General features: G+C 32.4%; 1 protein-coding gene across 1 annotated transcript; it reads left to right on the forward strand.

Moving 5' to 3' along the window:
* The first annotated feature begins 18,906 nt into the window (after positions 1 to 18,906).
* On the forward strand, positions 18,907 to 100,590 carry LOC139527381 (uncharacterized). The gene is made up of 7 exons (XM_071322794.1): positions 18,907 to 20,001; positions 21,470 to 21,575; positions 33,133 to 33,465; positions 84,606 to 84,917; positions 86,986 to 87,021; positions 91,630 to 91,674; positions 97,697 to 100,590. The coding sequence occupies exons 1-7, from the start codon at positions 18,955 to 18,957 to the stop codon at positions 100,339 to 100,341; spliced, it is 4,524 nt and encodes a 1,507-aa protein (XP_071178895.1). The 5' UTR covers positions 18,907 to 18,954; the 3' UTR covers positions 100,342 to 100,590.
* Positions 100,591 to 120,474: the final 19,884 nt, after the last annotated feature.

Here is a 120,474-nt window from a genome sequence, read left to right on the forward strand (position 1 = left end):
TGTTTCTAAGAATTGAGTGATCCAATAATATTGGAACTATAACATAATGAGGACCCCCATGTGAAGTTGTGCATCTGACTCTGTAATTTTTAAATGGCCGCCGTTTCCATGGAAACTGCAAAAAGGTGAAAAATTTTCAAAATTCTAAATCTTTCATTATAAGACCTAGCTGGATCAAACTTTATGGAAATGTTCCTTGGTATGCATAGATGTCAAGACAACATTTAGAAATTCCAAAATGGCCGCCATTGTCATGGAAACAGGGCAAATGTTTAACATTGAGCCTATGGAAAAATACATAAAAGCTGCATTTTCTTTAAGAATATTGTATAGAGATCAATGAAACTGTATTGATATATAACATGACATATCGCAATGTGATGCCTGCTTTTAGAATTTTGGAATTATCTACTGTAACCATGGAAACAGTAAAAATATAAAAAAAAATATCAAAATATCAAAATGCTGCAAACTGGATAAAACTTTACAGAAATGATAACTGGGATGGGCAGAATTACATTTTGGAGTTGGAAATTTCAAAATGGCCGCCGTTACCATGAAAATAACTAAAATGTCAAAAATTTCAAAATGCTCCAAACTTAATCAAATTTTACAAAAATCATAATTTCCATGTGTAGATACGCTCTTTGACTTTGGAAATTTCAAAATGGCTGCCTTTATCCTGGCAATGGGGGGACGAGGGTGCCATCCGTTATTGCTAGCAATTACAAATCTAGTTATTATGGCACCCTAAACGGAGTTTGGGTGACATATTGTTATTCTACGTTTCTTTTTTTTTTTTTTTTTTTTTTTATTATTATTTTTCTTCCACACATTTTTGTCCAGTCTGGAACTCTAATGTGAATGGACCCAAGAAGATGGAACTATACCATAATGTTAACCACCAGATGAAGATTTGCTTTTTGGGGTTGGCACTTTCAAGATGGCTGCCGTTACCATGGAAACGGAACAAATGTGAAAAAATCCAGTTTTTCGTTTTGGTGAACTGTTTGGATATGCTTTTACTAAGAATCATTATATTTTAACACAATGTAGGTGCCCACTATATACAGGTGTTGGATGATTTTGGTACTCATTGGAACTACTATGTTGCCATGGAAACAACACCAAAAATTTCAAAAATATCAAAATGCTCCAAACTTAATGAAACTTGACAGTAACAATGAGCAACATTGGCAGATGAAACTTTTGGTGTTGGAATTTCCAAAATGGCTTTTGTTACCATGGAAACAATGCAAAAAATTTCAAAAAAGTAAAAATGCTGCAAACTGGATGAAACTTCACAGAAATGGTCACTCGCATAAGTAGAGTTGACTTTTGAAGTTGGAATTTTTAAAATGGCCGCCGTTACCATGGAAACAGCAAAAATGTCAAAAAATTCAAAATGCTCCAAACTTAATGAAACTTAATAAAAATGATAATTGGAATGTGTAGATGCACTCTTTGACTTTGTAATCTTCTAAATGGCTGCCGCTCGCCTGGCAATAGGGGAAGGGTGCCATCCGCTATTGCTTGCAATGGCAAATCTAGTTATTCTTTCTCTTCTTCTTCTTTTTCTTCTTCCGCCACTTTAAAAATGAACTTGTCCTCAGCGTATCTCCTAAACCGCTTGTCAGATTTACTTAGGGTTTCACAGAATGGTAGACTAATATGTCTAGGTGAGCCATCAATCTTTCGTTTGTGCATTGGGGTCTATTAATTGGTATTTTGGGGGTAGAAAGGAGGGAGGGGTTCACTATAGAACCCTATGGGATTTTATTTTCTAAAATTTTCAAATGAATATAACTTGAAAACTGTAAGTGATAGATACATATAGTCTTCAGAAATGATTATGGGACAATAAAACAAATCACATGAAAGATAGGGGGAATCCCTGGGGGTCATCCCCACCCCCTTCAATTTGAAAATATGCTTTTATCTCGTAAACGGTCCAGATCCCCACCCCTTAACCATTAATATTCTTGAATGGGATGATAAAACTAATCAAATGGAATTAAAGGGAAGTCCCCGGGGGTCATCCCCACCCCGTTCAATTTGAGAATGTGCTATTATCTTGTAAATAGTCCAGATCCCCACCCCTAAACCATATATATTCTTGTAGGGGACAATAAAACATATAAAATGAAATAAAAGGGAAGTCCCCAGCCACACCCTTCAATTTGAGAATATGCTTTTATCTTGTAAACGGTTCAGATTCCCACCCCTAAACCATATATATTCTTGAATGGGACGATAAAACAAATCTAATGAAATTAAAGGGAAGTCCCCTGGGGTCATCCCCACCCCGTTCAATTTGAGAATGTGCTATTATCTTGTAAACAGTCCAGATCCCCACCCCTAAACCATATATATTCTTGTAGGGGAAAATAAAACAAATGAAAACAAATAAAAGGGAAGTCACTAGGGGGTCACCCCACCCCCTCTTGTTTGAAAACTTGTAAACGGTCAACATCCCCACCCCTAAACCATATATATTCTTGTATGGGACAATAAAACTAACCAAATGAGATTAAAGGGAAGTCTCTGGGGGTCGTCCCCACCCCGTTCAATTTGAGAATGTGCTTGTAAACGGTCCAGATCCCCACCCCTTAACCATATATATTCGTGTACGGGACAATAAAACTAACCAAATGAGATTAAAGGAAAGTCTCCAGGGGTCGTCCCGAGCCCGTTCAATTTGAGAATGTGCTATTATCTTGTAAAAGGTCCAGATCCCCACCCCTAAACCATATATATTCTTGTAGGGGACAATAAAACAAATAAAATGAAATAAAAGGGAAGTCCCAAAGGCGTCACCCCACCCCCTCTTGTTTGAAAACTTGTAAACGGTTAACATCCCCACCCCTAAACCATATATATTCTTGTATGGGACAATATAAGTAATCAAATGAAATTAAAGGGAAGTCTCTGGGGGGGGGGGGGGGTTCCCCACACTCTTTTGTTTGAAAACTTGTTAATTGTCAACATCCCCACCCCTCAACCATACGTATTCTTGTATTGGACAATAAAACAAATCAAATGAATATGGGACAATAAAACAAATCAAATGAATATGGGACCATATGAATGGCGAGTTATGGGAGCTTTGTTTGGGAGACTTAGTAGCAGCATCCTGTTACAATTACTTCTTGTTTCTATATATCCGATCAGAATTTGTTTTACCACAAATATCCAAAACTTTTATTGAATACTCAAGTATCGGTTAAAAATCATATATTTTTTTCCCAAATATTCCCTTTTAAACGAAATTTTAGTTTACGTAAAACATTTCGCTGCTTCGTAGTATTCTCAATCAGTTTATAAACATGCTTATTTCATTTACAATCATAAATAAATATGACACATAGATGTTTGTGCGCACCAATTGGTTTTAATGTAGCACCGACAAAATCAAAAGTTTTATCATAAAATCAGTTTTATTAAAATTACATCTTCCTAGCCATTTTTCTTACCACTTACTTAGATAATCAAGATCTCTACTGATTGAATTTTTTAAAGTGAATTCATCAGGTGCAGTATTGAAGTATCATCTGCATAACGCTTTTCGAATTTAGACATACATGTACCATCAGCTATATCGTTAATGTATATTAAAACAACAAGGGTAATAATACCGACCCTTGAGGCACACCAGAATTTAGTTTTCCAATGCTTGATAATAAATATTTTATGACAACAGTCTGAGAACGTGTAGAAAAGTAACTTTTCAACTAACATAGCAAGTCTCCATTCATACCATATTTTGCAAGTTTATGTAATAAAGCCTTTATCTAAACAGTATCAAATACTTTGCATATATCAGCAAATGTAAACCTTTTTTATTTCATGCACTAAAAAATGTTAAACATTTTCAACCACTGATGTGAAGTTGAGTATCCTGAAATAAATCCGGACTGATACTTGAATAATAGTTTATTTTCATGTAAAAAGTTAAAATACTTTTAGGAAACATTTTTTTTAACACTTAATTCACACATGATCATCAGCAGACGGCCCTGTAGTTTAAGATAAAGACTTGTCACAAGCTTTGAATAAGGGAATAACATGTTCAATTTTCGTTTAGTCTGGAGAACTTCTATCATATAAAGATTTGTTCAAAAGTAGACATAATGGTTTGAATTTCATTTCTGACTGCAAGTATCATTCTGTTGCTACGATATCTGGTCCAACAACTTTATTAACCTCGAGCATTGAAGGAATATCAAGAACATCTTGTTCACTTACTACAATTTGTGAAAAAACTAAAAACATCGGTCTTCAAATTCAGGCAAATACTTACTGCGCAATTTAAATTAAAAATTGAACAAAAATATTTATTTAAAATGTCGAACTTTTCGGTGCCCTTGTACGCAAGTTCATGATCAGGGTCCGTCATGGCAGATAAATTATGAGATGGTGTATCGCTTTTAATTAACATTTTAACAGTTTTTCATTTTTTTTGGTTTACTTCAATATACATTAATACTAGTAAAAAATGGTTTTAGCTTGTTCTTCCGGAGCACCTGAAATCATCTACCTTTTCCGGATGGTTTGAGTTGCTTAGTCTTCAGTTTTCTATTTTGTGTCTGGTGTACTAATATTTGTCTGTTTGCCTTTTTTTCGTTAGCCATGACGTTGTCAGTCTATTGTCGATCTATGAGTTTAACTGTCCCTCTCGTATATTTTGCCCCTCTTTAATACAAATGATGCAACATATACTATAACTTGTTGCCCCAAACAAATACATAGAAATGATGTATGGTTTTTTTTTTTCAGGGAAAAAACATATGCATGTGTAGTGGTGTAGCATATCTGCAAATAATCAGTACAGTTAAGAATAAAATAAACAACTTAAGTAATACTTATCATTCTTTCAAAGTTAAAGGTTAATCTATGTAGACAGTTCTTTTAAATGTCTAATATTATCAAAATCAACAGAGAATGCCGAATAGGGTGTTGCTGTTTGTCGCATGAATTTTTGCGTGTATCTGTAAACTCTGTGCACAACAACCATGTATCCATGAATATTGAAACTTTGTAAAATATATTTTATTATAAATATAGATTGGGCCATATTGTTTCTAATTTTGTAAATGCCCTTGAGACAGAGTTTAAGACAGAAACCTTTTTTTCACGCTAACCGGCAAAATTGTTGACATATTCTGAATGTAAGGTAGATTATTATCCATACATTTTTTCAATAATTTACCGAAATTAATATCATGCTTTTTAAATATAATAAAAAGAAGGGGTCACGGGGCATATTTTCTTTCTACAGGTTTTGCAAAATGAACAGATTTTGTAAAGATTATGCATGGACAACCCAATTTCCTGTCATATTACGAAAACTACACCATAGAACTTTGAGATAAAATATTTGAAGATAGCTCTAATATTATGCTTTAAGATAAGAAAAAGAAAAGATGGAGTCACGGGACCCGTTTTCTTGTTGCATAAGACAATAGATAAATACCTAACACATTATATTGTAAAAGTAACTGGCCCTTACATTTGAGTTGCCTTTCCTTATGTGGAAAATTTGGAAAAAAATGAATCAAACAACAGTATTCTGTTTTTTGTAAAATACAACAAAAAATATGATAAAACACGTTATTTTTTATGATGAAATAAAAATTCTTACGTGTCTGGTGTATTAAATTAGAATCCTGGTACATTTGATAACTTTTTACACATGAATAACCCTCTACTCTCAATTTGCATATTTTATGAAAGATCTACACCGATCGTTTTCTGGTATTTCAAAACCCAAGATGGCTTCAATTAGATCACGAGAGAAATGGGTTGAATTTGAGGGAAAATAGCTCGTACTTTTAAAGTTTTGAAAAACATAGACAGGTAAAAAAATCAATCAATAAATTAAAAGGAGAAAATGATGAGATTTTTAACGGATCAAAGTGATATACTTTCACAGTGGGTAAGGTTGTCCTGCGAGAAAAACGTTTTGTGTTGGTGATTCGGTCCTGACCGGTGCTGGTGATCATCGAAAATATGTAAACAAAGACGAAAATTATGATTTTGTACGTTTTTTTCTCATAAAGAATGGAAGGAAAAAGTTGAGATTTTTAATTTTGTTTCTTATGGATTAATAGGCAATCCATTAAAAAATGTGATCTTATCTTATCTATTTCAGTGACCGTAACACAAAAGTGCTTTTCAGAAAATGTAGAACTATAAAAATAAAGCAAAAATGCTCATTTTTAAGAAATCAAGAACTGAAAAAATAAAATAAAAATGCTCCCGGAGTCCGCTTCATACCCAGATCCACACGACAAAATTATTTTGTGAAAAACCCGTGCACTTTATCAAAATTTTGAATTTTCTCAGTTTTTCATGTCCTGATACTGTTCTGGTGGGTCCTGTCATTGTGCTGGTGGGTCCTGATACGGTGCTGGTGATTTTGAATAAAAAATATTATGTTATAATATATTGATATTTGAAACAAATGTTACAAAATCAATAAAATTGGACAAATAATTGTATTCAATCTGATCTGTGACTCATATTTTTACTTTTGTGCATCCATTTGGCTGTTTAATAAATATTTTCAAATAATCGTTACTTATATTACATAAAGGCCAACATCTTCCATCCAATATCAGATGAAAATATATCTAATTAGAATAGTTTTATTAAGATATCAAATGCCCTTGAATTGATGATTTTCTACATAACACAACAAATGGAAGTTTTTAACGACCTTGACTGGCTATACAGCCCTTGCACGGTCGGTTATACATAACACGTTAACTAAAACAATTTTTTAAAGGTGCTGAAAGTACAGTGACATTTATAACGACAATAAAGGTTTGACTGGTTTATTTTAGTTAAATATACAAAGGGCCGGGTGTTGATACATGTAATTACAACTGCTTATTGAAACATTGTATATTGTCATAAAACACATGTCACTATAAAACAATTTGGTATTGGTATTGGTATACAAGGTAAGACAACTTAACTACTGGTACCTATAACTTCTTCCCGTATAAATACACTGTCTCCAATAAATTTCGACTGGATAAAAATAATGACCTTGACTTGTTATTCAAATATGACTGATAAAAAACAACTAGAATGGAACAAGATGTGAACAATTGTAATTCAAAGTATGAACTTCAACAACAAGCAAAAACCATAACGAATACTAGCTATAAAAATGTACACGATTAAAAAATGAATACCTTCGGTCACTCTTGACAGAGCTTAACATACAAACAAGAAGATTAGATATGATTTCCAATGAGACAATTCTCAACAAAAGACCAAATGACACAGAAATTAACTACTATAGGTGCCTTACAGTCTGCACTAATGACCAAAGTCCATACCGCATACTCATTAACATGAATGTTTGCGCTCCACACACCCCTCTCCACCTCCATCCAACCAATTCCTCCCTTTTTCCTCCTTTATTGGTAAATGATGTAACAACACAACAATTTAGCACATGAAAAAATAACATAGAGACACAAATTATTGAACAACAAATACTCGCAGCGACTTAAAGCTAGTTCTGCAGTAGTGCAAAGACGGATTTTCAACTTATAGATAAACCATATTCGCTAAGACACAAATCTCAATCATACCGATCAAAAATTTCGCAAAACTTCAGGTTACTTTTTAATGCTGAATTTAAAAGTGTGCAGTGAATATCCTGCTCACAACAGTTATTGTCATAATGATATATACATCAGACCTTATAAAGGCATTTGGAAGATAGCAAGGAGTATTTTACAGTTAAATTCATAATGATCATGAAGGGATGGAGATTTCATGGCAGTTGAAATTGATAGTATTTTTTGTCGAAAGACTTTATTTTTGCGCCTGTCCCAAGTCAGAAGCCTCTAGCCTTTGTTTGTCTTGTTTTAATTTTTAATTTTAGTTTCTTGTGTATAATTTGGAGTTTAGTATGCCTTCCGTTATCACTGACTAGTAAATATATATAATTGTTTAGGGGCTAGGCGAAGGACGCCGCCGGGTGCGTGAATTTCTTGCTGCATTGGAGACCTACTGCATTTGGTGACCTTCTGCTGTTGTCCGTTTTATGGTCGAGTTTTTATCTCTTTGACACATTCCTCATTTCCATTCTCAATTTTATTCAGTAGTCTTTGTTTGTTTATGTAGTTCATACAACGTGTTTCTCGTTTCACGTTTTTGTATAGATTAGACCGTTGGTTTTCCTGTTTTCTTTGTTTTATACTAGTAATTTTTGGGGCCCTTTATTGCTTGCTGTTCGGTGTGAACCATGGCTCCGTGTTAAAGGTTGTTACTTGATCTATATTGGTTTACTACATATAAATTGTTACTTGGATGGAGAGTTGTCTCATTCTACATCTTCCTATATCTATGTAAACCTTCTTTGCATTAGATTCTAAAATTTCGTAAATGGTTAAATCCTCTACAAAATCTCAGAAACTTTGTTGGAACGAATAAACGTTTTAAATCAAATGTGCTTGGACTTTGATCCACCTTTTAGTTTCCACACTGACGAGCCATGTAAGGTATCCTGTTGCACCTACCACACGTAAACTGTCACATTTCCATCTTCTTTCTGAAATTATTTATATTTATCCAATTCATACGTGACAGTATTATTCTCCTAGTTACTGGTGGTATCGGTGTATTGAACATTATTTAAAAATTCCACAATACTATATTCATTGTGTGTGTCAATTTGTTACTAACTAACGGCTGCAACTGGTATTTTTGCATTTACAATTACAAAAAAAAATGAATTATTCGTTGTAACTAGAATATTTGTGCTGAATGGAAACTGTGTGGGTCAAAATCTTATATTGCTTATAAATGTTGCATGACCAAGTTTCGTTATCTGATCTGAATTTTTTGAAAAGTGCAAGGTAGATAGCCATTGGCATTTTTAATGTTTTTACTCGGTAAGATGTGCTCTAACTGCTTGAACTTATACATAAACTAAAAACTCGAATACATTTTAACAGACGGTGGTCATACCAATTTTGTAAATTGAATAGATTTGGATTTTTTAATTTTTTTTTCATCTTTTATTGTCTTTAAAAGTTAAATGTAGGTATATAATTTAAAATTGTTTGGCATCTTATATACTTGTTTATACTCAATTGTTTATATGAAGCTACGAGATATTTTTTTAATTAAAGGCACATTTAACAAAACAGCCGATTTCGATTGGTGCAAATGCTTCTTGATTTCAAATATGCACGAGCATAAATTCAACTGAAAAAAATATACATGAAAAGATAAAATATGGATCTTAATTTGAATCTTTGACACCCCGCCCCCACCCCGGTCAACATTTTATTTTGGCGGGAGGGTAAAAATGTGCAATTTTTCTATCGTAGAGAGACAGTCAAGTACGCATTTTTCTTTCAATGCGTGTTTCAAGTTGTTTTAAGTACATATAAAGGCTACATAATACTAAGAACTCACAGTTACGTATCCAAAAATTAAATAAATGGTTTGAAGTGAAATACCTTAGTAACGAGTCATTACTACAGAGACGGTGTGTTTGAGACAAACAAAAACTTAAAAGGGTCGTTATATTACCAATAAAAGTGTATTTCTTAGTCTGGTATTTTTTTCCGTTCATTCATTTTTCACTCATTTTCAATTAAAATTAAGGCATAGTTTATTTTTATTCATGAAATAAACTTATATTTAGAAAAGAAGGAGACATCGTTCACTCCTCTTCCATACTTCTTTTAATTTTAAATATTGAAAACAGCATTTAAACAATCTTAAATGAGAAAACAGTAAAATAAAAAATTAAGGGTATTTCTTTCTTAATAACAGTAAACAGTTTCACAACAATGTCATATTTAAGAAAACAGATAACAACTACATGTAATTAGTCATTTACAGTTAAGAATCAATGATCTTCAATATTTGCCACTTTTAACTAAAGTATAAAGGCATAGAACCAGGACCCACCAGCACAGTATCAGGACACTTTTTCTTATCACCAGCACATCGTCAGGACAATTTCGTTTTGCGAACTTGCACGACTTTACAATAAAAATATGATGTAATATTCTTTTCATGGTATTACTTATTACGTATCAGAGAATGATACAATTTTAACAAACCCACCAGCACAGAATAAGGACCCACCAGCACCCGTCAGATACGAATCACCAGCACAGAACGTTCTCTCGCAGGATTAATTACCCACCGTGTACTATGTAGTATTAAAGAGTACTAAAAAATGAAATTCGGCGCAAAGCCCTGATTAAAAATCAAATGAAATATATATTTGATACAAAACTAGAGAAATTAATGAATGAAAATGACAAGTCTGTATGCGATGGGGATATTACAGTAGAAGAATGATCAAATGCTATTTATAAAATGAAACTTAACAAATCTCCTGGATTCGACAGTTTAACAGTCGAAATTTATAGAAAAAATTGGAGCAAATTAAAGTACATAGTAGTAAATATTATAATTATTGTAAAAGAACAAACACTTACATATTCGAGGCGTACAAGTGTTTTAACGCTATTATTATATATAAAAAAAGGCGATCCATTGTCATAAAATAAGTACGTCCTATTTCTCTTTTAAATATTGACATGAAACTTCTATCGTACGCTCCAGCACAACGATTGACAAAAATATTACCAAAACTTATTTAAGAAGACCACACTGGATATGTTAGAAATACATTTATTGGTTTTAATCTTAGACAGATACAAGATATTATTGATTTCACTGATTTATATAAAATTGAGGGGGCATAGTCTTTGTTGATTTTTCTAAAGCGTTTGACTCTGTAGAATGAAATTTATGTTTTCAGTTTTAAATCCTATTGGATTCTTTTATGAGATGGTTTAAGCCTTTATATAGCGATATTCAAACATGTGTTATACATAATGTTTGGATATATATGATGTCTTTAAAAACACCAAGGGTATACGCTAAGAATGTCTTTTATCGGCAATATTATGTGTTTTCTCGTTGGAAATCATGGCGTCAAGTTAAGAAACAATACCGACTTTAAAGGTATCGAAATCAAATTAGATTGCAAAAATCATAGTATAAAAATTTCGCAGTTAGCAGATAAACTCATCATTGATACAAGGACTAAATTCTGTATATACAACAGACGCGCGTTTCGTCTACAAAAGACTCATCAGTGACGCTCGAAACAAAAAATGTTAAACAGGGCAAATACAGTACGAAGTTGAAGAGCATTGAGAACCAAATTCCTAAAAGTTTTGCCAAATACAGCTAAGATAATCTATGCCTGGGGTAGAAAAGCCTTATTATTTCAAATTTTGTAAACAGTTAATTTATAAAAATAACCATATCAATGATAATTCATGTCAGCACAAAAGTGCTGACTACTGAGCTGGTGATACCATCGGGGAAATAAATCTCCACCAGATACTACCTTATTTTGTTGTTCTAAATATGACGTTCAATTATCTATGAACGAAATTGAAATATTTGTTTCTTATTCAGGGTTGAAATAAATAGAGAATATCATATGGCCTTTTCAATATCGCATCCGTATCAACCCGAGACACCAATATAATCCCAAGAGCTCTGCTCGAGGGATTATATACATGGGTTGAGGGTTGATACGGTGTGTGATATTGAAAAAGCCATATCATATACACTTTATTATATACATATATCTCAAGTAGATGTTTTTATGTGACATGACGTCATACAGATAAGGAGGTTTGAAATGACGTCATACAGATTATAAGTTTGACATGACGTCATACAGATAAGAGTTTTGATAAAGCCTTTGCAACAGTGACTGCAATCGATGACGTGACGTCATACAGATTAAAGGTGTGATAAAGCTTTTGAAACCGTGCTGATATCGATATCATCACGGGTGGCTGATACAGCACGCTTGCCATTGACTGTATTACACATACAATTTATCTATATTTACTACTAAGTATATAATAAAACAAAAATATAACAGAGGGGTTATGGGTTGGAAAGTTCAAATCATGTAAAGACAAAATTGAGGAGTTATGGGCCAGTTAAAAAATCTAGGCATTTACTTTGGGCATTGTAGAGAGGAATATTAAAAATTAAATTGGGAAAATAAAATTGAAAAGATGAAAACACTATTTTGTTCTTGGCAGAAAAGAAATCATACTTTGTTTGGAAATATTTTTAATTTTAATAATTTAAACAATATTTCTGCATTTTTTCACTTTTGTTAAAACTGCCTGTAAAGTTCCAGAGAAATATTTGAAAGACATTGAAAAAAGTTGTTTTAAATTTTTATGGGATAATAAAGCAGATAAAGTAAAAAGAAATTCAATTATTGGTCCATATGAAAAGGGGGGATTAGATATGGTAGATATGAGAAGTTATTTAGTTTAAACAATATTTTTATTTTTAAAAAGTGCACGAAATATAATTATACAATACTGGGATTCGGAAACAAGAAAAACATATATAAATCCGTCTCCCGTTAAAAAATGACACAATTATTTTTATAATTGTTGGTCAAACTGGTTAGGTTTTCAAACAAACAGTGGGAATAAGTCAGAAGAAAGCCTTTAAAACATTCAAGATTTTTTTTAAATACCTCACATGTTGGACATTACCTGGAGGAGGTCTGGATTTACCGTCATCAGAAACGCTCAAAGCTAAACATTTGAAATCCGAGAATGTATAAGTAAATGATATTAAACATGTAAATAAAAAAAAATGGCTGCATTTCTCAAGACATCATTTTAAATAAGATAAAAATCACATCAAAACTGGATTGCTGAAATTAATTTGGTAAAGAAGTCATTACCAAAAGACTGGGCAGCAATCTTAAAATCGGAAAATTCTGAATAAAGTACTCTTAATATAAAAAGAAACCAATTTATATGGAAAGGTATACCTATAAAATTAGAATCACTATCAATTGATATGTTATATAAGTCTTTGATAAATACAAAAATTGAACCAGCAATTGGACTACACAAATGGTTGCGTATACTTAATATAGATTCTGCGTTATATCAAAACGATTCATATAAATTTTCATTCGGATATTTAAAAGAAAATAAACTTAATATGTTTACATGTAGATGGAAAGTACTACAACATAATTATTCCATCTACAAAGAAACTTTTATTCAGGTGGAAAATTGTAAACAATAGTTTATGCAACTTTTGTACACAAGAAGAAGATTATGAACACTTCTTTATACTTTGTCAGTATTTAAAACTTTTTTGGATAAAATAAATGAAGTTTTAAAGAAGAGTAAAACAACTTTTAGGAGAAAAATAAGATATTTTGGTATTTGGTTATAACATTCCCAATGAAGAAAATTTTGACACTAACTATTTTTTAAACACTTGTTCGTTTTTTCAATTTACAAAACCTATTATATATCAGATAAAAAAAAAAAAAAAAATGTCAATTTTTTCTTAATTTTTCTTAATGAGTTCAATAGAAGAATATGATGGATAATTAATACTAATGTTTTAGCAACCACAAGAAAAATATATGAATAATCATTTTGAGTGAAATTATGTATAATATATATATATTGGAGGTGGCCGGTTATAAATTTTACGGAAATAGTAGGAAACAAATTCACAAGAATGCGGTAAGAGGATCAGGCGGTGTTGGAGTTTTGGTAAAAAAAGGAAATAGTAGACTCCTACTCTTGTGAAATTAAAAACTCAGATTTTGAAGGCATATTTTGTATTAAGTTAAACGCGATTGATACAGATTTCTGCGAATATGTTGCCGTTTGTTATTTGCCGCCTGCAGGCTCAAGTCGAGTAATTGAACCAGATCTATTTTTTAAAAATCTATTGGAGGGAGTATATAGTTATCAATATAAAGTAAATGTTGTGATTTGCGGATAATTTAACTCGCGTGTTGGTAGAAACGTGGACTATATAGAAGGTGTAGATAATGTAAAACCTCGCACCGTAGTAGATTTTAACGCAAATCACTCTGGAGATATTTTATTAACTTTCTGTGCGATACCAATATATCATTGTTGAATGGACGATTTGATGACCTTCAATTTACATATATATCTCCTACGGGGAAATTGGTTGTAGACTATAGGTGTGTACCATATGGAGATATAGACAATATTTAAGATTTTGAAAGTATCCCGACGTCAAAGATAATAAGCGCGATTGGAAATATGTACCAGACAGGATTTCGGATCACTCGTTGTTGTGTTGCGATATAAGACAACCGAAAATTTGAACAAACCTCAAATTCCGCTCATGATAGTACCGATAAACGAAAATGATACAAACAAAATTTAATGCCTAATGATTTTTTAAGTAAAAATAAAAATTCTCGATGTAGTGAATTCAACAATACAACAAATCAAAAACTCGATTCGTATTTCGGGGAATATTCAACATGCGTATGATGCATTTACGACACTAACTATAAGGAGATGGAAAATAAAATTCCCGTGTCAAACGGATATAGTAAAAGAAAGAAATCATTGTACAAGCCGTACTGGAATGACACTTTGAACTGTCAATTGGGAAAAGTTTGTGCAGCGGAGAAAAGCTGGCTGAAAAGTAGTATTTCTAACTCATGGAAGCACACATTGAAAGAACAATTCTATACAGAACGTAAACGTTTGACCGTTTAAACAGAAAGTGTAAACGTGAATATCAATCAAACAAAAGACAGGAAATGGAATATAAACTCTAGGCATCAAATCAGAGGGACTTTTTGCGTTCTATCGGTAAAATTGGCTTTCAAAACGAAAGAACTAAAACGTTACGCACGCTGTTCCTACAACCCCTAGGATTTGTAACACAATCTTCGAAATTTCCTCCGCAAAACAAAATAAAAATGTTAGCAAACACGAACCACTATAAAACAAATTCAATATATGTTTTAAATTATGTTTTTGTAGCTGTTGATCATATACTAAGTAATATCTAGTATATTTGAGGATTAAAATAACAAAGCTATTTGACAAAAACGGATGTCCAACGTTACATTTATGAAAAACTTTTTTGACTCTTATGTATAGTGATCATATTTCTTATTCTTTGATCTTCCGGAAACTTGGCAGGAACAACGGTATGTGTCGGTTCTTTGTGGCGTTAAAGTCGTTATTTTGCCAAATTTCATTTGACTCGGTGGCCGCATATTAAGCTTGAATAAGAAAAATGTCCGACGACGTTTTTCGGTAACTTAACGACTGAAAGTGAATTTTATAAGTAGATATAGCGGAAAACGAATAAAAAGAGTAAGACAATAACAACATCTACCAAAAGTACAAATATTGCAGATTTTATAAAATCTTCTCTACACAGTCGTTTTTCAAGCGGTAGCCATTTTGTCCAAGTTGATATTTCATTTTTCAAAGCAGTTAACGCGTATTTTTTAACTGATATTTCAATAAGTTATTTTTAATTGATCAAAACAAAAGTTAGATACACGAAGAGTACAAAATGCCAAAATTCTTTTCTTATTAACTACATATTTGAGTCTTTAAGGAATAAATTTTTTCAACACATTACAAAACGGTAGCCATTTTGTCCAAACGTCGAAAAACGTCGAAAAATCCGAAAAACGCTAATTTCCGACGTTACATGTCCTAAAGTTTCAATTAAATGTTCATGGTAATTAAAACAAATCGTTTGGTGAAATTTGGAAAAAGATGTTGATGGCTGCCGAAAAAAAAGAATAGTGCATGTTGCTACATGTATAGACTCCGACCGGGACATAGATTCGACACAGGTTAAATTTTGCAATTTTTATTGCTCGTTTATAGCTTTTATCGATTTATTTAAAAGAATCGTGAAAAGGGAAATTAAATCGCATTACATGAACTTCGTTCAACTTTTGCAAAGACAAATTGGAAACACCAAGACAATCTTCTAAATGTAAAATGCGAATTTTAATTTATGTTGCGGAAGGACTTTGAAATAGATCTTTTAAAGTAGTCTCTTCAGTAAGGTGCATTCACCAATTATATTAAAAGACTTAATACAAGTCCACGGAATGTTTTACCTTGCAATTTGTCCTGCTATTCATGTTATAACTGAAAGTTAATTATTCCTTTACTACATGTACTAGCGAAGCCGGAACTTTTCGTCAATATTAACTTGTGCATGAAATTGAGGTACAGTAAATTGAAAGACAAATCCAAAACAGCGACGAAAACCGTTTCATTGAATTAATAAAACCCGGGATTATATTAGCCGTTTTTACGAACAATTCAAGAGTAGATTACTTTATTTTAAAATGTATATCAGAAGTTAAACAATTTAAGCAAGCAACTTTAGAAGACTTGGAAAATAATTCTCAAGCCAAGATTCAAGAAATTGAAGGGGTGTATTTCGACAAATTATGTGCCAAGAAAAATACAATTCTATTCAAATTAATCAAGGTTAAAAATGTTTCGATTTACTTGCAGAGTGTCAGATATATTTGTATTGGGGTTGAATTAAAATATAGAAATTTTACAATAACAGATTATATGCACCATGAAAGTTAACATCCTATGATAAAAGTTTTGCACATTATTTATGGAAACCGTATACATGTACTTCCGTCCAATTTTTCCTTTCTACATTACTTGCGACAGTAAGCACTGCATTTTTAGGTGAAATAACTTAAAAGGTAAACATTATTAAATCGATTTCCACAACTTGAAGTAATTTATGATAAAATGATATCACAAAAAGAACAGAACCAGAATTAACCAACAACATATAAAAAACCGAATAAAACTTGCAAAAATTAATCAAAGTCAAAAACCCTCTTTGACGCCGCATTTTTAGTGTAACGTCGTGTTGTAGGAACATCGTGCACAACGTTTAAGTGTATACCATCAGCGGTTGTAAACGAAGATGGAACTATTGATACAAATAAAAATAATGTGTTAAATCGTTGGAGAGATGATTTCAAAAACTTATTCACCGAGGATACTAACTTTGCAATTCCTGATGAACAGGGAAATGTGCCTTAACAACGTGATATTTCTGCATTAAACGATTCAATAACTCGAGAGGAAGTTACCCTTGCGATCATAAGTGCAAAAATAGAAAGAACACGGGAATAGACGATAATCTGGCCGAGGTTCTGAAAAACGATTCAGCAGCAGAATTGCTGTACATTATTATCAGTGGATGTTTCGATCTAGGAATAGTACAATCGGAGTGGAATAGAAGCATCATTAACCCTATATTTAAACCAAATTCAAATGATGACAGGAATCAATTGAACTATAGAAGAATAACATTGGTATCGGTTCCGTGTAAAATTTATTGCATCATTCTGAATGCACGGCTTACAAAATGGTTATAAAACAACAACTTTGTATGTGAAGAGCAAAACGGTTTTTGGAAAGGTCGAATCTGCGAAAAACACATTTATACTCTACCAGACTTTAAAAGACAGGAAAATTGCTCGGAAATCAACTTTTGCATGCTTCATTGATATTAAAAAAGCATTCCACACAGTAAATCGAACATTATTATGGTATAAGTTACGAAAAATTGAAATACGGGGAAAGTTTTTTAGTGCTGTTCAATTCCTTTATGATAACATCGAATGTACCGTTCGTTTGAATGACGATCTGACTCCATGGTTTGATGTCACGAGTTGGGTAAAACAGGAATGTGTGTTGTCACCATCTTTATTTTCGATATACATGAACGACCTTGCGGAACGTATTAACGCCTTAAATGGAGTACCAATAGACGACTGCCAGATGAATATATTGCTGTACGAAGATGACATCGTATTAATTGCGCCGAATAAACCTTGTGTACAGAACATGCTTGATATTGTAACAGAATGGTGTGAAGCTTGGAAATTGTCGATAAACGATAATAAGACGAAGATAGTTCACTTCCGACCACCTTCAAAGGACATTTCGCAAAGTACGTTTACATGTGGTGGACATACTTTACTTTTGACCGACTTATACAAATATCAAATTGGTGTATGGTTTGATGAACACTTGCAAAAGAACTATCTAAAGCCGCTAGCCGTGCTCTTGGTGCATTATGTGGAAAAGTAATAACAGCTGGAGGTATGACCCATTCTGTATTTACTAAGTTATACAACCAGTTCTTCTATATGGAAGTGGTGTATGGGGATATAAGGACTATAGTTGCATCTCATCCGTTCAAACTCGAGCATGTAAATTCTTTCTGTATGTTGGAAATCACAATTCAAATCTATCTACAAGAGGTGACATGGGTTGGACATCATGCAAAATTAAACTGCAGACATCGTGTTTTCGGCTATGGTGCAAACTAAACAGACTTGAAAACAATCGACTCCCAAGTAAAGTTTGGCGTTTGGCGGCGCGACGACGAAAAGGTTGGACATTCGAGGTCAACAAACTTGTGACTTAACTTGATGTATGTGGACTTATAAGGGACACATCTTTATCCACAAAATACGTTATGAAAATAATTAATGAAAAGCTAGAACAATTGGACAATCGATCATCAATGGTGTGAATACATTTTCAACAACCGTGGTAAATTAAACGGAAACAAACTGCGTACATACAGACTATACAAACCAACAGTAAACGTTGAGTCATATGTAAAAATGAACATTCCACTTAATCAAAGGAGATATATGGCTATGTTTCGAGCCGGCTCGTTAAATCTTGCCTTGGAGACAGATCGCTACTCCAGACCGCAAGTTCCAATTGAAGATAGACTTTGTATATATTGCGATCTCGGACATGAAGAAACTGAAAAACATTTTCTAATTGAGTGCCCTTTATATGCAGACATTTCTAGCGTGATTGTAATTATTATGTTTGTTTTTTTCAGGTTGGAAATTTAAGAAAAAGAATCGAGAGTTATAAAAACCAATTTGAAAAAATGTTTTTAAAACAACGAAAGGTTAATCATAAAAGAGGCAACATCTTCTTTGTGTCGAACGAAACAAAGGGAAATAAAGAGATTAAAAAACTCAGAAGTTATATTTCAGAAATAGCAAAAGAAATGAATTATTTTGATGAAACACTGCCATCAAAATGGATTTACTTAGAAAATGCACTATCTGTTTTAAGAGGTTCAGGTATAAATGTTTATGAATGGGGAAATATCCTGAAATTAGCACAGATAAATTTGATAGAAGAAGACGACCTCCTTCTTTTCCTAAAATACCAGCATAAAATTGGAAATATAATTTTTTTTGACGAATTTCAAGAATATATCATTTTACAGCCATTTTGGTTAGTCCAATGTTTCAGATGCCTTGTAGATGATTGTAGTCCCGAAAAGAGAACAAATGTATTAAGTGAGACTGCTTTGCAAGCGTTGAAATCCACAGGGGAATTAACAGATACATCGATTAATTTATTATTTCAAAAGGAGCCTATCTTACAATTTCAAAAACATAAACGCCATCTACTTAATGTAATGGAAAAATTTGACATAATAGTGCAGCCTGAATGCCGAGATACTGACAACAATAAACATCACAAGTCACTTTCCTACTATTTGCCATGTATGATTGAAAACTCGCGTTCATTCACATCAATTAGGAATATGTTTATACAAGAAAATGGTAAAGTTACAACAACACCATGGTTAGTTCTGGAATTTGAATTTCTCCCCCTTGCCTATTTCAATCACATTTTGTTCTATTACTTACGACACTATACCGTATGCATAGATAAGACCACGAGACACCCTGCTGTATATAGAGGAAAGGCAGTGTTTTATCTAGAAGATAAGAAAAGTAAACTCATTATCTGTTTTTCACGAAATGCCATATCTCTACAAATTTGGAAATGGAGTAATGACGACGACGACATGTATGAAAGGGTTTTAAACGAGCTGTGTGATAAGATTGAAAACATAAGGGGAACAATAGGCCAAAATATATCTTACCATATAAAGGCAAAGTGCAGTTCTGCAGATTTCTCAAAACCTGACGATAGAATCTGCTTTGAAGACTTCAATAAAAGCGATGAATACATGTGCGAAGAACATAACGAGACCCATGGAAAGGAAGGCGTTGTGAATACATGGTTAATACATGGCGTAAGTATAGATTAATTGTTAATATATTTTTCTCAATTGAACTAATGTATCTTTTATGTATCTCAATGACTTAAACAGTATCCCTTTTTTTGGCACCAGATGCGCATTTCGACAATCAATTTCTCTTCCATGATGCTTCAGGCCAACATATTCAAAAATTCAAAGTTTATTTAAAGGATGAAAAGCTATAAACCAAAAAAAAAACAGTAAAGCCAAATCTGGGCAAGACATTAGAGCTTTGCATAAGGGAAATACATTTGTTAATTTAAATAATTTCCAAACCTTTGTATTTCATGCCGGTACCGACATACTCTCTACTGGAATGAACAAAATGGTCAATATTTGCCAAGAAAAAAACCTATAAAAAGTCTGCACGTCAAGTATCTTGTACATTTTCTCGTTTTACAATCCAGTAAATGCTTACCACTCAATGTAATCATTATGAACTTTTATCTAAAACCTTGATGATACCCGACAATTATATGGCATCCTCCACAATGCGATGCGTCATTGAGAATAAACTAATCATAGATACAAGGATTAGAATTGTATACTTGATTCAGACTGGCGTTTCTTCTACAAAAGACTAATTAGATTGATTGATTTTTGGTTGCTTTACGCCGCATTAGCACAACAAGGCTATATCGAGGCGAGCCTTAGACTAATTAGTGACGAACCAATAAAAATGTTACAAAGGCCAAATAAAGTACAAAGTATAAAGGGCATTGAGAGCCAAAAACTCCTCATAGTTTTGCCAAAGTTATGATTTTGAATGTCCCTCTGGTATCTTTGCCGGTGTCTAAACATAAAACCCTGATCTATGATATTGGTTATGTTTAGAGTTGATAACATTATTATCATGTTCAAGTTTTGATTAGAAAAATATGCATTACTACTACGCCAATATCTTTTCCAACTAACTTTTAATTTTACTAATTGAACCTTCACCGTGCAATTGTAAACTTGTTCACCGTTCATACAGATATAGATGTTCCGTAACGTATGCAATGCCTTAAGAATGCTTGTTAACAGTTTATATGATTGGCATTTCACGATGAACGAACAATTCAAAATTTCTTGCACCTTGATCTTTTTACTGATTTCACGAATCACGGCGAAAAACGAACCTTTTTCACGGCTGCACGTGAAAAAAAAATGGCAAAAGACTTTGCACGAAAATACAGCTCACTGATATCTTTCATTAGGATGACCCATGTGTAAACGTTTATACTACATGTATGTAGACTGATGTAATTGCATATGACAATGTATCAGTTCCTATGTTCTCTTAAGAAGGATCATTATTGAAAAGGTCTTGATGACTTATTCGCAAATGCCTTTTTAACTTTAAACGCGGTTTTTTTTTACATATTGTAGGAATATAACACGATGTTCATGTAAAGATTATTGTGGTTTTCTACTGGTTTTGCATTCATTAGATTTTTGTTTTATTATTTGTTTCAAAAAGTTTAACCGAAAGAAGCAAGAACAAGCTAAGCAAGAAGAAGAGAAAAAGAGAAGAGAAGAAGAGGAATTTACGAAAGCAAAACCCGAAACTTCTCCACATACAAGAGGTAAATTATTTCATCAATGAATATGTGGCTAGGTTGCACATATAAATACATATTATACTTAATCGTATTTTTCATTTTTGTTTCTTTTCAAAATAAACTCCCTTGATTTTTAGTTTTGAGGTTAAGGATTTTTGGTTTCTTCTTTGTGTTATCAAATACTCTCTAATTTCCCGACTGTTATCAATGAAAGTTTAACCCTCCTGCTGCCAAGTGTTTTTCAAGGTTGAATTTCGTGTGCCAAACAATACGAAAGCCCGACTTTCGTGACGTCTGATGTCCAATTATGACATCATTCGACATATGACGTCACGCCATAATGACTGTTACATGTACATTAGGGACCCACTGAAGAACAATATATAACACTGTTTAATCTTTGGTCTTTTTGTTTTTGAAAATTGTACATTAATGAGGAGAAGCTTGCATACATTATAACAACGGCATATGTGTCTCTACGGCACAGTCTTAGTGGACAAATGTGTCTCTCCGGCAGCAGGATGGTTAAAGACAATGTCAAACCTTTTCTTCTGTTGGGCCTGATTGGATAATAGTTTTGACCCCGACCGTTATTGACATTCTTGACAATACCAGATACTATAAGCAATAGGTCTTATATACTGTAAATTCAGATATTATTGCGTGCATTTATTATTGCGATTTTGTCATTTTACACTTGAATGCGATTTTAATTTTTACGATTTTCAGAAAAGTCATGTTTAATTCAGTTAAAATATTACATAATGCGAGTTTTAATGATTGCTTTTACAACTCAGTCGCATTATTCGCAATAATAAAAACCTCGCAATAATTTCTGAATTTACAGTATTCGGTGTTTGGACGGAAAGTAAGGTGAACATGTCCAACTGGCAGGTGTCATCTGAACTTGGAATATTTTTATGGTTTAGTGATTTAAGTTTATTGTTTGTGTTTTAGTCTGCTTGTCTTATACAGTATGCAATAGGTCTACTGTTTTTGGTGTATGGAATGATTGTATGGTGTACATGTATAGCTGGTAGGTGTTATCTGATATTGACCTCATTTTCAATATTCAGTAGTAGAATTTTAGTATTTTATGATGTAGATGCAAGTGGGCAGGTCTGCTAGAACAGACCTGTGGACCGGTCTGCTTTTAACCGAACATCTGGACAGGTCTGCCACTGACCAGACATGTTAACTAGTCGCTATTGACTAAAAACGTCGCAACAACAACACGAACAGTTTATATAACGTTATTATCTGCCCTTGCTACTATATCGTATGCCCTAAAGTTGCATTTATATCGGCACTTCCCAGATGAATATGATCCCTACTTTTAGAATTTAAAAGGCAATTGAATTTGATGATGTGTCCTGTATTACAAAAATACGCAGATGTATATATGAGATTCCCAGTTTTGCTGTACATACAAGTTCTCAATATGTTTGCATATAAAAACCAAAGTCTTTGAGTACCAAATAATAATACGATACAATGCATAACACAAATAAAGGACGAAAGGTTATGTCAAAATGATTGAGTGAGCAACCTTTACATAATTAAGATGATGCTCACTAACTAAATAATTCAAAATCTGCTGACTATGTTGAACGCATCTTTCCCATCGAACTGCAGATAAAAAATACAACAGATACATTTGACTCAAATTTGACTAACATATAGAAATTAATAATGAGGGTCATTTGTCGGTTTGAAAACTTGTGATTCCATTTCATTGTAGCAACATTCAAACAGCGCCTGCATACTACCTGTGACTGTGAATACTACCCTTATAGTCCGAGATCACAATTATTTCGTTATGCATTTCTTTTAGAAGATAAATAAAAATTGAAAAAAATCCCACTTGCACTTTCTCAATGAAATTTTTACAGTGTGTTGTACTACTTTTGGGACAAATTATATCAAAATTATAGAAAACTTCATCGGCTAACTCAAAATATGGACAATTTTATGTTTAGGGCGTCTTGAAATCTTTTGACAGCTCCCGAAGTGCTAATTTTAAACCTTTTTCAGCTGGACCAAATCACTACTTTCCTTTAAAATTCTGAACCCATATTTTTTCACAGTGTAATTTCACTCCCCTTCTTGCAATTTGAGGCATTAAACATGGAGAAATAAATTTTGAAGGGGTATAAAAATTAATGGCAAGTAACCCACTGTCAACACTAGGGACTATATTTGTGAACAATGAAAATCAAGGGACGACATTTGTGTTCTCGGACCTAATAGGATAGAAAGAGTTGACCAATCTTAAAAAATAACTTGGTATGACCAAATCTTAATGAATTATAACACTGCTTACAAAGTTTCATAACAATATGATACATATTATAGACAATATGTTAAATTCTATACTCATCTTTGCGTGTTAAGTTTTGACATTAAAATTGATAAAAATCAACTATCAACATTTGGGGCTTCAAAAATTAAAATATTGCAAAATAATACTTTTTAAACGCCTTAATATATCATTTAGCATGTACTAAAATTAATACAGTACTCATTTGATTTATCAGGCTTAGCATAATTTTTCAAAAGTCAAATTTACATGAGCCTGCGCCTAAAAATTGAGTTTTTCAATGAAGGGGAGCCTTACATGAAGATGTAATATTTTCCAGCAATTTTAAATTTGTGAGGCTTTTTGGTTATAAATAATCCTTACATATGCATTGAATGTACTTTAAATGGAAAGAAAAGTTACAAAAAACAAATTATATTAGATTAAAAGGGTCTTAGGCCAAGTTAGACTGGAAAATATTTAGGGTCAATTTAGGCCGTGCCACATATTTACATTAAAAAATGCATATTGAGGCCATTAGAAATGAAAAATTGTGTCTTTTTTTTATCATTTCTATACTCATGTGACATGATACAATAAATCTGAGCACAAAAAGACTCTTGCAGTTAACTTTTCTTGCAGACAGTATGGTCTGTTACAAAGATTTTTGCCTTTTTGGTGAAAAACTTGCATGCAATTTTAGTCTCAAAAGGCTTTTATTTAAACCACTTGCTATCCTACAGAAGAAAAGAAAGACATTATGTGAAATGGAACAGGTACAATAGACATTTTAAAGTGCTTTTGATACAAATTTAGTGAGGTCTTTATTATGGACTTCAAATTTTATGTACCGTAAACAACGAAAATCAAGGGACGACAATTGTGTTCTCGGACCTAGTTAGGCGAGTGACGTTTTCGGAAATGACGCAAAATTTTCACGGTAATGCACCCACCTAAAACACAGCTGATTTTTTCACACGTGATAGATGAATATCTGATCTTCATTTTTTGGCCAGTTGAACAAAAGTCGTAGGGTGCAATGTTTGTAAAATTGTATTAAAAGAGTAGAAATATTTGAAAAAAAAAAAAAGCCTTGCTTTCCTGTGTTTCAACATAAATTATTATATTTTTACTTCCTCATCTTTCGACATGTTGAATATAATGTATTGATTTTAGGCGTATTACAGATTTTAGTATAAGGCCAACAAAATATATATGTCTGTTTACGGTTACCCGACCGACCCTATTTTGAGTCCGAACTCTAAGCCATTTTATTTCCGTCGTAAAGAGAAAAATAAACTGAACTCGTGTTAAAAGTGAAGATAGTGTTGCCTGATACATCATAATGTTCATAATCATGAATATGATAGCTGTTTTAAGGAAATTCGCGACTCGTGTGATTAAATAAACATTTTGCCGCCATTGTTTTCTTATCAATAACACAGGAAAATAATCCAATCATCAAAAATAATGATCTCGGCCCATGGACAACTCGGACCACGGCAAGACGGACCGCACAACTCAAAACCATGGCGCAAAAAATAAAATGGAAAAAAATAATAAAATAGTGACAAAGGCTATATCTACTCTTAATATATGTCTACAATACGAAAAACAAAAAGAATGCATGGAACCTATAAAATGTTTAAGTCACGAATATGCCTATGCAAATCACCATGGCTTGGGTATTTTTAAGGCTTTTCTCAAGACATATTGTTGAAATTCGAATTGAGAACAATTTGAGGCTTTTCTACCTCAGGCATAGATTACCTTAGCTGTATTTGGCAGTACTTTTAGGAATTTTGGATCTCAATGCTCTTCAATTTCGTACTTTATTTGGCTTTTTATAACTTTTTTGGATTCGAGCGTCACTGAAGAGTCTTTTGTAGACGAAAGTTTATTTGACTACTGGAGGTAAATAAATTATTTCTGTTTGGATCTGCCACCTTTAAAAATATGTGTACTGTATATCTCCTCAGCATAGCATCATGTGCACCGGTCGTCGTTGACTCCAAATCAAGCGATATGATTACTGTTTTTACTACCATGCAAAGGTGTGCTGATATGAGTATGAAAGCCGCCAGAAGTTTTCATTTCAGATCTTTCACCAAAAAATATAGGTTATTGCACAGCAGATCAAATTGTCTAGGCCTTTTGAAATCCAGAGTGATATCATTCGTTTTGGAGGGTTCCACACCGTAGCATTTGCAATTGCTTCTCTTGGAAATCTCTGGAGTTTAAAAAATTTGAAAACTTGATAGATATGTATGTTAAAATCATTTTTTATCACAAATTGTGGAACTGTGCACCAAATTTTGCACGTTTTTTTTTTATTTGCATTTGCATTTGAACCGGTCACTTTACATTTGGATTTACATCTCCCTTATAAAAATCATTGGCCTATCGACAATGATTGATGGGTTGCTTCCACATTTGGTCCTGAATTTGATATATATTAGAGACATTGAATTTCACAGTGTTTTCTGTAGTACTTTTCAGTTATACAGAAAAATTTTGAACTTTCGAAAAATTCCCACTGACAACCTATCAGACAATAGTTTCAAGTTGACCAAATGCATTAAAAGTACATTAAATGATGCTCAAACGCTAGAAGATACACGTGTCTAATAAAATTCGACTGGTATATAATGATCGGAATGATAGTATGTGGATAAATTTGTCGGTTGTCAAAAGCTTTATTGACAACGCGTCATCACTGCAATGACTTCATTCTTTACGTTTATTAAACCTAGGTGGCGTAATGTGGAGGTAATTGTGACGAGGTAAAATCCTTCATTATTCAGTTGTTTAATCATTCGGTCTCTTCCACCATGACCTGTTTAGAGCATGTTTCTTTAAGTACCTTTTCCAAAATACCTTAGATTTCCTCAAGGAAGACATAAATTTTTAAATTTCCCTCAACATTCTGGTTGACTTTTCTAATCAACCTCTCAAAACCTCCAATGGTGAAAACGTTATACCTTTTTAGATTGTAGATGAAACGTCGCACGATACTGGTGTTACCTTGGCGAAATCGCGGACAAGACACATTCATATCATTAATTTATAAACATTGAAACTGATATTCTAAAATGTTATATATCATTTTAAAGCTTTCAAATTCTTCTTTCAGAATATTGTAATTTTGAATGTGTAGCAGACTATTTTCATTAAGTAAAAATCAATAAAATCTTCATTTCTAAAATTATTTCCTTGTCCCACGTAACCCAAAACAATTACATATGTTCCTAAAATAATTGTTATTACTAATTCTTTCAAAGATGTGCAAAATAACTTATTCAAGTAACATTTTTGTCATTATTTTTAAAGTAACCCTTTATCATGTTTATGTCTATTCTCCTCTCAAATCTTACAAATTCTTAAATTTATGATAAAAAAATGATGTTACAATTCATGAAAACTACATTTAGTCCCTGCTTTTATTGAAATTTAAAATAACTCTATTGAGTAATTTTATATTTTTTAATTACAAAAATTACATATATAAGTAACTAAAAAAAGTTACTTGTTTAAGTAACGCCCCTGACTGTACATAACAAAAAATATATGAGATAAAAGTACAAACAATTATCTCTATTTTGATATTAAATTCAAATGCGAGATATCAGATAAATCTATAATGTCAGATACAATGTCCCCACATACGATTTTGACCTTATGTAACAAATTATACAAACCATAACGTCTATATGTCATTATTGCGGTTTTCAAAGACGATTCGGGAATACATTTTTTTTTTTGTTGTTGCTTGTTGAGAAAACTTTAAATATTGTAGGTAAAAGCTCTACCAATTCCTTGGAGGGGTCAAGATTTTTCCTTGCGGAACTGACGTGTTTTCTTGACTTTATTGTGATCGAGAGGCCGATCCGCTTTAATACAAATTAATAAAAAAGAAAACAGCTATTGTTCCCGCTGATTCTCTGGTATATATTTGTGCAGAACTCAATGAAACTACCATGCTAGATATACCGTAGTTCTAGCAATTCTGAGTGTATAAATGAGTGCATTGCAGTGCGTATAGGGTATTAAAAAAACCGATTGCTTTTGTAATTAAAATGTAATATACAAATGGTTTGAATTCAATTCACATTTATATGTCTAATTTGTTAATATAAAAAGTGCAGTATATATTATCTAAGAAAAACGTGAATCTAAAGTTCTTAAGGTATTGCCGTCATAAAATCCGTTAAAGTAAGATGGCCATCTTAAAAACGTGCATTCTAACGTTTTTATTTTGGCTAACGTCTTTATGTGTGTAACGTTAGGTGACACCAGTATCGTGCGACGTTTCAGAAGAAAGTGTAAAAATTATAAAAGAATGATTATATAACTATTATGAACAATATTACCCATTATTGTTGAGACTTCGACTTTAGTCGAAGAAGCGAGTCATGGCGATCCTACATTCCGTCGTCGTAACGCCGACGTCCACAAATAGTCACTCTGTGGTTAAAGTTTTGAAAATTTTAATAACTTTCTTAAACTATCCTGGATTTATACCAAACTTGGACAGAGCTTGTTTATGATAAAAAGATAGTATCTACCAGTAAATTTTGCATAAAGAACATTCCTGTTTTTCCGTTTTTAACTTATAAATGAACCTTTTTTTCTTCAAGGAAATATAAAATTTTCTCTATGGTTAAAGTTTTTAAAGATTTTATAACTTTCTTATACTATTCTGGATGTGTACCAAACTTAGACAGCAGCTTGTTTGTGATCATCAGATCCAGAGGTAAATTTTGTAATAAAAACAAAATTTTGTTCCTAATTTTACTGATAAATCTGCCAGCAAAAAAAAAACCATTCACTTTGTTGTTAAATATTTAAAATTTTAATAGCTTTCCTGGATTTTTATCAAACTTGGACAGAAGCTTGTTGATCATCAAAAGCCAGTATCTAGTATAGGTTACACTTTGTAAATACAGCTGTTTCTCAAAACAAGCCTCTTTTGGGGAGTAATTGAATATTCATAGAAAATTCATTTTGTTTGCATACTGGTTCCCAGTTATGCTCTCTGTGTTCCATATCGCAGAGACAGAACTTGGGAATGTTACCAGTAAATAAACACGTGCATATTGTTTACATTGAAATATGTGGTAACCTTTCATTCGAGGTAGGGGTAGTTAAGAAAATTAGTGTAAGTTTAAACTCTGAGAAGTTCAGGGCATATAAACGTTGAAAATATGCCGCACAGCCCTATATTTTGACCTTTGAAAAAAATTGTGGTGCATATGAACTTTCAATTCTAGGATAAGATTTTTTTCAAAACTTCATAGTAAAAGTGGTACAGTTTTAGCGGTAAAAGGAGTTCCTATGGGAAATTGCATTGTCAATATTTACATAAATGCAACCTAGAAGGACATTTTCTTAATATTTTGCATCTATTTGTCCGTATTTTCCTGATAAATAGACTTAGTTTTTCTTCCAGTTATCATTACATACAGTCTGCAGTTAATGTGTATAAAACATTTATTAGATTCATAAAAATTCATACGCATAATAATAATAAAAAAGAAATGTAAAAGGTTAAAAAATGTGTACAAACGGACTTTCACTGTAAATATCTGCAGCCGACAATTAATATAGAAAAAAAGAAGATGTGGTATGATTGCCAATGAAACAACTGTACACAAGAGACCAAAATAACACAGAAACTAACAACTATAGGTAACCGTATGGCCTTCAACACTGGACAAATCCCATACCGCATAGTCTACAATCAACCGGGAACGGAGATCGTGGTTGTCGTCTGTTTATGTGGTTTTCGTTTTTAATATAGTTTAGACCGTTAATTGGTTTTCCAATTTGAATGGTTTAACACTAGTAATATTTTGGGCCCTTTATAGCTTGCTATTCGGTTTGAGCCTAGACTCCGTGTTGAAGACAGTACCTTGACCTATAATGGTTTACATTAATAAATTAAGACTTGGATGGAGAATTGTCTCACCGGCACTCATACATGTCAAACCACATTGTTCCATATCTATATCGGGTATTTTCATAAGTAATGTCTTATCGCGTAAATTATTTTGCGTTAAAATTTTGTTATCGATGATTAACAATGCATACATATTTAAAAAGATTTAATAGAAATATTTTACACTCCAAATGTGATTAATCCTTCTGCAATGCTCTAATTACGAACCTCTGATGGATGTTTTTTTAACAGAGACATTGATATTAAGGTAAGGTGACATCTGCCAGACTATCATGTTACTTACTTTAAATACAGCAAATACTAACAATGACCACTGCCCTTTCCTCGATCTTTATCTATATCATTATCGGAAAGCTTAATACTAAATTGGATGATAAAAGTGATGATTTTTCGTTTTCTACCGTTAATTATCAATTTTAAGATTGTGACGTTCCCTTGTCACCATCTTAAGGTGTGTATATATCTAAACTTGTACGATTCGCTCGTGTATGTAACAACGTGTTAGATTTCAACGAGAGAAATTATGTATTACTGAAAAATTATTGCACCAGGGTTTTCGATATCACAAACTAGTCAGAACATTTACTAAATGTTAAACAAGGACATCATTCGTAAATATAGCTCAAAATGCAGACTTCATAAACGGTCAGGTATTTCACATCCGATTTTTTTATGGTAATATTTTTAATAAAGTACAAAAATCTCAGTATTCACCTCAGAAGCTTACAAAACCTTTAAGTAGACTTAATTAGAAGGAATATAGTTACATATTGTTGTCAGGTCATTAAAGATTGCATATTTCGGCTTTAATATTGATTCACTTATAGGGTTTTTGCATCGGTACTTACGACACTTATTTAAAAACCAGTTGTTGGCATGACAAGGGTTATGTTCTTCTAATTCTTCTAATATGTTATGATGATATGATACTAAACCCCTAACGGGAGCTGGCATGTCAGTTAACTGCTAGTAGTCTGTTGTTATTTATGTATTATTATCATTTTGTTTATATTCTTTTGTCACATCGTCTGACATCAAACTCGGACTTCTCTTTAACTGAATTTTAATGTGCGTATTGTAATGCGTTTACTTTTCTACATTGGCTAGAGGTATAGGGAGAAGGTTGAGATCTCACAAACATGTTTAATCCCGCCACATTTTTGCGCCTGTTTCAAGTCAGGAGCCTTTGGCCTTTCTTAATCTTGTATTATTTTTAATTTTAGTTTCTTGTGTATATTTGGAGTTTAGTATGGCGTTCATTATCAATGAACTAGTATGTATATTTGTTTAGGGGCCAGCTGAAGGACCCCCCAGATGCGGGAATATCTCGCTGCATTGAAGACCTATTAGAGACTTTCTGCTGTTGTCTGTTCTATGGTCGGGTTGTTGTCTCTTTGACAAATTCCCCATTTCAATTTATTTTTTTATGTAACAAAACTGATACATGAACCTATTGACCCAACCTTATACTAGTAACGCATTTTTAGACCAAACTACGACAGTGTTGGTATTCATCAGCCTCAGTCGGTAATACTCATGAATTTGTGATGCAAATTCGAGAAAGTCACCGAATGTCTACCTTCCTTAAGTTTTTATTCATCGTCTATTATAAGGAATCTAGGACAACAATTTACACTAAAATTAATGCATTACAAGTAATGTTCAATTTGTCTAATCTGTGAAATTATGCATCTTCGTCTTCTTATCTGTTAATCTTGAAGGCTTATTTTTCTTTTATCTGAGGCAAGTCTGCTGAAGAAGCCTGCTATCTGAAAAGATGATAAAAATGCAACCGGTTTAAACAATCCCCTTTCATATCCATCTTAACTGATCTCTTTTCAGTTGACACATTTTCTGGATTTCAACACAGAGAAGAAAAGAAAAAAGTTAACACATATCATTCACAAAACTTTAACGTGTACACACACAACCTGTTACGATATATAGGGCATGTATAACAGAATTATATTAGGTTACACTCTCAAACGTGTTCGTTCCCCCTGCCCGAATCATGTCCCATTCCCCCTAACTTGTCTGAATCCACCAATCATATATGTTTTGACCAAACGTGTCCTTTACATATTAAAATCACCAAAAAGTTTCCAGTTTAAAACACCAGTACATCTCAAAGTTTATTATTTTTTATGTGATGTGACATTCTTATTTCTTATGCAATTGTAGAAACTGTGGGATCCATATTTATTTCAGCATTCATTTCTTTTTTTCTAAAATTGTAAAAACTTATCGAAGATATTAGGCTTATAGTAAGGTAAGGACAGAAGTAAGTTTCGTTTATATAAAACTCACCAGTGGCGATCGAATCAAAACAGGTTAAAGGCCAACTAAAAAAACAAAGTTGGAGAGAAATAACACCGAACATTCCCAAGCGTTTTGAATAATTCAACATCTTATAAACATTTAATTTATAAAAACAATAATGTGCATATCAATCATATTTCATTTCAAAACATAACATACGTGATCGGAAAGAAACGTCCACCAGTAGTTTTTTCGACACATTGGTTCTAAAACAAATCAAAGATATCAGATTGATAATGTGAAACCTCAGGCCTACTAAGGTCATAAAACTTTACTCAGTGCTTGGAGCACAGAAACCCCAAATCAAGTATGTTGACTGTTTGAATTCTGAGTTTGAGAACGTACTTATGTTTATGACCGCGAGTTTCGTCTACATAAAACTCATCAGTGGTCCTTGAATCAAAACAGTTGAAAGACCAAATCGAATTTGAGTAGCATTTAAACCCGAAAATTACAAAATGTTGTGTGCCAAATTCGGCTTAGGCATTTTATTACTTGGCGTAGAAAAATTTTAGTTTTTAAATAGTTCTCCATTTTGTAAACAGTACATTTACAAAGAAGGTATGTATCAGTTATATTTCATGTCAACACAAAAGTGCTGACTACTGCTGATAAAAATGTTATCAATATAGATAGAAAAACGAAAAGTTTTTTAACCAAAATGCAATGAAAACATATATGAAATGAAATCTGATTGACGTACAATTATTGTTAGGTACAAATAACAAACAGTTATGTAAGAACTGGTGAATTAACAACCTTTCAAATTTGTTTTCACGCTCATGTTAGGTCGGGTAGGCAGTTTAAAGTGATTTAGGTTGTAATAAATAGAACACATAATGATTACATTTGTACATGTCAACTATTAATTATATTCCCTTAAATTTAGTTATTTTCGGTTGTGAAATGGAGTACTGCAAAATAATGACAGAAATAGTAATCCACATAACTCGAAGGAGATATCATTCTGTAATAATTGTTAAAATCAAATTTGATAATTTCAGATCAGGAACATCATGAACATCACGACCTTACTGGTTACTATGATGAGTTATTAGATAACACAGTACTTGACAAGATGGTTCTAGATAACCTGATTTCTAGATGTATTTTAATGATAGAGGACAGAGAAGAAATTGTCAAACCAACCACACAACGAGAACGTAACAAGGTTCTACTGGATATCTTGACTGAACGACCATACCCTACATTCCATTTGTTCAAGGATGTCTTACAGGAGTCTGAACCATCCAATAGTTGTGTTCAAGAGCTTGTCAAGAGAATGATGAGTACTGAAAGTAGGAACGAACCCATTAGTTGGCAAGGACATGAGATTGGTAAGTAGTTTCAGCTAAAGATTTGTTGAAAAAAGATGTAGAGTGTGCCATCAACATTAACTTGTAATGTTCTTATGCATATTTGCGCACATACAATGCCGCAGTATCTTTCAATGTAATCTTTTCAATATTTCTGAATGGATTTCAATGACACAAACTAAACAGGGATCATGTGATGGACAGTAATAAGTGTTGCTTACTTCAAAAATTAAAAAGTTTGTCAGCGAGATCAAAGTTTACATCCAATCCTTATGGAAAATACTGGTTTTTTTTCTTCTATTTAATAATAGATAAAAGGAAGTTAACCCAAGTTATTTAAGGAATGACTGTAATATTTGTATCTGTCTATGAAGAAATAACATAAAAAATGTGGTGCACACTGAATTATCAGTGTAGCGGGTTATTTAAAAGTGTGCACCACCTTTTTTTACGTTATTTCGAATAGACAGAAAAAATATTAGTCATTCCTTATAATTTAATTCTAAATTCCATTTTCAAGGAGTAAATTTTGAAAAAAACGTTGGTGACGTCACGGTCACATGACAAAATTATGTTTATGGACTGATAGACAAAACACTTTCAGCCAATCAGAAGACGTGTTTCATCTAAAATTAAATTATATAAAAATGTTCCTTAGAGGGAAATTACCGTTTTGTTTATTACTTTGATTGAATGAAGAAGCATTATTTGCTATCTTGGTAAAACACATCCTTCGAGTTACTCTGACTCCGAGAAGCCTTTATCTATAATCACTATATGAACTTTTTGTCACATGGTTTCAAGCGTATTTTATTTTAAGAATGACTTGATATTTCTCTGGTCGATTTATATGTGTAGTTGTACCAAGTAAACTATTTTCAAATATGGGTAAATCACATCCTGCTTTTTGATTGTTTGATTTTTCTAAAGGCCTTTATTTATGTAGTGTAGATGCCGTATTTGTAACTGACCAGGATCAAAAGGTCATTCATTCAGTCTAATCATCTGATCTAACTATATTATACTACTGCTATGTTAAATATCCCATATGTTATAATTATTACAATTACTCTGCCCATCAAAAAGTAACAAGAATGGACTAATGAAATATCGTGTATCGACAAAAAACATTTAAAAACGATGGTATTTTATAAATACACTCCTGATTTGTGGTGTGAAATAATCTGTGAGGCGTATTATGAGATTATTATTTCAGGCGAGTGATAACCACAGCGAATAAGTTAAGTTTTTTCTTTGTCTTTATTTAAATGGAAAACATGGTAGTCGTATACGTTTTTGACTAGAAAAACAGTTTAAATATCGAATAAGTTTTAAGAAATAGAAAAAAGAAAGCTCTAGTAACGTTAGTATTGTTTTTGTGTTGGTTCCAAGTGTAGCGATTGGGAACTGTTTACACTAAATTCCATAATTCCATTCTTCCCACTGACACATCGTCCATAGATCTGATTTCTGGCGAATAAATAATACAGATTTTCATTGGAAGTATCTTGAAGTTGCTTTCTTATTTCGAGTGATAAAACATTTCAGCCACACTTAAGAGGATGTTATATTTAGCAAATACTCAATTGAGTAGGTTATGTTGGCACAGAGGATCGAAAAGGATAACTGGATAGGAGAAAAAAGTTAAATCACAAAAAACTCCGAGCAAAGTTCAAAACGGAAAGTCCCTAATCAAATGGCAAATCAAAAGCTGAAACACATCAAACGATTGGATAACAACTGTTATATTCCTGATTTCATACAGGCATTTTCTAATGTTGAAAATGGTGGATTAAACCTGGTTTTATAGCTAGCTTTAAATGTGTTTTACACGGTCTGAAGGCTGGATGCTGCATCCAATGAATGTTCTCATTCAGATCAGATGTGATTGTGTACAAAGCAGTCAAACAGACGCCTTTGCTAATACCAGACTGTTAGAGAAGTTTAAGAGACTATGATTCTGTACGCATATGCGTTAGTTGTCCCTTTGCCTTAAAATTCACATCGTACACTTTTCTTATTTTCAACATTCTAAATATATATATATATATATAAGGAGGTGTGATATGATTGCAATTGAGACAACTATCCACCAAAGTTCAAATTTAAGTGGATGTAAGCAATTATTGTTGTCTTTGTTCTTTGATTAATAGTTCAAATTTAAAAAGTAAGACCTCGCCTATTTTCATATTCCTAATCATGCCATGATCCACCTAATGCATAAGCCTATTTCGGTTCGCTAAGCTTAATCAGTAATGGATCCGCGAACTTTAAAATAAACAACATAAACGGTACCAATTTTATTGCATCATGTTTTACAAAGGATGAGTGGTAACATGTGAATAAGGAGAGGAGGAAGGAACCAAACCTTCTATTACATTTTAATGCTCAAGACATTATTGATCTTGACGTATAGTATAGAAACCTCTCTTTTTTGAAGACCGTGTGTCTATTGCGTGACTCATGCTTTTGTACAGGCGAATTCATATTAAAGATATATTTGACTTTAAGATCACAGAAGCAGTGCCAATATCACCTGAATTGATAAGGACCATTTCAAAAAGTATGTCAATCTTTACGTAATTTGTAACAGTTGTCCACGTTTTAAAAGCCTGACGATAACCAAAAACCGAAAGTTTAACAGAATTTGGCAACTTTTGAGTATTTATCTAAAGATATATAGGAAAAATATTCATAAGACAGACCAAAATTATGTTTGAGCTGAAGTTGTTTATTATCTATCTGGTACATACTAGTTTATTTTCATTTTTGATTTGTGATGTCGTTCGATGAATTTTCAAACACATGAACAATTGATAACGTTGTATCAAAATGACTTCAACATTTAGCGCCGAATTATATTTTGATTGTATCAAAACCTGTTGAAATATTTGGGCAATGTATACGATAATCAAAAAGGCTATATAAATGAATAGGAATGAAAGAAGTTACCTGTTTTCACATGTGGAGCAGGATCTGCTTACCCTTCTGGAGCACATGAGATCGCCTCCGCTTTGTGGCGGGGTTTGTGTTGCTCAGTCTTTACTTTTCGTTTTGTGTTTTGTAGGCTGATCATTTTGTTTTATCAATTGCTTTTTTTTTTGCATGACTTTGACTATACATGTTTTATCCTCTTAAGTATAATTTAGTCCAGTTCAGTTTGAACATCGTTTTGTTTAATCATGTCAGTTAAGTTTGAAAATCGTTTTAGATTAAAAAGATGCATACACGTACAGTTTTATTCAGTTTGATATTAAGGAAGTTCGCTACTCCTGTTTTTGATATAGTGTCAGATACTCGGAGTCCTCTAGTTTTATCCATATAGTGCTGATAAACATTTTGCCCGCTAACCCCTTCTTTTCTTGTCATAATTTTATAACATATAGTTAAAAAAAGCCATATTTGAAAATCTTATACAATCCTTGCTTTTTCCAAAGTTTTTGAAAGAAAAAAGGTACAAATGTTAAAGGTATGAACAATCTAGAGAGAATAAGGTAAACTATGTGCTTTGTCTATAACGGTTAGCCATGTGCTTTGTCTATAGTGTGTTGACATGCCATTTTGTTTGGTTTTTTAGTTGACCTAGTTGTTTGTTTTAATAGTGATTAAGATAATAACTCAATATTGCCTGCTATACCCAATTTTGGACATTTTTACCTATTATTGTCTGTTTTCTTTGGTCACACATTATTACCAATACAAGGAATTTTACGGGACTGTCATACAAGTGAGAGGTTTAGTTAGCTGTAATACCATGTTCAATGATGATCCATCAGTTTCTACCTAGCTAAATGTCTGTATCAAGTCAGGAATATTACAGTTGTTTTCCATTTGTTTGATTTTGATTTTGCCATTTGTTTAGGAACTTTCCGTTTTTAAGTTTTCCTGGGACTTCGGTATTTTGTTATTTTACTTTTTACGTACATTATATCAATTCTTTTCCAAAGTTAAAAGCAAGTTTAAAATATGTCAAGATTTGCTATATATATCACGAGAATACTACAGACTTAAACATGTCTTGGTTTTTTGTTTAAATGCTGAATATCGTCCACCATCGAAAATAAATTGAGAAGAGTGTCGTCAATTTATAGTTGCTCTTTCATCCTATGGTAAAAATTTGTGTAAATGGGAGAAATCTGACAAAAATTCACTTAGTTCCTATTTGAATAAATGATATTCGCATATCACATTTCGAAAAAGGATTAAGAAATACATAAAAGAATAAGTAAAACGTCCATCTCTAGGATTGAAAACAAGTTATTAGGAGGGTTTTGTGTTCGTACCGGCCGACAAAGCAGCCAACAATGTGGTGATACAATGCATGACGTAAATCCCCCACAGAAATTAAGAATTAAATTATACATTCAACGACATTCAGGGCCGTACGCTCCACAGTGAGTCATATAGTAAATAATTATGTCACAACCATAGCTCAGCTTAAGGCCTCTCCTGAGCCCCACTATATATTGGCTACCTAAACTACAAAAAAAAACGTATAATATCGTTTCATCTCGGCCTCTAGTTAATGTTCTACTACTAGAATTTCAGTGCCTTTAACGAATTCCTTATAAACTACTATCAAAGAACTGATAATTATTTTTGTAATAAAACATATGAAAATAGTGGAGTTAACCATTTTCGAGTGTAAAACAATATTTGGATGGTTTAGATAAATTATGTGCTTTTGATAGCCCTTTCGATTCGGTTGACAGTTTTGACTTTTCCACTCTTTACATCTCACTTCCACACAATTTTATCTAACAAAAGTTTTCCTATTTAACAACTGGTCGTTTGATAAATCTAATTGCAAATGTTTTTGCTGCAACTCTTGTAAGCCTTTTTCCCAAACGAAAAATGGAAATGTCCTAGATATACTTACTGGAGGTGTGATAAGATGATTAAGCCATGAATATTCTCCGGGAAAACATTTATGTACGTTTCGGCAGTAAGTTTATCGACAGATTGTCGATATTCCTATTGCACCAATTGTGCCCCTTTGACTTGTTCCTGTACTGTTATGAATAACAGTTTATGGCCAAACTCAGTAAAGATCCGTCTAAATTCCATTTAATTGACAAATTCAACAACACTTACTGTTATCTTGATACTTTTCGTTAAACAATCAAGAATTCTCTAAGTATACTGCCGAAATTTACCCACAGCAATTTACTTTAAATAAATCAAAAGTGTCATTCCATAGATTCAGATATTTCAATTTTACACAAGAAACTTTACATAAAAAGGAGTAGGTCCGGTAAGGGCCGATTTTGGCCTCAAATTTCAGGTTTATCTAACGAAAGATTTTGGACACTTTTTCAACACTTCAGTGTCTATTTCAATTAATTCAATTAGTTTATGGGAAAGATTATAACTGATTTAGTCATTAAAACGCTCCGATTCAAGCTTAAATAAGAAAAATCTATCAAATATGCAAAAAAAACGTCACTTTTCAGTTGGTTTTTGTCAAAAATGAAAGTGGCCGCATCCGTGTTCATCCTCAACCTTTATATATGTTATGTATTATCATAAAATACAATATACATAAAATTGAGAATGGAAATGGGGAATGTGCCAAAGAGACAACAACCCGACCATAGAAAAAAACAACAGCAGAAGGTCACCAACAGGTCTTCAATGTAGCGAGAAATTCCCGCACCCGGAGGCGTCCTTCAACTAGCCCCTAAACAAATATATACTAGTTCAGTGATAATGAACGCCATACTAATTTCCAAATTGTACACAAGAAACTAAAATTAAAATAATACAAGACTAACAAAGGCCAGAGGCTCCTGACTTGGGACAGGCGCAAAAATGCGGCTGGGTTAAACATGTTTGTGATATCTCAACCCTCCCCCTATACCTCTAGCCAATGTAGAAAAGTAAACGCATAACAATACGCACATTAAAATTCAGTTCAAGAGAAGTCCGAGTCTGATGTCAGAAGATGTAACCAAAGAAAATAAACAAAATGACAATAATACATAAATAACAACAGACTACTAGCAGTTAACTGACCTGCCAGCTCCAGACTTCAATTAAACTGACTGAAAGATTATGATTTCATCATATGAACGTCAATATTATGAATGAACACGAATGCGGCCACTTTCTTTTAAGCCGGAAACCATCTAAAATTTAACTAAAATGCTAAAATTGTGAAGATTTCAGTAATTTAGCATGACTTAATAATGTAAGACCCGATATATGTGCATTGTTGTGTCAAAAACAGCCCATATTTGTGTAGCAGTATCACTCTTCTTTCCAATATGCTAACAGATTACATTTTCACAATTTTGTAAAACTGCTATATTTTGGGGCCAAAAAGGGGTCTTACTGAACCTACTCCTTTCCAACAAAAGGGATGATTTTTCTTTCCCTATTGTTAATTTTCCTGTTTTGGACGGTGATGGTCCTCTGGCATTGCACAAGGTCATGTTTTTCTCTGACTGTTAATGACGTCTTTATCCTAAATTTATTGGATGTTGGGTGTGAACTGATTGATATTTTAATCTTAGAAACATGATTTTTTTTTGTTAGTTTTGAACTATATAGCTGTCAGTTACTGTGAGTACTCTCAGATCTGTACTTAGTGTGCTATTTGTCCTTAGGGATGAGGGATGGATAAATACCCTACCACGTCCGGTCTGAGGGTTTTCTTCTTTGTATTTATCTGATGAGTTAAGCCTTTTTCAACTGATTTTTATAGTTTGTTCTTATGTTGTGCTGTTACACCACTGTCCCATGTTAAGGGCGAGTTGAGTGCTCACAAACATGTAAAAACCCGCCAACATGCAACACCAGGAGCCTGTTGTTCCGTGATTGTCGTTGGTTCATGTCTGTCATATTTGTTTTTCGTAGATTGTTTTGTTATAAATTTAGGCCGTTAGTTTCTTCAAATTGAATTGTTTCATATTTTTCATGTCGGGAACATTTAAAGCCGACTATACGATAGTGGTTTTATCATTGTTGAGGTCGCACGATTGCATATAATTGGTTTCATCCATTTAATTTGAAATTTGGTGGATAGTTGGTCTCATTGGCAATCATACCTCATCTTTTTTTTTATACAAGACCAAGCAATAATTGAAAAACGAGATTAAATTTCTCTCAATCTGTGAGAGGGGAACAGTTTTTTTTTTCTTTAAACATGTTCATATAGATTAAGAGGTGTTTGCTGTAAATTTTTGAAACTACCCCGATGTCATGGAGGATATGTGCTCACGTTAAGTGTGGAAGGTAGTAGTTTCGATCCCTGACAGGAGCAATCAGACTTGGTAATCGCCTTGGAGGATATGTGTTCGACTTAAGTGAGGGAGGTACATTGTAGTACGTGGAGGCAATGGCTGAAAACTGTGCACGCATTTGGTGACATGTCTTTGATGCCCCTCATGGGGGTTTCCATGTAATCACATAATCACAAATTATTTGCCAATAAAATTACATAATCATTATTATTTTTTTTTAAACAAGATAATCAAATAATCAAAAATACAGTCCTAGATTATCAAATAGTCATAACATTTTTGGTCTGGTAATCAAATAATCATTATAAAAACGGCTAAGTAATCACATAATCAAAAACCCGATGAGGAGGCTCGTCTTTCTGAAGGCTTTTATCATGCTTATTATAGTTGACCACGGTTGCCTTATGAATTTTCACGTTTCAAATCCTGCCCAGCGTGTTAATCATGCAAAATCAATATTCATATTGATATCAAATTAACTCACGTTCTCGTCCTAATTTACATGAAATATTTGACACTGGACATAAAACACTTATACATCCATCCATGTTATTTTCACGTTTATTTATATACTGATATTCTTAGACATTCGATGTTATCATAAAGGGATTGAACAGCACTAAGAAACTTTCCGCGTATTCCAATTTTTCGCAACTGATACCATAATAATGTTCGATTTACTGTGTGGAATGCTTTTTTAATATCAATGAAGCATGCAAAAGCTGATTTCCGAGCAATTTTCCTGTCTTTTAAAGTCTGGTAGAGTATAAATGTGTTCTTCGCAGCTTCGACCTTTCCGAAAACCGTTTTGCTCTTCACATAAGTAGTTGTTGTCTTCTAACCATTTTGTAAGCCGTGCATTCAGAATGATGCAATAAATTTTACACGGAACCGATACAAGGTCAACGTTATTCTTCTATAGTTCAATTGATTCCTGTCATCATTTGAATTTGGTTTAAATATAGGGTTAATGATGCTTCTATTCCACTCCGATTGTATTATTCCTAGATCGAAACATCCACTGATAATAATATACAGCAATTCTGCTGCTGAATCGTTTTTCAGAACCTCGGCCAGATTATCGTCTATTCCCGTGTTCTTTCTATTTTTGCACTTATGATCGCAAGGGTAACTTCCTCTCGAGTTATTGAATCGTTTAATGCAGAAATATCACGTTGTTAAGGCACATTTTCCTGTTCATCAGGAATTGCAAAGTTAGTATCCTCGGTGAATAAGTTTTTGAAATCATCTCTCCAACGATTTAACACATTATTTTTATTTGTATCAATAGTTCCATCTTCGTTTACAACCGCTGATGGTATACACTTAGTTCTTTCGTTTTGAAAGCCAATTTTACCGATAGAACGCAAAAAGTCCCTCTGATTTGATGCATAGAGTTTATCTTCGATTTCCTGTCTTTTGTTTGATTGATATTCACGTTTACACTTTCTGTTTAAACGGTCAAACGTTTTACGTTCTGTATAGAATTGTTCTTTCAATGTGCGCTTCCATGAGTTAGAAATACTACTTTTCAGCCAGCTTTTCTCCGCTGCACAAACTTTTCCCAATTGACAGTTCAAAGTGTCATTCCAGTACGGCTTGTACAATGATTTCTTTCTTTTACTATATCCGTTTGACACGGGAATTTTATTTTCCATTTCCTTATAGTTAGTGTCGTAAATGCATCATACGCATGTTGAATATTCCCCGAAATACGAATCGAGTTTTCGATTTGTAGTATTGTTGAATTCACTACATCGAGAATTTCATTTTTACATAAAAAAATCATTAGGCATTAAATTTAGTTTGTATCATTTTCGTTTATCGGTGCTATCATGAGCGGAATTTGAGGTTTGTTCAAATTTTCGGTTGTCTTATATCGCAACACAACAACGAGTGATCCGAAATCCTGTCTGGTACATATTTTCAATCGCGCTTATTATCTTTGACGTCGGGATACTTTCAAAATCTAAAATATTGTCTATATTTCCATATGGTACACACCTATAGTCTACAACCAATTTCCCCGTAGGAGATATATATGTAAATTGAAGGTCATCAAATCGTCCATTCAACATTGATATATTGGTATCGCACAGAAAGTTAATAAAATATCTCCAGAGTGATTTGCGTTAAAATCTACTACGGTGCAAGGTTTTACGTTATCTACACCTTCTATATAGTCCAAGTTTCTACCAACACGCGAGTTAAATTCTCCGCAAATCACAACATTTACTTTATATTGATAACTATATACTCCCTCCAATAGATTTTTAAAAAATAGATCTGGTTCAATTACTCGACTTGAGCCTGGAGGCGGCAAAAAACAAACGGCAACATATTCGCAGAAATCTGTATCAATCGCGTTTAATTTAATCCAAAGTATGCCTTCAAAATCTGAGTTTTTAATATCACAAGAGTAGGAGTCTACTATTTCCTTTGTTTACCAAAACTCCAACACCGCCTGATCCTCTTACCGCATTCTTGTGAATTTGTTTCCTACTATTTCCGTAAAATTTATAACCGGCCACCTCCAATATATATATATTATACATAATTTCACTCAAAATGATTATTCATATATTTTTCTTGTGGTTGCTAAAACATTAGTATTAATTATCAATCATATTCTTCTATTGAACTCATTAAGAAAAATTAAGAAAACATTGACATTTTTTGTTTTTTTTAATCTGATATATAATAGGTTTTGTAAATTGAAAAACGAACTAGTGTTTAGAAAATAGTTCGTGTCAAAATCTTCTTCATTGGGAATGTTATAACCAAATACCAAAATATCTTATTTTTCTCCTAAAAGTTGTTTTACTCTTCTTTAAAACTTCATTTATTTTATCCAAAAAAGTTTTAAATACTGACAAAGTATAAAGAAGTGTTCATAATCTTCTTCTTGTGTACAAAAGTTACATAAACTACTGTTTACAATTTTCCACCTGAATAAAAGTTTCTTTGTAGATGGAATAATTATGTTGTAGTAATTTCCATCTACATGTAAACATATTAAGTTTATTTTCTTTTAAATATCCGAATGAAAATTTATATGAATCGTTTTGATATAACGCAGAATCTATATTAAGTATTCGCAACCATTTGTGTAGTCCAATTGCTGGTTCAATTTTTGTATTTATCAAAGACTTATATAACATATCAATTGATAGTGATTCTAATTTTATAGGTATACCTTTCCATATAAATTGGTTTCTTTTTATATTAAGAGTACTTTATACAGAATTTTCCGATTTTAAGATTGCTGCCCAGTCTTTTGGTAATGACTTCTTTACCAAATTAATTTCAGCAATCCAGTTTTGATGTGATTTTTATTTTATTTAAAATGATGTCTTGAGAAATGCAGCCATTTTTTTTTTATTTACATGTTTAATATCATTTACTTATACATTCTCGGATTTCAAATGTTTGGCTTTGAGCGTTTCTGATGAAGGAAAATCCAGACCTCCTCCAGGTAATGTCCAACATGTGAGGTATTTAAAAAAAATCTTGAATGTTTTAAAGGCTTTCGTCTGACTTATCCCCACTGTTTGTTTGAAAAACTAACCAGTTTGACCAAAAATTATAAAAATAGAACTTTATCTTCTGAGTTACGGGTAAACCACAGAATAAACATCGTGAATATGAATTGAAAATTATATAATACAAGTTTCTTATACTATGTTCCTAATTGTGTCATTTATTTAACGGGAGACGGATTTATATATGTTTTTCTTGTTTCCGAATCCCAGTATTGTATAATTATATTTCGTGCACTTTTTAAAAATAAAAATATTGTTTAAACTAAATAACTTCTCATATCTACCATATCTAATCCCCCCTTTTCATATGGACCAATAATTGAATTTCTTTTTACTTTATCTGCTTTATTATCCCATAAAAATTTAAAACAACTTTTTTCAATGTCTTTCAAATATTTCTCTGGAACTTTACAGGCAGTTCCAACAAAAGTGAAAAAATGCAGAATTATTGTTTAAATTATTAAAATTAAAAATATTTCCAAACAAAGTATGATTTCTTTTCTGCCAAGAACAAAATAGTGTTTTCATCTTTTCAATTTTATTTTCCCAATTTAATTTTTCATATTCCTCTCTACAATGCCCAAAGTAAATGCCTAGATTTTTTAACTGGCCCATAACTCCTCAATTTTGTCTTTACATGATTTGAACTTTCCAACCCATAACCCCTCTGTTATAGTTTTGTTTTATTATATACTTAGTAGTAAATACAGATAAATTGTATGTGTAATACAGTCAATGGCAAGCGTGCTGTATCAGCCACCCGTGATGATATCGTCACGTCATCGATTGCAGTCACTGTTGCAAAGGCTTTATCAAAACCCTAATCTGTATGACGTCATGTCAAACTTATAATCTGTATGACGTCATTTCAAACCTCCTTATCTGTATGACGTCATGTCACATAAAAACATATACTTGAGGTATAACGTTATGTATATAATAAAGTGTATATGATATGGCCTTTTCAATATCACACACCGTATCAACCCTCAACCCATATAATCCCTCGAGCAGAGCTCTTGGGATTATATTGGTGTCTCGGGTTGATACGGATGCGATATTGAAAAGGCCATATGATATTCTCTATATAACATTCGACCGAGTTAATTTTATTTCGTCCTAACTGGGTGCACTTTTAGCTTTTCAGAACTGAATCTTCAACGTTACCCTACCAAACTACACAATGGTGATGTCACCGATGTATCCATGCATGAACAAAATAAAGTGCTTCAAACATGTTATTTCGAAAACAGTGATGTTGAAGTAAAATTTGAATTGACTAGTTGGCAGTTGCTTAACGTTCAGTGGCAAATATTTCATGCATTTTCATGGCAATGCAATACAATTTGAAATAATTGTGTCTAAACGAAACATTTGATGCAGCTATAAAAAAAAAAGGTTTAACATTCTGTTAGTTGTGAAAATAATAAAGAAAATCAACATCCTGATAAAAATACACGTTCTAAATAAAATATACTTTGTATGATGTAAACGTGTAGGTTGTGTAAGAAAACCAACAATATAGGTAAACAAAAATTTGGCGCAATATATTATCAAAATGCCAAATTCAGCTCAACCTGTCATAAAAAAACACCTGAAAAGATGTTCATCTTTATATATGTATATACTTACACAAAGTACATAATTTAAAAGTTTAAGTTTAAAACTGTAGTCATACGAATCTGCCATATAATCCCTATATACAAAGTGCGGAACGGACTGTCGAACGGACACGGGTAAAACAATATACTCCCATTATTTTGTCAAGGGAGCAAACTATATATTAGCATGTATGATGGTTTTCTATTTTATAAATCATTTGATGACAAAATATCTTTTTGAATAAGTAGTTCATAGTGGAATGTTTATTGGGAGATCTCAAATGTAGCAGCATAAGCAAGATAACATCTACGTCCTTTGGTCTTCGATGGAAACTAGGATGGAAAGTTGTCTCCTTGGCAACCATTCCACATCTCCTTATTTCATAATGGATTTCGTTTTCTCCTGAAATACAAGAAGTTTAGAGACTAACAAATACGTGCTAGGAGTTTGAAATATGCATGTTGCTAGGTTTTTTTTTATAATCTGACATTTGTTGTGAACATGTGATGTTATAATTTGATTGATTTAATACTTGCCATACTAGACATACATTTCCAATTCAAAGGACCAATGACTCTTTACTAAAACTACAAATTAGCAGTAAAACAATACTCGTCTATCCTACATTAGTCACGTGTTATCTGGATGTTTTTGGTTTTGTGTGTCGTTAATTCGCCAGTTGCTGTTTAAGAAATAATTCATGGGGGCTTGAATATATCGTGATATGAGCGATAGCGAGGGGTAAAATATCGGCATAAAGGGACAACCCGTGGTAAAATCTAGATATATTCAAGCCCCCATGAATTATTTCGATTCTGATAGGACACATACGGCAATTCTTTTGGATCGAAGCGCTCTAGGTGTAGGCAAATATTTGCCGTTCCCATAAATAAACGCACTAATAAACTAGCGTAAAAGAACGGAGCAAACTGCATTAGTGACATGCTTAAACTATTTAAAATAATGTATTTAGACAGTTTTGGATGAATTTGAATGATAATTTATTTATATGTCTTATATGATGTACAATAAAGGGCTTTTGCCACATTTTAGCATCATTTGTGTATGTTTCCTTGTGATGATTTTCGGATCCACAAGCGTGTATTTTCCCGTAAAATGCTTACATTCTAACGTCATTGTTCTATGACGTCGGGTATCTCATTCATAAAAAAGCATATGACGTGGGAGTACAATCGGAACAGCACTGGCAATATATTCATATTTTACCACGGGTGTGTACTCAAAGCGTTTGAAGGACGTCATGTTAGAATTTATTGTATATCCCAGGGGCGGATGCAGGAATTTTCGAAAGGGGGGGTGCTAACCCAGGGCAAAGGGGGGTGCAGGGGGTGCAAAACATATGTCCCAATACAAATGCATTGATCGGCAAAAATAAAGGGGGGGTGCGCACCCCCGGAACCCCCCCCCCCCCCCCTGGATCCGCCACTGTATCCCACATTTCAATTGATGCACACACAGAAATAACAACCCTTTTAATTTACATGAACACTTATATACTTGTCCTTATAACACTGCGAATACTCTCTGGCTTTTCCCGAAGCCTATGTGAGCAATATGCCACTCCCCCTAAAAGCACTTCTGCTAATCGTCTGTGAGTCGTTTTGTCTCCCTACTTTGTGCAAAGGTGCGGGAGGTGGAAGACATAAAAAAAGGTGGGAGAAAAAAAATATCTAAAAGTGGGAGGTGGGAGATTGGGACGGGATGTGGGAGAAGAGGGGGGAGATGGGAGAAGGGTACCCCCTTTTTATTTTTAAAAAAGAGTTATGTTCCTTGGAAATATTAGTTATATGGAGAATTGCATTTGTAAGCGCTCTCGCGTGTACAATTTTTGCCAGATCTTTAAATAATTTATATCATTTATATTAAAGGTTTATATCAGCATTGTCCTGGATAATTTCTATAGTTAGTGCGCCGATCAAATGTTTTTAAAATATTAATGCCCCTATGAAATATTGATTATATCGGAAATTGCATTGCATTTGCTCTCAAGCCTACAATTTTTCTCTATTGACGATGTTTTTTTTAAAAGTAATCAAAGAACAAGCAAATGTGTTTAAGTCATAATGGCCATTGATAGATACAATTTGTACAACGCAGGAAAAAAGTGGGCGATTGGAACTCTATTCTTTTAATCTGTTTGCCATATGAAATAAATACTGCAGTTACAAATATTACTGATATTTTAATCGATTCTGCCAAAGCAACATTTGGTACACAAGATTTTAATAGAAATATGCTGAATTGTAATAAAAAGCATAATAAACAATGGTATAATTTTGATTGTAAAAAGGCAAAGAAAGAACTGAGAAAGACACAAAGAATGTATAAACATTATGGGTCAAATTTATTTAAAGAACGATTACGACTCTGTGAATATTATTATAAAAGTCTAATGGACGAAAACATTAAGAAGTATAATAGAGAAATAAGTGATAATATGAAAAAATTAAAATCCTAAAATCCCAAGGAATTTTGGAAATTATTTAACAAAGGTAGACAAAGAGAAAAAAGCAATATATCTATTGAAACTTTATTTGATTTTTTTAAAGAATTGAATGAAAACAAATTTGAAAACAAGTTTGTCATCAGGAATGATTTGAACTCAAATCTTGTAAATGGGACACTGAATGGTGGAATTACCAATGACGAAATACAGTAGTTCAGGGAAAGCTTGTTCGCGACCTAGAATTCTGAGTGGGTCAAGCGTTTAATTAAAACTCATGCGAGAATATACGAGATTTGGTTGAACTGGGGGCAAAGTCATATATGGTACACATCAATATTCGGTGTTAAATAGGCGTTTATTAGGACGCCTGCCGCTTTCCCGTTTACCTGTGAAGTCGTTGAGTGTCATCTGTTTTTTGTTTGTTTATGTTTATGTGTAATAAAGTAAAATAAGTAATATTTTGAAAAATTTCGGGACATAGTGTTTAAAAATTACGGGAGAAAATTGGAAAAGAAAATTGAAATTACTGCTTGCAAAAGCCAAAACAAAATGTTTGTTAAAGAAGGAACGAGGTCCTTCAAGTCCCTGGAAGCTGTTAAGAACTTTGAAGATCTTTGAAGAAGTTTATGTGCAGAAATATAATTTTTTGTTGATTGAGAATAATTTCCAAAAACATGCTGGCGTAATGGCATTAATTGCCAAAACAGTATAGCATATACAATGGTGACACTACATAATTTATTTTTTTAGCCTTTTTCGGGAGAATATAGATAAACAATCCTAAACCATATGATTGTCATGTAAGACGGAGCTTTTTGAAAAGTTGTTGCTGGTCATAACACATAGTCGTAATGAATGATATTATGCGATGTATTCAATAAAAAATAAACATCATGACTTCATAAATGGTATGTTTTCAATATTGTATAAATAATCTGACCGTTAAACCTTGGTACAGTATATACGTTCCTTGTTCAAACCATAATAAAAAATATAAAGTTCCCATAAAATCAAACAGCTTCAGATCGTCATATGGAATTAAAATCTTAGCAAAAAAGCCGCACCCACTTATAAGATATATAAATGTCTTTACTCTGACATATATATTGGAATTAACTAGATGTTCTGTATACAATATTATGTATGCTTCACAATATATCAAAATAAAATGCTGAACGACCCATCTCCCCCTCCTTTCAAAAATTGTCAATATCCGATTAAGCACAAAACATTTATGTAAATACACGCATGCAATCAGGGCTAGCATTTTGAACATATATTTTAATGGTACCTAACTGTCAGAACATGATTACGATTATTAAGGGTATATAAATTGTCTCTAACTGTCGCCTGGTGAGATTAATAGTTTAAGGTAAAACTTTATGATACCATATGGCCTAGGTGTTGATTGACTTTTATTTTTATGACCTAAGATCAGTTCCTCAGATATGGTAATGAAATAGCACCTGTACCTTCTTGAATATACAGACGATCTGCTAAGTGAAAATCACAGCATGAATCTGTCCATTTTTGCGTGAAGGTAACATTCAAAGTCAGGTGACATATATCTAACCGTTCCTTTTGAAATGTTTTGTAATTAAGATTAATTAACATAACGGTCAAAATAGTCTGTTTTAATATGTCAGTGGAATCTTCAGCTTTAGAAGAATGTAACAAACTTTGTATTTATAAACGATATAAAGTAGTATTTGGTTTTGAAAGATACTTAGATTTTCATTGTAATGTATCTATATTAACAAAATTGCGTAGCGGCACACTTAGATTAAATGTTGAAGTTGGTCGTTATCTGAATACTCAAAGAGAAAATAGAATTTGTATCATGTTGCAATATGAATGTTTTGGAAGACGAATATCATTTTGTTTTATCATGTCCAACGTACAGATGTGTGCGCATAGAATTTTATATTTATTCTACTATTCTTGGCCAAATCGGCACAAGTTAGATAATTTATTCTAAATCTCTGACAGTAAAACTATGCATTTATTCAAATGCAGCCGCTTGGAAAATTAGATCACATATAATGTCATAATATTATTATATACTCTGTAACTTCTGTTATCTGCTGCCTTTTATTTGTCATATGTTGTATATATTTTCGTTTGCCATAGCATGTGAAAATAAATTATGCATATGACTACAGTAATAACGATGCCGATCTGGTAAATCAATAAACTGATAATGCCCCCAGTTTATCAAATCTCGTATCTAATTAGTCGATAACGCAAAATCACGATCGATCTTGCACATGCGCATTGCTTCCCTGAACTAGAGTATTATTAAAGCTATCAAAAAGGCGAAAAATAACAAATCGCCAGGTGAAGATAAAATAATCAATGAATATGTTGCAAATTCTCTTGACAGTATGATTGATGTATATGTTAATTTGTTTAATCTTATTTTTGATACGGGTATTCTGCCGGAGGCCTGGCTTATTGGAAACATAATACCAGTTTTCAAGAACAAAGGATGTAAATTAGACGCAAAAAATTATAGGCCTATTACTTTATTGTGAATGAATGAATGAATTTTATTTCTCATAAACTACAAATTACATAGTTACAGAGAATATATAAACAATTACATTAAATATTGAAGCACATGTGAACAATACAAACATAAACCTTAAATTACAAACTAACCAGGAGGAGTGACCCTCACATTTATAATTTTTATAAATCTACAAAGTTTTTCAAGAACAATATGATTATTAGAGCTCATTAATTGTTGATATTTATAAATATTTGGACGAAGAGTACAATAGTATGGTAACAACCTCTTTCTTTCTTGAGTTAGAGCATTACATGACATAACATAATGATATTCATCACCTACGTCTCGTGATTCGCAAAGATGGCACAACCTATCATTTCTTGATATGTTATTCCACCTTCCCGTCTCGATAGGTAATTGGTGACTTCCACATCTAAATTTACACAATAAAAATTGATTATATATTGACAATTTGGAAAAATAGCTTTCTAATTTAATATCAGTTTTAAAAATTCTATAACATAAGCATTTAGGAGTAGTGTTAATTTCGCTTAGGCAATTCTGCAAAAACTGGTTTTTTTTGTCATGCCTTGGTAAAATTTTTACATCTATTCTTAATGATAGATTGGGGGGATTTGTTGATGAACTTAATATCTTGAACGAAAATCAAGCAGGCTTCCGACAGGGCTACTCTACTAACGATCATATTTTTTCATTGTATACACTCTTTGAGTTGCTATGTGTCAAACGAAAAAAAATACATTGTGCATTCGTTGACTTTGAAAAAGCCTTCGACTTTGTTCAAAGAAACTCGCTTCTGTATAAGCTTGTTTTAAATAAGATAACTGGTAAATTTCTCAGAATTATAGAAAATTTGTATAAAGATGTGAAATCAAGAGTTGTACATAATAATGAAGCATCTGACATGTTTGTTAGTGATATTGGGGTCCGCCAAGGGGAAAATCTTTCTCCTTTATTATTTTCTTTATACTTAAATAATCTTCATGAATTTTTAGAAAATAGTGATTTAAAAGGTATACATTCAATTACATCTGATATTGAAGATGAACTGGATATTTATTTTAAGATATTTGTCTTATTGTATGCTGACGACTCGATTTTACTCGCTGAGTCAAGCACAGATTTGCAATTACTTCTAAATAGTTTTTCTCAATATTGTGAAAACTGGAAACTTAAAATTAATGTTAACAAGACAAAGGAAATGATATTTTCAAAAGGTAGACCACAGAAAAATTTGAAATTTTATATTAATAACGAAGAGATAGAAATTGTTAAAAACTATAAATACCTTGGTGTTATATTCTCTAGAACTGCATCTTTTTTTGCAACTAGAAAATATCTTAGAGATCAAGCTACTAGAGCTATGTATTGTGTTATTAAGAAGTGTAGATCAAACCATCTATCTATAGAATGCCAGCTCGATATGTTTGACAAAGCTGTTTTACCTATACTCTTATATGGGGCCGAAATCTGGGGATACGAACATCTTGACATTTTAGAAAGAGTACATTTGAGTTTTTGTAAGCATGTTTTACGGTTAAAAAGATCGACTCCAAATTTTATGGGTTACGGGGAATTGGGAAGATATCCGATTTCTTTATACGTTAAATTACGGATGATAATATTTTGGTGCAACCTTCTTGATAACACACTTGATAACAAGATTTCAGCAATGTTATATAAGTTGATATATATTAATTATAATAAGTATGGAATTGAAAACAAATGGTTGTTATTTATCAAAAGTATTTTTGATAATTGTGGTATGTCAAACATTTGGCAAAATCAAGATTGTATCTCAAAAAATTGGATTGTATTAAGTATTGAACAAAAGTTAAAAGATCAGTTTAAACAAGAATGATTTGCAAATGTAAATCAATCATCAAAAGGTTTATGTTATAAATTATTCAAAACAGAACTTAAATTTGAAAATTATATTTCAGTTTTATCGTTAAAAAATGCACTGAAACTATGTAAATTTAGATGTGGCAATCACCGTTTGCCAGTGGAGACAGGGAGGTGGCAAAATGTTCAAAGACCCGAGAGGCTATGTTACCTTTGTGAATCTGCTGACATCGGTGATGAATTCCATTATGTAATGTCTTGTCCTTTTTTCAAAAAAGAACGATATAAATATTTACCACACTATTGTTGTACAAATGTTAATATTCTTAAATTTAAAAATGTATTCACTACAGTCAATATTGTCTCACTAGAAAAATTGTGTAGATTTATAAACTATATATCAGTGAAAGTCTGTCCTCCTGGTTAAACTACATTTATTTATGTATATTTCACACATGCAAAATTATTTGCATGCAATACTATTAAATTCACTCGTGAAAGCTTATTTTCGTTTTTGTTATCTAAATTCAGGACACTACAGAAAGAGCTTCACATGTGACTTTCAAGCACGGTCATCATTTCTAACGGTATTCTGACCTCGAGTTGTTTCTCTTTTGTTTCTTTTTTGAGTCACTGTCCTATTATAAACTTTGACCTTTTCGAAAAGCTAAGGATTGTCTACCCAAGGAATAGATTCCTCAACTTTGTAATGTATTTAGCCTTTTAACATTTTTCATTCGAGCGTCACTGGTGCTCTTTTGTATCTACTGAACTCGTGTCTGGCGTACATCATTTTAATTCTGGTATCTTTTTATAAATACATACCTTTTTAGCTCACCTGGCCCGAAGGGCCAAGTGAGCTTTTCTCACCACTTGGCGTCCGTCGTCCGTCGTCGTCGTCCGTCGTCGTCGTCCGTCGTCGTCGTCGTTAACAATTTACATTTTGAACTTCTTCTAGAGAACCACTGAATGGAATGGAACCAAACATGGCATGAATGTTCCTTATGAGGTGCTGACCAAGTGTTGTTACTTTGTAGCCGATCCATCATCCAAGATGGCCGCCAGCGGGGGACTTAGTTTAACATAGGACCCTATGGGAAATGCATACAAATGACTTCTTTTAGAGAACCACTGAATGGAATGAAACCAAACATGGCATGAATGTTCCTTATGAGGTACTGACCAAGTGTTGTTACTTTGTTGCCGATCCATCATCCAAGATGGCTGCTAGCCGGGGACTTAGTTTAACATAGGACCCTATGGGAAATGCATACAAATGACTTCTTTTAGAGAACCACTGAATTGAATGAAACCAAACATGGCATGAATGTTCCTTATGAGGTGCTGACCAAGTGTTGTTACTTTGTTGCCGATCCATCATCCAAGATGGCCGCCAGCGGGGGACTTAGTTTAACATAGGACCCTATGGGAAATGCATACAAATGACTTCTTTTAGAGAACCACTGAATGGAATAAAACCAAACATGGCATGAATGTTCCTTATGAGGTGCTGACCAAGTGTTGTTACTTTGTTGCCGATCCATCATCCAAGATGGCCGCCAGCCGGGAACTTAGTTTAACATAGGACCCTATGGGAAATGCATATAAATGACTTCTTTTAGAGAACCACTGAATGGAATAAAACCAAACATAGCATGAATGTTCCTTATGGGGTGCTGACCAAGTGTTGTTACTTTGTAGCCGATCCATCATCCAAGATGGCCGCCAGCGGGGGACTTAGTTTAACATAGGACCCTATGGGAAATGCATACAAATGACTTCTTCTAGAAAACCACTAAATGGAATGAAACCAAACATAGCATGAATGTTCCTTATGGAGTGCTGACCAAGTGTTGTTACTTTGTAGCCGATCCATCATCCAAGATGGCCGCCAGCGGGGGACTTAGTTTAACATAGGACCCTATGGGAAATGCATACAAATGACTTCTTCTAGAGAACCACTAAATGGAATGAAACCAAACATAGCATGAATGTTCCTTATGGAGTGCTGACCAAGTGTTGTTACTTTGTAGCCAATCCATCATCCAAGATGGCAGCCAGCGGGGGACTTAGTTTAACATAGGACCCTATGGGAAATGCATACAAATGACTTCTTTTAGAGAACCACTGAATGGAATGAAATCAAACATGGCATGAATGTTCCTAATGTGGTGCTGACCAAGTGTTGTTACTTTGTAGCCGATCCATTATCCAAGATGGACGCCAGCGGGGGACTTAGTTTAACATAGGACCCTATGGGAAATGCATACAAATGACTTCTTTTAGAGAACAACTGAATGGAATGAAACCAAACATTGCATGAATGTTCCTTATGCCGTGCTGACCATGTGTTGTTACTTTGTAGCCCATCCATCATCCAAGATGGCCGCCAGCATGGGACTTAGTTTAACATAGGACCCTATGGGAAATGCATACAAATGACTTCTTTTAGAGAACCACTGAATGGAATGAAATCAAACATGGCATGAATGTTCCTAATGTGGTGCTGACCAAGTGTTGTTACTTTGTAGCCGATTCATTATCCAAGATGGCCGCCAGCAGGGACTTAGTTTAACATAGGACCCTATTGGAAATGCATACAAATGACTTCTTTTAGAGAACCACTGAATGGAATAAAACTAAACATTGCATGAATGTTCCTTATGAGGTGCTGACCAAGTGTTGTTACTTTGTAGCAGATCCATCATCCAAGATGGCCGCCAGCAGGGGACTTAGTTTAACATAGGACCCTATGGGAAATGCATACAAATGACTTCTTTTAGAGAACCACTGAATGGAATAAAACCAAACATGGCATGAATGTTCCTTATGAGGTGCTGACCAAGTGTTGTTACTTTGTAGCCGATCCGCCATCCAAGATGGCCGCCAGTGGGGGACTTTTGAATGAAATTAAACATGTTCCTTTCCTTATCAATGAGGTTGTGTTGTCACTTTTAGCCAAATTTTATATTTTTTCATATGATTTCAAAAACCCAAGTAGAATCAGGTGAGCGATACAGGCTCTTGAGAGCCTCTAGTTATATAAATTGGTTATTTTGAAAGTGTGTACAGGTATTCATAAACTTCTGAATTAAGAAATTCTTCGGCAAAACTAAGTTTCCCTTTAGAATGTTTGAATTGATTTAAGTAAAATCAGGAAATCCTTAAAATTTGAGATGTTTTAAGAGACCAAAATCAGTCTCTTCATAAGAGGTCCCAATCAATTGCATGCCACAGGTTTCACCGCATACAACACCTACCATGAATAAAGACAGCTTCAAATACAAGTTGAGAATATAAAGGCATTCATGTAGGAAACAAAATATAAAGATATGATAGATTAAATAAATGCATCCAGAATTCCACATTATAAAGCAAATTGAGTAGGTTTGTGCAATTTGCATAAGTCATCCGGTTAGTGGAAATTAGAATTTGCCAAAGGGTTATAATCGGAAAAATTATGTACATTCCCAAGTAATAAATAAAATAGTCGAGCTTTACAATAAATATTCAAATAGAAGCTGTAAATATATACTTTCAACTGGCTTCTTATATTCACAGTCAATTATTTCAATTCAAAAGCAAACATAAATTCAGCAACAATCTGTTGGTGACCCGGCATTCAGCAGTCTTAGGTTCATGTATTGATTTTCTTTTTTTTTAAGAAAGCAACTTGTTTTACAGCTTGCCTAATTCAGATGACTGTTGTATGTTGTGCTATTTGAGATTGCAAGATATTGAATAGAGTCTTAAATAAAAATCAGTTTAACATGTCTTTAAATTCCTTTACCTAGGAATATGTGCATTGCATGGTGTTGTCCAAATTCATGATCTTCCATAATGTCGAAGGTATTTTTTAACTTTTTCATACCATTCAATATTCATTTGGGACCACCCCCAAATTTTTTTCTAGATCCGCCACTGAAATATGTTGTATTGTATATATTATCATCTCTGTAACTATGTTATTTAGTTAATGAGAATAAAGATCTATCTATCTGAATAAATAGGTTAATGAAACTATCTTTTCTGTAACTTGTTTGCGTTCCAAGCGCTTTTCTAGATTTACCTCCATCGAAGCACCGATCATTCGTTTATTGTAGGCCAACAGGTTTTTAATGAACCGTTTGATTGTAAATTTCGAGAAAATAATTTATTTCAGAATGGAATTCAAAGAAAAAAATGTAGCGGGATCTGAATGATTTATTTTAAACAAGCTTCCGAAACCATATCGGACTTCTTCTGTACAGTCCAATAAGTTTTAAATACAGTTTTCACTTGAAACATAGGGAAAGTTGTTCGGTCAAATAGCCAAGTTCATCTAACCGGGGCCTTCTTTTTTTATACGTCTGCCTCCCAACCCCGCAAAATTCTATCGGTATTCTTTTCCAAATAAATGTCCTTTTTCTATTTTGCTAACGACGCTTTTCGGTGACCATTTAAAAAGGAATGGGCTTCTTAGCGGAATTGCATTAATTGTGGTACACAGTGGCGGTCCAGAACTTTTCATAAGGGGGGCCCGCTGACTGACCTAAAGGGGGGGGCAGTCCAGTCATGCTTCAGTGATTCCCTATATAATCAACCAGTGGCGGATCCAGAACTTCTTGTAAGGGGGGGGGGGCCGCTGACTGACCTAAGGGGGGGCCCGCTTTAGTCACGCTTCAGTGATTCCCTATATAAGCAACCAAATTTTTCCCACGAAAGAGGGGGCCCGGGCCCCCCAGAGCCCCCCCCCCCTGGATCTGCCTATGTCAACCAAATTTTTGGCCCCCCAGGCCCCCCAGGCCCCCCAGGCCCCCTGGATCCGCCTATGGTACAATTCCCCGTATTTTCACACATTGCGTTTATATAATTTCGATTTCTACTTTTAAAACCAATTTCACCGGGGAACGGCGTGAATCATTAAAAAAATGTATTGCAAAAAAAAAACATGAATAAAAAGCTCAGTCTGTTGTGAAGAATGCGAGGAAAACGACGAAGCAATCAATGTAGGGGTTAATGGGCAAAAATGTTTAATGGCACTACATGGATAAAACCAGAGGATTTAGAATGTCTGGCAAAAATTCTACAACAAAAGGTGCGAGCATCCTTTTAACCCCTACCCAGATAGCAAACATGTGTTGGGCCAATATTGGCATTCTGTTGGCAACATTGTTGGGCCAATGTTGGAAAACTATGTTCGGCCAACGTCATTTTGCTCATCGGCCCTCAGTTGGCCCAACATGTTGGGTTTTTGTTGGCCCAACATCAGTATGCCAACAAGGTTAACTATTTGCCAACAATCTGCCAACAATGTCAACTATTTGCCAACAGTCTACCAACGTCGTCTAGTTTCGAAATTATGTTGGACCAATGTTGGTCGAACAGCAGTATGCCAACGATGGCTTCAGTCTGTCAAACATGTTTTTCATGCATTTCATGTTATGTATTAAGAAATATTTATCTCTAGTATATAATGTATATTATATTGGCAGGTCAATCTCAAAATAAGTATTTTTTGTTTGTGCATAAAATTATTCAATCATTAAGATAAATACATTTAAATGACTACACAGATTTGAAAATATTAGATAAAGAGAATGAAGAGCACATTTTTTGGTTTGCACTTTGAAATAATATCTAAAAAAAAATTAAAAAATCTGTGGTATAATACGGGGAGATAAGAACTTAATACGTTGGCATATTGTTGGCACAATATTGGCTCATATTTCAATATTGTCATGAAATATCAATGATATGGTTTTTTTTTTTAATAAATATACTGTTTTAAAAACTTTTGAATTATTCAAAATACTAAGAATTTTCTAGCTCTTGGCACAAACGGTTTAAAATAGTCCTATTTGGGAAGACTTTATTATTTGATTTTTTACTAAGTCCTCAATGCCCTTCAAACACAATCTATATTCTCTACGATAACATAGAATCATTCAAATAAAGTTCGAATAAAATTGGTTCAGTAGTTTCAGTCAGAAGATCTTACACTGAACCAATGGATTACGTACTTAAGTCAAATATCGTTGGGCAAGCTACTTTAAAAATAACAGTTGGTAAGAAAATGTTGGACCAACATTGGGCCAATAACACCAAAATGACAGTTGGTGGAAAGTCGTTGGGCCAACAAGGGGCCAAATTGGCAATAGTGTCAAAATAACTGTTGGCTGAGTTTTGTTGGGCCAACAAGGGGCCAATAGTGTCAAAATAACTGTTGGCTAAGTTTTGTTGGACCAACGTCGGTTTCTTGTTGTGCTGCCAACGCCAACTATTTACCAACTGTGCCAACCAATCACCAATGTTGGCCCAACAAAGTATTGCTATCTGGGTACTTTTCTTTCCAGAATTTGATTACATATAGTTTTAAATGTGATCTTTGAAAATCTTGTGAAATCCTTGTTATTTTTTCATCTTTTTTGAAAGAAAAAAAAGTGCTAATGTTAAATGTATGGAAAATCTAAAGAGAATTATTTCCCGCCAAATTTTCAATGGCTTTTTAAATATCTCGAAAACAAGCACATTTTTTCTGCTTTTATAGTTTCTTTATTTATATACTATCAATTTATAACAGTCTTTAAAAAAGTTTGTTATTTTGAAACAGAGTAGCGAACATCATTAACAATGCCTTTTCTGCACTTGAAATATTTATTACGGTTTTCACCTGCAGAGACTATTTTAAGCAATCATTTTAAGGGGGCTCACTAATTAGCGACAAGAAGCATCAAGAAGCGACAAGAAGCGGCAAGAAGCGTCAAGAAGGATAATTTTAGCGACAAGAAGCGACGAGAAGCTATTTAGCGACAAGAAAACATTTTTTTTTTTATTAAATATAAAAAAATATGCATTTAGTCTTTTTTAATATACGGGCAGAAGTAAATTGATAATTTTTATTATTATATTGGTAGATGAAGAAATTAAACATTTGCGAGGAAGGGATTGTGTAGTTTTTATTATTATATTGATAGATGAAGAAATTAAACATTTGTGAGGAAGGGATTGTGTAGCTTTTATTATTATATTGATAGATGAAGAAATTAAACATTTGTAAGAGCAAAGGAAATGCACACGCTATAAAATGAAAATAAAAAACAAAGATTGTTCACCTTTCGTTTGAAGGATTTATTGAAACAAAAAAAATGAAATATTATTTCCTATCTAGCTGTACAATTCATTTTTCCTGATAGGACCAACGTTAGCTGTGGCTTCACCCTAAGCTAATACACAATGAAGAACATCAAATGAGATTAACGAGGCGCGTATCCCTTGTTTTATTGCTACAATGACATCCAATTAACACCTTCAACTTTGTACACGCGTTCTAAAACACAAGTAAAAGTAATATCACAATACGACAGGGTTAACGTACAAAAAATGTAATACTTGCTGTTATACATAATAAAATATCATGTAAATAAATGTAGCAACTGAATTAGATCTATGCTTCATTTTTTTTCTATCAATAAAATTGTTTTCTTTTGCATTTTTATTTGGAATAAGCAGAGACATATATATATATGTCTCTGGAATAAGTAATTGTAATGGAAAAAAAATGTTTGCTTGTCGCTAAATAGTTTCTTGTCGCTTCTTGTCGCTAAACGTCTTCTTGTCGCTAATTAGTGAAACCGATTTTAAGCATAGGCTACGTTTCACTCCCCTGCGTCTATTGATCCCTTGGTAGAAAAGGCGGGATACATCAAACATGGAGAGGATCTTCCTTTGTACTGGGTTTATACATATAAAATATATTGCTAAAATGGTAAAATTATAATTTCACAGTATGGGATGTATATTAGGTATGAATTATTTGATTACCAAGTAAATCACAACATGCTCTGATGAGTTTATATTGGAACCTTGTACACCAGTCACCATGTACACAGGTAGTCCAAATAATTATGACGTCTTAGAAGGCTATTATATTTTTTTTTTCTTTGACACCTTACTTCGACTTGCAGTAAGGCGTCAAAGACAAAAATTATAATATCCTTTCAAGACGTCATAATTATTTGGACTAGTACACAGGATGTTGAATGGTTACACCACAGGAATTCAAATTTTTTGAAAACGATTGAATTCCCAATGTGAAATTAAATATAAATAACTCTTCAAATTTGTATCGTATAAATGATAAGGGTTTAATAAAAAAAAGGGGGGGGGGGGGGTGTGCTGTTTCAGAATGGTTTGAGGAGGGGGGATAGGAGGGGTCTTGATCCCGAAATCCTGGACTTAAAAAAAAGAAATCCTGAGGTCCTGAATTTAAATAAAGCAAATCCTGACATCCCGAAATCCGAAAAAAAAGATTCCTGGATCCCGAAAGAGTCAATCCCGAAATCCTGAGCTTAAAAACACCCGATCGCGGAGTCCCGATAAAGGTCCTATCCCCCCTTTTGAGGTGATGAACACAAAGCAGTTCCATTCTACATATTTAATTGGCCACATCATACATGTAACAAGAGAATGTCCATGCTATGTCAGCAATCTATTTATTAGTACATTGTGGACAAAATAATTTTGAAAGTTTAATCATGCTCTTTCAAAATTTCAAAATTTCCTTTTAGGAACTTTCATTTGGGAAAATCCCCCGCAAATAATTACGTTAAGCAAGTATGCAAATTGTAGGACAGAAAGTTGCAGGACATAAATTGTGTAAATACGAGTTATTTTATATTTTTGAAATTGATTATTTTTTTTTACAAAAATAAGGAGATGTGGTCATGGTGGTATTCATGGTATGTCTCATTTGATAACTTGATGATATCATGCATATGAAAATAGAAACAAACAAAAAAGGAAAAAATCATAATCACAATTGTCGTTTTCTCTAATAAAAAAAAGTTTAGAGTCTGTCTTATTTTGGAATCAATTTATAGATATTTTTTACAAATTTCATTTTAACAGTTATCATGGTTATGGGCTTATGAATTTTTAGTTGAGAAACTTAATGAAACATGAACAAAGCCTTTTTTTCATGTTTATAGTTGGTTTGGAAATGGAATACTGCTCAAGATCTTGGTAAGCAGAATTGAAAATTGGATAATTATTTCTTTGATTACGTTTATTAAAATACTTTGATTGGTAATCATAAGCATATAATAATAAATTTCTACTAAGAAAATAATTTGTGATCGAAACTATTTATAATAATGATTTTCTACTAAGAAAACAATTTGTGATCAAAACTATTTATAATACTTATTTTCTACTAAGGAAACAATTTGTTTTGAAATCTATTAAATGAAATTATTCATTTTTAGCTCACCTGGCCGTTGTCTGTCCTCGTCGTTGTCGGTCTTCGTTAACTTTTACAAAAATCTTCTCCTCTGAAACTACTGGGCCAAATTAAACCAAACTTGGCCACAATCATCATTAGGGTATCTAGTTTGAAAAGTGTGTCCAGTGACCCAGCCAACCAACCAAGATGGCTGCCATTGCTAAAAATAGAACATAGGGGTAAAATGTAGATTTTGGCTGATATCTCTGAAACCATAGAATATAGAGCAAATTTAACGTTTATCAGGTCAAGATCTATCTGCTATGCAATTTTCAGTTGAATCTGAGAACCTGTTGTTGGGTTGCTGCCCCTAAATTGGTAACTTTAAGGAAATTTTGTTGTTTTTGGTTTATTAAGATATAAATAACTCTTTAAATTTGTTTCGTATAAACACTTATAAATGATAAGGGTTTAATAAAAAAAAAGGGGGGTTGCTGTTTCAGAATGGTGTGAGGTGATGAACACAAAGCAGTTCCATATTACATATTTAATTGGCCACATCATCAGTCAGGGGACTTACTTAAACAAGTGATTTTCTAAATCACTGATTCAAGTAACATTATTTCCATAAAGGTTGGAAGTTAGAGTTGTCTTTCTTTAATAATCACCTATTTAAGTAGTACAAATTAATCACTAGAAGAAGTGATTTAATATTAGTGTAGCTTTAAATATAGAATACTAATGATCCAGGGACTAATTATGTTTCTAAACTTATCAGAACCAACATCTGTGTTGTCTAGGATGTCCAGGTCATTTCAGGTGATGACCTTGTACTGAATCTAGGATAATGACATAAAAATCACTTGTTTAAGTATCAGACCTCAATTTCCTTCCCAAAAATCACTTCTTTAAGTATCATTCTTTTAATAACCCTCACTAATTTCAACACCCCTGAACAGTGATATTTTTATCGCAAACAGTAGAATTTTATTACATAATCTGAAAGATGAAACCTTGAACTTCACAGGAAAAATACTCCCACTGCTGTGAAAAATCTTTTAAGAAAGTATCAGTTCATTATGTAAAGCCATTATTATAGCATTTTTTCAACTAAAATAGAATTTTCAGGTAAATGATAGCATCAAAGGCATAAACCTTGCTACTTAAAAGAAGCAAAAAGTTCATGTTTTTTAATTTTACTAATTAAAAGATGTTATTTAAACCTATGTGTTTAAAATTTTGAAAAAAAAACCAAAATCCCAATTTGTGACAAAACCTTGAATTTGCTACTCAAATAAGTTATTTAAAAATCACTTATTTTAGTCAGTCCCCTGACTGATCATGCATGTAACAAGAGAATTCCCATGCTACGTCACCAATCTATGTATTAGTACATTTTGTTTGTGGACAAAATAATTTTGAAAGTTGCTCTTTCAAAATTTCAAACTTTCTGTTTAGGAACTTTCGTTTGAGTAAATAAGTAAGCAGGTATGCAAATTGTGGGACAGAAAGTCACAGTACATAAATCATGTAAATACGTGTTATGTTATATTTTTAAATTTGATTTTTTTTCATACAAAAATAAGGAGATGTGGTACAACTGTCTCAGTTGATAACTTGATAACAGCATGTATATGAAGGACTATGAAAATAGAAGCAAACAAAAAAGGAAAAAAATTATAATCACAAAAAATGTTTAGAGTCTGTCTTATTTTGGAATCAATTTATAGATATTTTTTACAAATTTCATTTTAACAGTTATGAGCTTATGTATTTTTAGTTGAGAAACTTAACGAAACATGAACAAAGCCTTTTTAATCTGATATGTTTATAGTTGGTTTGGAATACTGCTTCAAGTTGGTATGCAGAATTGAAAATTGGATAATTATTTCTTTGATTACGTTGATTAAAATACTTTGATTGGTTATTAAAAGCATATAATAATAAATTTCTACTAAGAAAGTAATTTGTGATCGAAACTATTTATAATAAGGATTTTCTACTAAGAAAACAATTTGTGATCAAAACTATTTATAATACTAATTTTCTTCTAAGGAAGCAATTTATTTTGAAATCTATTTGATGAAATGATTCATGTTTAGCTCACCTGACCCGAAGAGCAAAGTCCGTTTTCTGTCGTTGTCGTTGTCCGTCGTCGTTAACTTTTACAAAAATCTTCTCCTCTGAAACTACTTGGCCAAATTAAACCAAACTTGGCCACAATCATCATTAGGGTATCTAGTTTAACAAATGTGTCCAGTGATCCTGCCAACCAACCAAGATGGCCGCCATGGCTAAAAATAGAACATAGGGGTAACATGTAGATTTTGGCTGATATCTCTGAAACCAAAGAATATAGAGCAAATCTAAAATGGGATAAAATTGTTTATCAGGTCAAGATCTATCTGCTCTGTAATTTATAGATGAATCTGAGAAACTGTTGTTGGGTTGCTGCCCCTTAATTGATAATTTTAAGGAAATTTTGCCGTTTTTGTTATTACAATTGTACCTTGAATATTATTATAGATAGAGATAAACTGTAAACAGCAATAATGTTCATCAAAGAATGATCTTCAAATAAGTCAAACATGACCAAAATGGTCAATTGTACCCCTTAAGGAGTAATTAATTGCCCTTTATAGTCAATTTTTAACATTTTTTTATAGATTTTTGTTATCTTTTACAAAAATCTTCTCCTCTGAAGCTACAAAGATAAATTTAACCAAAATTGTCCACAATCATCATTAGGGTATCTAGTTTAAAAAATGTCTCATGACCCCGCCTGTGAACCAAGATGGCCACCATAGCTAAAAATAATACATAGGGTAAAATGCAGTTTTTGCCTCATATCTCAAAGCATTTATATAAAATTGCTGTGGATAAAATTGTTCATTATGTCAAGATCTATCTGCCCTGAAATTTTCAGACCTATCAGGCAACTTGTTGTTGGGCTGCTGCCCCTGAATTGGTAATTTTAAGAAAAATTTTCAGCTTTTGGTTAGTAACTTCAATATTATTATAGATAGAGATAAACTGTAAATAGCAACAACGTATAGCAAAGTAAGAGCTACAAATGTCTACTTGACCAAAGTGGTCAACTGACCCCTTTAGGAGTTATTGTCCTTCATAGTCAATTTCAATGTTCATAAATTTTGTAAATTTTTAACAATTTTTAAAAAATATTTTCCACTGTCACTTCTGGATAATTTTTTTTTAGAGCGATAATTGTAAGCAGCAAGATTTTTTAATATAAAGTAAGATATATATATACAAACACATCACCAACACCAAAACTCAATTATGTCATGACTCCATCTGTGTCCTTTGTTTAATATGCACATAGACCAAGGTGAGCGACACAGGCTCTTTAGAGCCTCTAATTAAGATTTTAAGCATTAACACTTTTTTTTTTTTTAGAAAAATGGGGTTGGTATAGGGTGACTCTGTTTTAAAAAATGTCCTTATAACAATAGGTCAGCTATATTTGGTGTACATGGTGTATTGAAGAATTGAAAGGTGTATATATGTTTGTCTGTTACAATTTATTTGACCTTCCCCTCATTGTCATAGATTTTTTTAAATGTGAAGTTTCTGTAATGCTTTTAGTTAAATCTTTATCTTTAAGACTTTCAACATAAAAGCAATGGTCAGTAAAGCAGGTGAGACATTTCAGCGTTTGCACTCTCGTTTTGAAATAGTTCACTAAATTCAAGTTACTTTTTACTAGGAACTACTTGTGATAGATCATTGATATTTAATATGAGGTTTCATTAATACTATTAGTTAAAATCGGTTTGACAATTATATTGAAGCTCTGCCTCTAAGTCATGGTCTAGTGTCTATGAATTAATCAGCAATTTTCAATGTACAAACAATGTAAATAGATAAAAACTAGGTGGTCAAAAATGTTCAGAATGTGGAGATCTATACCTACTGTCCATTTACATCAAAATAGTTAGACTAATTCTTATAAGAGTTATTATCCTTAAACATGTTAAATGATAGAATATTACTTTTTTTATACGACCGCAAAATTTGAAAAAATTTTCGTCGTATATTGCTATCACGTTGGCGTCGTCGTCGTCCGAATACTTTTAGTTTTCGCACTCTAACTTTAGTAAAAGTGAATAGAAATCTATGAAATTTTAACACAAGGTTTATGACCACAAAAGGAAGGTTGGGATTGATTTTGGGAGTTTTGGTCCCAACATTTTAGGAATTAGGGGCCAAAAAGGGCCCAAATAAGCATTTTCTTGGTTTTCGCACTATAACTTTAGTTGAAGTTAATAGAAATCTATGAAATTTTGACACAAGGTTTATGACCACAAAAGAAAGGTTGGGATTGATTTTGGGAGTTTTGGTTCCAACAGTTTAGGAATTAGGGGCCAAAAAAGGGCCCAAATAAGCATTATTCTTGGTTTTTGCACAATAACTTTAGTTTAAGTAAATAGAAATCAATGAAATTTAAACACAATGTTTATGACCACAAAAGGAAGGTTGGTATTGATTTTGGGAGTTTTGGTCCCAACAGTTTAGGAATAAAGGGCCCAAAGGGTCCAAAATTAAACTTTGTTTGATTTCATCAAAAATTGAATAATTGGGGTTCTTTGATATACAGAATCTAACTGTGTATGTAGATTCTTAATTTTTGGTCCCGTTTTCAAATTGGTCTACATTAAGGTCCAAAGGGTCCAAAATTAAACTTAGTTTGATTATAACTAAAATTGAATCCTTGGGGTTCTTTGATATGCTGAATCTAAAAATGTACTTAGATTTTTTATTATTGGCCCAGTTTTCAAGTTGGTCCAAATCGGGGTCCAAAATTAAACTTTGTTTGATTTCATCAAAAATTGAATAATTGGGGTTCTTTGATATGCCAAATCTAACTGTGTATGTAGATTCTTAATTTTTGGTCCCGTTTTAAAATTGGTCTACATTAAAGTCCAAAGGGTCCAAAATTAAACTAATTTTGATTTTAACAAAAATTGAATTCTTGGGCCTCTTTGATATGCTGAATCTAAACATGTACTTAGATTTTTGATTATGGGCCCAGTTTTCAAGTTGGTCCAAATCAGGATCCAAAATTATTATATTAAGTATTGTGCAATAGCAAAAAATTTTCAATTGCACAGTATTCAGCAATAGCAAGAAATCTTCAATTGCACAGTATTGTGCAATAGCAAGAAATCTTCAATTGCACAGTATTGTGCAATAGCAAATATTTTCAATTGCACAGTATTGCACAATAGCAAGAAATATATCTAATTGCACAATATTGTGCAATAGCAAGAAATTCCAATTGGATTTCAATTGGAGTTATCTTTCTTTGTCCAGAATAGTAGTTGAATCAACTTAAATCATTGTTTTATACAATATACAATGTATATTCACTTTTACTACCAACTGATAGATTAAAACAATCTTTACCATTCAGTAATAACAAGCACTTTTTTTACATTTTAATATTTTATGATGTATTTAAATGAGTAGTTATTGTTGCAAACTTCATTAGAAATTTGAATTGAGATCAGTTTTGAAATAAGGGAAAGGGGGATGTGAAAAAAAAATTGGGGGGTCAATTTTTTTCATTTCAGATTTCATAAATAAAAAGAAAATTTCTTCAAACATTTTTTTGAGAGGATTAATATTCAACAGCATAGTGAATTGTTCAAAGGCAAACATATTTTTTTTAAGTTCATTAGACCACATTCATTCTGTGTCAGAAACCTATGCTGTGTCAACTATTTAATCACAATCCAAATTTAGAGCTGAATCCAGCTTGAATGTTGTGTCCATACTTGCCCCAACCGTTCAGGGTTCAACCTCTGCGGTCGTATAAAGCTGCGCCCTGCGGAGCATCTGGTTTCATTTGTGTCTATTATCTTGAAAACTACAATAACATGACTAAATAGGGACAACTTTCAATAGCAAAAAAGATCAGGAAGACAAAATCTACCTCTCAGTTAATAACATGGTCCTTATTTTTTAAATGACTTCTTAAAAGAGTTATTGACAATATTTACAATTTTCAGCTCACCTGGCCAAAAGGTCCGAGTACACAGTTATCGACCTTTGATTTTCGTTGTCCACGAATATAGTCCTTACTGTGGACAGTGTGTTACTTGCCAATTTTTGTTATACCCCTTCCAAATTTATTTCTCCATGTTTTATGCCTCATATAGCAAGATGGGGGGTGAAATGACACTGTAAAAAAATTTGGGTCATAAATATTAATGTCAAGTAGTGATTAGGTCCAGCTGAAAAAGGTCAAAAATTAGCACTTCGGAAGCTGTTAAAAGATTTCAAGACCCCCTTAACATAAAATTGTCAATATTTTGAGTTAGAGCTGATGAAGTTTTCTATAATTTTGATATAATTTGTCCCAAAAGTAGTACAACACACTGTAAAAATATTATTGAGAAAGCGCAGGTGGGATTTTTTTAATTTTCATTTATTGTCTAAAAGAAATGCACTACGAAATAACTGTGTACTTGGACCAAAAGGGTCTACATTGAATCCGTATTCATGTGACCTTCAATTTAACCCCCAAGCTAGAGATGTGTTACCAATGTACCAGGCGTATTAAGCTATCAAAAGGGAAAACAAAATGACAAAATTGAAAGTTAATCAAGTGTAGACCATATTCATGATATTGCTGACTGTTTCTTTCCACACAAAAAAAAACTTCTTTATAAACAGCTCAAAATGAATAATGATGAACACATTTTTTTAATCAATAATATGAAATCAAACAAAGTTAGAAAATAAAATGCGGTTGCTGAGAAGCTATCTATATCTATGTATATTTATATAAATAAACAAATGTGGTATGAGTGCCAATGAGACTACTCTCCATCCAAGTCACAATGTTTTAAAAGTAAACAATTATTGGTCAAAGTTTGGCTTTCAACACGAAGCCTTGGCTCACACCAAAGAGTAAGCTATCAAGGGCCTATATATTGTTTATATCTATTGACATAGGCTCCCTTTTGATTTATATGAGTTATAGATTTTATGTTTCTGAGTAATGGAGTTTTATTCATTAAAAAAAGGGGGATTTTCCAGTTAATTTGTAATTTCGTACAATAACTCAAAAATGCTTTCAGCAGTTCTCATGAAACTTTGAAGAATTGTTTATATATATCTATCGATGTAAGCTCCCTTTCAATTTTTATAAATTTTAGATTTTACACTTCCGAGTTATGGGATTTTATTCATAAAAAAGGGGTGATTTTCTAGTTTTCAGACAATCCCAAAACAAAATATATCAAATTGAGATCCCACCTTATTCCACCGGGATAAAATTTCGGGATTCCCGCAAAAGAAGGGGGAATCCCAATGTAAATACCGGAGGAAATATACTGGGATCCCACTGGGATATTGAGATCACACCTAATTCCACTGGGATAAATCTTCGGGATTCCCGCAAAAGAAGCGGGATCCGATCCCGATGTAAATATACTGGGATAAAATTTCAGAATTCCCGTATAAGAAGCGGGATCCCGATGTAAATCGCAGTGGAAATATACTGGGATTAATTTGCTGTCTCTGTACTTTCAACTAGTATTGTCGAATAAATTTCATACCTGCCAACTTTCACGATTTAGGCGTGTACTACACGATTTTGACCCTTTGTCACGATTGCACGATCGTGTTCCTGAAAAACCCTCTAAAACACGATTTGGTGAAAATCTACACGAAAAATATTGTTGTTCCCGATTTTGAACTGTGTCCAATGGAGGACAATCGTGTTCAGCCAATCAAATTGTATGTTTCTCATGATCAAATTAATCAGCCAATCAAAAACGTTTTCTCTCAAGATTATTTTAACATGCTAGATATTGAACTTGTGTTGTATTTCTCTGTTTGTTGGTCAAATTGTAAAATCGTGAACATGGCAAATGATTTTTCAACTGCAAGGAGGTTCTTACACAGAATAAGAATAAAAGCATGGCTGATTGACAAACTTCAATGATGCAGTATTACCATGAAGATAATAAAAAGTAGTTTATTCACTAATTTATTGACATTACACTTGCTGTAACAAAATTTTATTTATGTATTCAATTAAATTACCAAATCATTTAAGGTTTAATGTACTATTCATTATTTTTCACATGGACCCCCCCCCCCTAAATATCAACATGAGAAATCCTTTAAATGAGGGGACTACCCTTAATCAAGGGGTCATTTTACTCTTGTAAAAAAATAAAATAGAAAAATGTAAATTTATTAACTTAAAAATGGGAAATTCTGACATTATATTAAGAACAACTTTTCTAAATGAAGGGTCCAATTATTTTGAATAATAAAGAAGATATAAGGCCAATAACATATCAAAGTTCTTGGACATGTGTTGACCATATAATACCAGATAGATCATAAGATGTATAGTTCTTTAGGAAAAGTTTCTTCAAATAATATGAATGTGTGCTCATTTGTACTTAAAAAGTGGTTTTTAATGTCCTAACATTGAGGGGGTATCCCTAGGTGTTGTTTCCAACCTGATAAAGGTCCTTCTTTGTGTATAATTTTAAATTGGAAAAATCAACAACTATTTAGTACCCTTACACATGAAAATAATTCCTGGTCTTACAGCTACATGTTCATATTTATTTTCTGCTGATATAATAACTAGAATTATGCAAATAAACTTAAGAAAAAGGCATGTAAGCTCATCTTACAAATATGACACTTTTTCTAGACCACAAAACAGCAGTGCAAAATAGCCGTCCGTAGAATTGTAACCTTTGAAATTGTTGTCGCGCGCTAAAACCCCCATGGGCATTTTCAAAAGTTGGCAGGTATGAAATTTAGGTAACTGGAATATCTGCATGCAATCTGTTGGCAGCTCCATTTAAAAATATCATTAAATCCCCTAAAATATAAAAAAAGAATCCACAAAGAATCATTTGTTCAATAGGTTTTGAAGCAACAAATTCAATAAAAATATTATTGCATGTTTATACAGTAGATTGGAAGCCATTTGAAATCAAATTTAATTACCCTCCCCCTTTTTTATCCCCTGAAGATAAAAAAACTAGCGACTTATTATTTTCACCAAATAAACATTCACACAAATGAATTAAATTTTTAAATACCTACCAGTTATGCCTGTATGTGACAACAAGTTTATTCATTGTATATATGTTAAAAATAAATATATTTTCAGTTTATGCTTTCAGACTTTCTGGTGTTGATTTGGTCAAATAAAAACCATAAAAATCATAGTTCCTCAATAAATTATATTTATAATCATTTTATACACATAAACACGTGTTAAATTAATATATTAATGAACTTATCTGAAAACAACTGCATCGGATTCATCTTGGTCCTCCATAAATCAGCGTAATCAGATGTTGATGACGTTTTTACCTGTACACTAACGTCAAAGTGACAAATCTCGCCCCATATTATATCGACCAGAAGTTGATCTGTCTCCGTAACGGTATTATATTTAGATTAAGAGTATCGCATAAAAATATTAATTACAGGCCAGTTTTTACTGAATATATGAAAAGAAAACTTAATTAATCGGCACAGGGTGCATGCGGATAAATTAGTGGCCGCATATTTATGACAGTATTTTCTAGGGTCAGACTGTTCAGTACAATTGAAAAAAAAGCACACGGTCAATTTCACCGGGATTTCATTGGGATCCCGATGGATCCCGTTATGTTTCTCTTTGGATACCTTTAAAGTGCTTTGAGCTGTTTTCATTAAACTTTAGTGACCGGTTTATATCAATTCAGACAACCTCCCTTTAGTTTTTCACAAATGACATTCAGAAGTTATTGAAATTTATTTGTAAAAAATTAGACGGGTGTATCATGCGCTCATGGCGGAGCTGTTTATTAAAAGATCTTCTCTTAAATTACTGCATTAACTTCAACAAAACTTTGGCTCGGGATCTTAGGTTATAATGTATAGGGATTCTGTTGTTTTTACAGTCAGTACATGCAGTTCTAGTTTCGGTTTAGGTTACTTTAGCTTAACTGTGGTGACGGAATGCATGATGTCAAAAATCTCAACTCTAATAGTACAAAAAATGTTGTATGAAATTACAGAATTGGACAAAAACAAGATAAAAAGATATATGCTATGGACATTTAATTAATCTAAGAAATGAAATTATCCAGATTTATATAAAATAACTTCAAGAAAAGAAGGTGTCATTATCAACACTTTTAAATAGTTTGGATTTTGTAGGCTTAGCAGTACTTAGGTAAATATCACTGACAGGTTCATCAGATCTACCACTGGTCAACAAAATGGTCAACTAGGTTAAATGAAATTGTTAATAGCTTGAATTTGAGTGCTCTAATTATATCTTATCGACTACCGGTATGTGTATTTGCATTCCAAGAGGTAATAATAATCTCAAGAGTACAAAATATTATTCTTGAAATAAAGAATGTCAAAATACATATACATGCAGTGTATCATGTATATCACAAATCTAATTTCTTGTCAAAAGCTGTCTTCTGTAGATCATCTCCATTCAGCGTCCCTCTGTCCTCAATATGCATACTGAAACAGGTTGTATCTCTAATTTGAAAGTTGCCCTTGACATATATAGTTATAATTGACATTTCTTCCTGTATCAAGTTTGTTATTCGTTACAGAGTGTAACCTACTAATATCTTATGTTTATATGTCTATTTCACAGCTATAGGTACTTTTTATAAATTTTTGAAAAATACCTATATGTATTACATACATTTAGTTCAGTACCATATATATAGCGCAAAAATCAACTTTCAGAATCATCAGCCTAGTGCCGTCGATGTGTGTGCATTTTAATTATGATATTTTAGTCCTACGTGTTGCGGGGAACATGGAAATACTGGGCGTCAGTCTGTCAGTGTGTCTGTCCATGCCTGTGTTCTTATGTATGGTCTTGTTAGGTACAATTCTTGACAGATTTTTATAAAACTTATACTATAGGTTAATATCAGCAATATCTCGGACAAGTTCTATAATGGTGGACGATCGACTTTTTTTAAAAGAGTTTTGGCCCTTGGAAATATTAAATATATGGAAAATGACCTAGTAAGCGCTCTCACGGGTTCAATTCTTGCCAGCTTTTTAGCTCGAACTAAGTGAGATTTTCTCATCACATGGCATTCGTCGTCCGTCATTTAGCCAAAATTTGGCCACAATCATCATTGGGGTATCTAGTGTCAAAAATATGTCCGATGACCCCGCCTGCCAACCAACATGGCCAACATGGCTAAAAATAGAACAAAGGGGGTAAAATGCAAGTTTTGTCTATTATTTTGAAAACCATTATAAAGAGAGAAAATCTGACAAGTGCAAAACATTTTTGAGTGTTGAGCTCTACCAATTGCAATTGTCCAAACAGGTCAAAACTGTCAAATGACTTATAGGGGTTATTACCCTTAAATGACAAATTTTACTATTTTGTTTCATTTTTGCCCACAATCTTGAAAACTGTAATAGATACAGAGAATTTTAAAATGATCAGCAAGACAGGTTCTACTAACAGTCAGAGCTCAGACATTTATAAACAAGTTCATTTTTTTTTTGGCTTAAAGAAGTCAAAACATGTATTTATTATAAAATGTGTTTTCAATTTAAGACTTATTTAAGTCAGAAAATGACAGACTTGTAAACTTTAGGTCTATTTATGTTGATGAAAAAACTTAATTTTACTTGGTGGCCAAAGTACACCACCTATGACAGCAAAAACCTGTCTGAGAGTTCACAAGGACTTGAGCTATCTATATTTAATTATTTAATTGAACATCCTTACTAAACACAGATGTTTTACCTCATTTAGTGTGGTTCCAGGTGGTTGTTTTGTAAGATTAATTAACATTATCTCCGATTTTTTTACACTCTCATTCATATTTTTCTATAGAAGACAAAGCATCGTCTTTCAATGTTGTCATTAATTGATTTAGATGCATGACCTTTTTATAAATATGCGTGGGTCTTGAAGTTAACCAATTTTGATAACTTATCGACTTGTAGGAGTCGACATTTGCAACTTTTTGATTCTGGTCAATTATTTCTTGCTTAACAGTTTTTGATTTATTTAAGTCGTATTTTGTTTTGCATTAAAGGGAGACTTATCCTTAAACTTACAAATTTAGACCTCCCCATCCCTAGATTTTCCATCATCTATCATGGAAAACTTCATGGAATTCCATGGAGTATTGGAACCTGTTTTCCATGGAAATCCATGGAAAATAAAAAGAGAAAAAAAGGAATTAATAATATTTCCATCTGAAACATTTTCCATGGAATTCCATGGAAAATATTTTCCATGACGTTTTTCCATAGAATTCCATGGAAATATATTACATATAATTTCTTTTTCCATGGAATTCCATGGAAATATTTCCATCGTTTTCATTTAAAATGAATTGCCCAAATTAACCTTTTGACAATATACATGTACCCTGTTTAACCGTATCTGTAATAATGAAGGTAAAACAAACTAGGTTCCATGCTTTTTTCGGTTTGGTAAGGTCTTTTGAGTCTTGCAATGGTCAGTAATAAGCAATAGACTCAACCATCATTTTAACCTTTAATTCAAACTCATTTGATGTATTATGATAAATACAATAAACAAGCAAAAACTTTCAATATTGGTATATGTTTGCACTGCCTTTATATCAAGAAATTAAGGTTATAAATGTCACTTATGTCAACACCAGGCTTCAGTAGATCCATCTCGTAGAACAGCATTAACCATTTTATTTCTTCCTCGTGATACCTAAAAATAATTTTTCTGTTATAAATAAAGAGATATTCTTTAAATAATGACATTATTAATAATGGTAAACCACTTTAGTCTTTGTCCTAAATAATATTTTTTCATAATTATTGTATATAAATGTCTTCATTGGTATTTTCCATATATATTTAGAACTTAGTGTTGATCTGCAGTTTGCTGTAAAGATACACTTTTTTTTTCTTTAATGGATCTATTTCTCATTTGCAAACAATTTCAACGGATCTTAAATTTTATAACCAAATTACTTCATTAGTGGATTATTAGTTATTATAATACACCATATACAGTTTGTCTTGTCTTATTACCCAATCATTATAATTTTAAGTGAAAAATCTACTATAGGTGTTTTCATGATGTTGTTATGTTGAACTAAAGGAGCTTGCACACACTCAAAATGGTAGAATCTAATTCAGTGTACTTACCAAAAAATATGTTCCTAAGTCCAACAGTCAATGCAAGTCATCAGAGAATAATTCTGCACTATTCGATGTCAAGAACTATTTGGAACTATTTAATCTAAATCCAATATAAATTTTGCATTTTGTTCAGGAGAGAAGACATCTTTGTTTGTTGCCTGCATATCCGTTGCAAGTTCAAATTTTCAATGTGTTGGGGGATGTATGAGGAGTTATCTGATTTCTTTTAAAAGAGCCCCAATTGAATACTGTTATTTACCTATATCTTGGATATTTTATATATATTTTAATAAAAGATTATCCATTTATTGTTTATTTACCATTTTTATGTTTAAAGTAATAATAATTGCACAAAAATGTATAAATTCATGTTCTACCCTACATTTGGCCTCACACTGTATGGTCATATCACTTCTTGTCTTCTACACAAAGACCAATGAAAACCAGATGGCACTTTACATTTCTTTCACAGTCTAATTGATGATAAAGAATTAATGTATGTAATTTGTGTACATTTTTTCCATGACTATCCATCTCAAAAATATTCTAAGTTAAGATTCTATAATTTTTCCATGTTAAAAATATTCTAAGTCAAGATTCCATCCTCTTTTCCATCTCAAAAATATTCTAAGTCCACTTTCCATCCTCTTTTCCATCTACAAAGTTTTATTAGTCTACTTTCCATCCCATTTTCCATCCAAAAAGTATTTTTCCATGGAATTCCATGGAAAGTTTTCCATCTTATCATGGAAAATGATGAAATAAGTAACACATATAAGTTTTCCATCTGAGATGGATTATTTTTCCATGAAATTCCATGGAAATTCATGGAAAAAAACGCAATTTCCATCATTTTCCATCATTTTATCATGGAAAAAGTTGAACTGCATGGAAAATCTAGGGATGGGTCTATGAGTCAAAAGCAGATTCAGACTTATTTATGTCTGAGCTCTGACTGACTAAAATGTCAACATGGTCGAAATCGTCAATCGACTATTTATTAGAGTTATCATGGTTATTGTCTTTTGATGATGATTTTGACATTTTTTTGCATTTTTGCCTTATATCTTAAAATTATAATAGACAGATAGAAAGTAAGCTAGGCAAAAATGATCAGCAAAACATCATCTACAAGTAAGACAATAGGGAGGCAATGGTCAGACGACTCCTTATTGGAGTTATTGCCCTTTAAAAACGATTTTCACCTTCTTTTTTTTTTGCTTTTGCCATATAAAATGTATGATAGAAAATTATAATAGATAAAGATAATCACAAAAATGATCAGCGAGTCACGATCTACTAACAGGTCAAATGTTGCTGATATAGTTTAGTAGACTGTCACTCTTCAGAGATGATTCCACTATATAGTTTAGGCCCTTAAATTGGCCAGCGGCCCCAAAAAAATGTATATGAAAATGAATTCCCAATTCAGGAAAATAAAATAAAATAGATATTCCCGGAAAAGTTTCTGTAACCGATTAAGGCAACTATAATTTTTCATAGTTTGTTGTCAAAACGTTTTAAAATCCGGAAAAAGAATGCTGTTTACGATCGCATCTTAGTAACAACGATTTAATTATGTCAACATGTGGGAAACAATTTTAGCAGCCGAATACAATTGATTAATATGTTATGGGAGTATTGGATCTTGTAAAAGCAGATCGCCCAGCAGGTTGATAAAAATGGGTGTCAAAGCAGACCTCGGCAGAGAGCAAATTCAAATTTTGATATAACATTGATGGATAAGGTTTAATGGACGCCGATCTCGTAAAAGCAGATCGTCCAGCAGAGCCGGTTATATAATATGATGAAAACTTGTTTTGTAAAAGAAATTATTTCCTCAAAAGACAAAAGTTTGAGCATTTTTTGAAAATAATGTTGATGATAGACCATTCATGAAATACGATATCATTATTGAACTATTTCAAAAGTTTTGAAGATGATCCAAATAATTTTAAAGAACACTTATTCAATGCTTTAGATATCTTATCAATTAAGTATATGAACTTTTGTAATTGCTTTTCTGAATTCGACAATTGACCAGTTCAATTTGAAATCCATTTGAATTAAGGTAAATTTATAGAGATGACCTGCTGTTGAAAAAATACCCGATGAATGATTTTTTCAGTGCTTTATGTTAGCTGAAATATATGTTTTTGTAATAGGCCTAGGTAACTATAGCTAAGATGATAGACTAGTGCATCATGTTCAATGATATTCATGTAATAACAGTAGCCCATCCAGAATTATTCAAAATGTTACAACTTACATGAACATCAGTGTACAGGTTAAACTTAATAATATACATTTTCCGTTTTTCAGGAAAATAATGTTATTTCGTCTTAGATTTTATGCTTGAAAAATTCCCCAATTAGAATAAAAATTCCCAATTTGATGTTCAAGGGACCCATTTGAAAACACCTGGAATCATCCCTGCTCTTTATCAATAGGAGTGATTGCCCTTAAATGAGGATTTTTTTCCTCTTTTTGTGTTTTGAGCAAAAACTAAAGAAGATAGAGAGATACTAAATTGGCTAAATTGTCCGCAATACAAGATCAACAAAACAGACTTTTGTCATGAATTCTATTCCCGTCTACAGTGTTGGAGCGTGTCCTTTGTTCATGTTGTTGAATACAATGTATGCACATAGACCAAGGTGAGCGACACAGGCTCTTTAGAGCCTCTAGTTATAAAACTTATACAATATCTTGGACAAGTTCTATAATGGTGGTTGATCTACTTTTTTTTTTAAGTTATGCCCCTTGTAAATATTACATTTATGGAAAATTGCCTCGCTAGTGCTCTCACACGTACAATTTTGCTAGATTTTTATAAAACTTTTTTTTTTTTTTTTTTTTTTTATCTTTTTTTTTTTTTCAATAGTCAGAATTTTACACACCCCATTACACTACCACCTGACAATGGTATCAAGGGGTAAATACAGAATATATAAGAAGAAAAAAAAAAAAAAAAAAAAAAAAAAAAAAAATAGCAATATACAAAAAGAATCTCTGACTAATTAATGTTTAACAATAAAAATATTTTAGGTTACATATAAATTATATTTGATTTTTTCTCCTCTCTCTCTCTGACTTACTCACATACAACACTAATACTTTCACTCATCTGTTTTGTTACAACATGTATCATGACTTTCTTTTTAATACAATTTTTTTAAAGAAATAAATTTGCTCATAATTTATAAATTATTTCTTTTCTCTAAACTAAACATAGATAATATGAAAACAACACTTAGTTAAATATTACATGTAAAGGAGACCAAAATTTTTCACAAACTTGGACTTAATCATTTTTCTTTGCAATATGATTTTCAAGAAATTGGTATTTCTTTATTTTATTCTTTAACTCAATCATATTTGGTTTTGTTTCACTTAATTTACATTTGTATATATAATTCTTTGTAATTATGATTAGCAGATTCAATGATAAACTCTCATGTTTGCAACCAAGAAACACATTCTCTTTGTTGATATCAAAATTTACAAAACAAAGTTTCACAATATTGGAAAAAGACTGCCACAATTGAAAAGTTATTGGGCATTCAAAAAACAGATGTTCAATGGTTTCTTCTCCAAGTTTACAAAAAGTACATAACTTGGTATCTTTTAATTTGATTTTTGTCGAGCCTGCAACTTTTGTTGCAGAAAGCTCGACATAGGGATAGTGATCCGGCGGTGGCGGCGGCTACGGCGGCGGCGTTAGCTAACTTCTTAAAAGCTTTATATTTTAGAAGATGGAAGACCTGGATGCTTCATGTTACGAAGTTTCCGTCAGTCACATGTCCAATGTCCTTGACCTCATTTTCATGGTTCAGTGACCACTTGAAAAAAAAGTTAAAATTTTTTGTAATGTTGAATTCTCTCTTATTATAAGTAATAGGATAACTATATTTGATATGTGCGTACCTTGCAAGGTCCTCATGTCTGTCAGACAGTTTTCACTTGACCTCGACCTCATTTCATGGATCAGTGAACAAGGTTAAGTTTTGGTGGTCAAGTCCATATCTCAGATACTATAAGCAATAGGGCTAGTATATTCGGTGTATGGAAGGACTGTAAGGTGTACATGTCTAACTGGCAGGTGTCATCTGACCTTGACCTCATTTTCATGGTTCAGTGGTTATAGTTCAATTTTTGTGTTTTGGTCTGTTGTTCTCATACTATATGCAATAGGTCTACTATATTTGTTGTATGGAATGATTGTAAGGTGTACATGTCTAGCGGGCAGATGTCATGTGACCTTGACCTCATTTTCATGGTTCAGTGGTCAAAGTTAAGTTTTTGAGTTTTGGTCTTTTTATCTAATACTATATGCCATAGGTCAACTATATTTGGTGTATGGAAATATTTAATGATCTTTATGTCAGTCGCGCAGGTTTTATTTGACCGTGACCTCATTTTCACGGTTCATTGCACAGTGTTAAGTTTTTGTGTTTTGGTCTATTTTTCCAAACTATATGTAATAGGTCAACTATATATGTTGTATAGAAGCATTGTTAGCTGTACATGTCTGCCTGGCATGGTTCATCTGACCTTGACCTCATTTTCAAGGTTCATTGGTCTTTGTTTAGTTATCTTGGTTAATGTTAAGTTTATGGTACAGTTGTTTTAAAGCTTAGCTTTTTACTTAGGACTATCAACATAATATCAATGATTAGTATAGAAGGCGAGACATTTCAGCATGTGCACTCTTGTGTACAAAAAGGTATTAGTTGCTATAATTCTATGCAAAAATTTATATTGAAAGGTTTTTAAATAAGCATCTCTACAAGACTTTTTTGTTATCATGAAATACTCTGACCATTTTGTAGTATCAATAACTAACAGCTCTGCCCATTTCAAAAATTTAATTGTTGGTAGTTGAATAACTTCATCTACTAAGTTTTTATATACAAATTTGGCTTTCACATTACACCTGATTTTTTTTAAGAAAGTATCACCAGTGTTAGACTTATCTAAATCTTGATTTAGACAGAATTCTTTAAGGTATTTTTTCATAGCGTTAGGGATTTTTGATATCAAACCATAATATTTAATAAAATTGTTGGTTTGTATTTTTTCTTGAAATTGCTCAAATTTATAAAAAATCATATTTTCACGATTAATAAGGTCACTTACTGACTGCACATTCCCCTTTTCCCATTGAATGTAATATGGGAAATCATCCAAAGAAGAAAAGTTCAAAATATCTAAGGATAAAATGTCACTGACAGAAATCTCAGTAATAGGTTTTGCAGCGGAAAAGCATAGTAAAACATCCTTCCAGAATGAATTTTTACATATTTTAGCAATCTCAATCAGCTTTTCTTTCTGAAGATTTAAAACCCTTTCACCCCCATACTGCATAAGGTCTGCCAGTAACAACTGCTGCCAGCCACCGCTAGGGTTTGCCAGCAGTCTTTTTATCCAACTAATTTTCAAATAGATATTAAATGAATGAAGATGTACCATATTAAGTCCACCTTGTGAAATATCACCAACAAGTGTGTTTCGCTTAATTCTGTCTGGTTTTCCATTCCATATGAAATCATAAAATAATGAAGTGAGCTCTGTTAACCTGGAGTGTGATAGACTTGGTAATGCAGTCAATAAATGGACCAATTTTGAAAGAGCAACTGATTTAATTACTGTAATTTTTCCTAATATTGTAAGTTTTCGATGTTGCCAGCTCTTCAGAATTGCAGAGACCTCTTTAATTTTCTTAGCAAAATTAATTTCTGTGATGCAGCTTAAATCTAAAGAAAATTCAATCCCCAAAAGTTTAAAATTTGAATGTGACCAATGAAGTTTTAAGTCGGGACATAAAATAAGATCAGAATATTTTTTACTTCCAACCCATAGTGCTTTTGTCTTTGAAGCATTTATTTTCAAACCTGAAATTTTATAAAAAGATTCAAAGCATGAAAGTGTTTCCCTCAACGATATTTCCCTTCCATCTAACATAAGGAATGTGTCATCTGCGTACATGCTTAAAAGTGATTCATTATCATTGATAGTAATTCCCCTTATGTCAGGATTACCTTTTGATTTCAAAGATAATAATTCAACCCCAATAATAAATAAATAGGGAGAAAGAGGATCTCCTTGTCTGCAACCTCTTTCTAAATGAAAAAACTTAGACATGTGTCCATTATTTATAACACAACTTGAAGCCCCTGAGTATAAAGTTTCAAACCATCTACAAAAAGAAGGCCCAAAATTAAAGCTTTTCAAAGTATTTTTTAAAAATAACCATTCGAAGGAATCAAATGCCTTTTCAAAATCAACAAGTAATAAAAGACCTGTCTTATTATTTTCCTCAAGATAGTGCATCAAATCATATAAAAGGCGGGTGTTCTCACCCATAAATCTGTCTTTAATGAAACCTTTTTGTGTGTCACTTATGATAAATGGTAAAATGGGTTTAAGTCTATTAGCTATAACAGCATAAACTATTTTCATATCAGTATTCAAAAGACTATTAGGACGCCAGTTACTAATATACTGTCTGTCTTTTCCCTCTTTAGGAATGCAAGTTATTATACTTTGATACTGAAAATCAGAAAATTTACCCCCCGCATATCCAAAGTGAAGAGATCCAAAGACAAAAGGGCCAATATCTTTCCAAAAACATTCATAAAAATCTACAGAATACCCATCAGAACCAGGACTTTTACCATTGGTCATAAATTTTAAAGATTCAGCACATTCTTTAAAAGTTAAATTTCCTTCACAAAGATCACTTTGTTCTTCTGTAAGCTTAATGTTATGATTAAAAAATGATGTATCATTGCAATCTAATTTTTTGCTTGAGTACAAATTTTTATAGAAATTTTGTTGTTCCATCAGAATTTTTGATTGCTCTGAAATATGCTGACCTTCATCATCAATAAGTTCTGTTATGGTTTTCTAAATAAAATTTTTCTTTTCTAATTTAGAAAAATAATTTGTACACTTTTCACCATTCTCATGCCAGTTAGCTCGGGATCTAAGCAGCAAGCCTTCAACTTTCTTTTGTCTACAATTTTCTAGTTCAAGTTTTTTTTTCAAATAAAGATTTTTGAACCTCATCATTTGGAGAATGATTCATAATACTTTCAAAATATAAAATATCATCTTCAAGTAAAACTTATACTATAGGTTAATATCAGCAATATTTCAGACAAGTACTATAATGGTTGACAATCGACTTTTTTAAAAGAGTTATGCCCCTTGGAAATATAAAATATGTGCCAAGCGGGGCACATTGGAACTCTGTTCTTTTATTAATCTTATTTTAAAAGAAGTATAGGTCCGGTAAGGGCCGATTTTGGCCTCAAATTTCAGGTTCATCTAAAGAAAGATCTTGGACACTTTTTAAACACTTAAGTGTCTATTTAAATTGATTCAATTCGTGTATGTGAAAGATTTTGACTTATTTAGTCATTTAAAGCGCTCCGATTCAAGCTTAAATATGAAAAAAATACCAAATATGCCAAAAAACGTCACTTTTCAGATGGTTTTTGTCAAAAATGAAAGTGGCCGCATCCGTGTTCATCCTCAACCTTTATATATGTTATGTATTATCATCAAATACAACTTAGATTTCAATATTATGAATGAACACGAATGCGGCCACTTTCATATAAGACGGAAACCATCTAAAATTTAGCTAAAATGCTAAAATTGTGAAGATTTCAGTAATTTAGCATGACTTTATGATGCTAGTACCCGATATTTGTGCATTGTATTGTCAAAAACAGCCCATATTTATGAAGCAGAAGCATTCTACTTTCCAGTAAATAGCTAAAAGATTACATTTTCACAATTTTGTAAAACTGCTATATTTTGGGGCCAAAAAAGGGTCTTACTGAACCTACTCCTTTCTGCCTTCTATTTGAAAAATTATCATGACTATATTAGAAAAGTAGAAATTGCAAACAGCAAAAATAATTAGATATATAAGACCTACAAAAAAAACCAATGAGATTCAAACCCCTAGGTGACTCCTTACAGGAGTTATTGCCCTTCAAATTTAATATTTGAATTATTTGTAAATTTTTGCCTTTTATCTTGAACACTATTATAGATAATTATACATGTTAGATGAGAAGAATTTTTAAACAACAAAAATTATCAACAATAAAAGGCCTATATATATATATATATACAAAAGAATTATATGTCTGAAAACTTATTCACCAGTGTTTGTCCATAATCTTGAAAAAAAAAACAGAAAAGTAGATACTGTGAACAGCAAAAATTATCAGATATTCAAGGTCAACAAAAATTCATACATGACCGTAGCTATTAGATAATTGCTTATGGGAGTTTTTGCCCTTTAAAGACAAATTTATTTAGAATTTCAGAATAGTTGCCTCTTATCTTGAAAACTTTAAGAGATAAATAGAAATTGTTATCCTAAAAAATGATTGGTATTATATGAGAATGCCAATATGACAGAAAGCATTGGCTGACCCCTTATCATGCTTATAAAAGACAATGTTGGGGCCCCACCTACGATAGTAGAGTGGCATTATGTTTTCTGGTCTGTAAGTCCGTCCGTCTGTTGTACCGTCTGTCCATTTGTCTGTCCGTTCGTCCGTTCGTCCCGCTTCAGGTTAAAATTTTTGGTCAAAGTAGTTTTTGATGAAGCTGAAGTCCAAACAACTTAAAACTTAGTACACATGTTCCTTATAATATAATCTTTCTAATTTTAAAGCCAAATTAGACTTTTGACCCCAATTTCATGGTCCATTGAACATGGAAAATGATAGTGCAAGTTTCAAGTTAAAGTTTTTGGTCAAGGTAGTTTTTAATGAAGCTGAAGTCCAATCCACTTGAAACTCAGTACATATGTTCCTTATAATATGATCTTTCTAATTTTCAGCCAAATAAGATTTTTATACAATTTCACGGTCCATTGAACATGGAAAATGATTATGCGAGTGGGGCATCCGTATACTTGGGACACATTCTTGTTTACTAACTTTTAAGTTCTTGACATTTATTTCAATTTTGGAATCGATAGTATATAGGGAGTAACTAAAACAATAAACAAAATATCAGCAATACAAGGTCAACAAGAAAGCGATTTCAGTCATGTATTAAATTGTAGTCTACTGTAATGTTGGAGAAAGGTCATTTTTCATGTTTCGCATAGCTCCAGTTGAGTGACACAGACTCTTAAGAGCCTCCAGTTCACTATGGCATTGTTAGACTCTCAGCCTAATGAGTATTGAATATCCCCTTGCTATCTTCCGCCTTTTAATCTTAAAAATACTGTTTTGTTCATTCATTGTCTAACATGCATTACATGTCTAATTTGATATATATACATATATAATGTAATTCTATTTATTACGTATTATGCACTCTTGGTACAGTTTTTTTGTTCTGTGTATTGGAATAAAACCAATATTTCAAACACAAAAAAATACTCCCACAATTGATATTTAATGTAGTAACTTTAACAAAACAGCCAATCACAGTTGGAAAAAGAATTATGTGTGTGAAAGAGGGAGAGCTAGAATATTTCATTCATACCTTTCTTATATTTCAGAGTTGAATGAACACAAAGTCAAACTACAAAAGAATTACATGATGTTTGTCCATGGTGTTGACTCCAAAACAGACATAGCTGACCACCTGTATCAGTCTGATGTTTTAAGTACTGAAGAAAAAGAGGAAATTTGTAATTCTTCACTCACTCAACAGGAAAGTAATAGACTTTTATACAACAAATTGATTCGCAAAGGTGGAGATGCATACACACACCTTCTTGAAGCTCTAAATCACGGAAAATATGAGGATGTTGCTTCTAAAATGGAGAAGACAGAATTGTCAGATCAAGAAATGCAATTGTGTCAAATAGGTAATTATAACAGATCCTGTAATTAATATTGTACCTGATTTACTTAGATGATTCCAATATATTTCACAATTGTTACAGACCTCCCCTTTTTTACGTTGAAAATTTGGTTGATTATTTAGGGGATCACTGAAGCATAACTGAAGTGGGTCTCCTCTCAGGCAGTCAGTGCTACCTCCTATTAAATTAGTCACATAATATGCTAGAAAAAAGTATACAATTCTATGAAAAAAAGTTTTCATCTATATACATGATATATGTTTAAGTGTAAAAGGAATGCTCAAATGTTGGAAACAAACATATTGCTAAATCAGAAAAGAGATAGGAACTATTGAATAACTGGTATTAAACTATATTTAAAAAGTCCGTTTAAAATCAAGGACAAATAATTATATTGAATTTGATAGGACAAGCATGTTCATGATGTTTTTTTTTTTGTTGTTTTTTTTAAGAAATAAGGCCTGTGACCATGGTGACCCCCTTATTCTATTTGATATTTTTGAGATATTTTGAAAAGAAATCACCTCATTGAATTTAGTAAAATATGAATTGTTTGATGTTTGCTCAATCAGGGTTAAAAAAATAAGATACCCCAATGTTACACTTATAAAATCACTGTGATTTCTTAAATTTCAATGTATTTAATGAAAAAATATGGTCCCTAACTTCCAGTTTTTGTTGAGCCTGCAACTTTTGTTGCAGAAAGCTCGACAAAGGGATAGTGATCCGGCGGCAGCGGCGGCGGCGTTAGCTCACTTCTTAAAAGCTTTATATTTTAGAAGGTGGAAGACCTGGATGCTTCATACTTTGTATATATAGATGTTTCATGTTACGAAGTTTCCGTCAGTCACATGTCCAATGTCCTTGACCTCATTTTCATGGTTCAGTCACCACTTGAAAAAAAAGTTCAATTTTTTTGTAATGTTGAATTCTCTCTTATTATCAGTAATAGGATAACTATATTTGATATGTGCGTACCTTGCAAGGTCCTCATGTCTGTCAGACAGTTTTCACTTGACCTCGATCTCATTTCATGGATCAGTGAACAAGGTTAAGTTTTGGTGGTCAAGTCCATATCTCAGATACTATTAGCAATAGGGTTAGTTTATTCGGTGTATGGAAGGACTGTAATGTGTACATGTCCAACTGGCAGGTGTCATCTGACCTTGACCTCATTTTCATGGTTCAGTGGTTATAGTTAAATTTTTGTGTTTTGGTCTGTTATCTCATACTATATGCAATAGGTCTACTATATTTGTTGTATGGAATGATTGTAAGGTGTGCATGTCTAGCGGGCAAATGTCATGTGACCCTGACCTCATTTTCATGGTTCAGTGGTCAAAGTTCAGTTTTTGAGTTTTGGGCTTTTTATCTAATACTATATACCATAGGTCAACTATATTTGGTGTATGGAAATATTTTATGATCTTTATGTCAGTCGCGCAGGTTTACTTTGACCGTGACCTCATTTTCGCGGTTCATTGCACAGTGTTAAGTTTTTGTGTTTTGGTCTATTTTTCTTAAACTATAAGTAATGGGTCAACTATATATGTTGTATAGAAGCATTGTTAGCTGTACATATCTGCCTGGCATGTTTCATCTGACCTTGACCTCATTTTCAAGGTTCATTGGTCTTTGTTTAGTTATCTTGGTTAATGATAGGTTTATGTGACAGTTGTAATAAAGCTTAGCTTTATACCTAGGACTATCAACATAATATCAATGATTAGTATAGAAGGCGAGACATTTCAGCTTGTGCACTCTTGTTATACTAAATTTTGAAAGTTTATTGACAAAGAAGTCTTAGATAAGATTAAAAAATCTATTGGCCAATATTTAGACACCCCATCAACCTTAATTGCTAATAGTAAGTTATTAATTCTTTCTTCATGTTCGTCAGTTGTGTTTAATTTGTTCAATCTTCAATTTTGTAAAATTATTGATAAAAAAATGAGGAGATATAAATATTTTTTTTCTTTACCTTTATGACAAAATTATGTTGTACAATGTTGTGTTTAAGTTATAGAAATATTTAGATTATGAAACATCTAGGCAGTTTGTCCTGTTTCAGGAATGAAGAAACTCAAAGACAGACATGAGAAAAAAGGTAACCATATAATATAGTTCACTGAACTTCGGGCAAGACTGAAAGATGTATATTTTTTCAAATTGATGTTAATTGTCCTATGGCAGTTTTACCCTAAGTGTGATAATCTACAGCTTTTGTCGAAGGGGACTCCAGGTTTGCACTCCGTCTGTCTGTCCGTCTGTCCAATCAAATGTCCACACTTTTTTAGCTCACCTGGCCCGAAGGTCCAAGTGAGCTTTTCTCATCACTTTGCGTCCATCTTCCGTCGTCGTCGTTATCCGTCGTTAGCTTTTACAAAAATCTTCTCCTCTGAAACTACTGGGCCAAATTAAACTAAACTTGGCCACAATCATCATTTGGGTATCTAGTTTAAAAAATGTGTGGCGTGACCTGGCCAACCAACCAAGATGGCCGCCATGGCTAAAAATAGAACATAGGGGTAAAATGTAGATTTTGGCTTATACTGTGGATTCATTTTTATTCGTGGTATGCCAATTTTCGTGGGTTTCGTGGGTCACAGCGAACCACGAATTTAAGAATTCAACGAAGAATAATCCCGATAAATGTGTATGGAGTCGGATGTTTATTTCCGGTTATGTTATGCAGTTCTAGTATAGTGTTGACTGGCGATAAACATTGTAACATAACACGTGTTTTTTATTGAAAGAACATACAAGTAGTTTAATTAAATCAATAATAAATATATCGAATATCAGTGATAATTTACTTTTTAGAATTGATTAAAACTGTTCATGGAAAATGACTGCAAGTTGTTAATTACCGTGTCATACTTTGGTTTACTAGTGATTGAAAATCAATAGGATTAAGTACGGGGATATTGCCCGTAGGTAATATTGTTTATGACAGGAACATTTATTTTCACACCTTTTACTTATATGACTGTTTATTATATCGTGATTAGGGAAATGAGCTTTCAATCATTAAGTTTTGATTGCCTTATAGAATTCCGACAAGCATTTATAAATTGTAAAACAAACAAATAATTAGTTGTCTTTGACCGTTATTGTAATAGAAATTTTCAATGAACACTTTAACCTAAAATGACCTAGCGAGGATTTTGACAATTCAAAACTTTTTCAATGAATTCCTTCTTTTTTGTTTGTTTTATTATTGATTAAACCAAGGAGGTTATATGATCTCCTAAATCAAAAACAAATCAACAAATTATGTATCTGAATTTTTTTTTTTTTTTTTTTTGTTATCAGCGATCCACGAATTTACGTATACCACGAAACGCCTTTTTTTCACTATCCACGAAAATTGATACCCACGAAAATAAATGAATCCACAGTAACTCTGAAACCAAAGCATTTAGAGCAAATCTGACATGGGGTAAAATTGTCTTTTAGGTCAAGATCTATCTGCCCTGAAATTTTCAGACAAATCAGACTTGTAACCCGTTGTTGGGTTGCTGCCCCCAAATTAGTAATTTTAAGGAAATTTTTGCAGTTTTTGGTTATTATCTTGAATATTGTTATGGATAGAGATAAGCTTTAAACAGCAATAATGTTCAGCAAAATAAGAACTACAAAAAAGTCAGACATTACTAAAATTGTCATGTGACCCCTTAAGGTGTTATTGCCCTTTATAGTCAATTTTTAACCATTTTTCAATAATTTTAGTATTCTTTTAAAAAAATCTTCTCCTCTGAAACTACTGGGCCAAATTTAACTCAACTTGGCCACAATCATCATTTGGGTACCTAGTTTAAAAAATGTGTTGCATGACCCGGCCAACCAACCAAGATGGCCACCATGGCTAAAAATAGTATATAGGGGTGACATGTAGATTTTGGCTTATATCTCTGAAACCAAAGCATTTAGAGCAAATCAGACTTGTAACCCGTTGTTGAGTTTCTGCCCACAAATTAGTAATTTTAAATAAAATTTTGCAGTTTTTGGTTATTATCTTGAATATTATTATAGATAGAGATAAACTGTAAACAGTGGTAAACCTCAATAATGTTCAGCAAAGAAACATCTACAATTAAGTTAAACATGACCAAAATTTTCAAATGACCCCTTATGGAGTTATTGCCCTTTATAGTAAATTTTTAACAATTTTCATAAATTTTTGTAAATTTTTTGAAATTTTTTTCCACTGTAATTACTGGGCCAAGTTAATTATAGATATAGATAATTGTAGCAACAAGAATGTTCAGTAAAGTTTAAGTAAGATCTACAAACACATCACCATCACCAAAACACAATTTGTCATGAATTTATCTGTGTCCATTGTTTAATATGCACATAGACCAAGGTGAGTGACACAGGCTCTTGAGAGCCTCTAGTTCATTGTGCTTAAAGATATTGATTTGATAATTGGTATATAGTTTTATAATGACAAGTTACAGACAAAGTTCAAATTTTGTTCAGGTCTGTTGATTTTCATACCTGTCAACTGTCACTAATTGGGGAAGACTTCCCCCATGAATTTTCCCAAATAAACATTTTGAAAGACAATTTTGTCCACAATTTAAAACAAAACAATCAATTTTGCCATGGCTATAGGTTTGTAATAATATGAAGAAGCAAAAGAAAACAACGTTGAAATAAATTTTAATGGCCATTTAAAGGTTTTGTAGGAATGTAAGAGCCATCTTCCACATAAAACCCCCATGGGCATTTTGAAATGTTGACAGGTGTGAGTTTTGTGCAGAGTAATTATGGTTCTTGGAAAAAAATCACTTTAATCATTGTTAATAATCTGATTTTGTCTCGCCTTAACAGAGTCAAAAAGCGGGACATATGTATGCTGTTTCCGGTGACGGTGGCGGCGCTGTCAATAATGTATTAGTTTGTGATTGGGTCTAGTTTATAGTGAACCACTAGTGTACAACGTTACATGTAGGTCAATTATATTAAGTATGCATTTGTTTAAAGCTTTGGCATACATATCTCATTGCCATGGAGTTTATTCAGCCGGGGCACCCCCTCAAATATGGTCTATTGACTTTTAATCTTTTACTTATAAAAAGAAGATGTTGTGTGATTGCCAATGAGACAATTCTTCACATGAGACCAAATGACAAGAAAATTAACAACTTTAGGTCACCGTACGGCCTTCAACAATGAGCAAAGCCCATATCATAGTCAGCCATAGAAGGCCCTGAAATGACAAATGTAAAACAATTCAAACAAGAACTATCGATCTAATTCATGTTAAGAAAATGAATGAAAAACAGTTATGTATCACACTAATAAACGACAACCACTGAATAGTTTACATGTATTAGTTTGTGATTAGGTCAGTTCAAAAGGAACCATTAGTGGTAGGCCAATTTTAATTGGTTTACAGTTTTACTGTATAAGCATTTGCACATCTTAATTCTAATGAGAATATTTGTCCCCACCCCCTCATGCATGGTCCATTGACTTTGAAACTTTTAATTATTTTACATGTATTAGTTTGTGATTAGATCAGTTTTAGATAAACCGCTACTGATACATCAATGATATTTGGTATGCAAATTTATTGGCATTTGCAAGTATTTGTTTCCATGGAGATTATGAAGACCCACCCTCTCATGATGGTTCATTGATTTTGAAACATTCACATAGTTTACAAGTTAATGTTTGTGTTTAGGTTTGTTTAAATGGAAGTACTTATGATAAGGCAATGGTATTTCGTAGCAGTTGTATTAGCATTGGCACATCTCATTTTTATGGAGATTGTTTAGCCATGAACCTTCCATCATGGTTCATTGACTTTGAATATTTGCACAACTAAAATGATAAAGTATTGCTATGTTAATTTCAATATTTGCATTATCAAAATTACAAATAGGCGAGACATATCTATGTGTTAACATTTATTTTTTTCTTTTTTGTCATGCCTGACGATATTGACTTGATATTTGTTATATAGTTTACACCAAGACAACTTATTGATGAAGTAGCATTTTGTTCCAGTACAATGAATTTTTAACCGGCAGGGCACTATGAATTGCAATAACATATTTTTTGACATGTGCAGTTATCTTAGACATTACTTAAGGTTGTCTATAATTACATATAAAAATTATTCAGTAATGCTCGATTTAGCATGTGAGACATTTCAGGGCTCTCTATTTTGTATTAGGCCATGTATTTTTGGTGTAAGGAAAAACTTATACATAATTGTCAATAGGAAAAACAGAATATGTGGTAAGATTGCCAATGAGAAAACTATCCGCCAGAGTCCAAATGACGTAAGAGATAGCAAATATAGGTCAGCATACAGCCTTCAATAATGAGCAAAATCCATACCTCAAAGTAAGCTATTAAAGGCACTGAAATGACAAATGTGAAACAATTCTAACAAGACAACTAACAGCCTGATTTATGTATGAAATATGATACACAGCAAAAAATGACATTCAGTGATATCCTGACTTGGGGTATGAACATAATAATGTGGTGAGGTTAAACATGTATGCCGGTGTCAAACCCTCCCCTAACTTGGACAGTGATGTAACAGTACAAATAAGGAACAAACTATAAAAATCAGTTAAAAGGGCTTATCTTCGTATTTCTATTAACTCACCAGATAAATACAAAACACAAAAGACAGTACGTTCAAATCTGAGAGTACCATGTTCATAGTTTGTTGTTTTTATATTTTTAGATATTCTGATGGATCACGATGAAATTATTCCTAAACACATTCTTGGTAAGTTTATTGATGTAGAACATTGGAACGTTATTTGATTCTACAATAAGGCATCTTTAGTACATATAACTGGAAAATACATATGTTTTGATTGATAAGGCTGGTATCGAAGATACATGTGCTTTATACTTTTTACTTTGTCTGTCCTTCTATAAACTTTTTTAAATGCAGTTATTCCAAAAGTATTGCTTAAAGAATGGTAGATATCAACGTGTTCAATTGTTGTACATTATACATGTTATATGTAGAGAGTTTTATATTGTAAATACAAAATTTTGAGGAACATCTTTCAAGCTACCTTTTAATTGATAAACAAGTATATTGTGCTATTCTAAATTGGTTCATGGTGTCAAAATTATCTGTTGGCTGCCATTTTCAGTTTTTTAATTTGCTTATTTAGTATGACTTGAAATTCTGCATCAATTTCTGGTGTAAGAATTCATTTGTTGGCCTCAGTTTTCAAGAATACTATCAAAATATGTAAACATATAAAGTTCTTGGAATTAAAAAAGGGCCTCAGTGGATAAGTGGTCTAAGTAGTTTTAAGTACTGTACTACTAACCTGTCAACACTGAGGTTGTATAAGTTTGAACCTTAATTGTGGCAGGTGTGCTGGACTCTAAATTGACTTGGATTGTCAGTGTTCCTGTCGAAGGTAAAACTTTCTCTCTGAGCACACTAATAAAACCTGACTACCACGAAATAGCCAAAAGGGCTGAAAGAGGAGTTAAACTGCTGATCTATTATCAAATAATTTAAAAAAAAAAAATAATAATATATAAACATGAATAAGGTAGCAAACAATGTCATGAATTGATATTTGGTGTCAAAAAATGTTTTGTTTTCATTCCATTTTCAAACTATCTGTTGGCCGCCATGAAATTAAACAAAAGGAAAATGATTCGCTTTTTTTGGCATCTTTATTTATTATTTGTTTCTACGACAACAAAAAATGCGGTGTAAGTTTTCTAGTTTGTATTAATGTATCAACTTCTTTTATACTACTTATATTTTGACTAAAAGGTAGAATTCAAATTATATGTCACAGTTCATTTTTCGGGTCATTTAAGAGATCTGCGACACTGACATGAAAACGCACAGAAAATAAGTGCTTTCCCCATAGAAAATATCACTGGTATTCCAGTGGAAACCAGTGGTATACCATTGGAATCCAGTGGTATACCACTGGACAACACTGGAATGACTTATTCCAGTGGTATTCCAGTGGAGTTACCATTGAAATTCCAGTGGAAAGATGCATTCCACTGGAATTTTGAATAAATTATACCAGTGGAGAAAAAAAATCAGTGGAATACCAGTGGGAAAAAAAATCAGTGGAATACCACTGGACCCCTGCGAGATGAAATTCATGAACTGATGATGAACCACCATGAACTGTTCATGAATGTTCATGAACAATGCATGACTGTTCATAATGAGTTCAATAAGTTTGTTCATGAATTTAGTTCATGAATAGTTCATAAAATGCAGTTCATGAATATTTTCTGAACTTTAATGAACTGTGAGTCAGTTCATAATATTCATGAATTGTTCATAACACATGTTCATGAACATTTTATGAACTTTTAATGAATAAATGAATTCATTAAGTTCATAAATAAATTCATAAATTTGACTGTCATACAAGTTCTCATAAACATCTATACATTGTATTATGACATCACAATTAAAGTGCTTTTAGCATGACCTCCAGGTTATTCATTTACAGATCTTGAGATCATTTTGAGACAAAATTCAGTTGAATAGCAAAAGTGTAAATACATGTACATGTTTGTTTATCAAAAAGCATTAAAAATATAAATATATAAAAAAGAAGATGTGGTATGATTGCCAATGAGACAACTATCCACAAAAGACCAAAATGACACAAACATCAACAACTATACTAGTAGGTCACCGTACGGCCTTCAACAATGAGCATTGAGCCCATACCGCATAGTCATCTGTAAAAGGCCCCGATAAGACAATGTAAAACAATTCAAACGAGAAAACTAACGGCCTTATTTATGTGAAAAAATGAATGAAAAACAAATAACACATAAACAAACGACAACCACGGATATACTCACTTTTGCTGTGCTGCGACTCCCCAAAAGTTTAAAGAATTGAAACCAACTTTGGGACGTACATGTACATCTATACAGAGGGACAAGGGTAAAACGTATTGCCCCCTCTGCTATGGCAGAGGCAAAATTAAAAAAAAATCATACAGATTTGATTAGTTCCCTTTCACAGCATGCAGGTAGAGCCTCATATTACTTCAATACATGTTATACAAATGTGTTTACAAATGTAGTGTAAGCTTAAGTAATTATAAGCAAAAGTATGTCCATAAAAAATATTTCCTTTTCATTGAACAACAGAAATTAGCTCAGCACCTTTTTCTTTTTTTTTTTCATACTACACCAGAAGAGTGTTACATTTTGAGAGTCATACAAAATTTGGGACTAACTTTGAAGTTTTGTAACTTACTTTGAGCTGGAGATGTTTCTCATGTTTCGTTTTTACAATCATGACAATGGTAAACTTAATTTCTTTCTTCTAAAGATGTAATTTCTGATTGTCTCTCCAAGTTCAAACATGTGCCTTTCTTAACCATCATACGGCACATAGAGGAACTTGGAAACAAAGCCCAGATTAATGACAATTCATTCTTTCCCAAACATTGCAGACCGGTGTCAATAATTATCATATTTAATGAATTACGTTTACCTATTGTAAAACGCTTCAATGACTTTGACAAAAGATTGCAATGCAGACAAATGATTACAAGTGACTGGGAATAGAAAAACGTCATAATTACGTCAGCAAAATGGTGGTTTTGACGCTTACAATACAAATGAAGATGAAGTAATATAGCTGTCAAAATAAAGCAGATTTGTTATCAGATAAGTAAATTATATATATTTTTGATTTTTTTTTTTTGCTGAATAACTATTTGTTGAAGCATTATAATAATTATTGATTAATTATAATAAATATAAAACACCAGAAAGTGAAAGTAACCTTTACATTTTACAGTGTTGGTTTAATGTTTTCCATTCAGGAATAACTGATAGATTTGTACAATATATTTTATTTCAAGGTAAACATAATTCATGCTTCAGCCATTCTTATGATTGTGTGTGGGCAAATTAAAAGGGGAAAAGGGGGGGGGGGGGGTACATTATTTGAAATGTCATGAAAAGGCAAGTAGTATTCATGTTATTAATCTTACTCTATTGATATTTTAATAAAAACAACAATTATTAAATTAAATTATTACATTGTATTATACCTGTTAGAAACTGTTTAATCTTGAGTGTTTATTTAAAACAAATATCAAGGACTTTTGATTCTTTGTGGAGTGATTTTTGATTTTGCAGGGGGAAACTTAGATGCATTTATTGATTAAAAGATCTGTTCAACTGGGAAGAATTTCAAGCAGAACAACTTCACCAAGATGTTATGTAGCATTTCTAGTTGGAAGTCCAGCAATTTCAATTACAGACAGGAAGAGAAGTTTACTTATGATAATAACACAAAAATGAATATTCAAGAAAATCCTTTTTAATAATTTCATGAACTTTAGATGAATAGTTCATGAACTACAAGTGGACAAACAATGTTCATGAATTAAATTACTGATGAACAGTTCATGAACACAGTAGTTCATGTGTTCATGAATGATTCATGGACTGGTATATTTCATGAACAAATTCATGAATCATTCATAAAAAATTCATGAACTATACATGAACAGGACATGAACTACAAATGGACAAGCGTGTTCATGAACTATAAAATCATGAACAATTCATGAATAATAAAAGTTCAAGAACTATTTTTGTTCATGAACTTTAATGAACCAAAGAGTTCATGAACACTTTCTGTTCATGAATAGTTCATTATTCACTGGTTCATGAACATGCATGTCCATTTGTAGTTCATGTCTAGTTCATTAACTGTTCATGAATCTTTTATGAACAATTCATGAATTGTGTTCATGAATCATTCATGAATCATCCATGAACATTCATGAATTATTCATAATCATTTCGCAGGGGGACTATCAAAAGGAAAAAAAAATATCTTATTTTAAATGTACATATAATTAAGTTATAATTGAACAAACAATATAATATATAACAAACAACATGCCCTTTTTAAATTTATATAATTTAAGTAAATCTATATGAATTATAAACATAAATACTGATACAATGCATAGATCCCAAATGACATATGTACATTTCTAATTACAAAATAAAAAAATACAAAATTAACGTGTAATAATTGAACAAACAATATATATAAGGCCTAAAACCAGAGGCTCCCTGGAGCCTGGAGCCGCACACCTGGTAACCTGTTGGATACCCAACAGCAGCAACCGTCCATGTTTTTTGACAAATTGGAACAAAATGAGCAATCTTTTCCCCTAGGGTCCAATGTTAAACTATGTTCCCTGCTGGTGGCCATAATGGATCAGGTGTGGACATGTCGAATACAATTTTTAAAGAAAACCACCTAAGGACCATTGTCACCAAGTTTGGTTCCAACTGGTACAGTAGATTCAGAAGAGGAGATCTTTGAATACATTTTCCCAAAATGGCATCCATCTTGGATCATGTGTGGACATGACGGATACAATTTTGAAATGGGACCGCTCAAAGACTTTTGTGACCAAGTTTGGTTCCAATTGGCCAAGCGGTTTCAGAGGTGTAGAAAACAATAGGGGCATCCTCAGGGGTTTTCGTCAGAGCAAGGGATGACGGAGATCCCTCTCAATTAATGCCCCTTCAAAAATGGTGTATTCTTTAATACAATTTAAGAACAAGGCGGGCTTGTGATTATTTCCCCATTTGAACAAATTTTCTGAAGAAAACGCTGATCCTATGTCTCATAACTTTTTAGTTTTTTATTTAAATTGGAATTTTCATGCAGTATAATTTTTATAGTGTGGATATTATAATTGCTTCATTATATTTGTACTTTCAGTAGAAATGAATTTTTTATAGTGAAGATTAAAGAATGATCATACCACAAAGATTTATGGTTGTTTTTGTTAAACTGTGAGTTAGCATGATGCATGATTTACTGAAACCCTAATTTCCAAAACAAGTACTGTGACCGCAAATTATTCAATACAACAATTTTTTATTGGAATTCCACTGGAGAGAAATTGTCTGGCATTCCACTGATCTACTGGAATTCCACTGATTGACCAGTGATAATTCCAGTGGAATCTACTGGAATTCCACTGATTTACCAGTGATAATTCCAGTGGAATCTACTGAAATTCCACTGATTTACCAGTGAAGATTCCAGTAGATCAGTGGAATGCCAGAGAAAATACCACTGGAATTCCACTGGAACTTGTTGCATTCCACTGGAGTTACCACTGGTAAATCAGTGGAATTCCAGTAGATCAGTGGAATGCCAGACATTTTTTACCGCTGGATTCCACTGGAATTCCACTGGAATCCAGTGGTTAATCCACTGATTTTGCCAGTGGCTTTCCAGTGGAATTCCACTGGAATTTTGTCATCTTTTTCTATGGGGTTGGAATAATAAACAAAGCTCTTATTAATGTCCATGTAGTGTGAACACACAGAAGTTACTACAAAACATGAAAAATGTCACAACAATGATAGATAATAAAATATTTGTCACGATAGAGTATTTTTCTTAAGGGTTACCGGTAATACCACCACTGATATTCCCCTATTAGTCATTGTTTAGCTGGCATTTAACAGTATGATTTTAGTAAAGAAATTTTACCATTTAACTTTAAATTAATTTCAAACCACATTTCCTTGAATAGAAGAAAAAAAAACATCATCTTAAGTTTTAAAAATATTTTATTAGAACACTGAATAAAACAAAATATGGTGCTTCAAAACACACAATATACATGAACATGATGAAACTTGATGTCACATACTTTATTTTTTGTGTTATTACACCTTGAAATTTGAACTTAAATATATATAGTTAATTTATTGAATTTCATATTTTACAGAGCAGTTCGAAAGACGCTTGGAACAGTGGAAAAAGGATGACCAACAGTTTGTTAGCACTGAAGCAGAGAAACATGTAATACAAAAAGTTTTGACACAAAGTTCAGTTACCCTGGTTGGAAATTCTGGCACTGGAAAAAGTTTTCTTTCTAAACACATTGCCCTCATGATGACGAAACATGGCTATACTGTTATTCCATGCAGTAAACCAGAAGATATTGGAAAATGGTTTAAACATAGGCGGAAAACATTGTTTTTCTTTGATGATGTCTGTGGCAGATATACTCTTAATCAACAAATTTACACTTACTGGAAACAAAGACTTGATGACATTATATTTCTTCTTGAATACGAATGTTGTAAAATCATATCTACATGTAGATTGGAGGTTTACAAAGATGAACTATTTAGGAATCTCTCTATTTTCAAAATGTGTAACATTGATTTAAGTTCGAAAGAATTCAAACTTAGTGCTGCTGAAAAATTTGCTTTAGCTGAAGTGTACTTTAAGGAAAATACTGATGAAGTAAAGGAATTGTCAGAAAAATATGACTTTTTCCCACTTTTATGTAGCTTATATCATAAACAGAACCTCCAGAAGAATGTAAGCGTTACCTCTTTTTTTAGCAATCCTTTTGAAGTTTTCAAAGATCAACTTGTACACATGTATGGAGAAAGTGATGCTGGTAAGATTCAGTATTGTAGCTTAGTCCTTTGTGTGATGTTTAACAACACATTAACAGAAGAAAACTTGTCACCAAAAGATAAGAAGATCGGAGCAATGATAGAAGATTTACTAGAAGAATGTGAACTGAATAAAGGAACATCCATCAAACGTTTAAAGAAATCCCTGGAAATACTCGAAGGTACCTATGTGGTCAAGGAGGATAGTACATACAAAATAATCCACGATAAATTGTTTGATTTCCTGGCTAAGTACTTTGGGGAGAAGATGTTACAGATTTTCATTGATCATGCTAATACTGATTTCATTGAGGAGAGATTTCTTTGGAAGATAACAGATAACATGGGCACAGAAATAGAGTTTGTAATAAGAATACCTGATAGTTATATAAATAGATATATAGATAGGTTACTGACGGACTGGGAGAACGGTTATGTATACAGTGTATGTCATAACAGAAACATGGATTCTACAACATTTACTGAAAATTTCATAACACGTTTAAACCAACTTGATCTACCAATGCAACAAGACCTTGTTTGTACCAAAGATATTCACATGAAAGATATAGCACTAGGTGGAAGTTGTTATATGGGTACAGTTGACCTCGTTAAATGGTTGATAAGTAGGAATAGTGACATTAATTATTGTAGAGAGGATGGTTGGTTTCCTTTGTTATGCGCAAGTGAGAATGGACATGTTGATGTTGTTAAAGAACTGTTACAACATTCAGCTGATGTCAATAAGTGTGACAATAATGATGTATCACCTCTGTCTATAGCAAGTGAGAATGGACATGTTGATGTTGTTAAAGAACTGTTACAACATTCAGCTGATGTCAATAAGTGTAACAATTATGATACATCACCTCTGTCTATAGCAAGTGAGAATGGACATGTTGAAGTTGTTAAAGAACTGTTACTACATTCAGCTGATGTCAATAAGTGTAACAATTATGATACATCACCTCTGTATATGGCAAGTTATAATGGACATGTTGATGTTGTTAAAGAACTGTTACTACATTCAGCTGATGTCAATAAGTGTACCAATAATGATGTATCACCTCTGTATATGGCAAGTGAGAATGGACATGTTGATGTTGTTAAAGAACTGTTACAACATTCAGCTGATGTCAATAAGTGTGACAATGATGATGTATCACCTCTGTATATGGCAAGTGAGAATGGACATGTTAATGTTGTTAAAGAACTGTTACAACATTCAGCTGATGTCAATAAGTGTGACAATAATGATGTATCACCTCTGTCTATAGCAAGTGAGAATGGACATGTTGATGTTGTTAAAGAACTGTTACAACATTCAGCTGATGTCAATAAGTGTAAACATAATGGTGTATCACCTCTGTATATAGCAAGTCAGGAAGGACATGTTAATGTTGTTAAAGAACTGTTACAACATTCAGCTGATGTCAATAAGTGTAACAATTATGATGTATCACCTCTGTATATGGCAAGTTATAATGGACATGTTAATGTTGTTATAGAACTGTTACAACATTCAGCTGATGTCAATAAGTGTAACAATAATGGTGTATCACCTATGTATATAGCAAGTCGGGAAGGACATGTTGATGTTGTTAAAGAACTGTTACAACATTCAGCTGATGTCAATAAGTGTAGGAATGATGGCACCCCACCATTACAGGTTGCTTGTTACTACAACATGATAGAGGTTGTACGTGTTCTTCTTCAGTGTGATGATGTTGATATTGATCTTTGTGATGATGATGGACGTTCCTCTCTTTATTGGGCAAGTCAGGAAGGACATGTTAATGTTGTTAAAGAACTGTTACAACATTCAGCTGATGTCAATAAGTGTGACTTTAAAGGTAAAAACTCTCTCAATGTAGCACAGGAGAAAGGACATATAGAAATAGAATCATTGTTAAAGGGAAAAGGATTAAATCAACTTTTATGTCAAAATGATCAATTCCAGTGAAAGTGGCAAAGGATGTTTTGTTTTTATTGTTAGAATTTGGACATTTTCATACATTTAATTTCATTTATTAAAATCCCTCATATAGCACAAATGTAGCATGTATAGCTGAAAATAGTTTATAGTTTGAAGTATTGGCACTAGTCAATACATTGTACTTCCATTAACCGTTAGCTGTTTTGTTTCGTTTTTGTTTTTCTTAATTGTATTGTTAGGTTGATGTCTATATTAATAAATCTCTTTTTATGCATATATACATATCTTGTTTTTCTGAATAATTGGAAAGATTTTTGTGAAAATACTGTTTTCAATAAAAAAAATAAACAAATTATTTGGAATCGAAAGCATTTAAAGATTGACTAGCAGTATGCAAAATAGGTAAACACCCTCTAAAAACAGAGATGGATGGACAGTCAGGGATATAACTCTATAGGGTTATTACAGGAAAATAACATACATTTGTTATTGTGGACTAAAAAATCAAAGAACTGTGATAACATACGTATGTTACATGTTTCAAAGGGACAATATACATCATAAGTTTAGTTAAAATGTATACAAGTTCTATTGATATTACTATTGTCTTTATGTATACTTAGCTATTGAAAGATGTAACAGTTCATAGTTTTCCAATTTTGAATAGTACACCTATATGTTATTACAGAAAAAATATGCCTGTAATAACTAAAGGGTGTTATCACAGCTTCTCTATATCACTTCAAAGCATTTGCTCAGACATAAATCATGCTTAATTACAATGTATTTTGATTTATTGTAAGAAATAATGACCAGAGCATATAATGAGGTTCTGCGCAAGTTTCTCAGTAATTCCCAAGTGTCTTATATAATAAGTTACATTCCTTTAATAACTAAGCCTTGTTATCACAGCTAAGTTAATTCCTTAATAGCCTTGTCTCATTGATTAACCATGGTTAATCAAAAATGTCTTAATTCAATTTAAAAATTAATTATCAATGCTATGCATTTAGTTTCTGCGCAAAGTCTCAAGAGTTCCCTAGAGTCCACTAAAGATTAAATAGTTTTACAAATAACAAACATATGTTATTACAGATTTAGAAAATTTAAGGAAAAGTATCTGTAATAACACACGTTAGTTATTTTCTGTAATAACCCTATAGAGTTATATCTCTGACTGATGGATATATGCAAAAAAAAAAATTATATAGATAATAACAAAGGTTATGTTGGATAAATTTGAAAATGAAAAACAATGTATTTGTGAATGTATACATTATAATCTCTTCATTGCTCTTGGAAAAAATAGTTCTATGATATTGTAAAATTGTAAAAATTTTAAACCCAAATGCAAATTTCAAATTGACTTGTTATTCAATAAAACCTAGTGAATTAAAAATTATTAAATACTAGTATCAATCAAATCAAATCTTATCTCCATGACTATAATTACTGGGATCAATAGTGCTGAAAGTGGCCTTAAACACCAATCAATCATATCAGATCATATCTCCATGACTATAAGTACTAGTATCAATAGTGCTGAGAATGGCGTTAAACACCAATCAAATCAGATCATATCTCCATGACTATAAGTACTGGTATCAATAGTACTGAAAGTAGCGTTAAACACCAATCAATTAAATCATATCTCCATGACTAGTCTATAAGTACTGGTATCAATAGTACTGACAACACCAATCAATTAAATCATATCTTCATGTCTATAAGTACTGGTATCAATAGTGCTGAAAGTGGTGTTAAACACCAATCAATTAAATCATATCTCCATGACTTTAAGTACTGGGATGAAGAGTGCTGAAGGTGGCATTAAACACCAATCAATCAGATCACTTCTCCATGACTATAAGTACAAGTATCAACAGGGCTGAAGGTGGCGTTAAACTCAAACATTCAAATTATATCTCCATGACTATAAGTACTACTATCAATAGTGCTAAAAGTGGCGTTAAACACAAATCAATCAGAATCTCCATGACTATAAGTTCTGGGATCAATAGTGCATAATGTGGCGTTAAACACAAATCAATTAAATCATAACTTCATGACTATAAGAACTGGGATCAATAGTGCTGAAAGTGGCGTTAAACACAAATAAATCAAATCATATCTCCATGACTATAAGTAATGGTAACAAAAGTGCTGAAGGTGGCGTTAAACTCAAATCATTCAAATCATATCTCTTCTGTTAATTTTATTTTTTATTTTTATTTTTATTTTATTTTTTAAATTGAAATTTATCTATATTTTAAAATTATATTTGATGAATAATTTTTTAATTTTTATATTTTGAGTTATACTTTTTTTTTTTTTTTTTTTTTTTTTTTTTTAAATTGTGTTTATTTATCATTTTATATATATGTACTTGTATCATTGTTTTTTAAATGCATTGTAAAGCGCTTAGAGTAAATGTTTATTTAGATAGGCGCTATATAAGCACTGTAAATAATAATAATAATAATATCTCCATGATAATAAGTACAAGTATCAATAGTGATGACAGTGGTGTTAAACACTAATCAATCAAGCAAATCATATCTCCATGACTATAAGTACTGGGATCAATAGTGCTGAAAGTGGTGTTAAACACCAATCAATTAAATCATATCTCCATGACTATAAGAACTGGTATCAATAGTGCTGAAAGTGGTGTTAAACACTAATCAATCAAAACACCTCCATGACTATAAGTACTAGTATCAATAGTGCTGAAAGTGATGTTGAACACCAATCAATCAAATCAAATCATACCTCCCTGACTATAAGTGACTATAAGTTCTAGTATTAATAGTACTGAAAGTGGCGTTAAACACCTACCAATCATATCAAATCATACCTCCCTGACTATAAGTGACTATATGTACTAGTATTAATAGTGCTGAAAGTGGCGTTAAACACCAACCAATCAAATCAAATCATTACTCCATGACTATAAGTAATGGTAACAAAAGTGCTGACAGTGGCGTTAAACACTAATCAATCAAAACATACCTCCATGTCTATAAGTTCTTGTATCAATAGGGCTGACCGTGGTGTTAAACACCAACCAATCAAATTAAATCATACCTCCCTGACTATAAGTGACTATAAGTACTAGTATTAATAGTGCTGAAAGTGGCGTTAAACACCAACCAATCAAATCAAATCATTACTCCATGACTATAAGTAATGGTAGCAAAAGTGCTGACAGTGGTGTTAAACACTTATCAATCAAATCATTCCTCCATGACTATAAGTAATGGTATCATTTTTAACCTGAAGATGATACATAGTTTGAAGAAGGTTACAATAACTGTAAAGGTCAACATTAGAGAAAAGGTAGTTCTATCTGACTTATATTTTATTATCATGATAACAATGTAGTTTAATTTTAAAGCTAAGTTCCAACTGTCATTATGTAGTCCTTTGTTATGTAATAATGGTAAATTCCCTTTTTTATATTCATGTTATATCAAAGGTCAAGTATTTAAATGTTTCATGTTAAACTACCCATAAAGGTCTTAAAACAGATACATGTACCACTGAATTTGAATTTTCATAATGATTTGTAGTAGAGGTATATCTTGTTATTGTTAGTAATACAACATGTATATGTATATCTGTTAGGATAGTTTTAGTAAGTTCATTGATATCAGTCGTAGCTACTTAATATACTTACACATGTCTATAGGTATATATTATGTATACTTACACATTTCTATAGGTATATATTATGTATACTTACACATTTCTATAGGTATATATTATGTATACTTACACATTTCTATAGGTATATATTATGTATACTTACACATGTCTATAGGTATATATTATGTATACTTACACATGTCTATAGGTATATATTATGTATACTTACACATGTCTATAGGTAAATATTATGTATACTTACACATTTCTATAGGTATATATTATGTATACTTACACATGTTTATAGGTAAATATTATGTATACTTACACATTTCTATAGGTATATATTATGTATACTTACACATGTCTATAGGTAAATATTATGTATACTTAATAATAATAATTACACATTTCTATAGGTAAATATTATGTATACTTAATAATAATAATTACATATTTCTATAGGTATATATTATGTATACTTACACATGTCTATAGGTAAATATTATGTATACTTACACATGTCTATAGGTATATATTATGTATACTTACACATGTCTATAGGTATATATTATGTATACTTACACATGTCTATAGGTATATATTATGTATACTTACACATTTCTATAGGTATATATTATGCATTTAAAAAGAAATATAACGAAGTAGAATGTTCAAAAGAAGGACCGAAAAAATATGTATGATGCAAATATAACAAAGTTTTAACATACAAACAAATATTCTAAATTTTATTGTTTGAGAATGGAAATGTTGTAGAAATTTAAATAAATAAACAACATAAAAGAATGAAAAAAGGAAATAAAGATAATGTTCTGATAAATATTTTTTAAGAATTTTAGGTTTTGAGTTTTCCTTGAAGTTCGTACAATTTTGTTAATTTACTATAATTTTTTTCAAAAATTTAAAAATGCCAAATGAATAAATCAGAATATTTGAATATAATCTGTAAATTTAGAATAATAAATCATGTTTATGTATTATAAAAGCCAGTTATATATTTTTGCTAATTGTTATCTGTATCAAATATTGATGAAAGGCTTTGATAATGTTGATGTATTTTAGACCAATAGATGTATATACATGTATATATTTATTGCATAGTGTTTATTTATTTTTTCTTTATAATATTTTTATGAGCGTTTTAAAGATTTACTGTATCTAAAGGTGAAAAAGTAAAGATTTTGAAGTTTTGTATATTTTTACCTCAAAAGAAACAAAAGGCACTTACATCTTATAAATAGAGTATATGTGTATGGGCTTTGCTCATTGTTCAAGGCCGTACAATGACCTATAGTTGTTAATGTCTGTGTCATTTTGATATCTTGTGGAGAGTTGGCTCATTGGCAATCATACCACATCTTCTTTTTTTATGTATAGTACATGTATTTTAGATCTATATATTTACCAAAATAATTTATTCCATTTGGTCATATTTCTGAATAATGATTTAAATGAGATTTCAATACTAGTAGACACGTAGCTGAAAATAACTGAATTGTTTATTTATTTTGACACATTCTAAGAAATTATCAAAGCAAAACAAATTAATAGTATATTGTCTTTTAAGGAGTCTTTAAAAGCAGTAGAGCATGATAATGTGTTTATATTCTTAATTCTTTCATACTACAGCCTCAATAAACCAAATGATTTCTTACTTTTTGAAGTGGAACAAGTACGTAGTTTATACTGTAGATATTATATACTATTGTAGTTTGTCATATTAACTTATACTTTCCAATAAACTTAAATACGTATGACTGAATTTTGTTGATGCCCTAATGGAGGGGGCATTAAGTGTTCCGTCCATCCGTACTTCCCAAAATTGGTTTCCCTTCTGTAACCTGAGTTTGCCTGTACTTAATTTTATGAAACATATATGCAGTGCTTGTTATAACTGTTCTAGAGTGTTGCCCCTTTATAAATGAAAAAAAAAAAAAAAAATATTTAGATTCCGTTCTTTTACTTACAAAATGTTAGTTTGCCTCAAATAATGTATGAAATTTACACACAATGCTTATTATCACAAAATACAGATCAAGTTTGAATTTTGATGTCGTCACTCTTATCATTCTGGAGGTATGCCCCTTTATAAATGGAAAAAAACGCAAAATTTTTCATTCCGTTCTCTAACTTTAGTTAACTCAACTAAATGTTATAAAACTTATACACAATGCTAATTACAACCAGACAACTATCAAGTTGCATATTTGTGGCGTTACTTCAACCATTATCGAGTTGAGATCGTTTATCAATGGAAAAATTGCAAAAACAGTATTTTCAGTTCTGTAAGTTGAATTTTTCTCATCCAAACATTATGAAACCTTATTACTTATGACAGAAAAACTCAAATAAAGTACAAATTTGGCAAGCGTCACTTTTATAGTTCTCGAGGAAAGTCTCATTGTAATATTGTATGCAAGCGGGGACAACATCTGTGTCCATTGGGACACATTCTCAATTTCTTTTTATATAAATCAAAACGAATGGGTGATCATATCAATACTTACCATATATCTGTATAATATTTCACAAAATTCTCAATGTCAATGTATTTAAAATAAAAACAAATAATCACAGTTAAAGCAAGAGGAAACGACACTTACAGTTAAAACAAGAGGAAACGACTATCACAGTTAAAACAAGAGGAAACGGCAATTACAGTTAAAACAAGAGGAAACGACAATTACAGTTAAAACAAGAGGAAACGACACTTACAGTTAAAACAAGAAGAAACGACAATTACAGTTAAAACAGGAGGAAAGGGCAATTACAGTTAAAACAAGAGGAAACGACAATTACAGTTAAAACAAGAAGAAACGACAATTACAGTTAAAACAAGAGGAAACGGCAATTACAGTTAAAACAAGAGGAAAGGACACTTACAGTTAAAACAAGAGGAAACGACACTTACAGTTAAAACAAGAGGAAACGACACTTACAGTTAAAACAAGAGGAAACGACACTTACAGTTACAACAAGAAGAAACGACAATTACAGTTAAAACAAGAGGAAACGACACTTACAGTTAAAACAAGAGGAAACGACACTTACAGTTAAAACAAGAGGAAACGACTATCACAGTTAAAACAAGAGGAAACGGCAATTACAGTTAAAACAAGAGGAAACGACAATTACAGTTAAAACAAGAGGAAACGACACTTACAGTTAAAACAAGAAGAAACGACAATTACAGTTAAAACAGGAGGAAAGGGCAATTACAGTTAAAACAAGAGGAAACGACAATTACAGTTAAAACAAGAAGAAACGACAATTACAGTTAAAACAAGAGGAAACGGCAATTACAGTTAAAACAAGAAGAAACGACACTTACAGTTAAAACAAGAGGAAACGACACTTACCGTTAAAACAAGAGGAAACGACACTTACAGTTAAAACAAGAGGAAACGACACTTACAGTTACAACAAGAAGAAACGACAATTACAGTTAAAACAAGAGGAAACGACACTTACAGTTAAAACAAGAGGAAACGACACTTACAGTTAAAATAAGAGGAAACGGCAATTACAGTTAAAATAAGAGGAAACGACACTTACAGTTAAAACAAGAGGAAACGACAATTACAGTTAAAACAAGAAGAAACGACACTTACAGTTAAAATAAGAGGAAACGACAACTACAGTTAAAACAAGAGGAAACGACAACTACAGTTAAAACAAGAGGAAACGACACTTACAGTTACAACAAGAGGAAACGACACTTACAGTTAAAACAAGAGGAAACGACACTTACAGTTACAACAAGAGGAAACGACACTTACAGTTAAAACAAGAAGAAACGACACTTACAGTTAAAATAAGAGGAAACGACAATTACAGTTAAAACAAGAGGAAACGACAATTACAGTTAAAACAAGAGGAAACGACAACTACAGTTAAAACAAGAGGAAACGACACTTACAGTTACAACAAGAGGAAACGACACTTACAGTTAAAACAAGAGGAAACGACACTTACAGTTAAAATAAGAGGAAACGGCAATTACAGTTAAAATAAGAGGAAACGACACTTACAGTTAAAACAAGAGGAAACGACAATTACAGTTAAAACAAGAGGAAACGAATAATCACAGTTAAAGCAAGACGAAACAACACTTACAGTTAAAACAAGAGGAAACGACACTTACAGTTAAAACAAGAGGAAACGACACTTACAGTTAAAACAAGAGGAAACGACACTTACAGTTAAAACAAGAAGAAACGACACTTACAGTTAAAACAAGAGGAAACGACACTTACAGTTAAAACAAGAGGAAACGACACTTACAGTTACAACAAGAAGAAACGACAATTACAGTTAAAACAAGAGGAAACGACACTTACAGTTAAAACAAGAGGAAACGACAATTACAGTTAAAACAAGAGGAAACGACACTTACAGTTAAAACAAGAGGAAACGACACTTACAGTTAAAACAAGAGGAAACGACACTTACAGTTACAACAAGAAGAAACGACACTTACAGTTAAAACAAGAGGAAACGACACTTACAGTTAAAACAAGAGGAAACGGCAATTACAGTTAAAACAAGAGGAAACGACACTTACAGTTAAAACAAGAGGAAACGACACTTACAGTTAAAACAAGAGGAAACGAATAATCACAGTTAAAGCAAGACGAAACGACACTTACAGTTAAAACAAGAGGAAACGACAATTACAGTTAAAACAAGAAGAAACGGCAATTACAGTTAAAACAAGAGGAAACGACACTTACAGGTAAAACAAGAGGAAACGACAATTACAGTTAAAACAAGAAGAAACGACAATTACAGTTAAACAAGAGGAAACGACAATTACAGTTAAAACAAGAGGAAACGGCAATAACAGTTAAAACAAGAGGAAACGGTAATTACAATTAAAACAATATAGGAAACGACAATTACAGTTAAAACAAGAGGAAACGGCAACTACAGTTAAAACAAGATAAAAGGACAATTACAGTTAAAACAAGAAGAAACGAAAACTACAGTTAAAACACTAGGAAACGGCCATTACGCTTAAAACAAGAGAGAACGGCCAATGTAAACAAAACAGGCGGAAATAGCAATTGCACATAAAACAAGAGGAAACGATAATTACAGTTAAAACAAGAGGAAACGTTAAGTACAGTTAAATAAGAGGAAACGACAATTATAGTTAAAACAAGAGGAAACGGTAATTACAATTAAAACAATATAGGAAACGACAATTACAGTTAAAACAAGAGGAAACGGCAACTACAGTTAAAACAAGATGAAAGGACAATTACAGTTAAAACAAGAGGAAACGACAATTACAGTTAAAACAAGAGGAAACGACAATTACAGTTAAAACAAGAGGAAACAACAATTACAATTAAAACAAGAGGAAACGGCAATTACAGTTAAAACAAAAGGAAACGGCGATTACAATTAACACAAGAGGAAACGGCAACTACAGTTAAAACAAGAGGAAATGACAATTACAGTTAAAACTAGAGGAAACGGCAATTACAGTTCAAACAAGAAGAAACGAAAACTACAGTTAAAACACTAGGAAACGGCCATTACACTTAAAACAAGAGAGAACGGCCAATGTAAATAAAACAGGCGGAAATAGCAATTGCACATAAAACAAGAAGAAACGGTCATTACACATTAAACACTAACAAAAATACCATTAAACATAAAACAAAAGAAAACGGCCATAACACATAAAACAAAAAGGGGCGGTATTTACACATTCTACCAGAAATGTGTTAAACGGCAATTTCACATGAAAAAGAGAATACAAAACATTTAACATGGAACAGGACACAACGGTCAGTAGACACACAACAAGAAGAAACGGCAATTACAGTTAAAACAAGAGGAAACGGCAATTACAGTTAAAACAAGAGGAAACGGCAATTACAGTTAAAACAAGAGGAAACGATAATTACAGTTAAAACAAGAGGAAACGGCAACTACTGTTAAAACAAGAGGAAACGGCAACTACAGTTAAAATAAGAGGAAACGACAATTACAGTTAAAACACGAGGAAACGACAACTACAGTTAAATCAAGAGGAAAATAATTACAGTTAAAAAACAAGAGGAAACGGCAACTACAGTTAAAACAAGAAGAAACGGCAATTACAGTTAAAACAAGAGGACACGACACTTACTGTTAAATTAAAACAAGAGGAAACGACAATTACAGTTAAAACAAGAAAAACAAGAGGAAACGGCAATACAGTTAAAACAAAATGAAAGGACAATTACAGTTAAAACAAGAGGAAACGATAATTACAGTTAAAACAAGAGGAAACGACAATTACAGTTAAAAACAGAGGAAACGACACTAACAGTTAAAACAAGAGGAAACGACACTAACAGTTAAAACAAGAAGAAACGACAATTACAGTTAAAACAAGAGGAAACGACAATTACAGTTAAAACAAGAGGAAACGGCAATTACACTTAAAACAAAAGGAAACGGCGATTACAATTAACACAAGAGGAAACGGCAACTACAGTTAAAACAACAGGAAATGACATTTACAGTTAAAACTAGAGGAAACGACAATTACAGTTCAAACAAGAGGAAAACAATTACAGTTAAAAAAAAAGAGGAAACGACAACTACAGTTAAATCAAGAGGAAAATAATTACAGTTAAAACAAGAGGAAACGGCAATTACAGTTAAAACAAGAGGAAACGACAATTACAGTTAAAACAAGAGGAAACGACAATTACAGTTAAAACAAGAGAAAACGACAATTACAATTAAAACAATATGAAACGACAATTACAGTTAAAACAAGAAGAAACGACAATTACAGTTAAAACAAGAGGAAACGGCAATTACAGTTAAAACAAGAGGAAACGAGACTTACAGTTAAAACAAGAGGAAACGAGACTTACAGTTAAAACAAGAGGAAACGACAATTACAGTTAAAACAAGAGGAAACGACAACTACAGTTAAAACAAGAGAAAACGACAATTACAGTTAAAACAAGAGGAAACGGTAATCACAATTAAAACAATATAGGAAACGACAATTACAGTTAAAACAAGAGGAAACGGCAATTACAGTTAAAACAAGAGGAAACGACAATTACAGTTAAAACAAGAGGAAACGACACTTACATTTAAAACAAGAGGAAACAACACTTACAATTAAAACAAGAGGAAACGACAATTACAGTTAAAACAAGAGGAAACGACAATTACAGTTAAAACAAGAGGAAACGACAATTACAGTTAAAACAAGAGGAAACGACAATTACAGTTAAAACAAGAAGAAACGACAATTACAGTTAAAACAAGAGAAAACGACAATTACAGTTAAAACAAGAGGAAACGGCAATTACAGTTAAAACAAAAGGAAACGGCGATTACAATTAACACAAGAGGAAACGACAACTACAGTTTAAACAAGAGGAAACGACAATTACAGTGAAAACAAGAGGAAACGACAATTACAGTTAAAACAAGAGGAAACGACAATTACAGTTAAAACAAGAGGAAACGACAATTACAGTTAAAACAAGAGGAAACGACACTTACAGTTAAAACAAGAGGAAACGACACTTACAGTTAAAACAAGAGGAAACGACACTTAAAATTAAAACAAGAGGAAACGACACTTACAGTTAAAACAAGAGGAAACGACAATTACAGTTAAAACAAGAGAAAACGACAATTACAATTAAAACAATATGAAACGACAATTACAGTTAAAACAAGAGGAAACGGCAATTACAGTTAAAACAAAAGGAAACGGCGATTACAATTAACACAAGAGGAAACGGCAACTACAGTTAAAACAAGAGGAAATGACAATTACAGTTAAAACTAGAGGAAACGGCAATTACAGTTCAAACAAGAAGAAACGAAAACTACAGTTAAAACACTAGGAAACGGCCATTACGCTTAAAACAAGAGAGAACGGCCAATGTAAATAAAACAGGCGGAAATAGCAATTGCACATAAAACAAGAAGAAACGGTAATTACACATTAAACACTTACAAAAATGCCATTTAACATAAAACAAAGGAAAACGGCCATAACACATCAAACAAAATGGGGCGGTATTTACACATTTGACCAGAAATGTGTTAAACGGCAATTTCACATGAAAAAGAGAATACAAAACATTTAACATGGAACAGGAGACGACGGTCAGTAGACACATAACAAGAAGAAACGGCAATTACAGTTAAAACAAGAGGAAACGGCAATTACAGTTAAAACAACAGGAAACGAAAATAACAGTTGAATCAAGAGGAAAACAATTACAGTTAAAAAAAAGAGGAAACGACAACAACAGTTAAATCAAGAGGAAAACAATTACAGTTAAAACAAAATGAAAGGACAATTACAGTTAAAACAAGAGGAAACGATAATTACAGTTAAAACAAGAGGAAACGACAATTACAGTTAAAAACAGAGGAAACGACACTAACAGTTAAAACAAGAGGAAACGACACTAACAGTTAAAACAAGAAGAAACGACACTTACAGTTAAAACAAGAGGAAACGACAATTAAAGTTAAAACAAGAGGAAACGGCAATTACACTTAAAACAAAAGGAAACGGCGATTACAATTAACACAAGAGGAAACGGCAACTACAGTTAAAACAACAGGAAATGACATTTACAGTTAAAACTAGAGGAAACGACAATTACAGTTCAAACAAGAGGAAAACAATTACAGTTAAAAAAAAGAGGAAACGACAACTACAGTTAAATCAAGAGGAAAGTAATTACAGTTAAAACAAGAGGAAACGGCAATTACAGTTAAAACAAGAGGAAACGACAATTACAGTTAAAACAAGAGGAAACGACAATTACAGTTAAAACAAGAGAAAACGACAATTACAATTAAAACAATATGAAACGACAATTACAGTTAAAACAAGAAGAAACGACAATTACAGTTAAAACAAGAGGAAACGGCAATTACAGTTAAAACAAGAGGAAACGAGACTTACAATTAAAACAAGAGGAAACGAGACTTACAGTTAAAACAAGAGGAAACGACAATTACAGTTAAAACAAGAGGAAACGACAACTACAGTTAAAACAAGAGAAAACGACAATTACAGTTAAAACAAGAGGAAACGGTAATCACAATTAAAACAATATAGGAAACGACAATTACAGTTAAAACAAGAGGAAACGGCAATTACAGTTAAAACAAGAGGAAACGACAATTACAGTTAAAACAAGAGGAAACGACACTTACATTTAAAACAAGAGGAAACAACACTTACAATTAAAACAAGAGGAAACGACAATTACAGTTAAAACAAGAGGAAACGACAATTACAGTTAAAACAAGAGGAAACGACAATTACAGTTAAAACAAGAGGAAACGACAATTACAGTTAAAACAAGAAGAAACGACAATTACAGTTAAAACAAGAGAAAACGACAATTACAATTAAAACAATATGAAACGACAATTACAGTTAAAACAAGAGGAAACGGCAATTACAGTTAAAACAAAAGGAAACGGCGATAACAATTAACACAAGAGGAAACGACAACTACAGTTTAAACAAGAGGAAACGACAATTACAGTGAAAACAAGAGGAAACGACAATTACAGTTAAAACAAGAGGAAACGACAATTACAGTTAAAACAAGAGGAAACGACAATTACAGTTAAAACAAGAGGAAACGACACTTACAGTTAAAACAAGAGGAAACGACACTTAGAGTTAAAACAAGAGGAAACGACAATTACAGTTAAAACAAGAGGAAACGACAATTACAGTTAAAACAAGAGGAAACGACAATTACAGTTAAAACAAGAGAAAAAGACAATTACAATTAAAACAATATGAAACGACAATTACAGTTAAAACAAGAGGAAACGGCAATTACAGTTAAAACAAAAGGAAACGGCGATTACAATTAACACAAGAGGAAACGGCAACTACAGTTAAAACAAGAGGAAATGACAATTACAGTTAAAACTAGAGGAAACGGCAATTACAGTTCAAACAAGAAGAAACGAAAACTACAGTTAAAACACTAGGAAACGGCCATTACGCTTAAAACAAGAGAGAACGGCCAATGTAAATAAAACAGGCGGAAATAGCAATTGCACATAAAACAAGAAGAAACGGTAATTACACATTAAACACTTACAAAAATGCCATTTAACATAAAACAAAGGAAAACGGCCATAACACATCAAACAAAATGGGGCGGTATTTACACATTTGACCAGAAATGTGTTAAACGGCAATTTCACATGAAAAAGAGAATACAAAACATCTAACATGGAACAGGAGACGACGGTCAGTAGACACATAACAAGAAGAAACGGCAATTACAGTTAAAACAAGAGGAAACGGCAATTACAGTTAAAACAACAGGAAACGAAAATAACAGTTGAATCAAGAGGAAAACAATTACAGTTAAAAAAAAGAGGAAACGACAACAACAGTTAAATCAAGAGGAAAACAATTACAGTTAAAACAAGAGGAAACGGCAATTACAGTTAAAACAAGAGGAAACAGTAATTACAATTAAAACAATTATAGGAAACGACAATTACAGTTAAAACAAGAGGAAACGACAATTACAGTTAAAACAAGAGGAAACGACAATTACAGTTAAATCAAGAGGAAACGACAATTACAATTAAAACAAGATGAAACAACAATTACAGTTAAAACAAGAGGAAACGGCAATTACAGTTAAAACAAAAGGAAACGGCGATTACAATTAAATCAAGAGGAAACGGCAACTACAGTTAAAACAAGAGGAAATGACAATTACAGTTAAAACTAGAGGAAACGGCAATTACAGTTCAAACAAGAAGAAACGAAAACTTCAGTTAAAACACTAGTAAACGGCCATTACGCTTAAAACAAGAGAGAACAGCCAATGTAAATAAAACAGGCGGAAATAGCAATTGCACATACAACAAGAAGAAACGGTCATTACACATTAAACACTAACAAAAATGCCATTTAACATAAAACAAAAGAAAACGGCCATAACACATAAAAAAAATAGGGCGGTGTTTACACATTTGACCAGAAATGTGTTATACGGCAATTTCACATGAAAAGAGAATACAAAACATTTAACATGGAACAGGAGACAATGGTCAGTAGACACACAACAAGAAGAAACGGCAACTACAGTTAAAACAAGAGGAAACGGCAATTACAGTTAAAACAAGAGGAAACGAAAATAACAGTTAAAACAAGAAGAAACAGCAATTACAGTTAAAAGAAGAGGAAACAGCAATTACAGTTAAAACAAAAGGAAACGATAATTACAGTTAAAACAAGAGGAAACGGCAACTACAGTTAAAACAAGAGGAAACGACAATTACAGTTAAAAAAAAGAGGAAACGACAACTACATTTAAATCAAGAGGAAAACAATTACAGTTAAAAAAAAAGAGGAAACGACAACTACAGTTAAATCAAGAGGAAAACAATTACAGTTAAAAAAAGAGGAAACGGCAACTACTGTTAAAACAAGCGGAAATGGCAATTACAATTAAAACAAAAGGAAACGACAATTACAGTTAAAACAATAGGAAACGACAACTACAGTTTAAACAAGAGGAAATGGCAATTACAGTTAAAACAAGAAGAAACGACAATTACAGTTAAAACAAGAGGAAACGGCAATTACAGTTAAAACAAGAGGAAACGGTCATTACAATTAAAACAATATAGGAAACGACAATTACAGTTAAAACAATAGGAAACGACAACTACAGTTTAAACAAGAGGAAATGGCAATTACAGTTAAAACAAGAAGAAACGACAATTACAGTTAAAACAAGAGGAAACGATAACTACAGTTAAAACAAGTGGAAACAGCATGTACAATTAAAACAAGAGGAAACGACAACTACAGTAAAACAAGCTGAAACGGCAATTACAATTAAAACAAGAGGAAACAGCAACTACAGTTAAAACAATGGGAAACGGCAACTACAGTTAAAGCAAGCGGAAACAGCAATTACAGTTAAAACAAGAGGAAACGATAATTACAGGTAGAACAAGGGGAAACGATAATTACAGTTAAAACAAGAGGAAACGGCGATTACAATTAACACAAGAGGAAACAGCAACTACAGTTAAAACAAGAGAAAACGACAATTACAGTTAAAACAAGAAGAAACGACAATTACAGTTAAAACAAGAGGAAACGGCAATTACAGTTAAAACAAGAGGAAACGGTAATTACAATTAAAACAATATAGGAAACGACAATTACAGTTAAAACAAGAGAAAACGACAATTACAGATAAAACAAGAGGAAACGACAATTACAGTTTAAACAAGAGAAAACGACAATTACAATTAAAACAATATGAAACGACAATTACAGTTAAAACAAGAGGAAACGACAATTACAGTTAAAACAATAGGAAACGGCGATTACAATTAACACAAGAGGAAACGGAAACTACAGTTAAAACAAGAGGAAATGAAATTTACAGTTAAAACTAGAGGAAACGGCAATTACAGTTCAAACAAGAAGAAACGAAAACTACAGTTAAATCACTAGGAAACGGCCATTACGCTTGAAACAAGAGAGAACGGCCAATGTAAATAAAACAGGCGGAAATAGCAATTGTACATCAAACAACAAGAAACGGTCATTACACATTAAACACTAACAAAAATGCCATTTAACATAAAACAAAAGAAAACGGCCATAACACATAAAACAAAATGGGGCGGTATTTACACATTTGACCAGAAATTTGTTCAACTGCAATTTCACATGAAAAAGAGAATACAAAACATTTAACATGGAACAGGAGACGACGGTCAGTAGACACACAACAAGAAGAAACGGCAATTACAGTTAAAACAAGAGGAAACGGCAATTACAGTTAAAACAAGAGGAAACGAAAATAACAGTTAAAACAAGAAGAAACGGCAATTACAGTTAAAAGGAGAGGAAACGGCAATTACAGTTAAAACAAGAGGAAACGATAATTACAGTTAAAACAAGAGGAAACGGCAACTACAGTTAAAACAAGAGGAAACGGCAACTACAGTTAAAACAAGAGGAAACGACAATTACAGTTAAAACAATAGGAAACGACAACTACAGTTAAAACAAGAGGAAATGGCAATTACAGTTTAAAACAAGAGGAAACGATAATTACAGTTAAAACAAGAGGAAACGGCAACTACAGTTAAAACAAGAGGAAACGGCAATTACAGTTAAAACAAGAGGAAACGGCAATTACAGTTAAAACAACAGGAAACGAAAATAACAGTTGAATCAAGAGGAAAACAATTACAGTTAAAAAAAAAAGAGGACACGACAACAACAGTTAAATCAAGAGGAAAACAATTACAGTTAAAACAAGAGGAAACGGCAATTACAGTTAAAACAAGAGGAAACAGTAATTACAATTAAAACAATTATAGGAAACGACAATTACAGTTAAAACAAGAGGAAACGACAATTACAGTTAAAACAAGAGGAAACGACAATTACAGTTAAATCAAGAGGAAACGACAATTACAATTAAAACAAGATGAAACAACAATTACAGTTAAAACAAGAGGAAACGGCAATTACAGTTAAAACAAAAGGAAACGGCGATTACAATTAAATCAAGAGGAAACGGCAACTACAGTTAAAACAAGAGGAAATGACAATTACAGTTAAAACTAGAGGAAACGGCAATTACAGTTCAAACAAGAAGAAACGAAAACTTCAGTTAAAACACTAGTAAACGGCCATTACGCTTAAAACAAGAGAGAACAGCCAATGTAAATAAAACAGGCGGAAATAGCAATTGCACATACAACAAGAAGAAACGGTCATTACACATTAAACACTAACAAAAATGCCATTTAACATAAAACAAAAGAAAACGGCCATAACACATAAAAACAATAGGGCGGTGTTTACACATTTGACCAGAAATGTGTTATACGGCAATTTCACATGAAAAGAGAATACAAAACATTTAACATGGAACAGGAGACAATGGTCAGTAGACACACAACAAGAAGAAACGGCAACTACAGTTAAAACAAGAGGAAACGGCAATTACAGTTAAAACAAGAGGAAACGAAAATAACAGTTAAAACAAGAAGAAACAGCAATTACAGTTAAAAGAAGAGGAAACAGCAATTACAGTTAAAACAAAAGGAAACGATAATTACAGTTAAAACAAGAGGAAACGGCAACTACTGTTAAAACAAGAGGAAACGGCAACTACAGTTAAAACAAGAGGAAACGACAATTACAGTTAAAAAAAAGAGGAAACGACAACTACATTTAAATCAAGAGGAAAACAATTACAGTTAAAAAAAAGAGGAAACGACAACTACAGTTAAATCAAGAGGAAAACAATTACAGTTAAAAAAAGAGGAAACGGCAACTACTGTTAAAACAAGCGGAAATGGCAATTACAATTAAAACAAAAGGAAACGACAATTACAGTTAAAACAATAGGAAACGACAACTACAGTTTAAACAAGAGGAAATGGCAATTACAGTTAAAACAAGAAGAAACGACAATTACAGTTAAAACAAGAGGAAACGGCAATTACAGTTAAAACAAGAGGAAACGGTCATTACAATTAAAACAATATAGGAAACGACAATTACAGTTAAAACAATAGGAAACGACAACTACAGTTTAAACAAGAGGAAATGGCAATTACAGTTAAAACAAGAAGAAACGACAATTACAGTTAAAACAAGAGGAAACGATAACTACAGTTAAAACAAGTGGAAACAGCATGTACAATTAAAACAAGAGGAAACGACAACTACAGTAAAACAAGCTGAAACGGCAATTACAATTAAAACAAGAGGAAACAGCAACTACAGTTAAAACAATGGGAAACGGCAACTACAGTTAAAGCAAGCGGAAACAGCAATTACAGTTAAAACAAGAGGAAACGATAATTACAGTTAGAACAAGGGGAAACGATAATTACAGTTAAAACAAGAGGAAACGGCGATTACAATTAACACAAGAGGAAACAGCAACTACAGTTAAAACAAGAGAAAACGACAATTACAGTTAAAACAAGAAGAAACGACAATTACAGTTAAAACAAGAGGAAACGATAACTACAGTTAAAACAAGTGGAAACAGCATGTACAATTAAAACAAGAGGAAACGACAACTACAGTAAAACAAGCTGAAACGGCAATTACAATTAAAACAAGAGGAAACAGCAACTACAGTTAAAACAATGGGAAACGGCAACTACAGTTAAAGCAAGCGGAAACAGCAATTACAGTTAAAACAAGAGGAAACGATAATTACAGTTAGAACAAGGGGAAACGATAATTACAGTTAAAACAAGAGGAAACGGCGATTACAATTAACACAAGAGGAAACAGCAACTACAGTTAAAACAAGAGAAAACGACAATTACAGTTAAAACAAGAAGAAACGACAATTACAGTTAAAACAAGAGGAAACGATAACTACAGTTAAAACAAGTGGAAACAGCATGTACAATTAAAACAAGAGGAAACGACAACTACAGTAAAACAAGCTGAAACGGCAATTACAATTAAAACAAGAGGAAACAGCAACTACAGTTAAAACAATGGGAAACGGCAACTACAGTTAAAGCAAGCGGAAACAGCAATTACAGTTAAAACAAGAGGAAACGATAATTACAGTTAGAACAAGGGGAAACGATAATTACAGTTAAAACAAGAGGAAACGACAACTACAGTTTAAACAAGAGGAAATGGCAATTACAGTTAAAACAAGAAGAAACGACAATTACAGTTAAAACAAGAGGAAACGATAACTACAGTTAAAACAAGTGGAAACAGCATGTACAATTAAAACAAGAGGAAACGACAACTACAGTAAAACAAGCTGAAACGGCAATTACAATTAAAACAAGAGGAAACAGCAACTACAGTTAAAACAATGGGAAACGGCAACTACAGTTAAAGCAAGCGGAAACAGCAATTACAGTTAAAACAAGAGGAAACGATAATTACAGTTAGAACAAGGGGAAACGATAATTACAGTTAAAACAAGAGGAAACGGCGATTACAATTAACACAAGAGGAAACAGCAACTACAGTTAAAACAAGAGAAAACGACAATTACAGTTAAAACAAGAAGAAACGACAATTACAGTTAAAACAAGAGGAAACGATAACTACAGTTAAAACAAGTGGAAACAGCATGTACAATTAAAACAAGAGGAAACGACAACTACAGTAAAACAAGCTGAAACGGCAATTACAATTAAAACAAGAGGAAACAGCAACTACAGTTAAAACAATGGGAAACGGCAACTACAGTTAAAGCAAGCGGAAACAGCAATTACAGTTAAAACAAGAGGAAACGATAATTACAGTTAGAACAAGGGGAAACGATAATTACAGTTAAAACAAGAGGAAACGGCGATTACAATTAACACAAGAGGAAACAGCAACTACAGTTAAAACAAGAGAAAACGACAATTACAGTTAAAACAAGAAGAAACGACAATTACAGTTAAAACAAGAGGAAACGGCAATTACAGTTA

The sequence above is a fragment of the Mytilus edulis genome, chromosome 6 (assembly GCF_963676685.1).
Source record: "Mytilus edulis chromosome 6, xbMytEdul2.2, whole genome shotgun sequence".
In the NCBI taxonomy this organism is placed as follows: domain Eukaryota; kingdom Metazoa; phylum Mollusca; class Bivalvia; order Mytilida; family Mytilidae; genus Mytilus; species Mytilus edulis.

Bases quoted from the DNA above. Each gene is read 5' to 3' on its own strand.
- LOC139527381 (XM_071322794.1), top strand. From the start codon at position 18,955: ATGAATTATTTTGATGAAACACTGCCATCAAAATGGATTTACTTAGAA. The intron at 20,002-21,469 runs GTAAGTATAGAT...TGTTTCAAAAAG, and splicing joins ATACATGGTTAATACATGGC to TTTAACCGAAAGAAGCAAGA. The intron at 84,918-86,985 runs GTAATTATAACA...GTCCTGTTTCAG, and splicing joins AATGCAATTGTGTCAAATAG to GAATGAAGAAACTCAAAGAC.